This window comes from Hyperoodon ampullatus (assembly GCF_949752795.1).
Source record: "Hyperoodon ampullatus genome assembly, chromosome: 2".
NCBI lineage: Eukaryota > Metazoa > Chordata > Mammalia > Artiodactyla > Ziphiidae > Hyperoodon > Hyperoodon ampullatus.
The window spans coordinates 81222432-81366610 of NC_136915.1; the positions used below are offsets into that span (position 1 = coordinate 81222432).

Genomic DNA, 144179 nt, shown 5'->3' on the forward strand with positions numbered 1-144179 from the left:
GACTTCAACACAGTTTCCAAATACAATGTTCAGCATATTGTTAAACATATAGGCACATAAGAAAACAAGACACCATGAACAAGAAACAGAAAAAGCAACTATCAATAAACTCAGATCCACAATTACTTTAGATTCTGGAATTATCAGAGGCAGAATATAAAAGTAACTATGTAGATGATATTCAAAGCAATAATAGCCAAGTAAGATACTAGAAACAATAAAAAACATATCTGGAAAGAACCAACAGAAATTCTAGATCTGAAAAATATCATAACCAGAATTAAGATCTCAGTGGATGAGATTTAACAGTAACTGAGAAAATTAGTAAACTAGAAGATAGGGCAAAAGAAACTATCTAGAATGTAACACCAAAAGACAAAGATAGAAAATGGAAGAGAAGGTAAAAAACCCAGAGGATGCAGTGAGAAGGATTTAACACACATTAATTGGAGTCCCAAAAGAACCAGGGAGAGAGAAAATGAGGCAGAAAAAATAGTTTACAGACAAGGTCTAGAAAATTTCCAGATGCCCAGCAGAGTTCCCAAACTTGACAATAACAAAAGACATTCCCATCAAGACATTTTATAGCAAAACTTTAGAAAACTAAAGATAAAGACAAATATCTTGAAAGCAGCCAGAAAATATAGGACAGCTTATTTTAAAATGAGCAACAGCTGAACTTGCAAGAATGAGGCAGAAAACACTGGATAAACACTTCAATATGCAGGGGGAAAATAACTGCCAATTTAGATAGAATTCCATACCCGATGAAAATATCCTTCAAGAATTAAGTGAATATAGGCATCTTTGGACAAACAAGAACATTTGAGAAATTCAAAAGGATGTACCTGATTACATTAAGAACTGTTCATCGACAGTCACTATAACCGCCAAGTGGAAAAATAGAGTGCAAAGTAGAAGATATCTATAACACATATAACCTAAGAATTAGAGGAATTCCTAAGTGTCAATAAGAAACAAGACAGATACTCCAATATAAAAAAATGGGCAATTTGTCAAGGCATTTCTCAAAAGAGGAAATCTAAGTGGCCAATAAGCAAACATAAAAAAGGATAATCAATCTGATAGAAATCAGGGGAATGTAAATTAAATTCACAATGAAATATCATTAACACTCACCAAATGGCAAAAATTTAAGTCTGACAACAGTATTAGTGAAGGTAGGAACAAAAACTCTTATGAACTCCATGTGGGAGTACAAATGTGTACAATCATCTTGGAAAACAGTCTGTCCTTGTCTAAGAGGCATATATTCTATGACAAAAAATTCTACTCCTTGGCATGTACCCTAGAGAAACTTGTAGATGTTTAAAAGACAGACAAGAATGTTCATAGCTTCACAGCTCTTAAAAGCCAAAAAACAACCAAATGATGACAACCCAAATGTTTATCAACAATAAACGTGAATAATTAAATGGTGTTACATATAGATATGCAATAATATACAACGGTGAAAATGAATAAACTACAGCTATGGGAAAAATAGAGATGAAATGAAAAGATAACGTTAACCAAAGGGGGCAAGTCACGAAAGAATACTTGTATAATTCCATTTCTGTAAAATACAAAAACTGAACTATATGCATTCCTAGGAAGTCAAACTTAAAAACAGCCAACAAACGATTATTAGAAAAGTCAGAATAATGGTAATGGGAGGGAGAGAATTTCACTGGGGCGGAGAACATGGAGGTTTCTGGGGGTGCTGGCAATGTTCTACATTCTGTTCTTGTAGTAATTACAATATTTCTTTAAATGGTAACATGTTTATGAACTTCACCTCAAAAAATAATCTGGCAAGAAGCAATCTGTGCAGGCTTTAAAAATTTGGGGTATTTATAATATTTAAGAAAATTTGGCCTATTAGACTAACAGTTCAGCTTTCCAAATTCAACTTAAAATGTGTAGTTGAGTAATCAACTTTGACTTGTGATTTTTAAGTAAAAATGTTACTAAGTTATATGAGGCATTGAAATATTCATGAGACTTTAAGGTTCTACACATTTATTAAGAGTTTAATCTATTGTATTTATAAGAGATATTTATATACTTCAGAAGGTCTTAAATCAGGGTACTGAGATTCTCAAAATAGAAACAATATATTGACTTTATAAACGAAGTTTAAATTTTTTTTTGAAGTTTTAAGTTGTAAATGGGACTAAACATTATCAAAAAGCTCCTTACTTAAAGTATTTGCTGAAATGTGCCAAACTCATCAATAGAAAAATAAAATTCCAGAGGCTGACCTTAATAGCTTAAGAAAGAACAAACTCTCTAGGTTTATATCTTTAACAAAACAAATAATCATCTTTTTTACCAATTTGTTCAGAAGAAGCAAAATAATTCACACTATCTCTTCTCCCTACCGTATAAAAACAAAAAACCTGTGCCAGAAGATTTTTGGGAATTTGCCTAGAATTATAATAAAAAATATAAACCATTTGACAGTTGATATGGCAACACGTAATACTTTTAAAGTGGCTATTCTTTACTTTTTGGAGAGGAAGAGGCGTCACGGCCCATTCTGAGTATCTGAGAAGTGCTATGGAACTCACAGAAGAATGCACATTGATATACAAACAAACTTTTGGAATAAATAATAGTCAAAGATCTCTTGAAAGACTACAAAGTATAAAGGCACTTATACTCTCTATTATACCACTGGCGAATTACAAAATCAAAGTTGAAGTTATTTTAGACACATCATCTAGTAAAACATGTTCATATGTATTTTTATTATTTTAAATCAGAAAGTTAATGCCTTTGTGATAAAAAATTCACTTACTTTGTTTTCACTTGTCACTTAAAGATGAAAAAGATACCACTTTTTACCTACTAAACAAGCAAAGTTTTAAAAATACACTGGCAAGGACGAAAGGAATTGTAAGCCATTCTCATAAGCTGCAGGTAGGAGCACAAAGTTATAATGGCCTCCCTGTATAACAATTTGGAAATTCATATATAAAGCCTCAAATGTGTGAGCGATATCCAACTCTTTAATCTACCAATTCTACTACTAGAAATTCATCCTAACAAAATAATTTTGGATGTGTACAATGTACTGCAAGAATGTTCGTCAAAAGCATTCTTTATAATACCAAAATCCTAGAGACAACATAAAATGATCAACAATGGAGGTGTAAATACTATGTGGTACAATGGAACATTATGCAAAAATTTAAAGTATATTTAAGAATAATATGTAGTGGTATGAAAATGCTTGTGGATCTACAGCTAAGAGAATAAAGGGTTAATTTCTACAAAGCATGATCTTGTGTTTTTTTAAAAAGGAAAAGTCTATAAAATAGAAAAACAGGACTAGAATAGAAATACGACAAATTTTTACTGTGGAGGAAGTCCATGTATTTTTTCTTGTCCAAAACGTTAATAACAAGGAAAAACCCTAGTAATTAATTAGATTATATCCCACTCTTTGTTCACCTTGACCTCTGACTTAATGTAAGAATGAGGTATCAATTCTGTAAGTTTTACTTGTTACTGTTGGTTACACCTAAGCAATTAAAAGTATTATTCAATTATTTGTAATCAAAGTAATCAAGAAAAATAAAGGTTGTACCTATGTCTATAATGTAGGCTAAAGAATCGAGAAATTAAAGTTACGAGCTATTGACTAAAGATCAATGACTGAACTTGACTGGCCCTCAGAATAAGAAAACAAGTTCCCATTTTTGCAATAAATTGGATAGCTACCTTCCATACCAGGGGTGAATGCTTAATTATAGTCCATGGTTTGAAATATCATTGATGCTGACTAGTTTTAGTCACATAGAGGCTTTACATCTAGTGTGATATAATAGAAAATAAGTATTTGCTCCTTGTCCCTGGTTCCTGGCATACATCTCCTAAAACGCTTGCAATCTCCACAGTGATGAGAGTGTCTTTCATATGCTAATGACATGACTGGTGGCTGGGGGCCCCCAGATAGCTTCAGAATGGGAGTGGGTCACCAGAAAGACCAAGGCATGATTAGAGGGTTGGAGTTTTTTGTCCCGCTACCCTGCCAAAACCTCCAGGGAAAGGAAAGGAGCTAGAGATTGAGTTAATCACCAATGGCCAATTACTTAATTAATTATGCCTACATAGTGAAACCTCCATAATAACCACCTAAGGGATGGGCTTCTGGGTTGGTGAACACATTAAGGTGCTGGGAGGGTGGCGCACCCAGAGAAAGCATGGAAGCTCCATGCCACCTCCTTCCCAGCATACCTTGCCCTATGCATCTCTTCTATTTCACTGTTCCTGAGTTATGTTCTTTATAATAAACTGTTAAAGTCAAGTATTTTTCTGAGTTTTCTGAGCCGTTCTAGCAAATTATTGAACCTGAAGAGTGGGTTGTGGCAACCTTTGATTTATAGCCAGTTGATCACAAGTATGGGTGACCTGATACTTGTGAGTGGCATCTCAAGTGTGGGCAGTCTTGTGGGACTGAGCCTTTTAACCTATGGAGTCTGACGCTAACTCCAGGTAGTTAATGTCAGAATTGACTTGAACTGTTGGACACCCAACTGGTGTCTGGAGCATCAGAGAACTGGTTGTTGTTGGTGGAAAATGCTCAAGATTGAGTATTCAAAGGTTAGTCTATACAATGCAGCACTTAAATTTCAAATAAACTTGGGAAAATGGGATACTGGGATAAATTATATTATATTCATAACTATATTGAAACAATAAGAGAAACATAACAAGCTGTTAAAAGTAAACGTGTTTCAGAATGAAGGTCATACACAGTCATATATAATGATGCAGATAAACTGTATTCAGTACTCCATCATGACAAATGTATCCAAAATAGGAATTGACAAAAACTACCAGAATGTAATAAAGATCATATACAAAAAGAAAAAAAAAGAAAAAAGTAAATGTGTTTGAGTCATAATACCACAGGTGATTTTCCCCATTTTTTACTTTTTCATTTTCTTAATATTTCTAAAATGAGCATATATTACAATTTCTTAGTGAAGAAAAAAAATCAGAGCTATATTTTGGACCAGTATGTTTTAACTGTATAGTCCCTGAGAGGTTATGTGTATGTCCTTAAAAAAACTCTGTCTAATTAAATTACTACTGAAAAACTATCATTCCCTCTAACCCATAACTAAGCATGTGAAATCTAAAATAGAGATATTAGCTATGCCATGGTTCTAATATATTCTAAAGAAGCATAGTGGAAAATACTACTTTTGAAGAAGTTAACTTTTTTTGTCTTGATGCTATTAAATAAATCAATGCTTTTAACAAGATTTTTTAAAAAAGAAAAAGAAGCTCAAATACAAAAGAGGCTCAAACATCTAGGCAATAATAAAGGAATTATAAAAGAAAATTCAGCAATACTGAATACTGAATTAGTGCATGTTTTAACATGAAACTCTATCATGTAACTTAAGACAATATTTTATAATTTTCTTCCAGTGGAAGCCAAATGAAAATATATCATTAACTTTCTAGTTGTCAAATAAAAGACAAACTTTGCTCCCCAAGAAATTTTTAAAATTTTGTAACCCAAATATCTTTACTATCAAAAATGTTCTTTGTTTAATTTACTTTTCAGGAATCCCTCTAGCTTACTGTTTCCATTCTGAATTATTGTATTTTGATGATTTAGTTCTTTTTATATCCAGAAGGAGAAATATTGTTTTAGAAATAGTTTAACATAAAAAATGTAATCTAGGTTCGCTTATGAAATCTGTGGTCAAACTACCTACTTATATTCCTACATCTTGATAGCTGGCTTAATTAAATCAAAGAACCATAAATACTAGAGTTGAAAAGGGCTCTAGTGATTGCTAGTCTTCCCACCAGGAATCTTTTTTTTCCCTTAATTTCTGAACTCTACTTGCTATGTAGTAGTATGACTTCCAATGAAAAAAATATATTCTATTTAAATATAGAATATACTCATATCAATGAAACTTATTCAGTAAGAGAATACTATTATACACAGACTTGGTATATTTTCAATCAAAAGTTAAGAAATTTGATGTTTTAGTTAGACACCATTATAGAGAAGCAGTTTCTATGAGGCCTTTGGAAAAATGAGAATAACTTACAAGTACTTTTCCCTTATCTAGTAACCCAGGGATCAGGAGACCATTGGTTGGGAATGATCCATTTCGTTCAATTTCCTAATTTTACATATAAAGTATGTGAATAAAGTAACCTGCTAAGTATAAACAACATAAATCAAATGAAACACAACTTCAAGTGGACCATTTCCACCAGTGATAAAAATAAGAAATGTTTCACACTATAGACATTATAATTTTCTTTAAGTCTTTTTTTATTTAGAGATTTTTCTGGTAAGGAGATATACCATAGGAAAGCAATTTCACTGGCAGTGAGGTATGTATATACTCTACCAAAATACTCCTTATTTTAACTGCTCTTAACTTTATTTACATACGAAGAAAAGTATCAATGCATATCCTTGTTTCAACTATAGTATTAGCCATACTACATGAAATAAAATGAAATGGTGCTTGCATACAAAAACTGTTGTTTGTAATGGAATTTAATTTCAGATTAAAAGAATTAATTTGCTTTTGGAAAGAGTTTAAAAGGAGAATCACAATTTATCATGACCAAGACATCTGCACCATATTTTCCATTCCTCACAGCACATTTATTTCAGTAATTCCATTATGTCGTTTCTTAGCATGAGCATAGTGTTACACGATTTTCGTACATATAATCACATCCAAAACAAGTTCTAAAATTTAAATTGTAAACATTCTCATCATATGTAGAAATATTTCAATTGGTGTATTAAGTTTTGCTAACTGATCAAATTTGGAGGAGAATATAAATGAGAAAGCCTATTCTAAACTGTGTAGTGAGCATTGTTTATTAATTACATTTCTACAATGTTAAATAAAGTAAGAGGCAAACCTGTCCTGTAAGCATGTCAAATTTTAGGTAAAACATTAAAAAGAAACAAATCTGTTAACAAAAGGATGTCTTGCAATAAAGAACATTAGATTTTTAAAATCTATTATGATACAAAAATGTAAAGGGTAAATAGCATCTTTGTTGACAAAGTAGGAGGTAGCATGGATGCACCACTTTATTGTCTGAGAAATGCAACTGGAGTAAAGAATATTTCCTTACCATGAATAATTTCCAGGACTATGTACATATTTCTTTTAGAAATACTTGTTTAAACAAATCTCCCTCCACTTTTTAGTATAAAAAAAACCGTTCCATGTGATTTTAAAAAAACACTTACACATCTAGATAGAATAGTACTCTGCCCTATTTGAGTGAACAGTCTCAAACTATGAAGTACATGATATTTAATGCCCTAAGTTGAGTAAATTTAGTTAGCGGTTCCTGGTATTATACAAAACACTAAATATATACAAACAAAATATAATATCTTAATTTTCAATGCAAGTCTTGTGGGGAATAAACAGAACCTTGATTCTGGTAACACTGCAGAAAACATAATTTTCCAATAAGTCTGTATTTAAGTATCCATGTGCAACAGTTTATTAATGACTGCTTACGTGTACTGATCTATCATTGAGTGAACACAGTTAACTGACAAAACGTAGTAAACCTCAGAAACATCTCCCATCCTATACAAAATATAGAGACTACTTACTGTTTGAAGCACTCAATTTGCTCTGATGTCACTGTCATTCACTTTTCCCCATTTGCCTGCTTTAGTATTTATAAACGGATAATTTAATGTGGCTTTAAAAAAAAGACAAAGAATTTCAAATTTACATCCAATTCAAATTTGCTATTTAAAAGGTTTTCTTGTTCTATGAAGCTGCTTCTGCCATTAGTAGAGAAAATGAAGTTTCTGTAATGGAGGCAGGCTTTTTGAGTAGTGACGTGACTTCCACCATGCCAGCTCCAGTCCGTGGAAGATTAGCGTTTACAATGTGTCGTTGTAAGTGCTTAATCCAGTCTTCCTGAACAGACAATGGTCCACGAAAGACTAGGCCACAAAACCTAGAGAAGAAGTTGATAACAGTTCTCTTAACATGACCAATTCCCTTTATGTAAAACCAATTCCCACAAAATCCATAAACACAGGAGCAAACTTTACTCTGTATTGGAGATAGTACTTGACAATAGTTTCTAAACACCTATAAAGTCAAAATGATTTAATACAATATCAAAACTGCCAATTCATAATAACTCCACTAATATTTGTAGAGATGGGAACATTACTATTAGGTTAAAATTAATTAAAAGGTCTTAACATCTACACATCTTAATATATTTAAAACAACTCGTAATTCCAAAATGCACTATTCTTTTCAAAAGACCACTCTCCAATTCAGAATTCCTTAAACTGCATGAAGATGAGTATGGAAGGTGTGAATGAGTTTGTATAGCTACACTTAGAAGTATGAGTGGAGAGAAAATATATTCCCAATAAGCAGGAACTCAAGACAATTTAAAAAATATCAAATTAAACCAAACAAAGCACACAAATAAAACACAACAAAAACAAAAGACACTTTTACAAATCACAGTACCTTAGCTAATGTAAAAACCTTGATTCATTAGTTGTTGAAGTATAGCATATTATGAGCCATATAAGATTTTAAGTCTGTCTCCAAAAGTTCATTTGTAACTTGATTTTTGAGAATGCACCTTCTGCCACAAACTAAAAATCCCGAATAAAATAGCTAATATGTCTCAAAGCAAAATCTGAAGAAACTGCGCAGATTTGGCAATATAGGCATATACCTGCATCGGAGAATGTAAACCTCGTCAGCACCATGAGGTAATGTTAGCATTTTCTTCTTGCTTCCGGATCTTGACCTTGATTTCTTTTGCTTACAATCTAAAGCTAAAAAAGGGAAGAAAAAGACTTAACATTTCTCATATATTCCAAGTATGTATACATACTATACTTCTAGGGAGGTCAGACCATCTAAATCAAGTTAGAAAAAGTCTGTATTCATTTGTATTCCCTAAAGCATGCACTAACTTGCAGCTGGTTCTCTAACAGCAGTAATATTATCAGCATACACTCTTCCTGTACTCCTTTTTCAAATAATGCTTTGCCATATCAAACTAGAACTGAGAAAATGTAACTAAAATAACCTGAAATGACTAAATTGGTCAATTATTACAGCAATGTAATCTTTTCTCTTATGATCATATATATACATTAACATCTGGTTAAATCTTATTTCCAGAAAAACTATAACCTTTTATGTGAGATCATTAAGTTTGCATTTGATTACTTCTCCATTAATCAGATCTCACATGCTTTGAAAACAGTAAAAAGTTCAATGAAAAATCAATTTTATATACCAATTCACTTTGAATTTTATAATAATAAATAGCTCTTAAAATTATACGCTAGCCCTACATCTGGAAGGGCAAACAATGCTCAACTTTCATTTTTAAACTCAATCTGTGTTGCATAGACAAGCACATGTTTTATTTTGCTAGAAAACAAATACAGATCCAGATTACCTCACATAAGTTCATAAATGGACCAGAAGTTAAATGCTATTTGTTACGTTTTTTTCTTTTTATATTTTCTCCTATAGCTATTTTAAAAATGTGATTAAAAAGGGGAAAAAAAGATTTTTATGTTAAAGTGGATCAAAATTCTAGTGCTAACTGTTCTTGAAATTTTTCTGTTACTTTTCCTTCAATCATTTATTACAAAAAAAAATCTAATTTAATAAAGAAAAAAGGTATTTTTTATAGGTAGGAATAGACAGGACATAACATTTTATTCTTTGAATAAAACTACGTCATTCCTTTAGACAAGGGGATGATAGTATTCCAGGGTGCTGCTGGTCAATTAGCAGGAAGAGATGGTAAGAATTTATCTCTAGGGATCCAAGGGGGAGGGAAACAAATGTAACAGAAGAGTTGTCCAAATGGCTTTTCTTCTGTTAACCTGTCACATGAAATCCCCTGGAAAAATTCTAGGTAAGAGAGAATAGGAACTAGCTATTCAATGATTGTGTGAAATGAATTGTTCGAAGTCTGGGCTCCAAAAGAATAGATGCTACTATTATAAAACCAATAAACAGTTTCTTACAGTAGTCAAGTGGCAATGCTAACAGAAATGTCATATAGAAAATTAAAAACCATGAGAAGCCTAAATCTCATTCAAGCCACTGTTTTTCGCTTCCTGTCACCTGCCTCTTTAAAAGTAAAATCTAGGTCTTACAGTCTTTCTCTGTTTATCCTCAGAAGAAGAATCTAATAAGTAAAGAACTATATAGGAAGTCAAGTTAAGTTTTAAAGAATGGCTACTTCAAAGTTAAACAACCAAAATCTGAACAGAAAAATCTTACAAGGTTCTCATTAGTTAGCTCATTCAAGAGTCTGGCACATAGTAGGAACTCAACAAATACTTCTGGAGTGAAAAATAAAGAAAAACCTAGCAATTTAACCTTTGACATTTAAACAGCATATGAACAGAAATCTGTTCTACCCCTATGTAATATACACTATAGTTCCTGTAGAACACTTCTGTATCACTTGTTTAAATGAATATGTTGCTAGCAGTCACACTTAAATTCTTCACTGGCCAGTCTAGCTTCTATGTAGAAACTAGGTTCTTCATAACCGGTAAGAAGAATGAGGTAACACATACTCTGTAGTCAGCACTTTCTTTTTCCTAGTTGCTTTGGTGAGCAATTTGAATTCAGGTGAATTTTAAAGAAATTCATACACTAGAAGTAAAGAGTTTAAGGAACTCAAAGGGCTAAGTGCTACTAGATGGCAGCTACTCTTTCCCTATCTATAAGGTAAACTACACACAATCCCTGTCTCTGTTACGTGGAACAGAGCAAGCATTTGGTATATCATGAGATTACAGATAGAATCTTACTTTGATGAGCTTGCTGGTTGTCAAAATTGCCACACTGTATTCAAATTTCCTTTTAAAATGTAAATAAATTACTGTAGAATACAAATAAAATACATTTTAACAATCCGTTAAATATTTGTTCACAGAATGCTAATGTTAGGTGTGTAAAGCAAATTGAGGGAGAAGGACAGAGGGTGATGGGGAAGTACGCAAAAGAACGTTTTATCAGTTACAAAGCATTTAAGTTACATTTAGATGCTGTGATACTTCAAAAAATGGAACTGGAAATGTTTACTCAGAGGTTATAGAAATGTTTTTGACTTTAATAGAGGGAAAAAAATTTTTTCTGACTTTTGATGCTATATGAACTCTAGAAACTCTGAAGTTTATGGCTGTTTTTATGAATGATCAGAACTAAATTTTAAGTGAGAATACCATAGTTTTTGTAGTAATTAGTATTTGAAGGTATTATGACTTTGGAAAGTAGGACAACTCTGTCAGCATATGATTGAGAATCTCCAGTATCCAGAGTTCCACATAAGTTTAAGGAATCACATGAACTGGGAATCCTTGGAAACTTGTCCATAAAGTTAAGATATTAAAAACCAGGGACCTCTGGTAATTACACATAAGTATCTCCATGTCTTAATATCTCCATCATCACTTTAAAATTTCTCACCCCCTGAAATGTCATTTATTTTAGGAAGTAAAATATGAATACATTTGACAGGAATAATTTTTTCTAATATCAACATCCAACCATCACCCCTACAATACTGCCCAAAATTTTAGAAAAATCGGTATATATATATATAAAAAGAATATTCCAAAATGTTCCACTAAATGAAAAAGATGATGTACAAACATGTCTATTATACAAATGTTCTCATTTAACAGATTTTATTGTCTCTAGAGGGAAAAGCAGTTTTATTCTGGACTGTACCAGGAATTGTTAGAACATTAAAAACAACGTCACTAACACAGTCAGTTTTAGTATAATGAGGCTCATCAATACTTCTGACAAATAGCCTAAGGTTTATTGAAGTTGTTTATATGAATAATCTGTCAAATAGATAACTTTATACAAAGCCTTTCTTTACAATAGAATTTTATTTGCACTTACTTGGTACTGTCAAAAATCAAAACACACACATACCGTTTTTCTGTTCCGAAGTATTTTAAATCTAACATTGTTTCTATACTTGAAATTTACAAAAAATACTAGATTAGTTTTAGAAATTCTTAATTTTCTTTTCCTTGAGTATAAATACTTCTTTAGAAATGAATAAACCCAGTTACTCAAATCTTCCTATTTAGGGTGGCAGGAAATGTTTAAAGAGATCAATTTTAAACAGAAGACTATAAAAAAAAAACCTTTGAAGTGATCTGATTTATAAAAGATCTACATTGCTACTGGCAGCAATATTTTACTTGTAAGAAGAATGAATTGAACTGAGCTATAAGGTCATATAAAAATTTTTTCAGAATACACCGTTCAGTAAAACAGCTGTTTTGATCAAATAGGAATGAGACAGAAATACAGCAGACTTATGAGCCCTCAAAAAGAACATCATACTGCTATGCTACAAAATACAACAACAACAAAACAACAGTGTGCCTAAAGAACTAAACTGGATCAGCAAAAAGCAAATCAATAAATAATACAACAGATACAAATTCAAATCTGTTTTCTGAGACATTAGTTTTATACATAGAAGAAAAGTAATTTACTTTGGGCTCTAACATAAGTCCTTTTGCCACTTCCACCTTTCTGCCCATTATATACAATAACTGCTTCAATGAATTTCATTTTCTTTTTAATTCACTACACAAATGACCTCAAAGAATGGAGATTTATTTCTTAAAAACATCTGAAGCCTCTATGGTAAAGAACTAACATCATAACTAAATTAACATTCACCACCAAAATATTGTTATTTGCAATCACCCTTCCCTGCCCATTTAGTCAAAAGCCCTATTTCATCTGTTTTGTTCCTAACTGGTTGTTGGCATATTTGGACACATAAAGCAGTTTAAGTAGTTTATTGTTATGAAAGCAATGTTCCCCTTCCAATCAGAATTAAACATATAGATACACAATTAGCAACCTCAGAAGCATATTTTCACCATCATTTTCCCCTGATATTTTCACTCTAAAATTGGATTTTTTTTAGTACCCTAAGTTACTTTCATTATTTTTGGAGTTTCCATTCTCAATAACTAAAAACAGTAACTAACCTAGAATCACAGGGCAATTATGGCAAAGTTAATTAGGTATAGCATGATTTAACAATCTACCTGGAAGAGGATGAAGTGAAAAATATTTGAAAAGCAGATTTCCTTTGCTGTAAGTATTAAGTTGATGGCTTAATATTAGTCTAGAGGAGTCAGGTAGCTTGAGTTTGCCCTACAAAGTAGGAGGTTGTATTAAGGGTAGCAACAGCTTTATATGCTTGGTTCAAAGAAAGTTATCTACTTGGGACAAGAAAAAGTACATATCGATACATTCAATGTCTAGAAGCCTCTGCTATTTCAAAGTAGAGGGAATGATTAGTAAAATGATACTTTGAGCATTATCAATGTGAAGGGAAAAGCTAAACATAAATATGAAAGTTTATCACACATTTTTATAAACAGAAATTGGAGGCATACTAGTTTTTTTAGGTTGCAAAAAGCTAAAAACTAACAATCCCCCAGGTACAAGCTGTTTATTGTTCAATTAAGAGTTAACAGGTACCTGTGGTAACAGGTAAGAAAAAAAAAACTTAAAATTTCTCCTTAAGGTAGGTTGGATTTGCATGCTCTTTTACTAAACACAATAGGCATTTAATATCAACCACTTTTCTAAGACAAAGACATATCTAAAATTGGAATAAACATTAAAATACATAATGGCAAATCTGCTCTAAATCACATTTGTTTAGAATCACCTGAATATAAGCACACTCCCTGCCCTCTAAAAGTGTCAGTATTTCCAAATTACCACTTCATATTTATTAGAAGTAACTAAATGATTGTTCCTATTCAAAATTAGTTAAGTAAGGAAATGACCTTACCTAAAAATGTGTTATCTTTAATATAATCATGTTCAACTTAAGTTAGATAGAGTTCATAATAATCATAAGAGTAAATCTAAATATCACAAATCTATAATCCCAATAGATCTGATTTGGCTTTTTATAATTCTGAAGTATTTTTTTACATTCCAGCCAAAATCTGAACTATTAACAAACACGGTGTTGACTAGGTAATTTCTGGTTTAGCTAACTTCCAGCTAAGGCCACAATTAAATATATACTTTAAACATTGGACAGCAAGAATTAACCTTATTCCTCAAACTCCAGACACAACAAAAAAACAGTAAATCCTACTTTTCCACTTCTTACTTAAGTGAGGGACCACCAGTCTCCAGCAAGCCATCCCCTTGCCCTAACCTCCAAAAGAGAAAATCTGTGTATTATTTTATTATTTCCATAAAGTCACTTGAAGTAGATCTGCCTACAGTTTAGGTCTGGCCAGGAACATACTTTTTTATTGTAAAATCTACTAAATTTTAATCCAGATTATAAACAGCATTCAAGAGATTCATGTCAGAACATAAAACATAACAAACACAACACTACAACTAAGGATGTAAAGATATTAGACAAGTTAAAAAAATTCAAACATAAATATCCAGATTAAGTCAATTGTTAAAAAAACAAAACAAAACTTGAAAATTGGTAAGTAACAGAACCAATAGGAACGCAGGGGACTAGTTAAGGCTTTTATGAAAAACAAAATATTGGTCAAAAAAGATTATCAAATAGAATTCCTAAGTTGTATAACCGATGACCAGCAAAAGCAGGCATCATAAAATGTAAATATTTTATGCTACAATAGTACAAAACTCTTAGGCTCCATTCTCCCAAAAACAAACTTACTGACTGAGTAAGTGTGATTGTTTGCTTTGTTAACAGTAGATACCTAGATGATGTTGTGTTGCTAGATAAATGACAGCCAGAGAAGTAATGAAGCCCACCGTTCTCTTACCAAACACCCCGGTAGCAGACTCATTAACTCTACTGGTATAACCATCTTCCCAATAACAAGGTTTAAAACTTTGACCCATCTCCATCTCTTTCCTCTTATTCTTGTTCAGGACTTTGGTTCAGGACTCCTAAAATGACCTCATCTACAATTTCTCCACTTCCCCACTAACTCCTTTAACTTTTATTTAAAAAACAGTTTTAAAAGCTTCACACAAATTCTTAAAAAAAAAAAAAAATCTTTACTGGCTCCTCCCTACAAAATTAATTCCAGCATCATGGGTTAGCATTCTAGCATTCTATGTCCTTTACCTGTCCAACTCTATTCCCTTATCTCCTACTTCCTAGTGTTTTCAATAAACTTTCCACACAGTCCCAAGTTGCTCCTTCCCAGGCATGCTCCTTCCCCACCCCGACCCCCATTTCCATTTCAAGGTCCAAATCAAATTCTACTTCCAAAAACCTTGCTGGGCCCTGGTCTAGCTGAAAATACCTTCCTCTTCATGCGAACTTCCACAGTATTTCATGCACACTTATAATTTGGCACTTAAAATTTGTTTTGTATTAGTTATGCATATACGTGCTTCTATCATATTGTAAGTTCCAAGTTATCTCTGTAATACTTAGCATAATACATAAACCACCAAGAAGCTGAAAAAAATGCTTGTTGAATTAGTGAATGAATCAGCCAATCACTTTTCAGTATTGTGGGCAAATAGCCCAATTTTTGCTGGCATAATACAACAATTAGCATCCGTAAGCGTGACTCTAAATACTCAAATAATTAAATTATATTCAGTCTACTGTTTCGCAAGGCAAAAACAAGAATAACGTTTTAGAAACACTACCATAAAAATGGTTGGGATGAAATCAACTTTGACACTAGTCTTTCATTACCCAGAAAATTTACTCGACTTGAACCATTCACTACCTTGCTAATCCTGAATAAATCACACATTACTGGGCAGATAAATACACACAGATATACACTCTTAATGAAGAATAGTACCACATCAGTAAAAAAAAAAAAAAAAAAAAAAAGAAGAAGAAGAATAGTACCACAGGATAAGTTATAGCCAAGAAACTACAGAAACCCATCTTTCAGTGTTATGAGAAATAGCTTTTTCAAATACAAATCTGAACACGTCATTTCCTTATTTTAAAAAATTCTTCGATGACTTCTTAAATTTTTTAGCAAGCACTCAAAGCATCAACCCCACCTTTCCGGCGTTATCATCTTCCCAAACACCTACAACTGATTCTCCCAACACCTTTTGAACTCCAAATTCCATCCCTTTATCCCACACTATGTTGTTCTCTCTACCTGGAATGTCCTACTTCATCTCTTCTTCTGTTTAAAACTACTCAACCTTCACGTTCAGGGTCTAGCTGAAACCTTACAAAGCTTTCTGCAACAGCACATTTGTCCTTGTCCTAACAGATCACCATCATTAAGTTTACGCAGCTGGAGTGCAGGGTCTTTATAGCCTCAGAGCTAGCACAGTCCTGGTACAACAATAAACAGCTAAAACTTTTGTTGAATGAATGGAAATTTTATTTGACTACTGTTTTTATTTTTCCCTCCCACTTCAAACATTGTAAGAAACATATCAGCATGAGCTATCTTTTCTTCCTTTTTCTTTCTTTTTGAGGCTCTACTTAACAAGGAGACAAAACAGTAAAAAACAGCAGGAAAAAACAAACCCAACTTAATTCCCAGCTCCCCTCGAAAGGAGCTTCTAGAGCACATACAGTCAATATACTATTAATGTGTATAGTATCTTGCATAGTTCTCTAACTTTGATAGTTTTGTATGTATTGCCAATAATGCTTTCCTAAGTTCTTTAATACAGGGTCATATCTCATTATGTATCCCTCATACAGCCTAGTCTGGAGGAATTATCCAGGTATTTGGTTTAATTAGAAGCTGGTTTGCTCCTTTAGAGTTTAATCATAATAAGATCGAAATTTTCTTATACTCTTTCAGGTTGAATGAATCACTATAAAAGGATGTGGTTTCTTGAAGATGCAATATTATAATATTTTAAAAGATACCACAGAAGACACTCATGAAAGGACAAGTATATACCTTGAAAAACTTTTACAATACTATTTTTTTCTTTCCCTCACAGCAGAAAGAATTCCTACAGCACTTTCTACAATAAAAGAATTATTTTTCTAGTGGCTTTTATATACCCACTCAGCACCTGGCACTGTGTTATATGTTCATTAGCACTTGTTGTTGCAGGCCCCTATGGCCAATTATACCATTAAAGCTGAAAACAGGCAAAAGATCCCATTAAGTAACACATAATCTACTATTCTGCTTAAAAGTGGATGGTATGAAAAATAAAACAATGACTTCACTAAAAAAGAATGTAGATATATTGCATTAGTGTTACTGACTGAAAGGATCTAGTATCAATTTCTTTAAGTTATTTTTTTCTCATTGGAAAAGTCATTCTTTAATTATAATGACGAGTCTGTTGTTGTAGAACAGCAACCATCATGCTTTACTTCCAAAATATTATCATGGAAGTATTCTGAAGATAATTAAATGAAGCTCCCCCCACATATTTGCATATGTAAAAATATATTTCCTGCATTAATTTTAAGTAGCTAGAAATTTCCAATTTACTTTAAATACCAAAGGTGAGCAGTTGATTGAAAAATATGATCTATAGTTAAACATTTGAATACAATGAGTAAAGAAAATTCACTTGCTGCCACAGAAGGAGTGTTATGATTTCTAAACTATTACTATTGTTGATTCTAGTCAGTATCAGCTTCTAAAAGAGACACTTAAGGGGAGTGTTTTCAATCTGTGGGCAGTGACTTCTTAGTGGGTAGTAAATCAATTTACTGGGTCATGACCACTATTATTTTTAATGAAAAATAATAAAATAGAAAATATCAGAGTGCATCATACTCAATTCAGGTGAGTGAATGAGTGAACAAGTGAGTGTGTATATGTATGAATGTGAGTTTGTATACAAGTTCAAGATGTAAAATGGAATTCCAGTAAAAACGTTGAATACCACTGTTATCTTTTTTTCTTTTTAGGAGATGACAGATTGCTATGTTACCACAGAAAAGCACTGTGCAAACATGCATTCAACTTACTGATATATTTACTTTCACAGCATTCTCTCTACTTGGACTTCAATTATTTCCCTTTCTTTACCTGTTAAAAATTCACTGTTACTCTGACCGCAAAATATTTTTGTTGTTCCTGATTGCAGATTAAGTCGATAGAATATACTTTGCCTTGAATAATTTTAAATATTTAAAAGTTTTAATAACCAGGGTGACCCTATAATTTATTGTGCAATCCAGGACAATCGTGAGAGTGAAAGAGGCACTATACTCCGTCACTCTATTAATAACTTAGTAAATATATTGTGTTCTTAATACTGCCAGTATGAAAAAGATATCATTTAATTAAAATATTATTAAACACAAAAAAGCCAGCAGTTAAAATAAAAGTCCAAAAGCATTTAATATAAATTGTATGAAATTTCTAATTTTTAATGAAAATTAATAATGTTCTTATTAGACTGTATAAAAAATCAACCAGGAAAAAGAAATCTGTGTGGGCATGTAAAACAATCTGAAGAGAACAAAACCTGAAAAAGAAGTCTTCCAATAGTGCAGTCTATATTAACTGGAATAAATTCTTGAATAAGAAGTATGTCTTGAATTTGCAATGTAGGATATAAAGTAAACCCTTTAGAACTAGTCTCTTTAGATAAAAATCCACTAAAGAAAAAACCTCAGTAAAACAGCTTCATAAATGATTATCCACAACTGAAGGCACATGGAAATTATTAAACAATTCATTTGAACCTGCCCAAAGAATGATAAACTAGGTCAGCGTTGGGCAAAATTTATACCTGTGAAGTTTATTCTTTCTTGACAATTGAACTCTGTTCCAAGTATGGCTACCTCTTCCATGTCTTTAATTCCAAAACTTTCCTACTTTCTTCATTATTTCCTTTTAGTTAAGTTAGGATTTATATCTGTGACCATATAAATTAGTTTGATGTTACACAGTTCTGGCATTTTAAGCATCATCTAATTCTTAAAAAAAAAGAAAGATTTCTTAGGGCTCCAGAATCCCAGTTCTGTGTTCTTTACACTTCATTTTTATTTGGCATCTCCTCTTTCTTAGCTTTCCACCAGAGGAAGGCCCCATGGATGATAAACTTCAAGGGATATGTAACGCCTACATATATAAAACTTTTTATCTGTGGATAAGTGCCTGTTTCTGGGATGGGGCCCATAGTTTTCAAAGTCTCAAAAGGGTCAATAACCCCCCCAAAGATTGAGAACCATCATATTAGAAGTATTTGAGTCATCAGTAAATAAATATTAGAGAAACAGAGGGGCATCCTTTTCCTTCTGTTCAGGCTGGCTGGAATATTTCTCTTTCTCAAAAAGCCACCAGTTCCCAGAGACGAGGCCAGGAGCTGGTGGTTTCTAAGAAGGCTTGGGAGTTTATTCCATCACAGGTAGCCAAGCAGGCCTTTACCATTTCATCTAGGGATATCTAAGCTTTTTCTTCCGAAGTAGGTCACATAATTAACAATTCACATGAATCAAGTCTGCTTGAACTAGGAGCACAAAGGCTTTAGTTCTACTTATTTTCCCTTTATATTGTCTCAGTTTTGTGATATACTTAGATTAAGGTAAGTTTTTAAAAAAATGATTTTGTATTTTAGTCATCAAAACAGCATCTACATATTCTTGAAAACTAATGCCTTTTACTCATATGAATTGATGAATCCCTTATAATAACCCAGTGGAAACCTCCTGGCTAACAGGTTGGGACCATTGTTTTATACCAGTGAAACTGATAGGGAAGAAGAGAATTGGCATCTGGAGTTTATAAATATAATACAAAATTCTACACTTGGAAAACAAAAAACAATAAAGCCGATAAAAACTTCTTACTGCCATGAATAATCAGCAAAAATATCCTTTATGTAGCTCTACATTCTACACTTGGAAAACAAAAAACAATAAAGCCGATAAAAACTTCTTACTGCCATGAATAATCAGCAAAAATATCCTTTATGTAGCTCTACATTCTACACTTGGAAAACAAAAAACAATAAAGCTGATAAGAACTTCTTACTGCCACGAATAATCAGCAAAAATATCCTTTATGTAGCTCTACTGGTCAAGATGATTTTGAAAACAAGGGGAAAAGTTTCAGAATTTCCAAGGGAGCATGTGATTTTTATGTGTCTTAAAAGTGAGTAGGGGCTGTGGAAAAAAGCACCCTAGACTTTCTTCAGCTTTTCATTTCCCTTCTTTTTGCCCTAGGACTGCCTAACACACACTTCATATTTCCTAACACTTCTGATATTTTGGTTAGTATTTAATAACATTTTAAACATAGCCATCTCCTTTTCTGATGCCCATAAAAATGTATCCCCATTCATCTTATATTACTTTTTCCCCAACTAATGAAACTTTTTAGATGATAAAGAGTTCATGAGAATGCACCCCTGTTCAATGGAGGGTCATTATCTGTTAGTTATAAGCAATTAACACTATGTTTTGAAGGATTTTCATATGAGATAAAGGCATTTTTTTTTAATGGACTACAAAATCTGGACTGGAGAGATCTACCTTATTGAGTATTTATGTAGCGTGCCCAAATGGTCAGAATGGAACATTTTCTAAAGCCCTCTGAAATCTAATACAGCCCTAACCATTTCTTGGGTCCCTGCCCTTTCTTTTTTTTTTCTTTCTTTCTTTTTAATTTTTTTTGGCCGTGCCATACAGCTTGCGGGATCTCAGTTCCCCGACCGGGGATTGAACCTGGGCCACAGGAGTGAAAGCCTGGAATCCTAACCACCAGGCCACCAGGGAACTCTCCCTTCCTTGCTCTTTCAAATTAGCCTCTGCACCACAATGATCCTCACCTTGAACCCAACTTCATCTTAGGATTTTCAATTGCTTTCATCCTGTATGTGGTAGGTAATAGTGACTAAAAACAAAGATCTAGGGGTAAGACAGCCCTGATTTGAATTTCAAGTTTGCTACTACTAACTGCATAAGTTTGGACAACTTGCTTAAGTTCTCTAAAGCTCTAGTTTCCTATAAAATGCAAAGAATTGTAGTACTTACAACTGAAATGGTGGTGGTGAAGATTAAGTGTTATGCATGTCAGCTGCATAGCACAGTGCCTGACGCATAGAAGTGTTCAATACAAGTTAGTGGTTATGATAACAATAATGATGATTTCCGGTTTCTACAGTCTCTTATTTTCACTGCCTCCCTGCCTCTAATGTCTGCAATTACCTTCCAAGACTGATGAAGGCAGGAGTAACTGAAATGTCACAGTAGGAGGACTAATCCAGTAAAGTAAAACTCACTCTATTCCCCTCCTTTTAATATAAATGGTCAGCAGTCATCCCTGGTTATTGATATATAAAGTCAAAGGATACAGCAAAGAAGCAGAAGAAAGAAAGACACTAGTGTGAATACAAGTGTTTCTTTGGTGGCAAGAACATATTGGATGTAAGCCATAGGAAGACATGAGGAAGAACAAAAAAGCTGGGTAAACAACAACTAGAAGAAAGCAGAAGGAAGTGATCTAAAAGAGCAAGAGAAATAAAAAGATTGGAAGGAGAATTTTAGGCAAAAGAATTTTATGTAGACCTATTTAGAAAAGAGAGAATATTATAAGATGTGAGACATGGGATTTGCTAAAGCAGGGTAGCTTGAAAGGCTACAAACGAAAAGAGCAAGGCATTTTGTAGGGTTTAAGAAGCAGTATTACATATGAGTAAGCTTATAAAATTTTCACAAGCTAGCAGTATGAAGAGGTATCTGCAAGGTTGGGCTAACCAACCAAAAATAACACAGAAATGTGCATGTTAACATTTATGTGCACAGCTATATTTATTAATCCTAAATATAGTTTAGGGGCATTAAAAGAAAAATCTATTCAGTTGTCAACACGGGCCATTATTAAGGCCTGCCCCTTCAAAAAGTTGATCTATAGACTAATGAAGACTCATTAGTTTGCTTAGTTTTCTAATTTAGTTACATATTTGAAATTTCACTATAATTTCTTTGCCTAACGAAGCATTTCCCTAAGCTAGAACTACAATCTTTTTTACCAAAGAGAGGTGTCTTACTAGAATCTACTAACAAAAATAAATTTAAAAATCAAAAATGGTATAATTTAAAAATCAATAAGAATAATGTAGACTCAAAAGTTCCACACCTCTATTAGGTTACCTTTTTCCTCAAATCAAGCCCTAAGAGCTAAATGAAAAAGAATAACTTGCTTAAAATTATATCCAACAGTTTACAAGTTGCTGAAATTTAACGTTTATTCAGACTCAACTGCTGCTTACAAAAGAAAGCTATAAATATCATCTGAACTAGCACCAGTCTGGTGAGAAAAAAAAGTGTATTGTATCAAACAGACTTGCTGTGTTATCTGTTCAAACATACCTGTACCAGTCAAAAGTCCAGCACTCTTCTTTCGTGCATAAGCGCGTAAGTGGTTGGACAGGCTAACAGCACTTGTAAACGTCGTATTGCAATGCACACATGTTCTAAGCTTCACAGGCATACCTATCATTCAAAAGAAAACTATAATCCAGTTCTCACTTCAAAAAGTGAAATTTTCTTAGGTAAAAGCGTGAAAAAAAGTACCACAATAAAGATGGTTTTAAAAAACGTTCATTGAATTAGCTTAAGATAAGGAGGGGAAATTAAGTCACCTATTATTAGTTTGTAGTTAGTATTTAGAGCCAACCCATGCTCTTTGGAAAGGTAGAAGGAGGAGTGTCTTGAACCCCTGAGCTCCTCTGGATTTAATACCTATTATCACTTTCTTGCAGATTTCTGTGTTACGCAGATCATTTCCTAAACCTAAAATACAATCCTATGATTTGAATAGCACAGTTCTGTTGAGAAGTTTCAAAGTTTACAACATTATCAATAAAAAAAAAATTAAAAAGTCTAGTTGACAAAGTGGTAATTAAAGTGTTTTACCCACAAAACCTTAAAAGGCTCAATACTAAATTAGTAAGCTTTCTGATGAAGGCTGGGAGAAAAGGTGGTAAAACACACCACTGAACAGCTGTTAGACACAACATTTTATTCAGGGCATTTTATGTTCATTACTCTGAATGCACAATCAATAATGAAAGTTAATGATTTGAAGTATTTTGCTAAAATCTTTGTGCTAAATAAAAGATCAACAAGCTAACATCTTAGTCATCACAGTAAACATGCTGAAACAATAAGAAACTCCTAACTTCTCAGACAACCCTCATGCCCCCAACATGTTTCAATTGGTTTCTTCAACATTATTGTGATAGCCACAAATATGTTTTCCCTCTCTGAAGTGTACTATATCTTGGCCAACATAGCTGACACATCTTCCTTACATTTTATCCCTCTGAAAAATGCTGAAAAGTTATCTTTGAAAGACTCTCTTCATACAAAAGAAAGAACCCTATTAACCAGAAGCTCATACAAGATAAATTGTTTTTCAGACCACTTAAAATACAAGGCAGTCTTTCCTCAAATCAACACTGCATTACAAATATTTGGAATATCCCAGTGTCTGCCCAAAGTAAACAAACCAACATTAATTTTATTCATTATTAATCCATTGACCAGTTACTTTTACCTTAGATACATTCAACCCAGTGCTAAAATTATGAGACCATCTAAATTTATCTTCAACATTCTTAACCTCCAAAAGAAACCCATACAGACACAACATTTCTCTAGTCTAAAAGTATACACCAGACTTAGCAATACCAAATAAAGTATGGCAACTTTTTATCTGCCACATCATTTGCCAATACATACAAAATATTCCTTTGAAAAGGAAAAACTATGGGTGCATAACCACTAAGCTAAACCATCTGTTTTGTTCTATTAGAACACTATAGTAAAATCTAAAACCTCAAACAAATGTTTTATACTCACAACAGTCCTCCAAAAGCAAACTATCCCACAGTACAATGACGAATTGAAGAGGGAGAAGTTTCTTTGGGTTAATCACAACACACAACAGACACCAATCCATTCAGTTTAAAGAGTCTGTTTTGTTTTACCCAAGCAGCAGGAAAACCGACAACTAAAATCTTGAAAATAGTATCACTTTGGAGCACTGGCAAAAAAATGACAGCCTTTTTAGTAACACTATGTTTCTAAACAACATCAACCTCCCATCCAAAGAACCATCCCCCGTCCATGACAAATTTTATTTTTACAGATCAGCTTTTTGTTTTTGCTTTTGTTCTCACCTTGCATTGTGACCAAGAGATGAGGCACAGAGAACTCAGCGCCGATGAACATCAACTGATGATTTATATAGAAATAACAGTATAACCAATCCTGCTCTGCAAAAAAGCAGCTTAAATAAAAGGATTCTGAAAAAGTATTTTTGACACATATTCCACTAAGGTAAACATTAACTGTGTTTAAATTATGTAAGATAGTCATAAATGTCCTCTTACCTGAGTGCATAGTGAAGTCCATTTTTTGTGGTTGGTACATCAATGGACTATCTTCATTTAGTGGAAGAACACATTTCTGAACAAATCTCTTTCTTGCAGTTTGATTATGGATCTTTTGAGGAGAAATAGAAGAATTCTTTTCTTCTCCCATCCTTTTATTTTTAAGCAGTTCTATCAGTGTAAGAGACTGATTCTTTTTTCCACTAGGCAGTTCTGGCTTTGTTTCATCATATTCATTTAAGAAACTCAGCCCTTCTTCCTCTGATGCAGACACTGATAAAGCTTCAGTCTTTAGGCCATTACGGTATGCTTCAAGAGGTATAACATTTTGAGATAGAAAGTCATCACTTGATGCAAGTTTTTGAGCTACAAATGGTCTAGGAATAATACGACGACTGTTCAATGCCTTTAAGATTTTTTCATATTTTTCTTCATTTTGCATCATCTCATTCAGAACACAGATTGGAGATTTGTGAGCATCCCACTTGGTCTTCCCAAGTCTTTTCAGGTGGCCTCTAACATGATTTGATAATCCAATTTTAGTATCAAACCAACCACCACAGAGCTGACAAGTGTGTTCAGAAGTGGTTTCAGACTTCTCTATAGCTAAAAAAAAAATTTTTAAGAGTAATATCAGAATTTTTAATAAATTGACCACCTTAAAACAAATTAACTCTGAAATATGAAATTATGTGATTCTAATAAAGGCCAAATCTGAGCAAAACCTTCAAATCCTTTGAATTCGAATATGGACATATTAGCCCAAATTATCTGCATGAAAACTTACCTTTTCTAACTCGCTTAACAGGTGTTCCTGTGCCAGTTCTTTTGAAATGTTGCATTTTGTCACTTGTGGCTATTTGTTCTGGTGATACAACATGACGGGCTTCATAGCTTAATCCTGCTCTGTGAAGATGTCCCCGGACATGATTTGACAACCCAACGCCTGTTTCAAATGTTGCTGGGCAGTAAGGACACGATTTCTTCTCAAGAGACAAATCAGTCCAGTGAAAAACAGAACTATGCTTTGACAATGAAGTTTCTGCATTTTCTAAATGCTGAGGATCATGTATCTCATGCAAAAAGTTATTAGTTCCAGCATCTTCATAATATTCAAAATAAAAGCCATCATTTTGATCATAACTAAGTGTAGCATTTTCTCCAGGCTCTTGACCTTCCACCTTGCTTTTAAATAGAGGGAATAGGTTTACATGTTCTTGATTAATATCATTATAGGTTTCATCTTCTATAGTCTGTGTAGTGTAGTCACCTAGCTCAACATTGTCCCAGGAACTTTCATCTTCTGTTTCATAGCTATCTTTCTTTTCAGCAGAATTAAGTTTTTGCAGAACGACAACGGTCATTTTATGCAAGAAATCTGGATAGCTATCCAAGTCTTCTCCTCCAACAGAACTTTGCTTCTTAGATTCCTTAACTACTCTCTTTACAGCTACACGCCTGTGGTCTCTGAAGCTTTCTGGCCTTTTGGTATCAGAGTTATGAGGGTTTGAAATAAAACTATTGTTGTGAGAATTACTTGATGATGAAAACAGATGTAAAGAATTTAACGAACTAGCTTCCTCTTTTTTGAAATGCAGAGGATATGATTCACCTGATTTTTTGATCATCCTGTAGTTTTCATATTTATGTCTATATAAATAGTTGCTATTTGCCTTGGCATTAGATTTTTCTTTTGCTGCCTGATGAAAATACTTAGGTTTTTGGTCAATGCTGCTTTTAATCATAACAGTCTTGTGAGGAGAATTGTTTTGATTGCACACATTTACACCTGACTGGGCAATGCTTTTCCGAGCTTTTTGTATTCTGTGTGGCCGCTTATGGAATTTTGAAAAATTACTTGATTGTGAGGATGATCCAAATGTTCGCTTTACATCTTGTTTTAAAGCAGAGTTCTTTGGAAATGTTGTTGACTGTTGTTTAGTTAATGGTTTAGGACTATCTGTATCTATAGGTTCTTCGATTATGTCGCTTTTTTTTTTATCAAGTCCAAGAGGACTGCCAAATGAATCAATGCACGATGAATGCAAGTACTCCATGTGTTTTTTTAAAATACTCCTGGCTGAAGTAGTAAAAGGACACATCTTACATATATAGGTAGCTGATTTTTTGGATGATCCTATAACGGGGTCCTTCATGAAAGTCTTTTTTTGCGTTTTTCTCTGGGCTACATCAGAACTGACAATAGGGCATTTTACCACTGCTCCATGGGCAATTCCTCGATGGCATTCCAATTCATTTTCTGTCACTGCCATAAAGTTACACTCTTCACAGCAGTAGTACCTTTTATCTTTTTCATGGGTTTTAGCATGTTGCACAAATGTTTTAGGGCAATTGGTACCAAACACACACTGAGGGCATTGTAATCGTGCACTTCTTCCTTCATCTTGAAGTTCTTTCAATTCACGAATTTCCTCCATCAATTTCTGTCTTCTTTCTTGGTGAATAATCATATGCTTTAGTAGCGAGTTCCTATCTCGAAATGTCCGTCCACATTCTCTACAAGCATATGGCCTTGGGACGTTAAGATGTCGAAAGTGACTATTTCCATCTAAATGATACATCATATGCCTGTGGAGATGCTTTTTCTCCCTAAAATTCACATTGCACTTTGTACAGGGGTAGAATGATGGCTCTTCGGTGCTGAAAGTAGCAGGTGACTCGGAATCACTTTCTTCACATTTCTTTTTTAAGGTATTTGAAAGAAAAGTGCCAGTATGAACAGGTGAACTGTCTTCTCCGCACTTATCTGGGTTATAAATTAGGTGTTGAAAAGTATCCACAGATTCCAAGTCTTCATCGGTTGATTCAGGTTTCACTTTTGATAATGCATATTTCTGTGAGTCTATTGCTTGCAGTTCTTCATTCTGTTCCATAAAGTCTACTTCTAGCATTTTTGATTTATTGGGTACACAGTTAGAATCATTAAAGCAATCCTCAGTATAACGAGTTATCTTGCTTACATCCATTTTTCGCTTTCTCTTTTTTTCTAGACCTACTTTAGAGTGAACTGGAGCTTTATCCACTGTGTCTTCATTCGTCATAAGAAACTGAATGAACTCTTTTTGGGGATCCCAGTTTGTATCATTTTCTGACCTAAATTCATCTGTACCTGAGGAAATTCCTGTTAATGTGCTGACACAATCATCTTTTACCAATAAATCTTCACTATCTTCACCCACCTCTACTTGATTTATTAAAGTGCTATCTGACTTTATATTACTCCCTACTGAATTCTGAATGTCACAACCAATTGAAGCAGAGGTAGGTAGTTTTTTAATGGAATGGGTTGGATTCTTAGCATGTGCTACATCTGATAACAAAAATAAAACTTGGTGTTGACTTGCTTTCTGTGGTGTAGAGAGCTGAAGATCAGCTGCCACCTTCAAAGTTGAACAAGATTCTGTCGTTGGCTGATCCACAGGCTGTCCAGTGGTTAATGAAACACTGCCTTTATTCATATTGGAAGTCTTATTTAAGGAGTGTGAAACTGGTCCATTAACAGCAGCTCCTTTAGGCAAGATAAAGTTTTCACTAGAAACAGTAGGAGCACCAGCATGTATAAATAGAGTAGACTGGCCTCCACTTAAGGCTTTTTCAGATTTGTCCTTTGACAGTTCTTCAGGCAGAGTGAATGTATTGTTTTTCTGAAATGATGTTTGACAATCTTTTGGTTTATGAACTCCACTCTCTTTGTCTGAGATAAAACTGTTGTCATCTAGGAGTTCTTCTTTAGCACCAGTAATATCGGTGTTTATCTTCAAGTCATCCATATTGTTGGCAAGCCCATTTAACACATTTAGTCTAGAAAATGGAAAAAAAAATTTAGATTTGCATGAAAGAAAGAATATTATTAGAACGTATGGAGAGTTAAAAGTACACATTTTTAGTAGCTTAATTCTACTTTTTATACTAAGATCCCAATAATTTTTCAAGGATGAAGAAACACTTTAAAAAATTGAAAGATTTTTAAAAGGTTGCAGCGGTTAATTTTTCCTTTGTGCTAGGCAACAACCCAAAACTGCATATATACAAAATGTAGGGCAAAGTACATAAAAAACACACACAGACACACACAATATAAATGAATATGCTACAGACTGAAAAAAATCTAAAATCTCATATACAGATTACTAATAAGAAAATTATCTCACTTAAGTAGATTTATTAAGGGACATTCTACACTAGAGAATAATGTAAATTGTTAAATATTGCAGAAAAGTAAAAGTTTTGTCACTTAAAAGTCCATTCCCAGAGGAAGGTAACAAAATACCAGTCAGTAGAGAAGCTTACTTGAATGTACAATGTGCTATCAACATCAATGGCTAATGTATGAAACAGCATTTTTTATTTAAAATAAGGCTGCTTTGCTCTCAGTGTTTCACATTCTCCTAAAATTCGACTAATTTAAAAAATGTTTTATTCACTGGGTTTCATTCATTGCTTATATAAAGTATCCTTCATTCTAAATTAGTAAAGTTAAAATTAATGAAGTTCCATGTTTCTTTAAACTTTCATAACCTGGATCCCCAAATTCTAGGCATTCCCTACAGGCAGTTAGCCTATTTATGATCTGACAGTCTACTGCAATAACCTAAATTTTTTTACTCTACTCTGAAACATCATAAATATATGTTAAGTTTTTAGTTTATTTCATATAAAATGTGGACAATATTTTTCTAGGCATTTTTGATAAAATATTTAATCATTATGAGAAGACAGCAGGATATTTTAAAAGGAAAGGAGACTTCTGAAAGTTTGGAAAACATACATACCATGGCTATAATTATTGCCCCTACTATGAAGAGTTTCCTTGTACCCTGTTCTTATTTTACTCTTAGAAATGGCCACATTATACAGGAGTTGCCTATCTTCTTGGAAGAATGTAAGCTCTTTGAGAGCAGGGATAGTGACCTAGTCACCTTCATACCCCTAGAACCTAACAGGATGCTTGGCATAAGTGCTCAGGCAATATTTGTTGAATAAAGGACTAATGTGGTGAATGAATAAAAACACAACTGCAAAATCAAAACAAAAGTTCCTAAAGTATAAGAAGAAAAACAGTTTTCTTCCTATGAAATTCGGATATCTCATTCAAATAATGCAAATTCCATCATGGTTCTGATTTCTTAACTCAGCAGTTTTAGCAACGCCTTCAAAATATCCAGTAATCCTCAAGCGCGATTTAAAGAAGCCGCTATTTGGCAGCCCCATGTATTTAATTATTCGAAGTACTGACATAAAATTCCATATTTCTTTTCCTTTCGTACATAGTATCAAGTACAGTTTATTCATTCTCCAAATGTTTACTGAGCCCTTTCTATGTGCCAGGCATTGCTCTAGTAGCAGGGATTCAGTAGGGAACATGACAGACATAGTTCCTGCTCTCAGATAAAGAATAAGGTCTTCCATTTTTCTTTTACAGTATTTTAAATTTGTATAACAAGTAATATCATTTTAGAACAGCAGGAATTTACAATTGCTATTTAGAAATTAAAACATTTGCAATAAAGTTCATTATTTCTAATATCTTTTATGGTACCAGGTACATACTTTGTAAAACATTAAATCCAGTTAAAGAATAAAAGAATTGCTTCTAATTATTTTCTTCTTATTTCACAACTTAGAGCAGCACTTATAAATATGATCTTATTCTTTCCACAAGACGTGTTCCTTAATACAACAAATATTACAAGTAAATATTATAAATATCCTTCTTTGGCATTATTATTTATACCAACAATTATTTTTCTGCCCGTCATAGGTCTTAGAATTCTGTTTTGAGATTGGCAAATTTCCACAGAAATAAAAATAGACTTCAAATAACATCATATTCAATGATATCACTCCAAAATGGTGCTAATGCAGCACCCAGCAGGAGTCTCTACATCACATACAGGCAAGTTAAAAATGGGCAGCACATAAACATGTGTTAGGAAGGAGTGTGCAAACGTCAATGAAAAGAAAAGCAAACCTTGATGCTATACTATTACCCATTCCTGACATTTCTAATTAAGTTAGGTAGAAAAAGTAAAATGTCCAAATAGGAACAACCTCATAAATCAGAAATGGATGACAGATTTTTTAAAAAAAACTAGCCTGAAAAACATTTACTTTCTTTTCCTACTTATTATATTCGCAGAGGTAGACAAATATATGCTCAATCTGAAAGCCTATATTAGCTTTTCTCAACAGGAAGCAACATTGCTAACGAAGTGGTAAATTCAGTGTTAATGAGTGGCTTCACTGTTACCACCTCAGAGGTAAAACCTTCCATGTTCCATGTTCCACCCATCTGTTCTGGTGTTAGAGGTTCAGAGATGGAACAGACGCTTCCCATTTAAAGCAACTTCGTTGGTACCCCCTGAACAGCAGGGTGACAAACTATGAGAATATCATGTCAGCTTGGAGATTGCATCCTCATTACCAGAATGGCTTTATAAAAGCCTTCCATAAGTTCAAAGTTTGAAGATATCAAAGGGTTTTGCTCAAAAACATAGAAAGAATAACAGATTTTTAAATATACAAAGCACATGTAGTAAAAAGAAAAACAGAAGATCAAATTAAATATTGTGAAAATATAAAATGAGGTCTTTAACAATCAAACTTTTCCTTTACATCTACATAGTGAAATACACCTTACTTGCCTCCAAATTGACTATCTCTGCTCTGAAAAATTTTTATTAGCACATTAATATTAAAAATATACTGTATCAGTTTAAAAATATGCTACAAGAAATTGAATCAGTAAGCTAGTATTTTAGCAACAATAAAAAATTCTCCTGGCTTAATTTTCAGAATATATTTCTATAAATGAAAATGTCCAAGATACATTTTTTCTTAACAGTATTCAAGACCCAGAGCTATTGCATTGAGATACAATATAGAACAATGGATCATCAAAATGTGTTGCACTGACCCAGAATTTTGACATAAAAAATTATTTCCCTACATTCAGTATGTTTATGGAGTATCCAGGCAAGAAAGCATTTGACCTATAAGTTAATTTCACACTGTCTCAAACAGTTTTTTCAACCACCTTTATATAGTTAAATATATATAACAGAGTCATAAATACTAGGTTATGTGAATATAACAAAGGAAGGGGCATATTTGAAGGTAGGCATTATTCATTAAGTTTAAAAAGGAAAAACTAATGAATTAAAATAAACAAATTAATGTTATATTGTTTGGCCTCTCTAAATTTCAATGAAATTGCTGTTATCAATTAGGATCTTTTTATTAAATGTTTAGATACTATCACTGTGTCCTCCTCCATGTAATCATATAACTACAATTTTTCTATTAACTGAATTTTAAAATGTTCTTTAAAAAGTTCACATACTTTATAAAAAGCTGCAAATGGAATTTTAAATCTACATGAAACATATTTCAGGTTCTGGAAAATCATAATGAGTTCTACAGCTATAACTGCCTGTAGTTATATACTGTGAGCATTAAAAAAAAGTACAAAGGTCAGATCTGTCTTCAAGATGACATCATCACTTATATGCCTCAAGCTAGACTTATTGTCTCAGAAATCTCAAACATCAGTATTTTTGCAAACTATCAGCACTTGCTATAACACCCTCACCACACTACATCTTGAGGTTACTACAGAAGAAATGAGGTGATAATTGCATATTAACATAATTATTCTGTAATCCCTGTGAGCAAGCTTCCTAGGTCACTCAGTAATTCAGATTAGATGCAACCTTCCTGTCACCAAATCTATGCTGTCCACTTCCTGTTCATGAATAATTCTTTTCTGATAGAAAATTGGCTTAATTTCATTTTTTATGTACATTATTCATTGTATTTATTGCAAGTAGGTTAATATTTTGTGGGTACTTATTACATAATATCAACCTCTGTCATGTAGTATAATTTCACAAAAAGTATAGTACAATTTGCCCTCACTCTACATTAGTTCATTAATAACTATATTGCATAGCTATAAATAAATTATAATGTTGCCCACTAGCTGAGTTACAGTTAGGATCTGTCAGATTTTCACAAACCCCATGTTCATTTATTTATTTTTTATTTATTTATTTATTTTTTTTATTTTTTTTATTTTTTGCAGTACGCGGGCCTCTCACTGCTGTGGCCTCTCCCGTTGCAGAGCACAGGCTCCGGACGCGCAGGCTCAGCGGCCATGGCTCACGGGCCCAGTCGCTCCGCGGCATGTGGGATCTTCCCGGACCGGGCCACGAGCCCGTGTCCCCTGCATCGGCAGGCGGACTCTCAACCACTGCGCCACCGGGGAAGCCCCCCATGTTCATTTAAATTATCCTTGAAAACACACGACAACTTCAATTAATCATATTTTGAGATTGGTTCAAGAAGAGAAAACCATTCACAACTGTCATTCTAATTGCAAAAAAAAATCTTAATTAACTGAAATATTACATCTAAAATTACTTCAGTATTTAAGCATATATATACTATACACAATGTACAAATATATATACCTGTCTCACCTAGCATACAATGCAAGTGAAGACAGAGTATACCATATATAACGATATTATCCAGGTAGTATCCTAAGCTGTATGTCACACTGACAGGAAACTCTAAAAAAATACTGAACATTCGTAAGGGTACCTAGCATATAACATGAAGAATGAAGAGAAAACCTGGCAAGTTTAATCCAACAATTAGCCAATGCAATTAGCAATCTTCAAATGTTTGAAGGTTTGGCATACAGAAGAAAAAACATATAATCAATATGTTTGAATCATAAAGATGTGGATTTTATCTCAAGATTAAGAAAAACTAGAAACAGGAAACATTCAGCATTTCAATGCGTTGTCTTACACAAGAGTGAACTGAATGGCTCAGCAGGTTGGACTATTTGTCAGAACACTGTAGAAGGAAATACGGCGCTGGAGATTGGATAAGATGATTTCTAAGGTCCTTTCTCATATGTACTATGTATGTTTAATGTTTGGTTATTACACTATTAACATTATTTGAAATAATGAGCTAAAAACAGAAGTTAAATTTATACTATTGAACTTTAAAAATATTCTCTAAATTCAAAATTACCTGAAATAATCCTTTAGTTGTAATATTTGATAAGCTAATTCTTGAACAATGAAATATGGCACTAAATGACTAACACACTGAGGTCATAGAGCTATATGCATCCCGAAAACTCGATGTACAGAGGTTTTTTCTATTGGCAACACCAAAAATAAAAAATAGCAGGAACATAATGCTTTCTTGCCAGCAGCATGTGGCACTGCCATGACAAACTAATGATCTAATTGTACCACCTACCACCAAATTACATTGAACTTGTTGAATAGTTTTGTTCCTGATGCCATGTATTATCCTCATTATTTAATAGAAAGATGTTACAAACAGTAAGGTACTAGCTCATAAATAACGTAATAACTCAAAGCAATTCTTGTTGAAAAATACACTAAATATTACACATAGTTTGACACATCTCAAGAAGCTGCTATACGGCAAACTGAAGCAGGTAATGCAAGGAGGATAAAAGAAGGGGGCCCACAAAGGCATAACTTTAACAACCTGGCAAAATCATATAATAATGAGAAGCAATAGTAGTAGAAAAACAAATGGACATTTATTAATAAAAGGTTAATTTCCTAATGAAGAACTTTGCAATTGGAAGAGGCAAGGTAAAAAACTGCAGCTGCAACCAAAGGAGAGTGCTAAGTCATATTCAGCACGGAATGACTGACTGTTGTGTTGTTTATGCTTTCATATAGTCAGAACAAGGTAAGTGACCATCTCAGTTTTGACAGGGTAAATGACACACATATGCACATAGCTCCAACAAGAACAATTCATGTCTTTAAAAATTAAAATGCGTGATAACTTCCTTCATAGGACTTTCAAAACAATCAAACTTTTGACCACAATTTTATAATTAACATGAGTCAAAAATGTGTCAATTCCATACTACAGAGGTACTGTGTCAACTCTGCCCTCCACCAAAAGAGTATTAAACTGCCATAAATTATTATTTTACTTTGGGTCTTTGTGTTCTTCAGTTTATGATGAGTTTGCTGTTTCTGCTTAATTTTGAGATATTTATTAACCCACCACGTACAGTAAGTGCAAAAGAAGTACAAGTGTTAGAAGTCCTAGGAAGACAAAACGTATAATTATATTAGAAGTGAAAATAGAGATAATAATACCCAAAGTGGTAAGATAAATATTATATATGCATATGGAATGAACTGCTTCAGAGAAGAAATAATTCTTACGGGCAAAGAGAAATTCACCATTAAAACATTACTGTGCTTATACACTTGACAATAATCAGCAAGAAACAAGGAATACGAGAAAGGAAATTTTTGAGTACAGAATCAGTATCAATGTCAGATGTCTTTTTGCCTAGTGGTTATTCAGGGAAGGCTAGGAATTTGTTCAAGAACTCAAAAATTTACAATGTTCTAAGTGCTACTGATGTAACTTCTGCCCCAGACATATGCGATTCCATAGGATCAAGGTCCATTAGAATAAGCACATCAAAGTTAGTGACATGACTGCAAATGCAAACAATTGTGGCTTTGAAAGAATTCTTTACAACAGTTGAAGAGCTAATTTGTGCCTTAATATACAGCCTGGAACATAAGAAATGTTATGCTGGTTTCTTTCTACACTCAAACAATTTTGATAACAAATTCAGAGTTTCACATATTCAACTGTATGTATTTAAAAATAAAAACTTTTGTAGATCTCAATGGTTACGGTAAAATTCTCATTATAAATGTTCCATTAATTCATTTGCCAATCATATATTAATTAATCATATTTAGGAAACACAAAATTGTTATGGTCTAATGGGAAGTAAACAAGAACATTCTCACATCTGGAGAATAAATTATTTCCCTAAATTACAATTTCATTTTATTGAAAGTGGGGTTCAGATCACATACAAAAAATTCTGTAATTAACCTTTCACCTATATTATACATTTAAACTCTATTAAGTAAATTCAAATTTATATATATTTAGATGGGAAAGTGGGACACTTTCATTGAGAACTAGAAAAACCAAAAAACCCAGAAGTTTTATTTTCTATAAAATAATATATTTATTAAACATGAATTCTCTTACTGATATTACCATTTACTCAACTTTTCTTCTTTCCTTTCTCTAAAATCAGCCTACAAAATTCCAATTATCTTCTGAGAAAAATATTCCAAGGTAATCACTACTCTATAATTATCTTCATTTAGGATGGTAAAAAATTCAAATATAAGAAATTTGCTTTCCTTAAAACAAAGTATGCATCTCTCTCATATCACTGTCCCTTAAAAAAAAGAAAGAATTATTTTTGTAAAGGCAAATCACAAACCAGCCACTGCATTTTTTCTGATTTTACATTTGACCTAACAAGTTTTTACTTACTGCATGTTCAATTCTGGAGTTTTAATTATAAAACCAGAAGCATTTATTTATTGTGAATTTAAGTAATTACAAAATTTCACCAAAATGTTACAGAAAACACTATATTATATTTAGAAAATGCAAGTACTTATTGATAATCAAATGTAGAGTTCCCTGGTGGTTTAGTGGTTTGGATTCCGTGCTCTCACTGCCACGGCCTGGGTTCAATCCCTGGTGGGGGAACTGAGATCCTGCAAGCCGCAGAATTTCTTTCAGGTTTACTCATATGGAGAGAGACTGAGGTCATGGTCAAGAGTAGCAATTTTGAACCATGAGAGACAGAATGCTTGGTTTCCATATTACCAAATCCATAAAACCAAAATGTTATCAATAGCACATTACTGTTTTATAAAAGGAGACTGAAGCATATTAACATTGAGATACTTCATGGAAAATTTTAATTATTCATAACGCTAACTATCCAAATGGTATTGTTGGTAGTTTTTTTGTTTTTTAACTGTACTGCTATCTGAGGAAGACTATATAGGACACATAAGTATAAAAAACTGCTATCAATAAAAAGCAATACATTATTTCCCCAGTGAGTTATACGAATTATACAGTCTACAGTTCAGAGGAAGTAGAAGGTCCTATAAAATACCATGGCTAAGAAAAGCCTCACAGAAAAGAGAGGGTTTTAGATAAATTTTATAGTGCAGTGCCAAGACAATCACTCTTTGGAGGCAGACCTACCTGGGTTTGAGAAATAGCTCCACAACGTCTAGCTTATTAGGACAAAGTTACTCCACTTTCCTTCAACTTCAAGTTGCTTCATCAATAAAATAAGAGTGGAACCTTCTTATAGGATTGTAAGGATTAAATAAGACAATGTACATAAAACATGTAGCAAAGGGTCTGTTATTTAGTAATTACTCATTAAGTGTTCACTCCCCATGACCCTTGCCATTAACTTGCTTCATGTACAGAATGATGACACTGAATTTGTGCACTGCTCCTAATGATAATAGAGACACTCCCTTACAAGCAGAAACGCATTCTGGGAGGAGATACCTGAGAACTTACACTACTCCCAGGGTATAATAAACAGGATAAATGAGCAGAAGTTAAAGAGCCATAGGAAGAAGCATATCTTAAGAGTTGCTGGTTCTAGAACAATACCAGTCTTGTGGGGATAAGGCAGGGCTTTACTATTCAATAAGCAATAAAGAGGGGAATTACAGTGCATGACCCAGTGCTCTAAGGAAAAAAAGACGTGAAGTGGCCACTCAGGATTCAAGAGTTTCTAAGAGTTCCTGATCCCTTTCAGAATATCAAGGACATGAATTTATCTTTCTCTCTTGTAAAATGCCAACAAAATGAAAGTAGAAGGACTAGAAGAGAGAGACATATGTAGACAAATAAAACCATAAACTTGAACAGTTATAGACAAGGGCTCTGGAAAGAAAGGAGACCACAATCTCAAATAAAACAAACAAATAAACAAAATAACTAAAAACAGGTTTTATACAAAAGAATAGGAATCAGAATAACATCAGACTTTTCACTGTCAAGACTATTACATCAATGGAGCAATAATTTCAAAGTTTGGAATTAAAATTACTTTGACTATATTGATACAATCCTATTCAAAGACAAATTATACAACATTCAGGTTGAGGGCACACAGTGTGTAAGTTTACCACTTACCTATCATTTCAGAAAAATTTTCTCAGAAGGTTGTGTGTGTGAAGGGATCTAAAATTCACGTGCTAAGTGTATTTCACAACAACAAGGTTATGAATACTTATTAATAGTGATTGAAATATAAATTTAAATGTCTGTTAAAATTAGGTTAACCACTAGAAGAATAAAAAGAGAAAGTAAATATACTTAATATCCTCAGATTCTATAAACTATTGTATTTTAAATAAAGAAGTACAGTAGCAGTAGGCTGACAACTTTGAAATAAAAAACTACTAAAAAAAAAACCCTCAAAAAACAAAAACAACTCTCAACAGGTGAGGTGAAGAACAGAGTGAATAAAGCTGATGAAATGAGGTATTCTTCCAATAGAAAGATTTTTTTACAAGGGAGTAGGAAGAGCATTAAAAAAAAACAACAGAAAAGAGACACAAAGTCTAGACCCCAAAATTATAATGAGTAGAAATTATAGAAGAAACCAGGGGAACAGGGAAGAGGACACAATAGAAAAAAATTTCAGAACTCAAGAAGCACAGAAATCTTCAGAATAATAGCATTCAATGAGTGCTCAGCAGGATGAAGAAAAAGACACGTCACTTGAGAAGTCCTGGGGGAAATTTCAGAACTCTAAGAATAAAAGGAAGAATTCTACTCATTTCCAGAAAAAAACAAAACCAAGACTATCTACAAAGCAACAAGGATACACAATTCATCACCAGTAGTGTCATCAGGCTTTTGAGGGAACATTTTAAAAAATCAAATTTATTGGAAAAAATTACATAAGTAGAACATATTTGTTGCCATCTCCTCTACCTTTCCCACTATATCCCACTTCAATTACCAATGTAATAGTCTGGTGTATCCTACTACTCCTTTTTCTTTTTTTTTTTTTTTTTTTTTTGTGGTACGCGGGCCTCTCACTGTTGTGGCCTCTCCCGTTGCGGAGCACAGGCTCCGGACGCACAGGCCTATCGGCCATGGCTCACGGGCCCAGCCGCTCCGCGGCATGTGGGATCTTCCCGGACCGGGGCACGAACCTGTGTCCCCTGCATCGGCAGGCGGACTCTCAACCACTGCGCCACCAGGGAAGCCCCTCCTTTTTCTTATTCATACAAACATATATACATATGTATTTGTTTTGTGCTTACCTTCACAGAAATGGTATTATATCATACACATGCTACAATAAGTATCCTTGTATAGACAGCCCTAGAGTCATGTTTTTATTTTGATAATGTAGATCCTTTAAAATTGCATGTGAATTTTTTGTTTAATATATATTTTCAAATCATTTCCCCAAATCTCTTATCAATATGCATGTCTACCTCCAATGTATAAGAATGTCTGTTTCCCCATATTCTTACAATTTTTGCCAGTATCATGGTGAAAGATGTGAAAATACTTTTTAACCCAGAATTCTATAACTAGCTAAACTAGCATTCAAGTATAACAACAAAATACAGACATCATTGGACAAACAAGGATTCCAAATGTTTACCACCTACAGATGAGAGAATTACTCAAGGAGATATTCAGGCACAGATAGAAAAGAATACGTGAAGAAGAATCAATATGCATTAGTGAGCAATTAAACTAGTAAAACATGCAACTAAATCTAATAACTGTTGACAGTTGTTCAAAAAGGATTCCTATGAAATGAGAAGCATGTATTCTTTTTTGTTCAGGATAATCATGCTGGATCAGAGTGACTTGTCATACTGACTGGAAGTGGACCATAGATGGACTCCTGGCCTGCACCTGAGTGCCCTCCTAGTTAATAATATGGGAAATAAGATCCCCAAAAGATTTCAACATGGGAGTTTTGACTACTGGAAAATGATCAAAAGAAAATCTTTTAAAAGTGTGTTAAAATGTTAAGGATAACCAACTAAAATAGCAAAATAAGATATATAATTTCAAATCTATAGAATTAAAAAATGGAAAAAAATTGATCCAATATAAAAAGTAACAACAATGGAACAAAGCAAAGAGAAAATAAAAATAAGAAAGTAGAAAAAAGTCCAAACATATCAGTATTCAGAATAAGTTTATTCAGAATAAATGTGAAAAGTTCATATATTAAGAAAAAGGCATTCCTATTTTTTGTTTTGTTTTTAAGTATAGAATTAACATATAGAAACAACATAAGTATTCTATATGTTGTTTATAAAAAGAAAGATAAGGTGATGAAAAGATAAACTAGGCAAATGTTAATGAAAAGAAAATAGATGTCTCTACTACCAGAAAAATCAAATGGAATTTAAGGCAAAAGCACTAGACCTGCTAGAAATGAATATTATATATTAATAAAGTACATGATCCACCAAGAAGATATATTATTCACAAACCCCTATGCACACAACAAAATGCCTACAAAATATATAAATTATAAACTTACAAGTATTAGGAGAAATTGACAAATAGATAGTCACAAAGGGAAGCTTTAAACACTTCTCCCCAAAAGTCAAAAGATCAAGGAAAATATTCTAGTTTTCCTCTTCCAAGATCACCTTTCTCTCACTTTATGAAAGAAAGATTCCCAAACACAAATCTGCAACTTTCTCCATCTCCATCAGTTGTTCAGGCCAATAACCTTGGAGTAATCTTCCTTATTCTCTTTAATTCACACTTCATATCCAAACCATCAGGAAATCCTATTGCCATCATCTTCAAATTACATCCAGAATTCAATTGCCTCTCACTACTGCTACACCCAGGTCCACTATTATCTCTCCCCTGTATTACTTCAAGGGCTTCCTAATCTGGTCTTAGTGCATCTACTCTTGCCCACCCACCATCTATTCTCAACACTGCAACCATTTTAAAACCTAAGACAGATCAAGTTCCTCAAAACCCTTCAATAGCTCCCTGTTTTTCCCTCAAAGAAAAAAACCCAACATCCTTATAATGCCCTGTAAAAGGTGCTATGAAGATCCTTCCCAGTAACTCTTTTTTTCCCCCAGTAACTCTTTGACCTCATTTCTTACTCCTCTCCCCAACTTGCTCACTCAGTTCCAGCCATGCTGGCTTTCTTACTATTCTTTGAACACATTCTCTCCCACATTAAGGCCTTAGCACGACAATTCCACAAGCTGGAATGCTCTATCTCCCAGGTACTCTCATGGCAAACTTCCTCATCTAATTTGCTTTTGTTCAACCATTTTCTTTTGAATAATGCCTACCTGGACCACTCTGGTTAACATTACATACAAAACTCACTCACTTCCCTATTGCTGACATTCTTAAATACACTTACACTAGTTTACCCTTTTTCCTCCTGTAACATTTATCACCTTCTTACATATTACATAATATACTTACTAATTACAGTTATTGTTTGTGCATCATTCCCATAATACTAAGTTTCAAGGGCACAGATCTTTGTCTTGTTAGCTGAATATCTCATGGATCTAGAAGGGTACCACCACCCAGAACCTTGATATTATACATTGCTCTGATGTGTAAAAGCTTCTGGGGAACCAAATAAAAGGTTTGAGAATACCAGATTTTCTTAAGGAGAATGCCATGGCAGCAAAGCAAACGATACAGAAAGGCCACATAGTCTCAATTCACTGAAAAACAACTCAAGGCAAGATTCCAGCGTCTGTCTCTCACTCTACCTTCTTCCTCTCCATACCTACTTTCCCCTCCCTCCCCAATCCCCAATCTTAAGAATAAAAAGTTCAGAAATGTGAAGGTTGTCAACAATGACACGTATGATACGTGAATTGAATTTAAAAAGGGAAGCTGTTCCCTGGTGGAGCAGTGGTTGAGAGTCCGCCTGCCGACGCAGGGGACACGGGTTCGTGCCCCAGTCTGGGAAGATCCCACATGCCGCGGAGCAGCTGGGCCCGTGAGCCATGGCCGCTGAGCCTGCGCGTCCGGAGCCTGTGCTCCGCAACGGGAGAGGCCATAGCAGTGAGAGGCCCGTGTACCGCAAAAAAAAAAAAAAAAAAAAAAAAAGGGAAGCTGTGTTTTTACTGAGAAAGGGTCACTCTGATTTAGCTGTGAAGACTGGCTTTGTTATATATGTTACATGGCAGACATTTTCTGTAAGCTGAATTAATTAAATCTACAGTGCAAAGATTTTGAAGAAATTAGATTTAAAGCATGTATACAATATATAAGCATTGATAAATACTTTCACTTTGTGACAAAAATTACAAATGCAACTTAAAAATGCCACAGTTTGTCAAAATTCTTTTAGAGGACATTTCAAAGAAAAATTTTAAAGACCACTGATCAAATATATAGAGAACTCTACACAACAATAAACAGACATTTTTATTTCAAAACACAGATTTGTAAAACACAGATTTGTAAAATCTGACTATGTATTATAATGACCACAGAGAAATTTCCAACAGAGATGGAAGTCACATAGAGCACATTCTCTGGCCACCATGCAACAAAACTAAAAATTAGATACAACTAAGAGTTAATTAGTGAACTAGAAAAAGGTCAGAATAACGTATCCAGAATGAAGCAATGAGAGACAAAAGGATGGAAAATGAAGACAGGAACCCGAAAAAGGATGCAATGAAAAGATCTAACACACATTTAATGGGAATCCTAGAAATAAAGGAGAGAGAAAATAGGGCAGAAGCAATGCTTGAAGAGATAATGGCTGAGAATCTTCTAAAACTGACAAGAGACATCAAGCTGTGGTTTCTGGAAGCACCAGGAACTCTAAGATACATAAACACAAAGAAAACTACACCTAGATACATCACAGTAAAACTGATGACAATAAAAGACAGAACATCTTAAAAGTAGACATAGAAAAAAAGAATAACTACACAAAGAGACAGTAATTAGAGTGAGAAAGAAAAAAAGCAGCTCCTAATGTCCGAGAACTAATCTGATGCTTTCAGCTAAATCATATTGTTCTGTTGAACATAAAAATATCTCACAGAATATCGACTTCAGACAAGGTAACTTCCCTTGCTAAATGAGTTGATTGCTACCTTCTTTACCAATTATGTTTATCTCAGCTTCAGCCTGCCTTCCCTACAGATGAGATTTATTAAGAGGGCAATCTCAAGATGAATGAAAACAAAACACAACATACCAAAACTCATGGAATGTCCCAAAAGCAGTATTTGGAGGGAAATTTATAGCTGTAAATACCTACACTAAAAGAGAAGAAAGATCTCAAATCTATTACCTAAATTTATACCTTCAGGAACTGGAAAAAGAGCAAACTAAACCCAAGCCAGAAGAAGGAAGAAAATAATAAATATTAGAGCATAGATAAGGAAATATAAAAATAGAATCAAATAAAAAGTTAATTCTTTTAAAAGATCAACAAAATTAACAAAAAAATTTACTAAGAAAAAAAGGAGAGAAGATGCAAATAACTAAAATCAGAAATGAAAATAGGGATATTACTACAGACTTTAGAGAAACTGAAAGGATTGTAACAAAATATTAGAACTGAATACTAACAAATTAAATAATTTAGATGAAATGGACAAATTCCTAGAAACACAAATTACCAAGCCTGACTCAAGAAGAAACAGAACATCTGAACAGATTTATAATTAGGTAATGAGACTGAATCAGTAATCAAAAACCTCCCAAAACCCCAAAAAGGAAAAGCCCAAGACTAAATGCTTTCACTGGTAAATTCTACCATTTAGAGAATTAACATCAATCCTTCACAAGCTTTTCCAAAAACAGAAGAGGGACTACTTCCTAACACATTCTATGAGGCCAGCTTTACCCTAAAACCAAAGCCAGACAAAGATACCAAAAGAAAATGACAGACTGTTATGAAGACATGCAGAAATCCTCAACAAAATGCTACCAAGCTGAATCCAACAGCGCATTAAAAGGATTATAATCATAATTGGGTGGGATTATTCCAGGAAAGCAAAGGTGGTTCAATATAAGAAAAGCAATGTATTATATTAATAGAACAAAGGAATAAAACTACGCAATCATCTTAATAGACGCAGAAAGACCATTTGACAAAATCCAACACTATTTCATGATTAAAAACAGTCAGCAAACTCGAATTAGAAGGGAATTTCTTTAACATGATAGAAGGTACCCATGAAAAACCCACAGCTAACATCATACTCATCAATGGTTAAAGACAAAGTTTTCCTCCCAAGACAAGGCTGCCTGCTTTTACCACTGCTATTCAACATTGTACTGGAAGTCCTAGGCACAGCACTTATGCAAGTAAAACAAGTAAAAGGCATCCAAATTGGAAAGAAGTAAAACTACCTATTTGCAGATGACATGATTCTATACACAGGCACGCCTTGGAGATATCAGGTGTTTGGTTCCAGACCACTGCAATAAAGGGAATACTGCAACAAAGAAAGACAAGACAAATTTTTTGGTTTCTCAGTGAATATAAAAGTTATGATTACACTACACAGTTGACCCTTGAACAACATAGGTTTGAACTGCACAGATCCACTTATAAGCAAATTTTTTTCAATAGTAAATACTACAGTGCTACATAATTTGAGGTGGGTTGAATCCGTGGATCTGGAACCTTGGATACGAAGGGCCAACCATAAGTTATACTTGGATTTTTGACTGTGCAGATGATGGGGACCCCAGTCCCCTGGCTTTTCCAGAGTCAATTACAGTCGATTAAGTGTGCCATGGCACTATGTCTAAAAAAAACAATGCACATACCTTAATTAAAAATACTTTATTGCTAAAAAATGCTAACCATCATCCAAGCCTTCAGCAAGTTGTAATCTTTTTGCTGGTGGAGGGTCTTGCCTCAGTGTTGATGACTGCTGACTCATCAGAGTGATGGTTGCTGAAGATTGGGGTGACTGTGACAATTTCTTAAAATAAGACAACAATGAAGATTGCTGCATCGATTGACTCTTTCTTTCATTAACAATTTCTCTGTAGCATGCAATGCTATTTGATAGTTTGAAATATTCCAAGAATTACCAAAACGTAACAGAGATATCAAGTGAGCAAATGTTGTTGGAAAACTGGTGCCAAGAGACTTGTTCAACACATGGTTGCCACAAACCTTCAATTTGTAAAAAATGGAGTATCTGCAACACAATACAGTGAAGTGCAATAAAACGAGGTATGCCTGTATAGAAAAGCCCACAGATTCCACACAAAAAACTTACTAGAGCTAACATAATAAACAACTTCGGCAAGCTTGCACATATAAGATAAACAAACATAAATCAATCGTGTTTCTCTATGTTAGCAATGAATGATCCAAAAAGGAAATTAAGAAAATTCTATTTACAAAAGCATTCAAAATAAAATACCTAGAAATAAATGCAACCAAGAAGTTGAAAGACTTATACACTGAAAAATTACAAAACACTGCTGAAAGAAATTAAAGAAGGCCTAAATAAATGGAAAGGCATCCCATGTTCATGGATTAAAAAAGAAAATATTGTTAAGATGACAATACTCCCCAAAGTGATCTACAGATTCAATGCAATCCCTCTCAAAATTCTAATGGCCTTTTTAAATAGAAACGGATAAGCTGATCCTAAAATTCATATGGAACTGTAAGGGGCCCTTAAGAGCAAAAACAACAATGAAAAAGAAATAAAGTAGGGGGGCTCATAATAACTTTAAAATTTACTACAAAGCTATAGTAATCAGTGTGGTACTGGAATAAGGGTAGACATATAGACCAATGGAATAGATTTGAGAATCCAGAAATAAGTCCAAACATCTATGGCCAACTGATTTTTAACAAAGGTGCCAAGACCATTCAATGGGGAAAGAACAGTCTTTCAACAAATGGTGCTGGGAAAACTGAACAATCACATGTAAAAGGATGAAGCTGAACCCCTGCCTCATTTTGTCTACGGAAATTAAATCAAAATGGACCAACAATATAAACATAAGAACTAAAACTGCTATTGCTCTTAGAATAAGGCTTAGGGATGGATTTTATGATGTTGGATTTGACAATGAATTCTTAGAATTGACACCAAAAACATGATGAACAAATGAAAAAAAATAGATAATTTGGACTTCACCAAAACTTTTGTGCAAAGGACATTATCAAGATATATTTGGTAAGGGTTTAATATCCAGAATATATAAACAGCTCAACAACAAAAAGAAAAAAAACCCAATTTTTAAAATAGGCAAAGGACTTAAATCGACATTTCTCAAATGAAGATACACAAATGGCTAACAAGCCCATGAAAAGATGTTCACCATCTTGGTCATTAAGAAAACTGAAATGAAAACCACAATAAGGTACCACTTCACACCCATTAGAATAGCTTTAATTAAAAACAACAACAACAACAAAAAACTGGAAAATAACAAGTGTTGATGAGAATGTGGAGAAACAGAGACCCCATACATTGCTGGTGAGAAACTGAAACAATGTACCTGCTGTGGAAAACCATGGGGCGTTCTTAAAAAAGGTAACAAAGAATTACCACGTAACCCAGCTATTCAACTCCTAGATATATATCCAGGAGAAATGAAAACTTACGTACACACAGAAAATTGTACATGAATGTTTACAGCATCATTATTCATAACAGCCAAAAAAAGAAATGAAGTACATGCTACAACTTGGATGAACCTCGAAAATATGCTAAGTGAAAGAAGTCAGACATAAAGAATCATTGTACGATTCCTTTCATTTGAAATAGCAAGAATAGGTAAATCCATGGAGACAGAAAGTAAAGGGTACCAGGTGATAGTGGAAGGGGGGAATTGGAAATGATTACCTAACAGATACAGGGTGTTGAAACACCTTTGAAATGAGAAAGCTGGTGACTGCATAATATTGTGAATATATTAAATACCACTGAATTGTACACTTAATATGATTAACTGCATGTTATGTAAATTTCACCTCAATTAAAAAAAAAAAGATGGCAGTCAAATGTGCCCATGTTCTGACAACATCTAATTTAGAGCAAACTTCTACTTCGTTAGCCCCTCTCTAAAATCACCCAACCAAAGTCCAATCCTATTATAGGTTCTAATACCCTCTTAAAAAGACACCCCAAAATTCACTATACTATGAGGAATCTTTCACTTCAACAAGTAAAAACCATGTTCAACTATAGGTGCTCTTTGCTGGTCTTTTTGGTTGGAAAATGTTGACAAGACTAGCACCTAATTTCTCAACAGAAACAACAGAAGCCAGAACACAAAGGGATAATAGCCTAATTAAAAGAAAATGATGGCCAACCCAGCATTCTAACCAGGAAAAACTGTCATTCAAAAGTGAAGGTGAGGGCTCCCCTGGTGGCGCAGTGGTTGAGAGTCCACCTGCCGATGCAGGGAACACGGGTTCATGCCCCGGTCCGGGGAAGATCCCACATGCTGCGGAGTGGCTAGGCCCATGAGCCATGGCCGCTGAGCCTGCGTGTCCAGAGCCGCCTGTGCTCCGCAACGGGAGAGGCCACAGCAGTGAGAGGCCCGCGTACCGCAAAAAAAAAAAAAAAAAAAAAAAAAAAAAAAGTGAAGGTGAAATACAGAACATGACCAGAAAACAAAAACTGAGAGGAATTTCTCAGCACAAATCTATACCAAAGTATATACTAAAGGGTGTTCTTCAAATAAGGGAAATGATTGAAGGTGGAGAACTCAAGATGCAGGCAGAAATAAAAAGCGCTAAAATTGGTTAACTTGGGTAAACCTAAAATACTGACATAAGACAATGATGATGTCTCATGGCGATTAAAATATATATGGAGGGGCTTCCCTGGTGGCGCAGTGGTTGGGAGTCCGCCTGTCGATGCAGGGGACGCAGGTTCGTGCCCCGGTCCAGGAGGATCCCACATGCTGCGGAGCGGCTGGGCCCGTGAGCCATGGCCGCTGAGCCTGCGCGTCCGGAGCCTGTGCTCCGCAACGGGAGAGGCCACAACAGTGAGAGGCCCGCATAACGCAAAAAAAAAAAAAAATAATAAAAAATAAAAAATATATATATATGGAGCTAGAAACAGGTGAGTATTATAGCAAATAAACTGAGCAAAGGGTGAGGGGGGTGATTAATGGAATTAAAATGTTTTAGGTTCCTCACATTGTCTGGAAAGATATAAGGTAAATTAATTAGACTCTTACTGGTCAAGGATGCATGTTGCAATCTCTAGGGCAACAGCTCCCAAAAGTGTGATCTGTGGACCCCTGGGGGTCCCTGAAACCCTATCAGGGGATTCTCAAAATCACAACAGTTTTCATAATATTACTAATAAGACCTTATTTGCCTTTTTCATTCTCATTCTCTCACGGTGTACAACAGAGTTTTCCAGAGTCTATACGACTTGTGCTATCCCAATGGATTAAAGCAGAGCAGGTATGAGAATCCAGCTGTCTTCCATCAAGCTAGACATAAAAGAGATTTGCAAAAATGTAACACTATTCTTCTCACTAAATTTTGTTTTGGAAAGTATATTTTTCAAAAAATTATACTATTTATGTTAACATTTAATAGGATATTCTTGTTCCCCAAAACAAAATTATTTATGTAAATATTTAATAGGATATTCTTGTTCCCCAAAACCAGATTAAAAAAAAGTTTTTTTTAGAGTTTAAATGGATCTTGAGAACACAGAGTTTGAGACTCAGTGACCTAAATAAATGAAAGGATATGACATTCATGGACTGGAAGATTTAATAATATAAAGATGTCAACTCCTTCTCAATTCAATTTTTGTAAAACTGACAATGTGACAGTAAAAATTTATATGGAACTGCAAAGAGCCAAGAAGAACAAGGTAGGAAAACTTGCCTCATTGAACATGAAGACTTGTTATAATGCCATGTTAATTAAAACAGCATAGTTTTGGTGCAAGGGTAGATAAAGTAGACCAATGGAAAAAAATAGAGCCCAGAAACAGATTCATACATATATGGTCACTTGATTTATGACAAAGTTAATACTGCAGAGCAGCTGGGAAACAATCTTTTCAACAAATGATGTTGCATAAAATGTACATCCATAAAAAAAATAGAAAAGGTGACCTCTATATGTCATATAATATCTAGAGTAAGTTCTAGGTAGAAGGTAAATCTAAATGCATCATAACAATATACAAAGTAATATACAATAATCAATTCTAGGTAGAAAGTAGAAAGCAAAATAATAAAGCCTCTAGGACAGTGTCTCTAAACCTCAGCACTAGTGAAACTCTGGGCTACATTAACTGTTTTGTGCATTGTAGAATACTTAGCATTCTGTGCACTGTAGAATGTCTAGTAGCATCCCTAGCCAACCCACTAGATGCCAGGAGTACTCCATCCACCCAGTTGTGAAAACTAACAATGTCTCTGAACACTGCCAAATGTCCTACCCATGGGGTGGAAGGTGTGGGATGAGGGCAGGGTGAACTGCCTCTAGTTAAGAACCACTAGAGGATAGATAGTAGAAGGTAACATAAGAGAATATCTTCATTCATGTTCTTGGAGCAGAGAAAGACTTCTTAGACAGGACACAAGCAGCATTGACTATAAAGGAAAACAATGATAAATCAGACTACAATAAAATTAAGATCTTCCTTTCATCAAAAGATAACATTAAGAGTGTGAAAATCAAGACAAAATGGACACATTTTTTTAACATAAGTAACTAACAGAAGATTTGTATCTAGCATATATAAAAACTCCTAAAAACAGAAGGAAAAGAACAGAAACTCCAGTAGGAAAAAAAAGGGCTCATCCATAAAATATGTAACTCCTATAAATCAGTAATATAGAAAGCTAAATAGTAATAATAAAAAAGAGGATATCCAAATGGCCAATAAATTCAAGAAAAAGTACACAATTTCATTTGGAATCACGGAAATGTATCCTTCAGAAGGGCTAAAATTAAAGAGGCTATTAATACCAAGTGCTGGTGAGACTACAGAGCAATAGGAATCCTCATATTCTGTTGATGGGATAGGTACAATGACTCTGAAAACAATTCTTGCATTATCTTCTAAATTTGAACATACATACACCAATGACCCAGTTATTCTACTTCTGGTATATATCCCACATAAATGTTGCACATGTACCCCATGAAACATTTACAGGAATGTTCATGACAGCATTACTCAGTCCAAATGTCCAACAGTAAAAAGATAAATGGTGATAAAATAGTACAAGGGAGCTACAGTTATATTGGTAGCTGATAACATACATGAATCTCCCAAACATGACATAGACAAAATACTACTACTATATAATTCTATTTTTATAAAAGTCCAAAAATAGGTTTAAAAAAAAGCTATCATCTTTGAAGCCAGGAAGTCATTACTCCAGGAAATGGGAAAGGGAGAGTGCTTGGGAAAGGAAGCATAGGAGGCTTCTGGTTGCTGGCAGTATTCTATTTCTTGATCTATGGTGGTCATGGAGTGTTTACTTTGTGACGATTCACTCAGCTGTATACTTAGCACAGTTTCCTGTATGTATTACATTTCAATTTTGAAAAAGACATGGGTGGGGAATTCCTGGCGGTCCATTCCCCGGCGGTCCAGTGGTTAGGACCTGGCACTTTCACTGTGGGGGGGCCAGGTTCGATACCTGGTCAGGGAATTAAGCTCTGCAAGCCGTGTGGCGCGGCCCGGAAAGAGGAAAAAAAAAAAAAAAAAAAAGCCATGGGGCATTACCTTTTATATGCTGTATATGCAACCCAGAAAACAAAAATTACACAAATACTTTAGCTATTATGGTATTATATATCAGTTGTTTAGAAGTAAAAATCATGTCTGGGGACATCATAACTTTCCAGATCTTACACTTCAAGATCCTTTGCCGAATTAAAAAAAACAAATAAAATATATTAAAAATGACTGCCTGAGTTTTTAGTATGTTGCAGGAAGACATAATAAAATATACTTTAAATTTGTTTTCCTACATGTGTCATTTATTTTGATCACCTAAAAAAATCTACTATCTTAGTTTTATATAAGACAAAATAAAATACACGTCTTAGAAAATATTAATATTAAAGGAAAGTTGAAGATGTTTGTTTCTAATATTAAAAATATATTTTTCTAAAATTTAGACACACAGAGGTTTAAGGCAGAATATAAATAATGCCTGGACTAAATAAAGGAGGTTTCTATCAAAAATCTGTATGCTTTCCCTCCCCATCAAACTAAGGCTTGGTTTGTTTTATATTCCATATGACATTTTAATAAAATGCAGTTTTACAACACCAATTATTATTTTATTTACAAAATAAGAACCAAACATTTATAATATTAAGTTGCTTAATATCAAATAGATGCCCTCTGAATTTAGTCATTTAAGTGGGATGGCATAGTTAACAGCAGACAATCTGATTCTTTTTTTTTTTTTACATCTTTATTGGAGTATAATTGCTTAACAACGGTGTGTTAGTTTCTGCTTTATAACAAAGTGAATCAGTTATACATATACATATGTTCCCATATCCCCTCCCTCTTGCGTCTCCCACCCACCATCCCTATCCCACCCCTCCAGGCGGTCACAAAACACCGAGCTGATCTCCCTGTGCTATGCGGCTGCTTCCCACTAGCTAATCTGATTCATTTTTAAGCCAAGTAGTGCCACCAAGTGGTAGCAAATTCTTTTTCCAAAATACCATGCAGAAGCAATAGAAAAGGTTATAATGGAATATAATACTGGAATGGAAAAATCAATCTTAATAAAGTAATAAATTAAAGTAAATAAGACTGTGAAATATCTTGGTATAAAAGTTTTAAAACAAAACAAAATAGGTCAATCTTTTAAGAAAAAAGTTTTATGTATTACTGAGATGGTCTTACAGTTTCAAAGTTAAATTTTTCATAGAAAGTAAGTAACTATGAATATAGTTCTTAGACTTTACTTTTTGCTGCTCTTTTAAAAAAATTTTTATTGGAGTATAGTTGATTTACAATGTTGTGTTAGTTTCAGGTGTATGTTGCTTGTTTTTTAATTCCATATTTTCTTAAAAGACTTAAGTTGCTCTAGAATTAATAAAACACATACAGTAAAAGACCCAAAGCTTTCATAACAATCTGCTACCCTTGTTAAGTGTTGGGAGAGAGTGAGGAGAATCGGAATAGAGAAAAAAAGAAACTTTTGCTTTTTAGTTAATACCTGTATTAGTTTGCTAGCAGTCCTGTAACAAAGAACTACAGACTGGGTGACTTAAAGCTAGAACTCCAAAATTAAGGTTTCAGTAGGACTGATCCCTTCTCAGGGTTGCGAGGAAAGGATCTATTTCAGGTCTCTCCTTGGCTCATACGTAGATCATCTTCCTATTTTGTTTCAAACTGTCTTCCCTCTATACCCGTCTCTGTGTCCAAATTTCCCCTTTTTATAAGGACACCAGTCATAACTGGATAAGGATCCACCCTAAGGACCTAATTTTAACTTGATTACCTCTGTAAAAGACCCTATCTCCAAATAAGGTACTACTCTTAGGTATTGGGGATTAAGACTTCAACATGTGAATTTGGGGTTTGTATAGGGGGTAGGAAATTCAAGCAGCAACACTACTCTTCTGTATTTGTGTATTTTTGATAAGACTATATTTTTATTTAAAAAGAAGATAGAAATAGCTCTTAAAAGTTGTTAAATGATAGAATATTTGTGATACTGTGACTTATAATAAGAAATACGTATTTGGTCTTCCCGTTTCTGGCACAGAGTTCCTAAAATCCTTCATTTCCTAAATCAGGAGAGCTATAAAGGTGTCTTTTGTTATGTTAACGAAGACTTCTGGCAAGCACCTAAGAATGGGGACTGGTTGCCAGAGGAGCCAACTGTGTGATTTTGTACTTTCAGCCCAACTCCCCTGACCTCCAGGTAAGGGAGAGGGGCTGAAGGTTGGATCAATCACCAATGGTGAATGATTTAATCAATCATGCCTATGTGATGCAGCCTCCATAAAAACCCAAAAGGATGAGGTACAGAGAGCTTCTGGGTTGGTGAACATATGGAGGTACTGGGAGAGGGGCTTACCTGAAAACGGCATAGAAGCTCTGAGCCCCTTTCCCACATACTTACCCTATGCATCTTTTCCATCTGGCTGTTCCTGAATTATATCCTTTTATAATAAAGTGGTAATCTAGTGAGCAAATGGATTTCCTGAAGGTCTGTGAGCCACTCTAGCAAATTAACTGAACCCAATGAGGGGGTCATGGGAAGCTCTGATTTAGAGCCAGTTGGCCAGAAGAACAGGTAAAAACCTGGACTTGAAACTGGCATCTGAAGTCCAAGGACAGGGTCGTGACAACCTCCTATCTGTAGCCAATTAGTCAGAAGCACAGGTGACAACCTGGGCTTGCAAATGGCATCGGAAGTGTGTGTGTGTGACTGGGCAGAGGGGGAGTGTAGTCTTGTAGGACTAAACCCTTATTGTGGAATCTGATGCTGTCTCTGGGTAGATAGTGTCAGGACTGACTTGAATTGTAGGACACCAACTGGTATCTGGAGAAATGCTTGGTAGTGTGGGGGAACCCCCCTCCCCACTCCACACACTGGAATTAAGTCCAGAACTTTAATAATACTATTTTAATTTCATGAACAATTACCAGCAAAAGAAATGACTAAATTTTAGTATAAAGCTATATATATAAAATATCAAAGTGATAATTGTTATATAGTTCACATCCAAGCCAACTATAATGCACTTAGTCCTAGACCTCATCTCCTGACACTCTCACTCTTCTCACTGTACCTCAGCTACACTGGCCTCCTTGCTCTTCCTTGACCAGGCCCCACATACTCTGTACTTAGTACTCAGTGTTCTCTGCCTGGAATTCTTCCTCCAAATATATGTGATATGTACAGATCAGTTCCTTCAGTGCCAGTTATCTCCTTCTCAGTCCTTCTTAGACCATCCTTAATAACATAGCACTCTCAGTCTCTCTTTATCCCCCCTATCTGGTTTTACTTTTCTTACTAATAGTAAGTACTAATACAGTACTTATTAATACCTGAAAGATGATATAGTTATTTGATTATCTGTTTTCTCTTCCCAGCTACAAAGTAAGCTCTTTGAGGGCAGAGACTTATGTTTTGTTCACTGATACACCCCTGTTACCTAAAACAGTACCTGGAGTGACTACGTTTTTGTGTGTACTATCATAAGCAGAAAGAATTTTACAAAATTAATGCATCTGCGCTTTCTAAATGGATCTATTTGTTCCTTTCTAACCAATTCCTCACATATATCAGCAGAGTGATCTTTTCAAGTTCATTACTCCTCTGTGGAACACAACGTTTTCCTCTGTCTCAAGACAGAGGAAACCCCAAATCTTTTAACATAGCTGAAATGGCTTTGCTGGGCCCTGCCTACCTTTCTAGTCTTGTCACACACTTTCCTCCTAACAGTTCTCAGGGATTCAACTACATTGGCCCTCTCAAATTTCCCAACATATTCCTTCTCATCACAGAGCCTCTGCAGATGGAGTTTCTTTGGTCTGGAATCCTCTGCTCTCCTCTCCCCAGCCCTCTATCACATAAATTCAGTTAACCTTAGCTCATAATCTTCCTTCAGATCAAAGCTTAAACATCCCTTACTCTAGGAAGGTTTCCTCAAACACTCTGTCAAGTTCCTTTATCATATGCTTTTGAAGAACTGTTCCTTTCAGAGCACTAATATCTTTCAAATATTCAATTGATATTATCAGTTTAATGTATCTCTCCCACTGAACTGAAGTTCCAAGAGAACACGCACCATGTCTTTTGTTATATACACTGTGTTTTTAAGCAACTAGAATGTGACTGAATACTAATGAAGAGATACAGATAAAGCAGACGACCTATAAGTGAATAATAAAGCCTGCAATCAGTCAATTTTGGTAATTAAACAAAGCAAACTTTCTTTTTATTAACTTCAAGTGTCTTATCTAGACATACTGCATGTTTCTGGGTAGCCTTTCCCTAGTCATCATTGTGTGCACAAAAGATAAAAGCTTATTTAATATTTATACTAATTTCTATTAGTAATTCTACTATTTCTACTACATATGAATAATATAAATCTCTACAACATTAACTGTTCTATCATTCGCTTTCAGGTGCCTAAACAGTAACTATCTCCAGACTGACTTGTATAAATTTTTCATATAGTACAAACATTTACTGTTTCTTTATGACAATATCATAATGATAATTAAAATGGGTCAAAATGAATTTTTAAAACAAATTTGTATCATAAATGATATAAAACAAGGCTATAACTCTCTCCCAGATTTACGACTTTTGTTCTAAGTACTTTAATATACCTCTCAGATGACACAGATGCATACCTACTTGCCACAGCAAACTGAAAGTTACATATCTGACTTGATGCCTTACACCTTGTTATTACACTCTAAGAGAATGGTTTAAAATGGTTAGAAAAAAACAATTCCAAATAATTTCATTTAACTCTTTAATTCAGTTACATAGGAGAACACTTGAAACTTACTGTTATAGACTGAATTACGTCTCCACCCCACCTCCCCTGCAAATCATATATTGAAGCCTTAAGCCCCAGTACCTCAGAATGTAGTCATATTTTGAAACAAGGCCTTTAAAGAGGTAACTAAGTTAAACAGAGGTAACTAGGGTGGGCCCTAATCCAGTCTGGCTGGTGTCTTTATAAAGAGAGATTAGGACATACAGAGAGACATCAAAAATGCATTGCACACAGAAAAAAAAGGGAACCCTTAAAAAACTGTTTAAGTAACCCATCCTAAGGCAAGAAAAGAGTAACTACAACCAGAAAAAACATCAAAAATTACCTTAAATGTAAATAATCTAAATATATCAGTCAAAAGAAAGAAAATGACAGAGTAGATTCAAAAAACACAACCTTACTATATACAGCTTACAAGAAACTCATTTCAAATTCAGTGACATAAGTAGGCTGAAAATAAAGGAATGGAAAATGATATGCCATGCAAACACTAATATCTGGTAAAACAAACGTCAAAACAAAGAAAATTACTAGTGATCAACAGGGACATTAAATAATGATAAAATGATCAACCCACCAGGAACACAATGATCCTAAATGCGTTATACCGAACAACAGAACCTCAAAATACACTAAACAAAAACTGATAAAGCTAAAAAGAAACAGAATAATCCACAATTGCTGTTGGAGACTTTAACACTCTTCTCTCAGCAACCGATACAACCTCTAAAAAGAAAATCAGCAAGAATATAAAAAAATCTGAAAACAATCAACCAACAGGATCTAACTGAAATACTTAAAACATTCCAACTAGCAACAGAGAAATAGATATTTTATCCAAGTGCCTATGAAACATTTATGAAGATAGACAATACCCTCAGCAATAAAACAAACCTAAACAAATTTAAAAGAATGGTAATCAAACTAGAAACTGGTAATGGAAAAATAAAAGGAAAATCTCTATCAACTGAAAATTAAGCAACATACTTCTAAATAATCCATGGCTCAAAAATTCTCAAAGAAAATTTTAAAAACGAGAACTTAGGGCTTCCCTGGTGGCGCAGTGGTTGAGAGTCCGCCTGCCGATGCAGGGGACATGGGTTCGTGCCCCGGTACGGGAAGATCCCACATACCATGGCGTGGCTGGGCCCGTGAGCCATGGCCACTGAGCCTGCGCATTTGGAGCCTGTGCTCCGCAATGGGAGAGGCCACAAGAGTGAGAGGGCCGCGTACCGCAAAAAACAACAACAACAACAAAAAAACGGGAACTTAATGAAAATGAAAATACAACTTATCAAAATATAAGAGATGCAGCTAAAGCAATGCTGACAGGGAAACTTAAATTTATACCATTAAATGTTACATTTGAAAAGAAAAAAAAGAGCAGAATAAATCCAAAGCAAGCAAAATGAAGGAAATAATAAGTATAACAGCAGAAATAAATGAAATTGAAAACAGAAAAATCACTGAAACAAAAAGCTAGTTATATGAAAAAATCAATAAAATTAATAAATTTCCAGCAAGAATGATAAAGATTAAAAAAATTGTCAATTTAATAATGAAACAGGAGATATCACCATAGACCCTATAAACATTGTAAGGATAATAAGGGCATACTATGAACAACTTACAAACATAACTTTAACAATTTGATTAAATGGCCCAGGGAGAGGAACCAAGATGGTGGGGTAGAAGGAAGTGCTCTCACTCCCTCTTTCAAGAACACCAGAATCACAACTAGCTGCTGGAAAATCATCGACAGGAAGACACTGGAAATCACCAAAAAAGATACCTCACATCCAAAGACAAAGGAGAAGCCACAATGAGACGGTAGGAGGGGCACAATCACAGTAAAATCAAATCCCATAACTGGTGGGTGGGTGACTCACAGACTGGCGAACACTTATACCACAGAAGTCCACCCACTGGAGTGAAGGTTCTGAGCCCCTGGGAGTCCAGCAACGGGAGGAGGAATTCCTAGAGAATCAGACTCTGAAGCCTAGTGGGAACTGATTGCAGGACTTCGACAGGACTGGGGGAAACAGAGACTCCACTCTTGGAGGGCACACACAAAGTACTGTGTGCATCGGGACCCAGGGGAAGGAGCAGTGACCCCGGGGGATACTGAACCAGACCTACCTGCTAGTGTTGGAGGGTCTCCTGCAGAGGCAGGGGGTTGCTCTGTTTCACCGTGGGGACAAGGACACTGGCAGCAGAAGTTCTGGGAAGTACTCCTTGGTGTGAACCCTCCCAGAGTCTGTCATTAGCCCCACCAAACAGCCCAGGTAGGCTCCAGTGTTGGGTTGCCTCACGCCAAACAACAAACAGGGAGGGAACCCAGCCACACCCATCAACAGTCAAGTGGATTAAAGTTTTAACAAGCTCTGCCCACCAGAGCAACAGTCAGCTCTACCCACCACCAGTCCCTCCCATCAAGCCTCTTAGACAGCCTCATCCACCACATGGCAGAGAGCAGAAGCAAGAAGAACTACAATCCTGCAGCCTGTGGAACAAAAACCACATTCACAGAAAGATAGACAAGATGAAAAGGCAGAGGGCTATGTACCAGATGAAGGAACAAGATAAAACCCCAGAAAAACAACTAAATGAAGTGGAGATAGGCAACCTTCCAGAAAAAGAATTCAGAATAATGACAGTGAAGATGATCCAGGACCTCGGAAAAACAATGGAGGCAAAGATGGAGAAGAAGCAAGAAATGTTTAACAAAGACCTAGAAGAATTAAAGAACAAACAAACAGAGATGAACAATAAAATAACTGAAATGAAAACTACACTAGAAGGAATCAATAACGGAATAACTGAGGCAGATGAACAGATAAGTGACCTGGAAGACAGAATGGTGTAATTCACTGCTGTGGAAAAGAACAAAGGAAAAAGAATGAAAAGAAATGAAGACAGCCTAAGAGACCTCTGGGACAACATTAAACACAACAACATTCGCATTATAGGCGTCCCAGAAGGAGAAGAGATCATAGTCGAAAACTTGCCTATCATGGGGAAAGAAAATAGCCACCCAAGTCCAGGAAGCGCAGCGAGTCCCATACAGGATAAACCCAAGGAGAAACATGCCAATACACACAGTAATCAAATTGACAAAAATTAAAGACAAAGAAAAATTATTGAAAGCAGCAAAGGAAAAACGACTAATAACATACAAGGGAACTCCCATAGGTTAACAGCTGATTTCTCAGCAGAAACTCTACAAGCCAGAAGGGAGTGGCATGATATACTTAAAGTGATGAAAGGGAAGAACCTACAACCAAGATTACTCTACCCAGCAAGGATCTCATTCAGATTCGATGGACAAATCGAAAGCTTTACAGAGAAGCAAAGGCTAAGAGAATTCAGCACCACCAAACCAGCTCTACCACAAATGCTAAAGGAACTTCTCTAAGTGGGAAACACGAGAGAAGAAAAGGATCTACAAAAACAAACGCAAAACAATTAAGAAAATGGTCATAGGAACATACATATTGAAAATTACCTTAAATGTGAATGGATTACGTACTCCAACCAAAACACACAGGCTTGCTGAATGGATACAAAAACAAGATCCATATATATGCTGTGTACAAGAGACCCACTTCAGACCTAGGGACACATACAGACTGAAAGTGAGGGGATGGAAAAAGATATTCCATGTAAATGGAAATCAAAAGAAAGCTAGAGTAGCTATATTCATATCAGATAAAATAGACTTTAAAATAAAGAATGTTACAAGAGACAAGGAAGGACACTACATAATGATCAAAGGATCAATCCAAGAAGAAGATATAACAATTATAAATGTATATGCACCCAACATAGGAGCACCTCAATACATAAGGCAACTGCTAAGAGCTATAAAGGAGGAAATCGACAGTAACACAAAAACAGTGGGGGACTTTAATACCTCACTTACACCAATGGACAGATCATCCAAAATGACAATAAATAAGGAAACAGAAGCTTTAAATGACACAAAAGACCAGCTAGATTTAATTGATATTTATAGGACATTCCATCCAAAAACAGCAGATTACACTTAATTCTCAAGTGTGCACGAACATTCTCCAGGACAGATCACACCTGGGATCACAAATCAAGCCTCAGTAAATTTAAGAAAATTGAAATCATATCAAGCATCTTTTCTGACCACAACCCTATGAGAACAGAAATGAATTACAGGGAAAGAAACGTAAAAAACACAAACACATGGAGGCTAAACAATACGTTACTAAATAACCAAGAGATCACTGAAGAAATCAGAGGAAATCAAAAAATACCTAGAGACAAATGACAATGAAAACAAAATGATCCAAAACCTATGGAATGCAGCAAAAGCAGTTCTAAGAGGAAAGTTTATAGCTATACAAGCCTACCTCAAGAAACAAGAAAAATCTCAAGTAAACAATCTAACCCTACACCTAAAGGAACTAGAGAAAGAAGAACAAACAAAACCCAATGCTAGCAGAAGGAAAGAAATCATAAAGATCATTGCAGAAAAAAATGAAAAGAAACAAAGAAAACAATAGCAAACATCAATAAAACTAAAAGCTGGTTCGTTGAGAAGATAAACAAAATTGATAAACCATTAGCCACATGCATCAAGAAAAAGAGGGAGAGGACTCAAATCAATAAAATTAGAAATGAAAAAGGAGAAGTTACAACAGACACCACAGAAATACAAAGCATCCTAAGAGACTACTACAAGCAACTCTATGCCAATAAAATGGACAACCTGGAAGAAATGGACAAATTCTTAGAAAGGTATAACCTTCCAAGACTGAACCAGGAAGAAACAGAAAGTATGAACAGACCAAATCACAAGTAATGAAGTTGAAACTGTGATTTAAAATCTTCCAACAAACAAAAGTCCAGGACCAGATGGCTTCAAAGGTGAATTCTATCAAACATTTAGAGAAGAGGTAACACCCAGCTTTCTGAAACTCTTCCAAAAAACTGCAGAGGAAGGAACACTCCCAAACTCATTCTGTGAGGCCACCATCACCCTGATACCAAAACCAGACAAAGATACTACAAAAAAAGAAATTTACAGAGCAATATCACTGATGAATAGAGATGCAAAAATCCTCAACAAAATACTAGCAAACAGAATCCAACAACACATTAAAAGGATCATACACCATCATCAAGTGGGATTTATCCCAGGTATGCAAGGATTCTTCAACATACGTAAATCAATCAATGTGATACACCATATTAACAAATTGAAGAATAAAAACCACATGAGCATCTCAACAGATGAAGAAAAAGCTTTCAACAAAATTCAACACCCATGTATGATAAAAACTCTCCAGAAAGTGGGCATAGAGGGAACCTAGCTCAACATAATAAAGGCCATATATGACAAACCCACAGCAAACATCATTCTCAATGGTGAAAAACTGAAATCATCTCCTCTAAGATCCGGGATGAGAGAAGGATGTCCACTCTCACCACTATTATTCAACATAGTTTTGGAAGTCCTAGCCACAGCAATCAGAGAAGAAAAAGAAATAAAAGGAATACAAATTGGAAAAGAAGAAGTAAAACTGTCACTGTTTGCAGATAACATGATACTATACATAGAGAATCCTAAAAATGCCACCAGAAAACTACTAGAGCTACTCAATGAATTTGGTAAAGTTGCAGGATACAAAATTAATGCAGAGAAATCTCTTGCACTCCTATAAACTAATGATGAAAAATCTGAAAGAGAAATTATGTAAACACTCCCATTTACCACTGTAACAAAAACAATAAAATACCTACAAATAAACCTACCTAGGGAAACAAAAGACCTGCATGCAGAAAACTATAAGACACTGATAAAAGAAATTAAAGATGATAGCAACAGATGAAGAGATATACCATGTTCTTGGATTGGAAGAATCGATATTGTGAAAATGACTACACTACCCAAAGCAATCTACAGATTCAATGCAAGCCCTTTCAAATTACCAATGGCATTTTTTACGGATCTAGAACAAATCATCTCAAAATCTGTATGGAGACACAAAAGACCCCGAATAGCCCAAGCAGTCTTGAGGGAAAAAAATGGAGCTGGAGGAATCAGACTACCTGACTTCAGACAATACTACAAAGCTATAGTAATTAAGACAATATTGTACTGGCACAAAAACAGAAACATAGATCAATGGAACAAGACAGAAAGCCCAGAGATAAACTCACACACCTCTGGTCAACTAATCTATGACAAAGGAGGCAAAGATATATAATGGAGAAAAGACAGTCTCTTCAATAAGTGGTGCTGGGAAAACAGGACAGCTACATGTAAAAGAATGAAATTAGAACACTCCCTAACACCATACACAAAAAAAACCTCAAAATGAATTTGAGACCTAAATGTAAGACCGGACATTATAAAACTCTTAGAGGAAAACATAGGAAGAACACTCTTTGACATAAATCACAGCAAGATCTTTTTTGATCCACCTCCTAGACTAATGGAAATAAAAACAAAAATAAACAAACAGGACCTAATGAAACTTCAAAGCTTTTGCACAGCAAAGGAAAAAAAGTAAACAAGGCAAAAAGACAACCCTCAGAATGGGAGAAAATATTTGCAAACAAATCAGTGGACAAAGGATTAATCTCCAAAATATATAAACAGCTCCTGCAGCTCAATATTAAAAAAGCAAACAACCCAATCCAAAATGGGCAGAAGACCTAAACAGACATTTCTCCAAAGAAGACATACAGATGGCCAAGAAGCACATGAAAAGCTGCTCAACATCACTAATTTTTAGAGAAATGCAAATAAAAACTACAATGAGGTATCACCTCACACCAGTTAGAATGGGCATCATCAGAAAATCTACAAACAACAAATGCTGGAGAGGGTGTGGAGAAAAGGGAACCCTCTTGCACTGTTGGTGGGAATGTAAATTGATACAGCAACTATGGAGAACAGTATGGAGGTTCCTTAAAAAACTAAAAATATAGTTACCATGTGATCCAGCAATCCCACTACTGGGCATATACCCAGAGAAAACCATAATTCAAAAAGATACATGCACCCCAATGTTCACTGCAGCACTATTTACAATAGCCAGGTCACGGAAGCAACCTAAGTACCCATCGACAGACGAATGGATAAAGAAGTTGTGGTACATATATACAATGGAATATTACTCAGCCATAAAAGGGAACGAAACTGAGTCATTTGTTGAGATGTGGATGGATCTAGAGACTGTCATACAGAGTGAAGTAAGTTAGAAAGAGAAAAACAAATATCGTATATTAACGCATGTATGTGGAACCTAGAAAAATGGTACCGATGAACCAGTTTGCAGGGCAGAAGTTGAGACACCAATGTAGGGAACAAACATATGGACACCAAGGGGGGAAAACCACGGTGGGGTGGGGATGGTGGTGTGCTGAATTGGGTGATTGGGATTGACATGTATACACTGACGTGTATAAAACTGATGACAAATAAGAACCTGCAGTATAAACAAACAAACAAACAAACAAAACAACTAATACTAAACTTTCTTTGGGTTATTTGTATGGAAACATGTTAATATAAATGTTTCAGACATTACATGAAATTTCTAAAAATCTTATATGTTCTGGTATAATGTTATAAGTCATAATTCTAGTTATTACTTTAAAATGTATATCTCAGAAATAACCAAATTTCCTTGTTGATTGCATTATTATGAACTTTCATCAAATTTTTAACCATAGTCATTTTTAAGTCTTTTGTCATTTACAGACAGTTTTGGGTGTACTCTGATGCTTTTGCAAAAATGTTCCTATAAAAGGGTTTCATCCTCAAGGAATTCATGCAAAGGACTCTGACAAGTACAGGTTTCTGATAACTGACTACTATACTGCTGAACTGAATGAATAAGCATTTTCTGAACTCTAATGGAAAACTGATGAATTCATAAAAGTGCTAACAAAAGATCAAGATGAAAAAAAATTAATTACATGGGATTGAGTGAACTGATGAGGATGATTATAATGTTTTTGACTTTCTGTTTGAATAAAGAAAAATCCCACAAGGACTCTGAGGCAAAAAATATACAAATCAATTTTCACTGCAAAGTAAAGGAGCTGTTACAGTGGAGGATTAATGGAATGAATGTCAATATTATGACATAGTATGAGTGTGTTTCGTGTTTGGTAATTGCAATCATTGTTGCTTTTGTTGTGGTCAAAAAAAAAAAAAAGCCCCAATATCTTGAAAAACATAACCAACTACAACTCACTAAATATGAAATTAATTTTTAATACCCCAATCACTCTTAAGGGTATTGAATTTAAATTGTAAAACCCCCCAAAAGAAATCTCTAGGCCAAGATGGTTTCACTGGAGAATTACAAATTGGAAAATTATTTTAAATAACATGAGTATATCAACTGAAAACCCAACACTCATTCATGATAAAAACTTTCAACAAGTGGAATAAAGGGAAACTACTTCAACTTGAAAAAGAGCATCTAAAAACACCTATTGCCAACATTATATTTAATGGTACAAAGACTGAATGCTTTCCTCCTAAAATCTTCTAAAGGCAAGAATGTCCAGCTTCACCACACTAATCCATATATTACTGGAAGTTCTAGCCAGTGCAAAAGGGCAAGAAAAGGAAACAAAAGGCATACACATTGGAAGGAAAAAAATAAAATTGTCCCTATTTGCACATAACACATCAATGCCTACATAAAAAATTCCAAGGAGTCGATGAAAAAACCTGTGGAACTAAGAAGTGAGAACAGTGAGGTCACAGGATACAAGATAAACACACACAACTCAATTGCAGGGTGTCAGTTAAAAGGGCACAGTAAAAGTAATGGCTAATTTTATGTCAACTTGGCTGGGCCATGGTGCCTAGATATGTGGTTAAACCTCATTCATGAAATTTCAGTGAAGGTGTTTATGTATGAAATTAACATTTAAATTGCTATACTCTGAACAGACTGCCCTCCATAATGTGAGTGGGTCTCATCTAATCAGGTGAAGGCCTGGTTAGAATGAAAAACTGAATTCAACAGCATATGGCCTTCAGACTTGAACTCCAACATCTGCTCTTTCCTGAGCCTTCAGCCTGACAGCCTTCGGACTTGAACTGCAGCATTAGCCCTTCTCTGGGTCTCCAGCCTGCCAGCCCACCTTATAGACTTTGGACTTGTCAGCCTCCACATTCACATGAGCTAATTCCTTGAAATAAATATCTTTCCATATATATATATATATACACACAATCTATTAGTTCTGTTTCTCTCGAGAACTCTGTAGAATACAGTAAGAAAATTCAACTCTGATGAATACAGTAAGGAAATTCAAGGGCCTGTCCCTTCAAAGAAAGACCAAGAGTCCAAAAAAAAAAACAAAACAAAACAACAAAACCCCCGAATTGTCAGAAACAGCTTTTACCAAACTCTGGAAAACAGTAAAAGGTTTGAAGCAACAAAGTGAATACTGAATCAAGAAAAAGCAACTTAAAAATTGTAGGAGAGCTTTGTGGCATTTTAACTTAGCCTAGCTCCAACCCCTTGCACAGTACAGCAGAAGTCAAAAAGACATCACTCAGCATTCCTGTTCTGAGGACGTGGTTCCTGAAAGAGCAGAGCAGACCTTGTTCCAAAAGAATGTGTGTGCTTGTTTTAGCCTGTCTGGGGGTTGGATAAAAGACCAAAGAAATGCGTGTCTTTGTTTCATCTAACTCAAATATGTCTCAGAACAGAAAAGCAGCAAAGAAGAGGATATTACAAAGATTGAGAGGAAAAGCTGGGAAGAGGGATATTTCAGTAAAGAAGGGCTGTGAAAAGCTTTTGTATAAAATGGGAAATCCAGAAATCCATGTCAATGCCTAGGGCAGGATACAAGGTCAGAAAAGACCTGAAAAAAAACCCTAAGCTTCCACCTCTAGCTAATCTTTAGGCTCAGTGGGAGCAGGAAATGAAGGCTAATGCAGAGTTGTAAATAACCTGGCTAAGAATTGGAGGAGTGACCGAAAATAAAGTCAATTTGCAATGACTGGAAAAGTTTTATCTTCTTAAATTTTTCTTTATTTTCTTCCGCTTTTTTTTTGGCTCCAGGCATTGTAAGGAAATTTCTGTCAGACCAGTAGGTGACCCCAAACTAAAGGAACAGAGACTTCAGAGACAAAAATACAGTTAAAAATTTTTAAGAAAAATCACTGCAAACCAAATTAAGTAACAACAAGAAACCCTGAGAGGAAGGAACCTGATTTCTACAGCTATCACGTTATAATATTTAAAAGGTCCAGTTTTTAAGGAAAATTACAAGGCATGCAAAGAAACAAGAAGGTATGTCCCATTCATAGGAAAACAATCAATAGCAACTGTCCCTGAAGAACAGACATGGGACTTATTGGACAAAGCCTTTAGATTGACAGTTGTAAATATGCTCCAAAAGATAAAAGAAACCATGGTGAAAGAACTAAAGGAAACCAGGAGAACAGTATCTCAACATAGAGAATATCAATAAAGAGAAATAAATCAAACAAAAATTTATAAAAAGGAACTAAATAGAAATTCTAGGGCTGAACAATAATTAAATTGAAAAATTCACTACTGGGCTTCAAAAGTAGATTTGGGCAAGCAGAAGAAACAATTACGGAATGTGAAAATCAGTCAAATGAAATTATGCAGTCTGAGGAGTAGAAAGAAGAATAAAGAGAAATGAACAGAGGTTAAGAGACCTGTGGACACCACCAAGTTTACCAACACATTTACAATGACAGACAAAGAAGTAGAGGAGTGAAGAGGTAGAAAGAATATTTCAAAAATGAATGGCCATAAACATCCAAAACCTGAAAAGGAATGAATCTAATCAAACAAGGAACACAACCAACTCCAAGCAGGATAAATAGAAAGAGATCCAGACTAAGTCACATTAATATAAAATTGTCAAAATTCAAAGACAAAGAATGAATAATAAAAGCAGCAATGGAGAATCAAGGGATCATAGACAAGAGGTCCTTATTAGATTAAAAGGTACTTTCTCATCAGAAACTATGGAGGCCAGAAAGTACTGACATGATATTTTTAAAGTGCTGAAAGAAAACACCTGTCAACCAAGAATTCTATACCTAGCAAAATTATGCTTCAAAAATGAAAGAGGAATTAAGACAATTCCAGGTAAACAAAAGCTGAGAAACTTCATCATTGGTAGACCTGCCCTATAAGAAATGTTAAAGGGAGTCCTTCAGACTGCAATGAAAGGATACATTATGGCAACTCAAAGTCATAAAAAGAAAGAATAATGAAAGGCAACTCCGCAGGTAAACATAAAAGCCAGTATTAATATATAAAGATGTAACATGGGACAGTAACAAGAGGACCAATGGAACGGAACAGAAACAGAGCTTTTACACTATTGAAACAAAGTTAGTATTAATTCAAACTAGATTATTATAAGTATATGATGTTAATTGTAACTGTCAAGGTAAATACAAGAAAATAACTGAAAAATACACATAAAAGGAAATGAGAAGTCAAAATGATACACAACAAAAAGATAAACACAAAATAAAGCAGTAATGGATAGAACAACCACATAGATTATCAATAAGGAAATAGAGAACAACATTATAGACCAGTAGGTCCTAACAGAAATACACAGAATAATCTACTCAAGAACAACATACATATTCTTCTCAAGTGCACATGGAACATGCTCCAGGATAGACCAAATGTTAGGCTATAAAACAAATCATAACAAATTCAAAAAGATGCAAATGACACAAATACCTTTTCTGATGAAATGGAATCAAACTAGAAATCAACAACACAAAGAAAACTGGAAAATCCACAAATCTGTGGAAATTAAACAACACATTCTTAAGCAGCCAATGAGTCAAGAAAAAAGGAAAAGGGGAAATTAAAAAATACCTTAAGACAAATGGAAGCAGTACTAAAAGGTAAGTATACAGATTTAAGTACTTACATTAAAAAAGAAGATCTTAAATCAAAAACCTAACTTTACACCTCTAGAAATTAGAAAAGAAGAACACTAGCAGAAGAAAATTAATAAACATTAGAGCAAAGATAAGTGAAACAGAGAACAGAAAAACAAGGGGAAAAAAAGGACTGACTTTTTGAAGGGATCAGCAAAATTCACAAGTCCTTAGCTAGATTAACAAAGGAATAAAAGAAGACCCAAATAACTAAATAAGAAATGAAAGGGGACTTAAAATACCACAGAAATAAAGAGGATTATAAGAGAATGCCAGAATCAACTGTACACCAAAAAAACTGGATAACCAAAAAGAGGTGAATTCCTAAAAACAATCAACCTCTCAAAATGGAATCATGAAGCAATAAAAAATTTAAACAGATCCATAACTAGTAAGGAGATTAATGCAGTAATCAAAACCTTCCCAAGATAGAAAAGCCCAGGACAGGATGGCTTCACTGGGAAGTTCTACCAAATGTTTATAGGAGAATTAACACCAATTATCTTGAAACTCTCCCCCAAAATTGAAAAGGAAGCCAGCATTACCCTGATACCTAAGCCAGACAAAGACACAAAAAAACTACAGTTCAATATCCCTGATGAATACTGATGTTAAAATCCTCAACAAAATACTAGCAAACTGACTTCAATAGCATATTAAAAGAATTATTATACAACCAAGTGAGATTTACTCCTGAAACACAAAGATGGTTCAACATGTAAAAATCAATCAATGTAATTGATAAACTAAATTATCAATGTACTATGATGTAATACACTACATTAACAGAATAGACAAAAACATGATCTCGATTGATGCAGAAAAAAACATCAGACAAAACTTGATAACATGTAGAGGGAAACTACCTCAACATAATAAAGTCCATTCCTGAAAAGCATACAGATAATATCATACTAAATGTGAAAGACTGAAAGCTTTTCCTCTAAGATTAGGAACAAGACAAAGCCGTATGCTCTTGCTACTTCTATTCAACATAGTACTGGAAGTCTCAGCAAGAGGTATTAAGCAAGAAGAAGAAATAAAAGACATTCAAATTGGAAAGGAAAACAAAAAATTGTCTCTATTCACAGACAACATGAGCTTATGTAAAAAACCTGAAATATACCACAAAAAAACTTTTAAAACTAATAAGCAAATTCAGCAATGTTATAAGATATAAAATCATCACACAAAAATCAGGTGTGCTTCTATACGCTAACAATGAACAATCTGAAAAAAAAATTAAGAAAACAATCTAATTTATGATAGCATCAAAAAGAGTAAAATACTTAGGAATAAACTTAACCAACGAGATGAAAGACTTGAACAATGAAAACTACAAATACTGCTGAAAGGAATGAAAGAGAACAATAAACTGAAAGATATCCAGTGTTCATGGATTGGGAGACTTATTTAAGATATCCAAACTATCCAAAGCAATCAACAGATTCAATTCGATCACCATCAAATTCCCAGTAGCATTTAATTTTTTGCAGAAGTAGATAAATTCATCCTAAAATTTATACTAAATCTCAAGAGATCCCAAATAGCCAAAGTAATTCTGAAAAAGAAGAACCAAGTTGCAGGTCTCATACTTCCTGATTTCAAAATATATCACAAAGCTGCAGTAAATAAAATATTCTGGTACTGGCATAAAAACAGACAAGTAGACCAAAGGAATAGAAGAGAGAGTCCAGAAATACACCCATATATACGGTCAAATGATCTTCAATAAGGATGCCAAGACCACTCAATGGAGAATGGATAGTATCTTCAACAACTGGTGCTGGGAAAATTGGATAAACACAAACAAAATGATGAAGTTGGACTCATCTCATACCATATATAAAATTAACTCAGAATGGATCAAAGACCTAAATGCAAGACATAAATCTATAAAACTCCTAGAAGAAAACATAGGGGAAAAGCTTCATGATATTGGACTTGGCAATGATTTCTTGGATATGACACCAAAAGCAGAGAAAACAAAAGCAAAAACAGGCAAATGGAAGTACATCAAACTTAAAAACTTCTGTGCATGAAAGGATACAATCAATAGAAAAAAAAAAAGGGCAATCTCCAGAAAGGGAGAAAATACTAGCAAGTTATATATCTGATAAGGAGTTAATATCTAGAATATATAAAGAACTCATATAACTCAATAGCAACAAAAAACAAACAACCCAATTACAAAACTGGACAAAGGACTTGAATAAACATTTCTCCAAACATGATCTACAAATAGCCAACAAACATATGAAGATGCTCAACGTCACTAATTATCAGAGAAATGCAAATCAAAATCATAATGAGGTATCACCTCGTATCTAGTAGGATGGTTCTATCAAAATAACATGTTGATGAAGATGTGGACAAAATGGAAATGGTGTGCACTGTTGGCATTATAAAGTGGTGCAAAAACAGTATGGAGGTTCCTCAAAAACTTAAAAATATAACTATCATACGATCTAGCAATCCCACATCTAGGTATATACCCAGAAGAAATTTTAAAAGTCTTGAAGAGATATTTGTTCATCCATGTTCATAACAGCACTATTCACAATAGCCGAGACATGGAAGCAACCCAAATGTCACTTGACAAATGAATGCATAAAGGAAATGTGGTATGTACACCAAAAGGAATATTATATAGCCTTAAAAAGGAAGAAAATGTTGTCACATGCTACAACATGGATGAACGTTAAGGACATTATGCTAAGTGAAATAAGCTAGTCTGAAAAGACAAATATTGGTGATTCCACTTGTATGAGGTATCTAAAGTAGTCAAATTCATAGAAACAGAAAGAAGTTACCAGGGACTGAAAGGAGGGGAAAAAAAGGGAGTTGTTGTTCAATGGGTATAGAGTTTCAGATTTCCACGATGAAAAAGTTCTGGATTTGTTTCATAACAATGTGAATACACTTAACACTCTTGAACTGTACACTTAAAAATGGTTAAGGGGGGCTTCCCTGGTGGCGCAGTGGTTGAGAGTCTGCCTGCCGATGCAGGGGACACGGGTTTGTGCCCCGATCTGGGAAGATCCCACATGCTGCGGAGCGGCTGGGCCCGTGAGCCATGGCCGCTGAGCCTGCATGTCCAGAGCCTGTGCTCCGCAACGGGAGAGGCCACAACAGTGAGAGGCCCGCGTACCGCAAAAAAAAAAAAAAAAAAAAAAAGGTTAAGATGGTAAATTTTATGTTATATGGTTTTTTTTTAAACTACAATTTTTAAAAGGGCAGTAATAGAGGAAATAAGGAATAAAAGTTATAAGATATGTATACAAAAAACAGCAAAATAGCACAAGTCCTCACTTATCAGTAAGTACTCTAAACAAAACTCACCAATGATAAGGTAGCAACTGGCATGACTTAAAAACATGATCCAGGGCTTCCCTGGTGGCGCAGTGGTTGAGAGTCCGCCTGCCGATGCAGGGGACGTGGGTTCGTGCCCCGGTCTGGGAAGATCCCACATGCCGCGGAGCGGCTGGGCCTGTGAGCCATGGCCGCTAAGCCTGCGCGTCCGGAGTCTGTGCTCCGTAACGGGAGAGGCCACAGCAGTGAGAGACCCGCATACCGCAAAACAAAAAAAAAAAAGAAAAAAAAAAAGAAAAACATGATCCAACTATATCTGTTCACAAGATTCACACTTAATGAAATACACAGGATGGAAAGTAAAAGGATGGAAAAAGATATTCCATGAAAATATCAACCAAACAAGAGCCACAGTTGCAATACAGATATCAGACAAAATAGAATTCAAAACAAAAACTGTTACGAAAAACAAAGAAGGACATTATATATTGATGAAAGGGTTAATTCATTATGAAAATCAACAAGTATAAACATATATGTGCCTAACAATCAAGACCTAAAATATATGAAGAAAAACTGACAGAAATGAAAAAAGACAGTTCTACAATAATAGGTGCTGGATACATCAGTACCCCAGTTTCATAATTATGGATAGAAAAATCCAACAGAGATCAATAAAGAAATAAATGACTTCAACAACAACATAAGTCAGCTAGACCTGACAGATATATACAAAACATTCCACTCAAAAAGAGCAGAATACATATCTTCTCAAGTGTACGTGGAACACTTTCTAAGACAGACCATATGTTAGTCCATAAAATAAGTCTCCATGTATTAAAAAGAGAGAGCTCATACAAAGTATCTTTTTCGACTACATGGAGTAAAACTGGAAATTAGTAATAGAGGGAAACCTAAAAAATTCACAAACATGTGGAAATAAAAAACACCTTCTAAAACAAGCAATGGACCAGAGAAGATCTCATGAGGGAATAAGAAAATACTTTGAGATAAATGAAAATGAAAACACAACGTTTTGAAACTTATGGGATGCAGCAAAAGCAGTATTCAGGGGAAAATTTATAACTATAAAAGCCTACATTAAAAAAGATACATGTCATATCAATAACCTAACTTTACACATCAAAGAACAACAATAACAAAACTAAACTGCAAACTAGCAAAATGATAGAAATAATAATGATTAGAGTGGAAATAAACAAAATAGAGATTTGAAAAATAACAGAATCAGTGAAACCAAAAATTGGTTCTTTGATCAATAAAACTGAAAAAGCTTTAGCTAGACTGACCAAGAAAAAAAAAAGAAAACTCAAGTTACTAAAATTAGAAATGCAAGAGGGACACTACTACCAACCTTATGGAAGTAAGAGGGGTATAAGAGTATACTACAATCAATTGTATACTAACAAGTTAATAACCTAGGTGAGATGGACAAATGCCTAGAAACACATGAACTACCAAAAATAACTCAAGAAGAAATAAAAAATCTGAAAAGACCTATAATAAGTAAAGAGATCGATTCAGTAATCAAAAATCTCCCTAAAAGAAAAAGCCCAAGACCAGATGGTTTCACTAATGAACTCTTCCAATCATTTCAAGTGGAATTAATAATCAATCCTTCTCAAATTCTACCAAAAATAGAAGAGGAAACACTTTCTAACAACTCTATAAGGCCAGCATTAAACTGATTTCAAAGACATCATGAGAAAAGAAAACTAGTGACCAAGATTCCCTATTAATATGGATGCAAAGATCCTAAACAAAATACTAGCAAAATAAATCTATAACCTACTAAAATGATTATGTATCATGAGCACTTGAGATTTATCCCAGAATTCAATGGTAGTTTAATATAAGAAAATCAACCAATGTAACATACCACATTAACAGACTGAAAAACAAAAACCAATAGAGCATCTCAATAAAAGCAGAAAAAGCATCTGACAAAATTATACACCCTTTCATAACAAAAACACTTAATAAAGTATGAAGATAAGGGAAGTTCCTCAACCTGATAAAGACTATCTATGAAAAACCCACAGCCAACATCACACTTTATAGTGAAAGACTGAAAACTTTCCCACTAAGATCAGGAACAAGACAAGGAAGTCTGTTCTTCCCACTTCTATTCAACATTGTATAACAGGCTGTAGTTAGGGCAAACATGAAAGAAAAAGGAATAAAAGGTATCCAGATTGGAAAGAAATAAACTATCTCTACTTGCAGCCTACATGATCTTATATAAAGAAAACCCTAAATAATACACACACACACAAAAAACCTATTAGAGCTAATAAACAAGTTCAGAAAAAATTGCAATATACAACATGAATATAGAAAAATCAGCTGCAATGAAAAATCTGAAAATGAAATTTTTAAATTCCATTTACAATAGCTTCAAAAAGAATAAAATACTTGAGAAAAATTTAAATAAAGAAGCAAATTAATACACAAAAAACTAAACAACACAGTTAAGGGAAATTAAAGAAGACATAAATAGGGGCTTCCCTGGTGGCGCAGTGGTTGAGAGTCTGCCTGCCGATGCAGGGGACACAGGTTCATGCCCCAGTCTGGGAGGATCCCACATGCCGTGGAGCGGCTGGGCCCATGAGCCGTGGCCGCTGAGCCTGCGCGTCCGGAGCCTGTGCTCCGCAACGGGAGAGGCCAAAACAGTGAGAGGCCCGCATTAAAAAAAAAAAAAAAAAAAAAAAGAAGACATAAATAAATGAAAAGACATCCTGTATCCTGTGTTCATGGTCTGGAAGACTTTATATTGTTAAGATGGCAATACTACCACCTAAAAGCCATCTACAGATTCAGTGCAATCCTCATCAATATTCCAACAGTGTTTTTGTCAGAAATAGAAATGCTGATCCTAAAGTTCATATGAATTTGCAAGGGATCCCAAATAGCCAGTACAACAATCTTAAAAAAGAAGAACAAAGAGGACTTGATCTCTGAAATCAAATCTTACTACATAGCTACAATAATAAATATGGTACTGACATAAGGATATACCAATGGAATAGAATTGAAAGTATAGAAATAAACCCATTCATCAATAGCCAACTGATTTTCAATAAGGGCACTAAGACCACCGAATGGGAAAAGTCTTGTCTCTTCAACAAATGATGCTGGGATAACTGGATATCCACATCCAAAGGAATAAAGTTGGACTCCTACCTCACACCATATGCAAAAATTAATTCAAAATAGATCAAAGACCTAAATATAAGGGCTAAAATTATAAAACTCTTAGAAGAAAGCATAGGAATAAGTCTTCGTGACCTTGGATTTCACAATGGATTCCTAGATATGACAAAAGCAACAAAAAACAAAACAATAAATTGGACTTCATCGAAATTGAAAACTTTTGTGCATCAAAGGACATTAAGAAATGAAAAGACACTCTACAGAGTGGGAGAAAATATTTGCAAATTATTTTTCTGATAAGGGTCTAGTCTCCAGAATATAAAAAGAACCCCTACAACTCAACAACAAAAAGATGAACAATCCAATTTTTTAAATGGGCAAAGGACTTAAATAGACATTTCTCCAAAGACAATCTATAAATGGCCAAGAAGCACATGAAAAGATGATCAACCTCATTAGTCATTTAAGAAATGCAAACCAAAACCACCATAAGATACCACTTCATACCCACTAGGATGCCTATAATCCAAAAATTGAAAAATAATAAGTGTTAGCAAGGATACAGAGTAATAGGAATCTTTGTACATTCCTCGTGGGAATATAAAATGGTGCGGTCGCCATGGAAAAGTGTGGCTGTTCCTCAAGAAGTTAAAACACAGAATTATCACATGACCCATTAATTCCACTTCTACGTATACATAGAAAAGAATTAAAAACAGATATTCAAACAAAGGTACACGAATGTGCACAGCAGCACTATATATAATAGCCTAAAAGTGTAAGCAACCCAAACGCCCATCCACAGACCAGACGAATGGATAAAGAAATTAGCATAGTCATACAATAGAATGTTTCTCAGGCATAAACAGGAATAAAGTACTCATCTGCTACAAAGTGGATGAGCCTAAAAAACATTATGTGAAATAAACATGACACAAAAGGTTACATACTGTATAATCTTATTTACATGAAATATATAGAATAGGGAAAATCACAGAGATAGAAAGCAGATTCATGGTTGCCAGGGGCTGGGAGGAGGGAGGAATGAATAGTGACTGCTTAATGGGTACAGGATCTCCTCCTTGGGAGTGTCAAAGTATCTTGGAACTAGTTAGAGGTCATGGTTGCACAATACTGCAAATTCATTAAAAGGTCACTGAATTTTATACTTTAAAATTAATAATTTATTCTAGGAGAATTTTCCCTCAAAGGAAAAAAAGCAATTGCATTTCTATATACTAACAATAAACATACAGAATCTGAAATTAAAATCACAATACCACTAACGATCAATCCAAATAAAATGAAACACTCAGGTACAAACTTAACAAAACATGTAAAATATCTGTATGTTGAAATTACAAATGCTGATGAAAGAAATCAACCTAAATAAATGGAAGATAGATTGAAGACTCAATATAGTAAAGATTTCAATTTCATTCTTCCCAAATCAATCTATAGGTTTAATGCAAATCCTATCAAATCCCAGGAAAGATTGTGGTAGATACATGTAAGCTTATTTTAAACTTTATATGAAAAGATACAGGCCTTAGAATAGCTCAAACAATCTGTAAGAATAAAGTGGGATGAATCATTCTACCCTAAATTAAGGCCTACTATACAGCTACAGTAGTCAAAACAGCATGGTATTGGATAGACATACAGATCAAAGGAACAGAACTGAGAACCCAGAAATAGATCTACACCAATATGCCCAAATGATTTTCGACAAAGATCCAAAAACAGGTCAACAGAGGAAGGGTAGCCTTTTGCAACAAAATGGTGCTAGAGCAATTAGATGCTCATAGGCAAAGAAACAAAAACCTTGAATTAAGTCTTACAACTTGTAAAAAATTAATTCAGAATGGATCACTATGAACTTGGATGTAAAATGCAAGTCTATAAAACTTTTAGAAAACAAAACAAAACAAAAAACATCTTCGGGATCCAGGGTAAAGAGTTCTTGATACCAAACGCACAATTCAAAAAGAAGAAATTGATGGGCCTCTCAAAATTTTAAATTTCTACTCTGCAAAAGACCGTGTTAAGAAGATAACACAAGCTGCAGAACAGGAGAAAGCATTTACAAGCCCCGTATCTGACAAAGGACTAGTGGGTAGAGTATATAAAAGCACACTGAGGGCTTCCCTGGTGGTGCAGTGGTTGAGAGTCCACCTGCCGATGCAGGGGACACAGGTTCATGCCCCGGTCTGAGAAGATCCCACATGCCGCGGAGCGGCTGGACCCGTGAGCCATGGCCGCTGAGCCTGTGCATCCGGAGCCTGTGCTCCACAACGGGAGAGGCCACAACAGTGAGAGGCCCGCGTACCGTAAAAAAAAAAAAAAAAAAAAAGCACACTGAGATATCACTACACACCTTTCAAAATGGCTAAAAAAAGTGACATCTACCACCTAATGTTGGCAAAGATGTGGAGAAACTGGATCATTTATACACTGCTGGAAAACAATTTGGCTATTTCTGATAAAATTAAACATGCAACTAGCATGCAACCCAGCAATTGCACTCTTGGGCATTTATTCTACAGAAATGAAAACTGATGTTTACACACAAACCTATACACAAATGTTCATATTAGTTTTATTCATAATATCCCCAAACTGGAATTGACCCAGACATCCTTCAATAGGTGAATAAACTGTGGTACACTGACACTGTGGAATACTACTCAGAATAAAAAGGAATGAACGAATCAACATACACAGTAGCTTGTATGAATCTTGAGGGAATTGTGCCGATTGAAAAAAGCCAATACCAAAAGATTATATACTGTATGATTCCATTTGTACAACATTCTTGGAATGACAAAATTATAAAAATGGCAAACAGATTACTAGTTGCAAGGGATTAGGGGACCAGGCAAAGGGAAGCAAGTTGGCTATAAAAAGGCATCCCTCCAGGTTCTTGTGAGGGAAGTGTTCCATAACTTGACTATATCAAAGTCAGTATCCTGGGTATGATATTGTATTGTGGTTTTTGCAAGATGTTACCATTAGGTAAAGGGTACAGGGATCTCTGTATTATTTCTTTTAACTGTATGTGAAACTACAATTACATCAAAATTAAACTGCCCTCTTCAAAAATGCCAAGATCATAAAGAGAAATAAAAGATGATATAAAGGACATTACTGAAACAACTGATAAAGTTTTAACATGAGCTATGGATTAGATAGGACAATAATACTGCACCAATGGTACATTTCCTGACAGAGTCCTTATTTTTAAGAAATAGATACTGAAGTATTCACAGATAAATGGACATGATGTCTGCAAATTAGTCTCGAATAGTTCAGGAGAAAAATGACAACAAATAAATATGTGTATAGATACAGATAAGGAAAACATAAATAAAGCAAATGTCGCAAAATGTTAACTGGTAAATCTGGGTATGAGTACAGAGGAGCCCTTTATACTATATAGTAACTTTTCTAAGTGTGAAAGTTTATCAACATTAATTTTTTTTAATTATCAATGAAAAAAATTAAAAAAAAATAAAATTACCAATGAGAGTAGTTGGGCAACAATACCGTATTATTGCTCCAAAATAATACCTTCTCCTGAGGGTGAAGGAGAAATGGGTGAGAGTCTAAATGAGATAAGACTACATATTTGATTATAGCTTTTTATACATGGTTTCTTTTCTTCATAGCAAAATTATTCCACAGCTCTTACGAGAGGCAGTATAAAAAGCCTTTAAGAGCACAAACTCTGAGGCTAGACTACCCGATTCAATTCTCAGCCCTTCCACTGCTAAGTCAATTAAGCTCATTGTATCCCAGTTTCTTTACCTGAAAACTAAGGATTGAGTTGATATTTTATAAAGTACTTATAACAATGCCTGGCATATAGTAAGCACTATATAATGTTAAATAAAAGAAATCTGGGCTTATCATGGTTTTGGTTTTAATCAATCAGATTAAAAAAATCTGCTTGTTTGTCAACTGTGGAGACAGGTAAACACTATATAAACTTTTGTTTATGAAATAAATCTAAGGTTATCATAGTTTAAGTATTAATCAGTCAGTCAAAAAATATAAGAGCCTATCACCTACCAAGGGTACTGTAGGAGATGTTATTATTTAGTATCTTATTTATTATCTTCTCATGCTTTTAAGTCATTGAATCAATAGGTTGTTCAGTTTACAATCATCACAGATACACAGAGAAAGTAACTTCCTAGGGACTATGTCCTCAAGACAGAGCCAAGATTTAAGTTGAACTTTCTTGGATGAGTTAAATTTCAAGGGTACAGATGAACTGAGGATGAGAGTGGTGATATGAGTAACTGTGAAAGTGTCAGGATTTTCCAAGAACAATGCTAATCAATTAGGCTACAGCAAAATGTTTATTTAAGAAAATAGTAGGAGATGAAACATTAAAGTTGACTGGAACATGAATTTGAAAGCTCTTGAATGTAAGATCTAAAAATTTAAATTTATCCTTAAGGAGTTGTTAAATGTTTTTTTTTTTTGAGCAAATAATGTAATTAGGGTAACTTCCTAAAAAACTGAATCAAATGATCTTACAGAAATAAAATGAAGTGAGCAAAGACATATCATTCACAGATGAATACAATAGAGAGGATAAACAAAACAGCAATGGGAATGGAAAGGAAAGATACACATTACACTGACAAGGTAAAGGCAAAAAGACCTAGTAACTGACCAAATCTTTAAGACAGAAAGTAAGCAATGTAAATATTCAGAGGGATTTTGGTCTCAATGACAAGAGAATGGGGCGCTAGCAAGAACAGGTTTTGAGAGTAAAGGTGACTAATTCAGTTTAAATATGGTGATGTTAGAATACACAAATGAAAGTATCCAAACTGATTGTGATTTTAGTAGAAGACATGTTTCAATAATGTCATTAAAAATATTTCTGATTAAGGCTTCCCTGGTGGCGCAGTGGTTAAGAATCCACCTGCCAATGCAAGGGACACGGGTTCGAGCCCTGGTCCAGGAAGATCCCACATGCCGCGGAGCAACTAAAGCCCATGCGCCACAGTTACTGAGCCTGCACTCTAGAACCCGCGAGCCACAACTACTGAGCCTGGGTGCCACAACTACTGAAGCCTGCGGGCCTAGAGCCCGTGCTCCACAACAAGAGAAGCCACCGCAGTGAGAAGTCCACGTACTGCAACGAAGAGTGGCCCCTGCTCACCACAACTAGAGAAAGCCCATGCACGGCAACGAAGACCCAACACAGCCAAAAATAAATAAATAAAATAAATAAATTTATTGAAAAAATATTTCTGATTAGAAAGTGAAATATGTTTGTTGGAATGGAAGGAAGGCAGTATAAATATGAATGGTTACAGGGTAATTTAAGGGGGGAAATATTACTCAAGTAAAAGAATAACCTTTTAAGTTGGAAGAACTAACTTGTCTGCCACGCCTGTCATTTGACTAAAAATAAAATTTGATTAGATATTAAATGTTATATGTAAACATTGACTGATTATTCAGCAAATGTTAATTGAGTTCCTCTGTGCCAAGAACAGCTCTAGATGGTGAGTATACAATGGTGAACGAAGTAGGCGAGGTCCTACTGTCACATGTACCTTTTTTCCTAATGATTTGCTGAATCACAATTAACCTAAAGACTTCATGACCAGGACTTCCCTGGTGGTCCACTGGTAAAGAATCCGCCTACCAATGCAGGGAACACAGGTTTGATCCCTGGTCGGGGAACTAAGATCCCACATGCCGCGGGGCAACTAAGCCCGCACACCACAACTACTGAGCTCGTGTGCCTCAATGAGAGAGCCTGCGTGCCACAAACTACAGAGCCCACGCACTCTGGAGCCCGCACACCACAACTAGAGAGAGAAAACCCACATACCACAACTAGAGAGAAGCCTGCGCACCACAACGAAGAGCCCATGTGCGCTGCAATGACAGATCCCGCATGCCTCAACGAAGCTGCTGCGTGCCACAACTAAGACCAGACGCAGCCAAAAGAAAGAAAGAAAGAAAATGAATAAATATTTAAAAAAAAAAGACTTCATGACCATTTTAACCTAAACTTTGTTACACAGGCAGGAAAATATCTAAATTATCAAATATCAGAGTTCATATTTAGCTAATATGTATTAGACACTATTAATGGAAATCCAAGATTTAACACATTTAATATATCCTTAGCCTATTCAAGTATCTTTGGTAAAACTATTGCCATCAATAGTATGATTAATTGTTCATTCAAAGTATTAAATCTTGTTTAATTAAGAGTAAGCAGAGACTAGAATCTAATAAAAACAGCAGCTCATAAATTTATATGGAGCAACTCATTTTCAACAATCTTTAGGTCAACTGAATAGCTCATATATAAAGATGCTTTGTAATATCTTATAGAGAAATATCAAAACAAAAAATAAATTGGTGAGATATTATGAAGATTTAATGCTGATGACTCTCAGATCTCTTTAAGTTACAGGTCTCTTGCATCTAACTGCCACCTGACATTTCCACTCAGATGTCTTGAGCTACTTCAAGCTCAATATAGCTAAAATTTAGCTCTTGTTCTCTATAATCCTGCTTCTTCTCCACCGTTCCTATCTGTGAATATCGCACTACTGCCAGGCCAGAAACATGGATATCATCCTCAACTCCTTCCTTACTCTCCTACCACCAATTCCTTTACAATTCATCACCAAAGCTGATCTATTTTCTTGTCTAAATCTCTCTCAAATCCAACTACAGCTTTTCCATTACAACCACTCTAAAGTCAGGCCAGCAGCGTCCCCCTACAAACGGGTCATCCTGATTCCAATCTAGCTTCTCCACTAATTTGTTCTCCATTTTAATTCTCCACATTTCTAAAACCCTGATCTGATCACATCACGTCCTCACACTTAAACTCCTTGAATGGCGTCTCATTACTCTGTTAATCCAACTTCCTTAAAGTGACTTGTAAGACCCTCAATAAAATAGCTCAAGCCTTACTCTGTCTTATCTCTTGACACTAGCCACTCCTCTCAGCCTCACTGCATGTAGAACACTACACTCAAGACATACCATATTTCTTTCAGTTCCACCAATCTTCCCTTTCTCTTACCTCTCATCCTTTCCACGTGCCACTTCCTCTACTAACAGCAGTCTTTCCCCAACTTTTTATCTAGACAAATCACCAAAAGTTCCTCCAAGTTTTAGTTTAAGTGTCACTTCTTCTGGGAGGCCTTTCCATATTTCCATTTAGTCATTCAATAAATCTTTATCATTTAATAAACATACTGTCCTAAGTGCTTATATATCAATAAATAAAACAGACATGGTATTTGTAATCCAGGACACAGACTATCACAACATTAATCACATTTGATTGTAATTACATATTTAGTCATGTTTCCTCCTCAGACTAGTGACTAGTATCAAGTATGAGCTACAACCAATTTAACTATAGCAACCAGTTCATAAAACACTGAATGAATCAACAAAACATTAAACAAATATTTACCATCACGTGACAGGCCCACAGTCCTCAGCCTAGCTAGAAGACTCTAAAAGGTTTCAAATGCCTGCTTTAATGGTCATCTCAAAAGAACAGTAGATCAAAGGTCAGAAGACAGGTTCTAATTCCATCTTTGCAGCTATCTACCTGACCTCAAGCCAGTTTTTTTTCTTTTCTTATTATGAACCTCATACCCTTAAATGTAATATTATAATATTTAAATTAATGATCAGTATGGAGCCTTTTACAGTATAATTTATTTCTTGGTGGGTTCAAAATCAGACTTGGTTAAAAAAAAGTTTGAAAAAGCCAAACAAGGAAGTAGTTCAAGCAATGAATTCCTAGGCTGTAGTAAATTTTAAACTTGAGTACACTTAAGAAAATATCAGTAACTCTGACAATATGGACATCCAGTTAAATGAAACCGTTTTACAAAATAATTTCTGGAAACTAAAATAAGAGCTTCAGTTTATACCCCCTCTGTCCATATTTTCCCAAGGTCATCCTACAATCAAAATTCTATTCTTTCCTTCAGGGTACAATTCAAATATCACCTCTTCTATAAAGCCTTTCTCATTATCTTCCTTCAAAATTCCCTCCTTAGTCCCACTATACTCCCCTATACATACCAGTCAGTATTCTGTTCATGACTTATAATTAATTATATAGAACTGAGATTCTAATTACCAATGCATACTTAACATATAGCATAGTGCCTAGGACGTTAGGTTTCAATAAAGGCTTACTGAATGCCTTGTTTTATTCAGCACCTTTATTTACAGTTTAGACCTACTATAGAAGACTAAACTACAGCAATTCCAAAATTGTTTGGTCTGACAGGACAGTTTTATGGTTTACTGTTTACATATTTGAATGATGTTTGCCGCATTTTTTTTTTTTTTTACTGCTGAAGGCAGCAAAAAAATAATGACAAACAAGGAAAGTTTTCAAATGCTTGAGTTCCAACAGACAACAGATTTTGGCAGCATGCTATTAATCTAGACTTAATTTACCTAATACTTAGTAATGGCTTTTATTTTCTTTCTACAGACTATGCTAACATTAGTTTGTAGCAAACTATAAAGAAATTCATCATAAGAAAATATTTATCCTAAATAAATAGCTTTATGAAGGGAACAAAGAAGACAAAGAATCTGGTTATTCAATATTAAGTAACTGAAGGTAGTACATAAAACATGAAGGTATGTTAATTGATGGATTTAACAATAAAAAAAATCTTTTGCAAATTATATGTTCTCAATGGATTAAGCTATGATGATGGTGATACTTCAAGCCTTTGAGAATCTCACAAAGAAATGCACAGTCAAATAAATACCACTTTTCAACGATCAGACTGGCAAAGATTAAAACACTGGTTAATATTTAGCAGGGTCTGGGAAAACAAATATTCTCAAAAACTGCTAACAGAATATTAAGTGGTACAATCTCATTTGCAGTATATATATCAGAAATTAAAGTGTACACATCCATTGACCATTTGTAGTAATCCATTGCTACAAGTTATCCTGTAGACATTCTCACACAATCACAATGATATAGTTAAGAATATTTACTGCAGCACTGCTCTAGCAGCAAAAAAACCCCTGAGATTTACCCAAGTATTTATTAAGAAGGAAACAGTTATATTACATGTAATGCATATATGAAAAGAAATGTCCAAGACATATTGGAAAACAGTGAAAAAAAAAGGCAGAATACATACCAGCCATTTTGGATAACTTATGGGGAGTACAAGGCTGAGCGAGAGAGGAGAGTTTTACTTCTTATTTTAAGTATTTCTGCACTGTCTGCTTATACATATAAGCATATGTGGCTTTTATATAAAAAGATAAAGCTTAGAAAATACTAAATGTTGCTTGGCAATATATTTGGAAAAAGTTGAATGTACATTGTGCAATCTTATCTAGAATTAGAAACAAACTATTTCATTAATTTAAAAGTTTTCTTTTTCACAGTACAACAAAGGGAAGCACATCTACAGTACTACTAAAGAATGGAAGCACGAAAAGGTTAATTTGGAAATTAATGAAATTAAGCTAATATAAGACATTCATAAAGAACTTTAAATCCCTGGATTCAGGGATTCTGCAAAATAAAAAAGCTTAGCAGCATCTGACTGTGTTAAATATTGAAGTACAAAATGAAGAGGAAGTGTCTGAAACCGAGGTATACCTGTCAGCCTCTGAGAAGAAAAACTAATCTAAAATCTCTTAGAGACACATAAGTCAAGCAATCTCAAGGGTAAACTTCTCTCAATAATCAAATTTTATCAACAAGAGAACTAAACACACTTTACATCCAGGATGAGATAAAAGAAATAACCAAGGTTCTACATTTGATAAGAATCCGTGTCTTAAGAAAAATCCTTGCAGGGAGACAGAAGAAACAGCCTGAGACGGGGTCAATGCCCAACTCTGTATTCAAGCTTTATGGTAGAAGCTGCAGAGAGGGAAAGCAACAAATTGATCCCAGTGGGGAAGAACCTCTCCTTGCTTTGGACTTGCTAGAAGGCAATAAAGCTTCAGGCATAAAAACCGCCCAGGTGACTATGATAGCCAACCCAACTAGCCCAATTCCAAACCTCAAAGAAGAAAACTAGCACAAAATGCTTTAAAATTTTTTTAAAGTTTCATTTCTTAAGAAAGCATATTGTTTATATAAATTATAGATCTATAATGATAAAACATAATCTTTAAAAATACTTCTCAGCAAATAGCAAGCTTCCTAAGCTATAGGAATCAAAAATGTTACCATTCCAGACTATGATTCAATTTTTTCCTCCACTCCAACAGTTTTTTACCCCCAGGAAAATGAGGAAAAGTTTTCTTCACTTCTTAAAGATGTGACCAGTCTTCTTAATCTTCTACTTGTATTAGTCTAACACATCTTTTAAAATCTTTAAATGAAAGAAGTAACTAGTAGGAACTCACAAAGAGAATACTTCTAGTAGTAAATACTCCAATTTCCATAGCATGGATTAATGCCTTTATTTGGAAAGAGTAATCAAAATCAACGACACTCAATCTTCCTTAAGGTCTGGACTAAGAATATTATTAGCCATTTTATTCCAACTCGACTGAAAGAAGACTAGGAGGATATTTTATTTCTCTTTCCAAAATGCCTATAATGCTACTTTTGGATTGCCTTCATTGGCTCCTTCCTATAGTCCAACAGCAACTGAAGTGCCAATGCTCTCATCCCATTCCAGCCAGTACTCTGAACCCCTAGTGTTAGAGAGAGAATTTTGTTAGCTGTTCTATGTTTAACAAATCACTAAGTATACACAGTACTCTGGCACTGTGCTGCTAAGATAAATAAGACATGGATGGTATCTACCTTCAAAGAGCTCACAGTCTAGTAAGGAAAACAGACTACTGCAGTATGGCCAGGTCTGGCTCAAAGGACAAGATGATGCTTGACATGGACTATTTCAGGAGATTAGCTGACAACCAGGAGAAAATATATTAGCAGTTGGGGAGGCAAGGGGGTCGGAAAGAGTGACAACATATACACAGAACTAAAACTAACACTATGAACATCATATTTGGTTTATTCAGATAATTCTAGGCATTCTGGAATAGCTGCAGTGAGATCATTATATACCATGTTATGAGTTTACATTTTATTGTGCAGGTGATGGGGGACAATGAAGGAGACAACTAGATGAAGGAAAGCAGTGTAGAAAGTTGGCAAGTGAGGTCAGAGACATGGAGAATACAATAAGCAAAATTATAGAGAAAATACATAAAAATTTTTATTGTGTTCATACAATGGAATATTACTCACCAATAAAAAATAATAAACTATTGGTACTCATAACAACATGGAGGAAACTCAGAAATATTATGTTGAATGAAAAAAGCCAGATACAAAAGAGTACATATTATATAACTCTATGTACATAAAGTTCAAGAACAGGTAAAACTAAGCTATGCTGACAGAATTCAGAAAGATGCTTACCTTGGGGGAAAGGCTATTGGATTGGAAAGGAAAGAGCACGAGGAACTTTCTGGGACAATGACAGTGTTCTACATCTTAAATTACATGGTGGTTATACATTTGAACATATAAATAAAAACTCATTCAGCTCTATACTTTAAATTTTGCACATTTTACCATACATAACTTAATAAAAATGTAAATTATACCTTAACCAAAAAAGAAAAGTGATACATAATTGTGCTGGAATAAAATCAGAATAAGTTAAACCAGTGTCACCCCATGAGCAATATCTAACTTGTAAGAAATCAGAACAAACATTCTAATAGACACCATATTCAATTAGCAAACAAAAATCACTAGAAGACTTTAAGTACAAAAATCTACCTTCTTCTCCCCTTCAGAAAGATATATAGGCAAGTGTTCCTTATAATGCTGTGAAAATAAAGTTTCTAAAGAAAAAGAAATAGCTCACTATTAACCAAAAAATAAAAATTTTCTAGACAGCAGTACCTGCCTTATAGGAGGTACCATAAAGATTAATAAGGCGTGAGAAGCACTTAATACAATAAGTATTCTCCACACTACCACTACTATTATTACTACATAATACCAATAACATGGAAACTTTCCTTCAGATTATGCCTAAACCACTAATTGAGAATACACTATTTAACTGAACATTATTCAACTACAGCACTTCTCATCCTAGGCTTTTTTTTTTTTTTTAACCATTGAGATCAGCAAGTTCTTGACAGCTGAAACATCTAGTTAGATTTAGAAAGACCCAAGTTAACTGCAATGTAATCAAAGTATTCTTTTTTAATCTGGTTATATCCTGAAGCCATGTTCACTTACCAACAGATAGTAAATGCACCTTTTTAACATTTCAAAAACTTATATTATTAAAAAAGCAATCTGTCACATATCAGACCAAAAGTACATGATCACAATTCAATTTTCTGAAGTCAACAGTCTTAAAAAATGAAAATAAATCAGAATGCTAAGTTAGAAAAGTCATTCAGTAGAGATACAAAAAATAGTAAAACAATCATTTATAATTCTGAACATTATATTAACATAAAGAAGTCATAATTTGGCAAATTTAAACAACTGTAGAAGTGCTTTCTTTGTTCATGGAAATAAGAAAGTAAAATTCACAAAAGCAAAGACTACTCAAGTACTATAACCCACTAAGAAGGGAACACTGAAGCAACCTAGCAAATCTCTTACTGAACTGGTTTCCCAGTGGCTAAACCAAACATCAACTTGATTTCTGAACGTGTTTAATAGTCACTGGAAACTGCATACTTTAGTTTCACAATTTGACAGCTATATTTTCACTTCCATCAAATCAACTGGACCAAGAGCATCAAAAAGTTGGTTCTTTGTATTTCAAAATTTAATTTAAAAACTCATTGATTTTGGATTTGGAGGCACGCTTTTTAAACAGAAATTTTTTGTATTATTCCTACTTTGATATGTAATATTTAACAAAGTTGTCTTCTACTTACCTTGATTTTGTCTTATTAACATCTCGTTGCAAGAACAATCTCATTCGAAATTAAATCAAACCTGAAAGAATACATGTAAAGGCAATCATTTAGTTTTTTTCCTTCAGGTATGAATAAATACATCTATGATACACTAATCTTTTTAAATTAAAAACTATAAATTGAATTATTACAGTAACCTTCAGGAAACTATTGCTAAGTACCATTTTTTGAGGAACAATCATCTATTCAAATGAGAAACAAACTTTTTAGTTCTCTTGTTTTCATTAATATTAATAGTATGGCAATAGCATAATTAAAATTATTACTTGTTAATAAAATACACACTTCTATCTATATCAATGTTTATCTAATATTATTACATACATACCAAAAAATACACCAAGAATTGAAGAAAAAAAAACGTGAGATGGCATAAAAGTGTATGTTAATAGCCATAATAATGGCTAACACTGATTACTTACTAAATGCCAGTGAAGATTATTCTAGAGAATAGTGTATATTGATACTCTCCTGCCTCCTCAATTTAGCCTTCAATCTAGTATAAGGTGACCTCCACCCCAACACTCCACTGAAAATTTACTTGTCAAAAATCTACCCACCCCTAATTTTATCACACTTCACAAATGATGAAACTCAATATATCTTACCCTGAACTCTACACATCACCTTTCCCCCATTCCTAAAACCAGCTCGTTACTCTTCTGAATTTTTATTCTCAAAAAATGGCACCACCATATCTACTACTATTCTCACCTAGATTACTGTAACTGTTCTATTTCTAGACTCACTATCCTCTCAAATTCATCCTTCCCAAAACTATGTAAGTAATCATTTTGCAATGGCTACCCTGAAGACATCACATCTATGCCTCAAGGCCTTCAAAAGTACTCATCAATGACCTAAGCCTCATCTATTTATCCCCAATCTTTACTTTCCCCTTCACTGCACGTTTCTACTATACTAAACCCCTTCAACTCCCAGAAGAGCCCATATGCACTCTCAGCTTTCCTGCCTTTTCACATGGTGAACTATACCTACTATCTCTCCTTAACCTTGCTAACACCTTTCTACTAGTTTTTTGATATTTAGCTCAGTCACCCTGGCAGATCCTTCTTTAACTTCTTCAACTATGTAAAGCTGTGTTTCTCAATTGTTATAGCAACTAGTGATAGCTCTATATCAATTCTGTTTACCTGTGTGTTTTCTGAGCTACAATGTGGACACACTGAGGAAAAGAATTCATTTATCTCACTTCAGCACTTTCATTGGATAGCACATAATAAAAGCGTAACAATGTAGGCAGAATGAAAGATTAGAAATTTTGTATTGTATCCCCAAATGTACACAGGGATACAGAAGATAAAGTAAAATTCAGGCTAATGAGTTTATCCACATTTTCAAGGACTAGAGAAAAAATTCATATCACTTCTGGATCCCAGTAACATTACTTTATAAAATGACTACATCTAAGTAAAATACAACTGACAAAAATTAGCCCAGTGCAACCTTTTATTGAGTAAATGAATTAATTTCACTGATTATCACTACTAAGATTTGGTACTAAATGTTTGTATCTCTACAGAAAACAAAGTTTGTGGACAATAAATCCTAATTTAAGTATTAGCATTAAGCAGAAAAACTTTGGAGAGGATAGGGAATATGGTTTTAATACTAATAATGTCAATAATCTAGAAAAGTGGTTCTCAAACTTCAGGGTGCATTGGAATGACCCAGAGGGCTTGTTATGCAGAGATGGCTAGGCCCTACCCTCAGAGTTCCTGATTTGGCAGGTCTAAGACTGCAGCCTGATCATTTGTATTTCTAAGTTCCTAAAGTGATGCTGATGCTGACACTTCTGGGACCACCCACTGAGAACACAGGCCTAGAATTTTTTGCATAATGTCTAGAAGAGATGAGAATATTCTGCCACCCACTGCCACCAGCCTTTACCCACCCAGAACTAGATACTGAGACCTATTACAAAGTATAAATCAAAGTGGGAACATCGGAAGTCTACTATGAGTTGCTCAGTATGATAGGCTAAAAAATGGTCCTACAAAAGATATCCACATCCTACTCCCTCGAACCTGTAAATTTTACTTTATATGGCAAAAGAAAAAAAAGTGTCTTTACAGATGTGATTAAGTGAAAGATTTTGAGATGGAGAGATTATCCTGGATCATTTGGATGGGCCCTAAATACAATCACATGTATCCTTATAAAGAAGGAGACATGCAGACTATACACAGCGAAGGTAAAGACAGAGCAGAAAGAGATTTGAAAACACTGGCCTTGAAGACTGCAGCCAAGGCCAGGAATGCCAGCAGCTACCAGAATTGAGACAAGGCGAGGAACAGATTCTCCTATAGAGTCTGGAGAGAGATCATCACTGCTGACACCTTGATTCCTGCCCAGTGATACTGACTTCAGACTTCTGGCTTCCAGAACTGTGATAGAATTAAGTTTCTATTATTTTAAGCAACCTAGTTTTTGATAATTTGTGAGAGCAGCCTAGGAAACTAATATATTGATGATGATGGCAGGTTCTCTGGGAGATAAATTAGAAGCACTACATAAAAGATGTTATGGACTGAACTATGTCCCCATAAAATTCCAATGTTGAAGCTCTAACTTAGTAGTAGTAGTAGATATCTCCTATTTGGAGATAGGGCCTGTAAGGAGGTAATTAAGGTTAAAGGTTAAATAGGTTAAATTAAATTAAGGTTAAATTAAATTAAGGTTAAATAGGGTCATAAGGGTAGGGCCCTAATCCAATATGACTGGTATCCTTATAAGAAGAGACAGAGACACCAGGGATGCAGGCTCAGAGGAAAGGCCGTGAGAAAACAGCCATCTGCAAGGAGACAGGAATCAGTGGAAACCAAACCTAACTCTCAAATCTTGGACTTCTAGCATCCAGACCTGTGAGACAATAAATTTCTGTTGTTTAAGCCACCTCGTCTGTGGTTTTTTATTATAGCAGCCCTAGCCGACTAATACAAAAGGATATACATGTCTGCACAACAAAGTGAATGTACTTAATGCCGCTGAGCTATATACTTCAAAATGTTTAAAATGTTAAATTTCATTATATGTACATTTATCACAATAAATAAAACAAAGCATACACAAATACTACATACAATAACTAACTTTGACTTTAGCTGTTTAATTTTTTTATCTTGTTCTGCTCACAGTTATATTTCAAAGTCTGGGGGGAAACCCCACTTTTAATTGTATCTGTTCCCCAAAGAGACAAACCAGGCCATTTTAAACACTATATTTTTTTAAAAGGTGGATTTTATAAGGAAGTTGGATAGAAAGTTCCTTTTAAATTCATACCTTAAAAGTATAATATAATTAGGATATTCTTTAGGTGAATACTGGAAGGGGGATACAGAAAAGAGAAAACACTTAAAGTAACTGATATAGCTGGTTTTACCTCAAAAGGTATATTTTAAGAGAAAACTGCAAACTAAAATCTCAAATATATCCTCCCCAAAACCCATAATCCCAGTCTAATCATGAGAAAAACATCAGACAAATTCCAGTAGAGGAAAATCCTACGATATGCCTAACCAATACTCCTCAATCTGTCAAGGTCATCAAAAACAAAGCCTTAAAGAGCCTAAAGAGAAATGACAACTAAATGTAATGCAGTATCCTGGATGGGATCCTGGAAGAGAAAAAGAAGATCAGGTAAAAACTAAGGAAATCTGAATAAACTATGTTCTTTAGTTAATAACAATGTAACAATGTCGGTTTATTAACTGTAACAATTGTACCAGACTAAAGTAAGTTGTTAATAATAGAGAAAACAAAGTGTGCATGGGGGAAGAAGGACAGTGTGAGAAGTCTTTGTACTATTCTTTTCAAATTTCCTATAAATCTAAAATTTCTAAAAAGTAATATTGGGACTTCCCTGGTGGCACAGTGGTTAAGAATCCGCCTGCCAGTGCAGGGGACGCAGGTTCGAGCCCTGGTCTGGGAAGATCCCACATGCTGCAGATTAACTAAGCCCATGTGCCACAACTACTGAAGCCCACACACCTAGAGCCCATGCTCCACAACAAGAGAAGTCACTGCAATGAGAAGTCTGTGCACTGCAATGAAGAGTAGCCCCTGCTCAATGCAACTAGAGAAAGCCCATGCACAGCAACAAAGACCCAACACAGCCAAAAATAAATAAATAAACAAATAAATTTATTTTAAAAAATAAATAAAAAGTAATGTCTTCATTTTTCAAGTATTTTAAGTATATTGAAAAGGCATGAACATATTTTGGAAAATTAAACACTGACAAATTAGAAAAGGCTTCAGAATTAAACCCTGAAGTAAAAATAACCCATCAAAAATATGTATAAGGTAGGCCACAAAACAAGTCTTACCAAATTTAAGACTGAAATCATGCAAACTATCTTCTCTCACCACAATGAAATGAAACTAGAAATCAAAAGCAAAAGGAAAACAGGAAGATCCACAAATACAAGAACTAAACTAACTCTTAAACAACCAATGGGTCAAAGAAGAAATCTCAAGGGCATTTAGACAATATTAGGAGACAAATAAATATGAAAACACAACATACCAAAACTAAGGGGATTCAGTGACAGCAGTACTAAGAGGGAAGTTTATATGCTTACGTTAAAAAAAGAAGATCTTAAATCATCAACTTAACTTTATACTTAAATAAGAACAAGCTAAACCAAAAGTTAGCAAAAGGAAGGAAATAATAAAGAATAAAGCAGAGATAAAATAAAGAACAGAAATAGGGGGGAAAAAATCAACAAAACCAAGAGTTTGTTTTTTAAAAGATCAACAAAATTGACAAATTCTTAGCTAGACTAAGAAAATAAGAGAGAAGATTCAAATAAAATTACAAATGAAAGAGGGGACATTATAACAAATGCCAAAAGGATTATAAAACATTACTATGAACAATTAGCTGCCAACAAATTGGACAACCTAGAGGAAACAGATAAATTCCTAGAAACACATGACAATGATGACTGAATCATGAAGCACTAAAATATCTGATTGGACCTGTAACTAGGTAAGGAGATTGAAGCAGTAATCAAAACCCTCTCAGTGAAAAAAAGAAGAACCAGATGACTCCACTGGATAATTCTACCAAACATTTAAAGAAGAATTCTCCTCAAACTCTTCTAAAGAACTGAAGATAAAAGAACATGCACAAACTCATTCTCATTCAGGGTAATGAGGTCAGCATTACCCTGATACCAAAGCCAAAGACACAACAAGAAAAGAAAACTACAGACAAATATCCCTGATGAATATCAGCAAATATCCTCAACAAAATACCAGCAAACTGAATTCATTAGCACATCAAAAGAATGATACTCACCATGATCAAACTGGATTTATTCCTGGAATGCAAGGATGGTTCAACAAATAAAAATCAATTGATGGAATACATCATATTAACAGAAGGAAGGATAGAAACCACGTGACCACCTCAATTGATGCAGAAAAAGCATTTGACAAAACTCAATACCATTTTATGATAGGAACATGCAATAAACTAGAAATAGAAAGAAACCACTTCAACATAGTAAAAGCCACATGAGAAAAGCCCACAGTTAACATCATACCCTACAGTAAAAGACTGAAAGTTTTCTCTCTAAGAGCAAAAAGAAAGTAAAGATGCCCACAATTGCTACTTCTACTCAACACAATACTGGAAGTACAAACCAGAGCAATTAGACAGGAAGACAAAATAAAAAGCACACAAATTGGAAAAGTAGAAGTAAAATTACCTGTTTGCTGATGACATGCTCTTATACATAGAAAGTCCTAAAGATTCTTTAAAAAATGTTAAAACTTCTTTTAAAAATGTTAAAACTAATAAATGGTTTCAGCAAAACTGCAGGATACAAAACCAATACACAAATATCAGTTGGGCTTCTACATATTAACAATGAACAATATGAAAAACAAAATTATGAAAACAATCCCATTTATAATAGTGCTGGGAAAACTGGATCAAAACATGCAAAAGAATGAAGTTGGATCTTTACCTAATACAACATTAAAAAATTAACTCAAAATAGATCAAAGACATAAACATGAGAGCTAAAACCCTGAAAAAAAGGCAAAAAGCTTCATGAGATTGAGTTTGGGATATGACACCAAAAGCAAAGACAACAAAAGCAAAAATAGACAAAGTGGACTACCACAAACTTAAAAACTCCTCTTCTTCAAAGGAATCAATAGATAGAGTGAACAGGTAATCTACAGAATGGGAGAAAATTTTTACAAATCATATATCTGATAAGGGGTTAAATATCCAAAATATGTAAGTAGCATTTACAACTCAACAACAAAAAAAACCCCAAAACAACCTGATTAAAAAATGGGCAAAAGATCTGAATGGACAAATATCAAAAAAATATACAAATGTTCAAAGAGTATATAAAGAGATGTTCAACACTGCTAATCATAAGAAAAATACAAATCAAAACCACAATGAGATATCGTTTCACATCTCAGTAGAATGGCCACTACTGAAAGAAAAGAAAATAATAAGCTTTGGAAAGGATACAGAGAATTGGAACTCTTGGGCAGTGTAGGTGGGAATGTAAAATGGTGTAACAATTACAGAAAACAGTATGGCAGTTCCTCAAAAAATTTAAAACAGAATTAGCATATGATCCAGTAATCTTAGTTCTGGGTATATATCAAAATAATTCAAAGTAGGATCTCAAAGAGATTATTTACATACCCATATTCCTTGTAGCATTATTCAAGAGGTGGAAACAAACTGAATGTTCAACAACAGATAAATGGATAAAGGAAATTCAGTATATACATACAATGGATTATGTAGTCTTTAAAAACGAAGAAAATCCTGTTACATGCTACATCATGGATGAACTTGAGGACATTATGCTAAGTGAAATAAGCCAATTACAAAATAACAAATATTGTATGATTCCACTTGTATGAATTATCTAACATAGTCAAGATAACAGAAAAAAAGGTAGAAAGGTAGGTGCCAAGGGTTAAGGAGGGGAAAGGGGGGGATAAAATTAGTGTTTAATGGTAGAGTTTCAGTTTCACAAAATAAAAAGTTCTAGAGATCTGGCTGCACAGTACAAATGTTCTTAACACTACTGAACTGTACAATTAAAAATGGTTAAGATTGTAAATTCAATGTTGTGTATTTTATAACTTAAAAAAACAAAGAAATATCAAGAAAAAAATACATACAAGGGCCAAGATGGAATAGCAAGGATTGAGGTTGCCCTCCACCTGTAAAGCCTAAGAAACCAAAAAATATATATGAAATGAAAGTTTTCAGGTATTAGGCAGTCACTGATGGTGAACCCTAAAAGAAGAGAAACAAACGCGGTGAGCCTTCCAACATTCCCAACTTACCACCTGAAGAAAATACAGCCCCCCAGGGAAGAGCTACCCAGGTAGAATATGATGGTCTCCCTGAACTGAGGAGACTCAGCTGGAAGTCCAACAAAGCCATGACAGCTAGAGACTGCAGGGCAGAATACTGGAGAGGACAACTGCATAGAGCTAAAACACCCTTAAGTATTCAGCTGCATAACGATTAGAACAAGCCTATGTGGAAACTACCCAAGGTGAAGGAAAGAGTCACTAAAAAGGATGAGAGGGATTATTGCCCTAGTCTCACACAAAGTCAGAAATGCCTGTTCCCTTTAGAAAGAGTATAAAACCTCTTAAGTCAGGCAGCACTAACTATAGCAACCCTAGATTAAATGCTTTTGACAGACCCAAAAGGGGAATGTAGCTGAAGAGGGAAGAATTACAAAGTGGCAAGAGGAAACTTTTGGGGTGATAAATATATTCATTACCCTGTTTTGTGATGATGACTTCCTGAGTGTATATATATGTATCTCAAAACTTATCATACTGTACACTTTAAATATGTGTATTTCACTGCATGTCAATTATATCCCAATAAATCTTTTTTTAAAACTTCAATTACAATAAAACAAACAACCCAATTATAAAATGGGCAGAAGATTTGAAGCAGCACTTCACCAAAGATACATGAATGACAAGTAAGTACATGAAAACATGCTCAGTATCATCTGTCAATAGGGAAATGCAAATTAAATCCACAACAAGTTATCACTACACAACTACAAGAATGGCTAAAGTTAGTAAGGCTGACCATACCAAGTGTTGGTGAACATGTGAAGGAACTGAAACTCTAACTCACACATACAGGAAGATAAAATGGTACAATCACTTTGTAAAAACAGTTTCAACGTGTCTTTTTTTTGTTTTTAGGGTTTTTTTTTTAAGTCTTTATTGAATTTGTTACAATATTGCTTCTGTTTTATGTTTTGGTTTTTTGGCCACGAGGCATGTGGGATCTTAGCTCCCTGACCAGGGATCGAAACCACACCCCCTGCATTGGAAGGAGAAGTCTTAACCACTGGACCGCCAAGGAAGTCCCAGTTTCACCACTTCTTAAAATGTCAAACATACACCTACTCCTAGGTATTCACCCAAAGAAACGTTCACACAAAGGCTTACATACAAATAATCATCTTCATTTGTAATAGCCAAAGGCTGAGGGAAAAAATGTCCAGCAACACACTAATCCTTAAATTATATCTGTAAAATGGAATAAGTAGAATTTAACTAATGACACATGCAACACAGATGAATCTGAAAATAATCATGCTGAGTGAAAAAAAATGCAGACAAAAAGATTTCACACTGCATAGCTTCATTTACATAAAATTCTAGAAAACTCAAACTACTCCATAAATGACAGAAAGCAGATCAGTCATTGTCTGGGCATTAGGGGAGGAGCAATAAATAGGAAAGGATTACAAAGGGGCACAAGGAAACCTTTGAGGATAAAGGATATGTGATTTATTATATGTCAAAGGTACTTCAATAAATCTATTTAAAATATCACAATATGCAAAGAATAAGCAGGGAAAAAATGAAGTCAAATCTCAGATTAAGAAGGTTAGAATGATAATAATAAACACAAAAAAAACCTGTCATTTATAACTAAAAGAGTAAAGATACAAAGTAATCATCTATTAACACCTACAACTCAGACAACTGGCACTACAGTTACCCTATATTTGGTAACTCAGTACATGAACAATGCTTCCAAAATCTCATCAGACACATCCCATGAAACAAGTAAAACAAGTCATCTGGACTACTGGACAGATCAATGTATTTAATTTACACTTGTCACAACTTCTATACTTAAACTCAATTCCTACTGAAATATAATGGGGCTCGACCTAGAACAAAATAACATCAAAAATTAATTCTACAACATGAGTCAAAAAGTCTGTCTGCAAAAATAACCCCAATTCTGTACCATCCCATTACTCATGCAATTGGCAATAAGGCTTTGCAGTTTCTCCTACCAAGAGGTAGAATCTTTCCCCAGTCCTTTTAATTCTGGGCTTGACCTTATAAGGAAGATCAATAGAATGTAACAAATGTCACAGTTTGCCAGTTCTGAGCTAGACTTCAAGAGACCATGTATGCCTCTGCTCTCTTGGAATCCTGCCACTACCATGAGAACAAGCCCACTCTAATCTGCTGGAGGACAAGAGGACAGCCCAGATGTCCCACCCCAGGCCATCCTAGAGAAGCCAGCCAAGAGCAGCAGAATCACCCTCCTGAGCTGCTTCTGAATGCAGACTTAAACGAGCCCTGCCAAGACTAGAAATACTGCTTGACTCATAGACTTGTTCTAATAATAAATGTTTGTTTTAAACCAAGTTTTAGAGTAATTTATTACACAGCAATAGCTAACTGATATAGCAACTCTATCTTAAAGATACCATATTATTCTTATCCCTAGAAAGAGTTATTTTAGATCAACAATTGATCTAGGTCTCTTAACTTTTGAAGGCAAGGGAAAAGGAGACATAAAAATCTCTTTTGGGCTTCCCTGGTGGCGCAGTGGTTGGCACAGGTTCGTGCCCCGGCCCGGGAAGATCCCACATGCCGCGGAGTGGCTGGGCCCGTGAGTCATGGCCGCTGAGCCTGTGCATCCGGAGCCTGTGCCTCGCCATGGGAAAGGCCACGACAGTGAGAGGCCCGCGTACCACAAAAAAAAAAAAATCTCTTTTATTATTTTACTAACAGTGACTCTAGAAAACATGTCACAGTTTGTCAATCTCAGAGGTATATAAACTGAGCAAAATCATTTTAACAAGTAATGTTATCAGTCAACTACAATCTTTCATGAAATTTTGTTGCTAGATAGTTTTACTGAATTCAAGAATACAATGAAATCTTTCAGGATATGCCATAAATCTATATAAACTGTTGCAGAGCAATCTGCTACCTTGCCTAACATTCTTTTTCCTATTTATGCTAATGGTATTTTCCTTTAAGGAAACACTCTTACTCAACTATTAAAGTTGCACCAATCTTAGGCCCACCCCTGGATCAAGGGATGAACAAGTGATATCCAGGCTGATCAGAGTACCTTGTTCTCCTAGCCATCATAATTTTATTATGGATGGGGATGTAGTCCAGAATGGGAAATCTGGAATCCTTCTCATGATGTTTGCAAGGACTACTGGGAAAGGTGTACTCTTCAGTGGAAATAACAGCTATGACAATGATGTAGATCATAGCAGACAGTGGCCATCTTTGCCACCTCATGGAGATTAACATATTTAGGAATAAAGTCACCACAGAAAAAAATCAAAGCCAAGACAGAGACATTATCCTAATGCTATCATTTGCACTCACTGATTCAAACATGTCAATTCAGGGCTTCCCTGGTGGCGCAGTGGTTGAGAGTCCGCCTGCCGATGCAGGGGACACGGGTTTGTGCCCCGGTCGGGGAGGATCCCACATGCCATGGAGCGGCTGGGCCCGTGAGCCATGGCCGCTGAGCCTGCGCGGCCGGAGCCTGTGCTCCGCAACGGGAGAGGCCACAGCAGTGAGAGGCCCGCATACCGCAAAAAAAAAAAAAAAAAAAAAAAAAAAAAATGTCAATTCAAATAACTGCAATAATAGCAGAAGAGGTAATATTTATCAACCCACCCACTGAGACCTACTAGAAAAACTGAGCAAGATATTAAAAACCATCAATTTGATGGCATCAAAAAGTTAACACAACAGTGAAGAATGACCAGGCCAAGATCCAAGAAAAGATGGAGACCTACAGATAGAAACCCAGCACCTGAGGATGCTTTTACCTTTGGGTTATTTGCCAATCCACCTGATGCAGTTGAGAAACTGATCATTATTTCTGACACTGTTGTAGACCTAGGGGGATCAAATGGAGATTGCAAGGTTCAGAACTGGTGAGTACCATACTAAATGTTACCCAGTATTTGAGTTGAGACCCTAAAGGATTAAACTGTAGTGAACCAGAAGTAAAAAAAAAGTTCTTACATGCACTGCAGCCCCACCTGAACACATCTAGGTGGCCAAATAAAAATCTCAATCCTTAAAATTTAATTAAGGTAAACCCAGAATGCTGGAGACCTCAGGTGTGGCACGAACAAACAAAAATTATCTCTGGAGAAAGACAACATCACCAAAGGGCTCAGGACTGAGGCATGGAAAAGCAGTTGTAAATTTAAATGGAGAAAGCATGGCAGTGAGACAACCAAAAAAGGAATATAACAAAAATTTTCAGGGTAAATTTTGCCCAAATCACTGGATGACTGATAAACTATGTATGCACAGAGGAAAACTAAAGGAGTTGAGGGGGAAAAGCTGACAGAGGCCAGAGAGAAAGCTACACTTGAAAAACAGAGCTTTACTATGAGTTTGATGCTTTTTCATCAGGGTACATTCAACTGTGTACAGTTTAGGCAGCAAGAAGCTGAAGCCCTACAAGGTTGAAGTGTCAGAGGACAGAATCCAAGCCCAGCAGAACAGCTGGGAATTAGTGGAATCTCTAGAAACATGTAAACCACAATCAAGCTTCAAAATCTGACTATAAACTTCACACAAGAATTCTCAGAAGAACATTAAAAGAGTCCAGTCACTAAAATATATTCATAATGTCCAGTTTTCAAGCAAAAACTAAATGATATGCAAAGAAACAGGAAACAGTGATCCATACTCAGGAAAAAAAGGGTGTCAATAGACATAATTCTGAGTACCCTGAATATAGGAGTTAGCATATAAAGAATTCCAAGCAACTATGTTAAAGTATGTTATGAGAATTAAAAGAAAATACATTCAAAGAGTTGACAGAAACTATAAGAAAGAAAAAGCTGATAAATAAAATAAATGATATAAAAATTCACCCAAAGGAGGTGATTAGAGATGGCAGAAGAAAGAACTCATGAGCTTGAAGATAGGGCAATAAAACTGTCCAATCCAAAAAACAGAACGTAAAATGACTGAAGAAAAATTAAGAGTCTCAGAGACCAGTAGGACAGTAACAGGCAGTCCAAAATAGATGACACCCAACTCAACACATACGTACAACAAGATGTAACGGAATGCGAGAAGAGTAAAAAAGGTACAAAATAATTTTTGCTGAAGAAATAATGGGAAAAAAATCTCAAATGTGGTAGAAAACATTAACTTATAGGTACAAAAATCTCAACAAACCCAAGCAGGATAAACACAAAGAACCATTTCTACATATACATCATAGTCAAGCTACTAAAGGCCAACGAGAAAACCTTGAGTGCAGCCAGAGAAAAGTGGCTGGTTATATATGGGAAATGACAATACAAGTAATGGTTGACATATCACCAGACAAAAGTGGATACTGGAACATCTTCTGTATCCAGTGATACTATTCTTCAAAAATGAAAAAGAGATATTTTCAAATAAACAAAAAGATACTTGTGGCTAGCAGACAAAACCAACAGTTAAAAAAATAAGACGGGGGAAGGGGAGAAGTAATAAAAATAGTTAATCCAAAAGACGACAAGAAAAGTGAGAAAAAGAATACAACAGTCCTAATAAATAGAAAGCACGTAATAAGATCATTCAGTTAAGTCCCAATAACCAGTAATATTATGAAATCTAAATAAATTTTATGTTATAAGTAAAAGACTAAGAGTGTTAGATGGGACTGAAAGTAAAACAACAATGATATGGTGTATACATGAAATACTTCTAAAACATAAAGGCACAGAAAAATTTAAAATAAATGGTTGGGGGGAGAAAATGAACCACACAAACACTAACAATAAGAAGACTTGTGTAGCTATGTTATTATCAATAAAGGTAGATTTCAAAGCAAAAAAGCATTACCAAAGATAAAAAGAATCAATAATGATAAACGGTTCAACTCATCAGAAACATGAAACCATTCTAAATTTGTGTGCCCCTAGTAATATGGATTCCAATATGTAAACCAAAAATCAACAGCAACACAAGAAAGACAAATCCATAATAGCAGTAGAAGATTTTAACATACCTCCCTAATTGAACAAGCATGCAGAAGTTAAGCTGGTGAGGATGCAGACGTTTTGAACAACATGATTAACAAAACTGACTTAACACAGCGGTCCTCAACCCTTTTGGCACCAGGGACCAGTTTCGTGGAAGACAATTTTCCACGGACCAGGGGCGGGGGTGGCGGTGGGTGGGGGGAGGAAGGGTTCAGGTGGTAATGTGAGCCATGGGGAGCCGCAGACGAAGCTTCCCTCACTCGCCGGCCACTCACCTCCTGCTGGGCAGCCTGGTTCCTAACAGGTCCGCAGCCTGGGGATTGGGGAACCCTGACTTAACAGACACATGTAAATACTGCACCCAAAAACTGCAGAATACACATTCTTTTTCAAATACACAAAATATTTACAAAACCTGCTCAATAAACATAATAAAAGGTATTCAATCACACTTGCAATCAGGGAAATGGAAAATAAAACCACTATGAGACAGCACTACACACCCTGTAGTATGGCTAAAATTAAAGATTAACAGTATAAAGTGTTGGAGAAGATGAAGTGCAAAAGGAACTCTGTTGATGACTATAAATTGCTACAAACACTTTGGGAAAAAAATGTTGAATATCTTCTGAAATTAAACATAAATACACTCTAAAACCAAGCTATTAAACTCTTAGGTATTTACTAAATATACGCATGTGCATGTGTGTACTAGGAGACACGTACAAGTTAATGCATAGCATTATTTACAGAAGCCTAAAAATGGAAATAACTCAAATTTCCATCAAAAATAGAATGAATAAACCATGGACTATTCACATACTGTACAGCAATGGAAGTGAATGAATTACAGTTATATGCAACAATAGAACTAAAGCTCACAGACAAAGCTGGAAAAGCCAGGACCCATTTACATAATTTCATTAACAGAAAAAATTTCAAAAATGTGTTTTTTAATAGTAAAAAGAAAAAGCAAAAAAGTTAGTACCAGAAAACGTAGGATGGTAATACCCTAACAGAGAAGAGGTTTGGGAAGAAGCAGAGTGGAGGATCTGGCAATGTTTTAATTTTTGACAGGGGGTGACTAAGCAGGTATGTACTTTTGAATACTTAAGTTGGACATTTTTTCCATGCATTATTCTGAGCATTTTTTCCACAGTAAAAAATGTCTCAAAACTAAAAACACAGACATTTAAGGCTTTGAATTTTTCCGTAAATAAGGCACTAGCATTATCCTACAGTATTTTGTTTTTATTTTAATCAAAGCTATACAGATATATATTTTAAAAATCAAATAAAGCATGTTATGAAAAACAGCAGTGAAGTCCCCCCCACCAATTTCTAAACAATACAGTTATATCTTGATTTTTCATTTTGCATCTGATTATTTCCAGTGTAAGAAAATGACTTATCCTCTTATATCCCTCTGTAACCTCCCCAAATTATTCCATAGCCCTACAGGAAGATGGCTAATTGATTTTTTGACAAAAGTGCAAAAGCAATTCAATGGAGAAAAAAAGTATTTTCAACAAACTATGCTAGAGCAACTGGATGTATGTGGAGAGAAAAAACAAAACAAAACACTGACTTAAATCTGACATTCTATACCAATGTTAATTCAAAGTGGATTATAGGTATACATGAAAAATGTAATATTATTAATCTTGTAGAAGATAGAAAAAAATCATCAAGCTCTAAAGACAGAAAAGTGTTCTTAGAAATAACAAATGCATGTTCCTTAGAAGAAAAAATGTGATAAATCAGACTTGATCAAAATGAAAATTTTCTACTCTATGAGAGATCCTGTGAAGAGGATTAAAAAGCAAGGGACAAATTTGGAGAAAATGTGTGCAAACTACATGCCTGACGAAAGACTCATATCTAAAATATGAAAGAACTTTGGGGACTTCCCTGGTGGTCCAGTGGTTAAGAACCCGCCTTTCCAATGAAGGGGACATGGGTTTGACCCGTGGTTGGGGAACTAAGATCCCACATGCCGCAGGGCAACTAAGCCTGCGCGTCGCAACTACTGAGCATGTGGGCCACAACTAGAGAGGCTGCATGACACAACTACTGAGCCTGTGTGCCACAAATGGAGAGAAGCCCGCGCACCGCAACAAGGAGCCCACATGCTGCAGCAGAGGATCCCACATGCTGCAGCAAAGATCCCGCATACCGCAACTAAGACCTGACGCAGCCAAAAATAAATAAATATTTTTTTAAATGACTAGTGTGTTAAAATAAAATTATATATATAAAAGAATTTTGAAAACTCAATGGTAAGACACCAGCAAAAATACCAAAATAAGGAGATTCAAAAATCGTCTCCCTAAAACCAACAAGAACACTGACAAAAACAGAGTCAACGTTTTCAAAAATCTAGAAATTAACCAAAGACTTGCAGCAATCTGGGGAGAGTTTATTCAAGAAAGATGGCTGAATCTTGATGAAACCAGCAAACTTTGTGGCATTTATTTCGCCCTATTCCCATCCTCCCACCCTAGTGCCACAGTAGACTTGAAAGCCAACAGTCCACAGGCCTGGTGAAAACCAGCAGCCTGGCAGTTACCTGAGGGGGGCAGAAGAGGGTGAGAGCTCCTTCACTACTGCATTCTCAGAGGACTGTCATTATTTGACATATCTGGTGGTTTCCTGGAAGACACCACTCCCAAAGCTATCTTAAATTTGACCTAAGAGGGCACTCAGTGCAAAAAAAGCCTTTCCCCAAGGGCATTTGTCAAAAACGACTGGAAAAAATTGTATCATGTTACAGCTGACTGAGGCAGTGGGTAACAGATAAGACCAACAATAGACTAACCAAAAAGCTTAAAAAGAAAAATTGGGGCTTAGAAAAGTTCCAATATATTCCTGAGAATCTAGATGGTCAAATGTGTGCCCAGAGCTGCACACATGCTCTAAGTTGTACATATGCTCAGGAAAGGCCTGAGAAGGCGCTAAGTGCTCACCTCTGGCTAACCTGGAAGTTCTGCACAAACAGGAAACAAAGGGTAAGGCAAAGTTACAGATTTACTGGCTGAGTGCTGAAGGTGTGCCCCAGCACACATACACACACACAGAGCCTCTCAATAAATACTGGGAGACTTACTGGTCCCAGGCGTTTAAGGAAATCACTGTCCAATTATTGGCTGACCACTAAGCTAACTGAGTAGAGAGACTTCAGTGGCCACACATAGCAAAGAATACATATTTTACAGAATTAGTTCTGAAAAATCACTAAACAAACTAACAACAACAAACAGTAACAACAACAAATGCTGGGGAGGGGAGAATATCTAATCATCAGAGCTGCCACACTATTTAAAATGCAGTTTGTTTTCAACAAAAAATGACAAGACAATAAAAAAAAAAGTATGGCTCATATACACATTAAAAGAAAAAAAGGCAGTCAAAAGAAACTGTCTCTGAAGAAACTCAGACATTGGACTTAGTGAACAAAGTTATAAATCAGCTTTAATATGTTCTAAGACCTAAAGGAAATCCATGTCAAAAGAACTAAAGGAAAGTATGGATGTCTCACAAGCAGAAAATATCAACACAAGAAGATTTTTGAGGTGATAGAAAAATTCTGCATCTTTATAGGGATGTAGGATATAAATGTATATACATTTGTTAAAAATATACAGATAGAGTTTGTGCATGTAAATGTGTGTAAATTTAACTTTAAAAAGTCAAATTCAGGTCTGTAGAAAATAAAATGTGTATAGTTCTTGAAATTGGTTAAAAAAAAGAGACAGAAATCATGAAGAAGGACAAAATTGAAATTCTGAAGCTGAAAAGTACAAGAATGAAAATGAAAAATTCACTACAAGGTTTTAGTAGCAGATTTGAGCAGACAGAAGAAAGAATCAGTGAATATGAAGATACACCAATTGAGATTATCCACTCTGAGGAACAGAAAGTAAAGGAAAAAACAAAACAGTGTGCCTAATATTCCTGAAGGACATCATTAAGAACACCAATACAGAATGGGAGTCCCAGAAGAGAGGAGAAAGAGGGGAAGAAGTAATATCTGAATAAATAATAGCTGAAATTACTCCATATTTAATGAAAAACATTAATCTTAATACCCCAAAAGCTCAAGGAATCACAAGTAGGACAAACTCAAAGAGATTCACACCTAGATACTTCATATGATCAATCTCTCAAAAAACAAGGAGAGAATCCTGAACAAGCAACTTGTCATATAGAAATCCTCAATAAAATTAACAGCTAATTTCATGTCAGAGACCATGAAAGCCAGAAGACAATGGGAAGACATATTCAAAGTACTGAAAAAAATAAGACTGTCAACCAATAATTCTGTAACTACTTTCCCAAAATGAAAGAGAAATTAAGACATTCAACAGATAAACAAAAAATGAGACAACTGGCTGCTAGCAGACCTGCTGTACAAGAACTAATAAAGGGTGTCCTTCAGGTTGAAATCAAAGGACAGTAGTCAGTAACTTGAGTATGCCTGAAGAATTAAAGGGCATGTAAAGGTAACCTGATAAGTAAACATAAAAGACACTGTAATTTAAAAATTTGTGACTCTTTTTTTCTCCTATTGGATTTAAAAGACATAGAAAGACAATCTGCATGACAATAATAGCACAAAAGAAGACAATAATAGAGGAATAAAGGAACAACAACAGAAAAAAATCTTAAGACATATAGGAAACAAATAGCAAAAGGGAAGACATAAAATCTACCTTATCAGTAATTACATTAAATGCAAATTAATTGGGCATTCCAGTCAAAAAGCAGAGATTTGGCAGAATGGGTAAAAGAACACAATCCAACTATATGCTGCTTACAAGAGACATACTTCAGATTCAAAGACACTTTAGATTCAAGTAAATTTAAAGTGAAAGGATAGAAAAAGATGTACAATGCAAACAATAACCAAAAGACAGCTAGAGTGGCTATATTCTTATCAGATATAAGACATTAAGAAAAAAATCATTACTAGAAACAAAGAAGGACATTTTATAATAAAAGGGTCAATTCATTAAAAATTATGGATGAACTATAAACATATATATCCCTAACAACAAGACCTCAAAATATATGAAGCAGAAACTTATAGAATTGAAAGGAGAAACAGACAACAGACAAAAACAAAAATAGTTGGAGACTTATATGCCTCACTTTCAATAACGGATAGAACCAGACAGAAGACCAACAAGAAAATAAAAGACTTGAACACTATAAACTAACTAGACCTAACAGATAGCTACAGAATACTCAAGGAGAGCAGAACACACTTTCTTCTCAAGCGCACATGGAACATTCTCCAATATAGACCATACGTTAAGCCATAAAACAAGTCTCAACACATTTAAAAGAAATCAAATCATATGAAGTATGCTCTCCAACCATAATGGAATGAAACTCGACATTCATAACAGAAGAAAATTTGGAAAAGTAACAAATATGTGGAAATTAAGCAACAAACTCCTAAATATTCATTAGATCAAAGAAGAAATCACATGAGAAATTATAAAATATGTTGAGATGAAAACAAAAACACAACACACTAAAACTGGTGGGATGAAGTGGAAGCAGTGTTTAAAGGGAAATTTATAGCTATATATGCCTACTTTAAAAGATATCAGGGCTTCCCTTGTGGCGCAGTGGTTGAGAGTTTGCCTGCCAATGCAGGGGACACGGGTTCGTGCCCCGGTCCAGAAAGATTCCACATGCCGCGGAGCGGCTGGGCCCGTGAGCCATGGCTGCTGAGCCTGCGCGTACAGAGCCTGTGCTCCGCAACGGGAGAGGCCACAACAGTGAGAGGCCTGCGTACCGCAAAAAAAAAGATGTCAAATCAATTACCTAACCATCCAGCCTAAGGAAGCAGAAAAAGAGCAAATTAAACCCAAAGCAGACAGAAGGAAAGAAATAACAAAGATTACAGCAGAAATGAAAAGAAATTTTTTTAAAAATAAAGAAAAATCAATGAAACCAAAAATTGGTTCTTTGAAAATATCAACAAAATTGACAAACCTTCAGCTAGGTACTGACCAAAAAAAAAGACAAATTACAAGCACACCTTGTTTTATTGAGCTTTGCAGTTACTGTGTTTTAACAAACTGAAGGTTTGTGTGACCCTGCATCAAGCAAGTCTATCAGCACCATTTTTTTAATAGTATTTACTCACTTCGTGTCTGTGTGTCACATTTTGGTAATTCTTACAACATTTCAAACTTTTTCATCATTATTACATTTGTTATGGTGATCAGTGATCAGTCATCTTTGATGTTACTACTGTTAACTGTTTGGGGGCACCACAAACCATGCTCACAAAAGATGGTGAACTTAATAAATATTGTGTGTTCTGACAGCTCCACTGACTGATTGTTCTCCCACCTCTCTCCCTCTTCTCAGGTCTCCCTATTCCCTAAGACACAACAATATTGAAATTAGGCCAATTAATAACCCTACAGTGGCCTCTAAGTGTTCAAGTGAGAGGGAGAGTAAATCGATGTGGCAAGCTTCACCGCTGTCTTATTTTAAGAGTTGTCACAGTCACCCCAACCTTCAGCATCCACCACCCTGATCAGTCAGCAGTCATCAACACTGAGGCAAGACCCTCCACCAGCAAAAAGATTACAACTTGATGAAGGCTCAGATGATGGTCAGCATTTTTTAATAATGGAGTTTTTTTTAACTAAAGTATGGACACTGTTTTCAAGACATAATGTTGTTGCACACTTAATGGACTTCAGAATAGTGTAAACATAACTTTTATATGCACTGGGAAAGCAAAAAGTTCATGTGACTCACTTTATTGTGGTGGTCTGGAACCAAACCTAAAATATCTCAAGGTGTATTACAATCATGAATGAAAAAGATTTTAATGCTGGCTTTATAATAGGAAATAAAAAATTATAAGGGAAGCATACAACTGAATGGCAACGAATTAAGAAACCTAAAAGAAATGGACAAACTCCTAGGAAAAAAACCAGACTACCAGAACTGATTCAAGAAGACACAGGAGGGCTTCCCTGGTGGCGCAGTGGTTGAGAGTCCGGCTGCCGATGCAGGGGACACGGGTTCGTGCCCCGGTCCAGGAAGATCCCACATGCCGTGGAGCGGTTGGGCCCGTGAGCCATGGCCGCTGAGCCTGCGCATCTGGAGCCTGTGCTCCGCAACAGGAGAGGCCACGACGGTGAGAGGCCCGCGTACCGCAAAAAAAAAAAAAAAAAAAAAAGACACAGGAAATCTTGAATAGATCGATAACAAGAGATTGAGTAAGTAATGAAAAAACTCCCCACAAGGAAAGCCAGGACCAGATGGCTTCTCTTAAACCAAACGTTTAAAGAATTGACACCAATCCTTCTCAAACACACGAAAATAAAACTACAGATAAATATCCCTTATGAATAAAGTCACAAAAATCCTTTCTATATCTTGTGTGTGTATTTTCAGAAGACATACCATCTAGATCCCTTTGTCCTCCTCAGGAACTGATTATTCTTCAGACGTGCTGCACAGCCACATTCCTTGCATCTCCCTGAACAATCATCATTTTCTCCTGTACTAAATCCTGTTTCCTGGATCCCTCCTTTTTTTTGATTTATCCAATCATTCTGATAGAGCCCATGTACTCTAGTAACTTCCTGAGATACAGTATATTTGAAGTAAATATTCTAACAACCTCATGTTTCATATTTTTAGCCTACTCCCACATTTGACAGCTTGGGAAGGTACAGAATTAGTAGTTTGGAAATAACTTTCCTTCAGGATTCTGAGGCATTATTTCATTACTGATTGAAATAAAATTAATATTATTAATATTAATAATAATCCAATGTTACTGATTCCTAATCTTTTATATGCTCCATAACCAAAAGCTTTTAGGATCTTCCCTTTATTTCTGGTGTCTGTAATTCCATCATGATGTACATTTATACGGTTCTTTTTTTTTTTCCAGTCACCATGCTGTGCATGCTACGAGTCCTTTTCATGTGGAAACTCAAGATTTTTGTTCAATTATTTTAAAATAATTGCTTCCATCCATTTCCTCCCATTCTGTAATTCTGATTTTTCACATGTTGAACTTGCCAAGAGTGATCCTCTAATTTTATCTTCTCCTACTTTACATCTCTTTTGTCTTACTTTGTGGAAGACATTCTCACTTTTATCTTCTAACCTTCAACTAGAAATTTAACATCCTAAATTTCTAACTCTTCTATTAAGTATTCCATATTCTAAATGTCTAAGAAAGAGCTTGTCTTTTTTTTTCTGAGGACTGCTTTTTTATAGCATCCTTTCTTATTTCAAAGATACAATTATCCCTTTACTTGCAAAGATATCAGTAACTTTTTAAAGTTTTCTTTTAAAACTTAAATAGAAAGTTTTAAAACTTAATAGAAAGTTTCTGTTTCCTTCTTCTCTTTCTTATTGTGGTTATCCTAAAATGTTTAATGATCCTTAATCTATATTTTAAAATGAAACACCTAAAAGTTGTCTAGTTGATGAACCTAGAGATTATCATACTAAGTGAAGTAAGTCAGAGAAGGACAAATACCATATGACGTCACTTATATGGGGAGAATCTAAAATATGATACAAATGAACTTATTTACAAAATAGAAACAGTCCCATAAACACAGAAAACAAACTTATGGGTTGCAGCTGGGGGCAGGGGAGGGATAGACTGGGAGTTTGGGATTGGCAGAGGCAGGCTGCTATGTATGGAATGGATAAACAACAGGGTCTTACTGCGTAGCATGGGGAACTATATCCAGTATCTGTGATAAACTATAATGGAAAAGAATCTTTTTTTAAAAAGTTGCCTTGAAGTACTATGTTAATGGGTAGGTGTCAGTGTGAGATGATCAGCCTGATGATTTCCCTAGTGGATCCTTATCTATTATTATCTGTTGGTCTTTTTTCCTGATCATCAGTTTGCTACAGCAGGATGAATCTTCCAATCTCACATCTGGGGGTAGAAGCCTGATACCTAGTATTCTCAGAACTAGGAGGAGAAAAGAGACTGTGGATGATTCCCAGTTCAACATGTAAATTTCTACTCAATTCTCTGTTTTTGAGTATGACAGACACCCTTAACGTGAGCTTGCCTACTGTTCAAGAACAGAGATTTTCCCTTTGAATATCAGAAAAGAAACTTGGATAAAGTTTCTTGGCACCATGAGTGTTGTTAACTTGTTATTAACTCTTAGACAATTCTTTCAAGGTACCTGCAGCCACTAAATTCCTGAAGTACCCCAGGGTTCAACAGCATAATTGTAGACCATTCTAGGCCTTCCCACTGAAAGTAGAAAGTTGAGTTTTCTTAGAGCTACGAAGTTGTTGCTTTCCAGCTTCCAAAGTTTTACTTCTGTGATCAAATTTCCAGTTTTCTTTGTCCTTGACAGCCTATGATTAAAAAAAAAATTACTATAATTCTAGTAGGGGTTTGATATCAAAGTAAATGGTTATTTAATCCACCATGTTTAAAAAGATATTCATCTCATCAGTTTTGATGTGTCATGTCTTCACTGTTGTTCCTTTTTAAATAGTATGAAATTTAGGCCCAAGTTCCAGTAGGATACAGAGTTTTAATCATCCAAGTAGTTACAATCATTTTGGCTTTAATATCTAGCTTTTCTATACTGTAGTCAAAAAATATTGACCTATATAATTTCTCTTATTAAAATTTCAAATTCTCAAGCCCAAGACATTTAAAAAAATTTTTTAATTCACATAAATTGGAAAAAAAGTGTATTTCTTTATTGGGAACAAAGTTTGACATACACCTATTAAATAAAGCATATTGTTATTCAAATCTTTATAGCCTTTTTGTTTACTTGATCTATTAAAATCTGAGAGTTAAAGTCTCCTGAAAAGACTGATGTTACCAATTTCTCTAAAGAAACTCTACTTCATATGTTTCAGTGCTCTGAGTTCATCACACAAAAGCTCAAGCCTAATATTGCTTAGTGGCCCTAATTTTTTATTAATTAAAAAATTCCTTTTTCTCAAAGGTTTTGGCCTAGAAAAGTTTTAGCCTTTGCTTGATATGAATGAAACTTGCAAGTTTTAGTATCATTTTTGCCATTTCTTTATTTCAAACATTTGTTATTTTTACTTAGATAAAACTTTTATAAAACCACATATCAAGAATTTTTAATTCAATTTGTAAAGGGGAGGAGAGTGGGAAAGAAATCAATTCCAATTAATTTAAGAAAAAGCTGTTAGAAGGGTACTGGGTAATCAAATTTGACAGGAAAATTGGTGAATAAGGCTTGGAAAATGAGATAAACCAGGAGACGACTAGGTGAGCAACGTCACACCAAAGGACACCTACTTAGGAAGACACTTGTATCACTGTTAATGGCAATGCCACCATTAAGACATTCAGTTTCATTGCATAAGACTTTTGTTTCCATCACAGCCACTGATGGTTACCTCTATCTCCTCCTTTACTGTATGAGCTGTTTCAGTTGGATCAATATATATGGAATAGTCAATTTGGTTTCCTAGTTTCCAACCCGTTTAAACTGCTGCCTCTCCTTATTCATGCAGTGATTTTTCATGGCTTTTCAGCGTGCAGAGACCCATGGCAGCGAACACAGGCGAGGATAGGTCTATTTCCAGTAAGTTTGCAGCCATAAAAAAGTATAAATAGGGAACTATTTAAAAAAGAGGTTAGGGCAGGGCTTTCAAGCAAGCTTCCTATTCCCAAACCACCAGTTCATCCAATAATCAAGGAACAGTAGATTGTTCTGCTGTCATCTATTCTCACCCACTCTATCTACATAGAAACCCCAAATTTCAGAGAGGTGGATGAAATCTTTTTCCCACCGATGGTAGGGGACAACCTATTCTCTTTTGCTTTAGCTGATTTGCCTCCACAGGTAACTTGGATGGAGTCAAATGTACCTCCCTATTTTACCATGGTGCCAGAAACGGCACTAACTTCTTTACTAACCAAAGTTAAGTCTATACTAACTGTGAGAGTGGTTAAAATATAAACTTGTTATAAGACTAACATACCAAGACTCTATTAACTCCTAAACTCTGTTCTATTTACTAACTCTAAAAAAGGCAGAAAAAAACTTTTAAAATTATATTACTTTTATAATTTTTTCATATTTTCTAATTCCATTTTAAGAATAATGGTATTCATTGTAAGACAACAGTATACATTCAATTTAAGAACTCTTAAAAACTCCAGTAAAGACAAACATATTACATCTTAAATATCCCAGAGGGAACTACATTTTAGGGATCCCCCTCATAAAAGCAGTGTGTTCTCAACTGTCCCCAGTTTTTAAAACAATACCTATTTTTTAAAAATTTAAACACTGGTAGTCCAGGTATTAATTTTTGTTATCTTTTGTTTTCATACCAACTCCCATACCAATTAGAATATCTCTTAAACCATGGCTTAAATGTACTATTATAACTCCAAACACAGCAATACAATTACAAGCTCTTCTTACTATTCATCTCAAATAGTTTTTTGGTTGAAAGTACGAGCAATTCAGAAAATACCACTATAGCATAACTTTCTTGGGTTTTACTTAGTTTTCAAATCAAAGGTTTTTTAAAAAGCTCATTAAGTTTTTTATAGGATAAGGCAAATGTACAATAATACCTCAATTGGTATTAATAACTTACTTGCAAACTGTGTCTCCAAGTAAGTTTATTTTCAATACCAGAGATAATAAAATGGTTCCATTCTTATTTTAATTTTGCACTACAAACTTAGGAGCCACATTTTCCGCCAGTTTTATTTTAAAACTACCCGTTCTTATTCCTAATATACCCTCCCCACCATTCACCAAGATGATAACCTCTAACTGACCTTACTCATTTCAATCACTTCTCTAATCATGTTATATCTGGCTGCTGATCTTTCTCATTTTCCTTCATGTATTTCTGTTCAATGGCCTTTAGTAGAATTACTTATTTCTAATCCAAACTTTTTTAGATTCCTCCAGCTCAGGCCACAACCTTATAAGCTTTATTTTTCATTACATTCATTTAAAATAGATGCTACTTCAAACAAGGAAAATGCTTGTATTCCACAAGATCCATCTCTGTGCTTTTTAACATACCCTCCCCCTAGCTGATACTCCCTACCCTCTCCACTAATCTTTACATCATAACACTTCTTCAAAATCTAGATGAAAAAGTATTTTTCCCAAGAATCTTTTCGTCTTACTGTATACTGTTCGCATGATTTTGTGTCAGTCCAGTAATTCAAATATTTCATTATTAAGCACTCTTTAAGTTGTATCTTAGATAATGACTTCTTTGGAGCAGGAACCACATCATTTGCTCTATGTATCTGCAGTCTTACCCTAGTGTGGTACTAAATGAATTGTGTATAATAATTAACCCAGTTAAAACAAGTGAAGGTTGGGAGAAATACAACCACGGAAACAAGGTTTTTCTGAATACAAAAAAATTAAATCTCCCAAACCCAAATTCAAATATAACATTCATTTTTTCAAAACAACACAAAAACATAGAACATACTCTTAAATATTTTTTTTTCTACACACAGAAGTCAGGTCTTAAAGCTATAATAACATGCTAATTGTTCTGTTTGTAATATTCTAACTCTAGCCCAAAAAAGCTATTATATAAAATCTTAATATTTTATAGATAATAAACAAGCTTTTTCAGTGTCTAATCTAATCAATTTTACTTTGGCCTTCTATACTTCACAAATACAAAACCTACATAATAAAAGTTCACAGATGAGGTTTTATTTCTTCAAGACAACAATTAAAATTTTTGGAGCAAGAGTATATTAAGCAAACTTGGTACAAATTCCAAAAAACAAAATTTCATATAAATACTTTCATTCATAAGCTCAAAAACATTCACAATTCAAACATTAATTAGAAAGTATTTTTATGTCCACTTCTGACAATTTACAAAACATATTCCTCAAAACTTGGCATACTGGAATGTGATGATACATATTTTCATTGTTATGTACTTTTAACAACTTTATTATAAGTGATACATATTTCAGAAAAAAATCTTTCTCCCCAAAGCACCAATTGTTACACTACAATAAGGCTTCCAGTGCTCAATATTTATGAAAAACAATGCTGTAACCATTAATCCCATTTGGAAAAAAATGACTCAAGCACTACAAGAAAAAAATCATGATCAATAATTCCATTGCAGATCCATTTACAAAGCGTCCTTCATGGATTTTAACCATTCAAACTTTTGTGCAACTGTCCTTACGGTAGCATTCTCATTCTTTACACATAAATGGCAAAATCTTTCTGGTTGAGAGTGGATACTTACCTGTAAACAAAAGTGCACCAATTTATTCCTCCCCCTACAATCACAATCAGAAATACTCAAATACCTTATTAAGTAATCTGAAATGCCTGAAAGCTAACTTACATAATGCCTAGAAGCTACTAATAAAGAGCTTCCAAAAAGCAGCTATATAAGGAGGCAATCCAAGATCTCTTCTACCTACTTCTTGGCTATATGCCTAGAGAATACTGTAATGAAAGCAAGCCAGACAACTATGGTATCTACAGAAGCAATTCAAACCCCTGCATTCTAAACAAATTTTCTGGTCATTAAAACTAACCTCTAAAAAGTTACTATTAATGAAAACTAATGTTGGTATATATCACACTGGAAAAAAACAGCAGGGCCACAGTACCAACTACTTATCATCTGATTTACCTCCAAATTCATCCAACAATGCCAATGATAGAAAAGAAAGAGACAGATTCAGGCGTCAACTCTCACTACCCTTGGAAAGGGCAAATATGCCATAAGCAAGTTCAAAAATAAGCCAAACCTATTTAAGATGATGGAGATCAGAATATGCTTACTTCTTTGAGAAAGAATTAATAAGAAGGGGCACAAGGCACCTTTTTCAGTGAAGAAAATGTTACGTATCTTGCTCTGGGTTGAAGTTACCTGGGTATATTTATTTGTGGCATTTTACTGAGTTGTACTCATATAAACGTTGTGCACTTCAATATATGTAAATTATATATAAATAAAACATTTAAAAACAAGTCACCAATAATGGTAAAATCTAAAAGGCTTTTCTCAGTTCTCATCCTTTTTCATCATTCTCCATATTTCTAATCACAGAACACCAATATTCCCTAAACGCAACTCTTTCCCCTTATAAGACCCACAAGGCTTTGTTAATATTCTGCCAGCATTTTTCTTATTCTGCCTCATATTAATTCACTTAAATGTTAATTCAATATTCATCAAGTGCTCATGTGCAAGACATGGATTAGGCACCCTCCAGCATCTATCCAACACACACACACAGACACACACACACACACGTAGAAACCAAATTCCCTAAGCTGGATTCAAGCCACTCTATTATCTGGTTTCTAATAATGTCTCCTATTTTAATTCCCATCACTTCTTTCTGGGAATGTTCTTCCCCAGCATACTCTTTTCTCAACTATCCTTTAAGACTCAGTTCAATTTCTACTTTATCCTTTCTCCATACTTGTATAGAACTTACTGTCTATATCTGCACTGTCCAATCCGTGATTAACGAGCACTTGAAGTCTGGCTAGTCTGAACTGAGATATGCTTTAAGTATGTAACACACACTGGATTTTGAAGACTTGGTGTGAAAAAAATGAATGGCAAGTATCTCAATGTGTACATGTTGAAATGATAATATTTTGGATACACCAGGTTAAATGAAATGAATTTAATATTAATTTTACTTATTTCTTTTTATTGTTTAATGTGGCTATGAAAATATTTAAATCACACTGTGGCTCAACATATTTCTACTCGGCAGTGCTGACCTATATAATCGATTTATAAATGTCCCACAAATTATCTTTTAATATATGGCCTCCACCCAATACGAGTGTAAGAAATTCAATATTAAGCTTTTCTCTTTTTATATATTAAAGATTACATTAAGAATTATTAATAATAACTAGACAGTTGATTTAAGTACCTATTTAATATCAACTTTAAAGATTTTTAACAAGGAAGCTTAAGACATTTCAAAGCGTAAAAATATTTTAAAAGTTGTCTTCATATGGCTATAAACTGAAAATGTCACCTACATTTTACATATATCCATTTTGAGTTAAATGTCTCACCAGAAAGGATAGATAGTAGTATTAAACTCGTAGAATTTCTAATCCCAGAGAGTATTAGTTCTAATTAATACTTTTATTATTAAAATATGAGTATTTTAATACTCTAAAATATTAGAGTATTTTTTCTAATTATTTTCCAACTTAGTCACTGAGTAAAGAAATAAGCAGCTTCTATTTTGACCAATATCACTGTATCAATGTCCAGCAGCCAAGACAAAGAACCTTTATATGGTGGTATGAATAAACAATGTGGGCAATAAGACACCACTTGAAATAAGGGTATGCAGAAAAACACTTCTATAATGTTACGTTTCATAAGGAGGAGACAAAACTTACAACTGTATAAGGTAAAAATGTAGATACACAGAATGAAAGGCTAGGAAGGCAGAACAGAAAGGTCTCATCTGTAGAATCAAGATATGCCTAGGTTGAAACTTGGCTGCTCTACTATTTACTATCTACGTGACCCAAGTCTGAGTCTGTTTTCCTGCATATGAAATGGGAATATATATATATATATATCACAGCATAATTATAAGGAATACATAGTAGATGCTTAATTAATGTCAGTCTCATCTCCCTTTCCTTTAATACTTATATAATGGTGACAAGATTATCAGTGACTTCCCCCCACTTCCTTTTCCAAACCACTGAAAATATTTTTTCAACAAATATTAAACTTCTAATATTTCATACTCACACCCCCTCCTATGTGAACTTAAAAGTACTTTTACTAACTGCCTTTTACAGTTTCTTTTAAAGTTTAAAATTTGTGTTTGTGGTGGAGAAGGTAGGTGGTACAAGAAAAACTTAAAGTGGGAAATAACTTTAAGACTATACCAGCACAGATATATACAAAACAAATAGAGGTGTAGAGAGGAAAACAGCAAAAGGAAATGCTGTTTGAGGAAATTCCCCTGACTCACACTAAGTAATGAAAAGATAACATTCTTCTCCTCAATCTAGCTTCTGCTGAAGCCACTCCTCACTCTCACCTGGGGTTTCTGTGTACTTTATATACAAATACACATAGCCACTCACCCGCTTCTCTCTACTAATGGTCACCACCATCCTCATGGTCAAAAATTTAAAGGGGAGTGAAGAAATTGAGGATGTTGTAACAAAGCAAACCAACCCACTGGTTGGGAAAGCCCTTCACTCAAATGCACTCACTCCCAAATGCATTATTATCATCATCATCATTAGCTGACAGCCATAAAAGAGAATGTGTTCCCGAAATATTGACCCTGGTTATAGCTTTAGCTGCTAGGACTGGAGATGCCACACTTTGATGACTGTCTCTTACTTCCTTTGTAGATATGGGCCTCAAAATGGAACATTAGAATAAGTATACAACTTCAGATCACTCACAGGTGAAAATTTCACGTTACTGTAGGAAACACAATTAAACAATGATGATAATAATAATAACTATTATTCTAACAGCTAACATTTACTCAGCATTCATTACATATCAGAAAGCTAAGGACTTTACTACATGAATTATGTAATATAAACCTAAACCTCTATGAAGATTTCTTATTGTTAAATCTACTTGCCTAGTGCTCACACAGCTAGATCTTAACCCCACCAGTTTTACTTCAAGGCTTACACTTTTTAAACCTTATCCTCCCATCCTGCACAAACTATTCAACAATAATTAGGAACCATCCCCCTCCCCAGTAATTGGTGTTTTGAAAATACTAGTTATGTTTGACATCTTCCTCAAGAAACTGATGAAAAGATATTATGCTTTCAAGTAAAAGGATAAATACTCTGGAAGAAAGGATAAAAATGTTCATCTTTCATAAACATTAGATAAATAACTGATATAATACAGGTAAATATGGTTTGTAAACTGTACTTTAACCCCAACACTTTATTAGGTGCTTTTTAATTTGGAATTATCCTTTTGACTCACAACATATTTCGTTTCCTGACTTTGTACAAAGTCTTTTAAAAGCTGTATTTCCCCACAGATACAGAGAACAAACGGGGTGGTTGCCAGAATGGGGAGCGGCATGGGCAAAATAGGTGAAGGGAATTAAGAGGTACAGACTTCCAATTTTAAAATAAGTAAGTCATGGGGAGGTAATATAATATACAGCATAAGAAATATGGTCAATAATATTATAATAACTTTATATGGGGTCTGATGGTTACTAGACTTATCCTGGTGATCATTCCATTTGTATTTAAATGTTGATCACTAAGTTGTACACCTGAAACTAAAATAATATTGTACATCAACTATATTTCAATTAAACAAAATAAAGCTGTATTTTCAATTTCAATGAATGATATACATACTAAAAAGCTTAATACCTAAAACACTGTGTTTATCACTCTAACCAACTTCACTTCTATCACAGTTTAGACTAACAGAATCATATTTCAAGGAAAAAATCACTCATCCATACTTTAAACAAAGCTACCTACAAAATCACAGTTCCAAGAGTCCCAAATGAAATGGGAAGGCTACAGCTTACAGACAGAAGAGTTAGGGCAAACGTTAGTAGAGGGAGAGTACAAGGGAAATCTCTTAGAAATGCTAATCTTAATACAGTCTCGCTTTCCCTCATCCAAGAGAAGTATGCACTGCTGTTGCTGCTACCCTAGCATTTTTCTCCTCTTTCTCCTCTTGAAATCCTCGACTTTTCTCCTCCTGGAAAGTTTATCTCACAGGACTGCTAACATCTCTCAGTAGTCAAAGGATCTTTTATCTTGAATTTAAAGGAACAAAAATATACTAACTCCTCCTAATCACATAAGAGTTCCCAGTAAATTCAGAGAGGATAGTAACTTCACAGTTCAGCTTCAGCAGATCTAAGAAAAAATTAAACAGTACAGCAACTGAGGCCCTAGAGAGAAGAATACACCTTTTTCATGGAGACTCCAGCTATCTGAAGAAAGACCACGAATTGAACTTGGTGTTCTACTTTCTAGGTCTCAAGTGATCTTTATGTTTGGTGTTTTATTTTGTTTTGTTTTGTTTTGTTTTAAGAGGGGAAAGAAGAGAAATACTTTAGCCAACCAGCAGGGTGAGCTAGTGCTAGAATCAGTTTGATTATTCTGTTTTCTCAAAATTCAATGATATAAATGGGTTGCACTATTAAAAGCAGCTATTCCCTCCTAATAAACCTGAATTAAAAGACACAACTTCTAAAACTGCTTCAGTCAGTGCTACACAATTCTGTTCAATATTTACAGATTCTCCATCTACAAAGCAGACATTCTCTATACCAGATGGATTAATAACAGATAAATGTAAAAAAATTAGAGCTTATTTGAATATCTATCCAAAATATTATAGTATCCATCCTTTATTCTCATGTTTTATTTTACAGACTATCAATTTAAAATTTTTTTAAACATTAAAAAGGAACTGCTAAAACTAGTGTTCTTTAAAAATTAGGGCTGGATAATTCAACATTCCAATTTCTGCATTCGTTGCAAGCTATAGTTGCCTTAATATATGCCAGAAAAAGCAGTCATGAGAAAAGCATTCCCACAGGAGTAAGATCCCCTGCTTTCCCTTAGAATCACATTCTGAGAAGAGTCTAAATAAGTAACCCTAAACACTAGTAATATATTTGGGGTGAGAGAAAGATGAACCTGATCTTTTCTAACAATCAATTTCTTTAAATTTTTTAAATTGCAGGTAACCCCACCACTTCAAGTAACTGTCCTTGAGTTTTTCTTCTCTCCTCCTGTTACCCAATACAGTCTCAATTCAACTACAACAAACTTCTCCCTCTTTTATAACTTGAATGACAAATTAAACCTGCAAAAAGTTTAAGGTCTGCAGGTGACAGACTCACTTCATAATTATTGATACAGAGAATCCGGGAGTAATCTTAATTATCCCAAAACCAAAGTATAATTAAATCCACTCACATAGTGTTGAAAATTAAGAAATATATCAACTTTCCTAGAAAAATCAGTAATTTAAGTGCACCTTAAAAGACCCATAAAAACTTTAAAACCTAAAGACAATTTACCTGTTTTTTTTTTTAAACGTGATATCTAAAGAAGTTAAAGATAACTGTGGGATCCCATCCTAAATGATTTTACTACTTGTTGAATTTCCTAACAGATGTTACAGATTTACTACTCAGCAGTAGTACTAGTTAGTCTTAACAAGTTGTTTTTAACAGGAGGCAAAGTGGTATGTCCATTTTTCCAACTAAAACACTATTAAAAAATGAAATGCACTAGCATCACTGTTTCAAGCCTCTATCTCATTTCTTATCTAATAACTAGTAGAAATGGCAATTACTTCAAACTTTCCAAGAAGTTTATCAAGCTACCTGTTTTGTTTTTCAAATCTCTGAGTCGATTGTTTTGGAAGCCTCAGAATTCAAAAGCAACCTTGCTTTGAAATTATCTGAAATGTCTGTACTTTGTAACTGATTTTATTTCACTTTGGAAGTCACTTTAAAAACTAAGTTACCATATCAAGTTAAATAAAAGTTTTATTGTCACATAATTTCTCATTAATATAATAGTATCTGAATAACAAGTACTCTCAAGCATACTACCTTGTTTTGTTTTATAACCATTATTAGTTGCATATAGTCACCTCCTTATCCCACCAATGTGACCAATGAAAAGACCAATGGGGTATAAGTTGAGAGACAATTTTCCATCACGCCATTAATTTAATCATCTCTGGCCCTCAATATATTGAAAAAGAGAGAGTAATACTAGTTGTTCTCTAAGATTCCTTCTACACTAAAACTATATGATTCAATAATAATTTTGCTGATATTAATATATCTCCTATTCGTTAATACAAGAGTGTTCTCTATTAGAAGGAGAAAACCTAAAAGGGGGGAAACATAAATCTGGGAAGAAACAAGGAAAATCAAAGTTTTAAGTAATGCTGAAAAGTTCGAATTCGATTTGAACAGAGATCTAAAGCTAGTTATATAAATGTGCTTAAACATCCCTTCAATCAAGTAATTTAATTTGTTAATGTGACCTAGCCAAAACATTAGTTGTTTCCAAATTTCGTACTTCAAATATTACAAATATACCAAGTATGATGTAGATTAAGTGCAGTATAAGTTTAAATTGTTAGAAATTCTAAAACTTACACCACCATGATTTTAACAGCAATATACCTATCACTGCATTAATACTAGTCAAGCCTTCGTGTTTCACCTATTAAAATGTCTAAACTAAACTGTAACTTCTTTATAATTTTTTTTTACAAAAACCTATCGATGTAATATTGCTGCCATCTAGTTCCCTGGATACTTACACATATGACTGAAGGCAAACAGCAGGTTTCCTTTCTTTGAGCAATTTGAGTTGTCTATTTTTTGAAATGTTCTTTTTCTTGTGGGACCAAAACTATGTAACTAAACTACTGCAGAGAGGCAATATATTATTAAGGCAAATCTAATCTATCATCCAGATGCAACAAGCCTGGCATTAGTTAGGACTGGCCAGAATAGATGATGGTGTTTTGGTTATTTCTGTTGAAGTTATTAACTTGTATACAAAACAGGACCATCATTCAGGCTCTCAACTGTGTTTCTCTCCTCGTTGAGTACTTCTTAATGACCACACAAAATATGAAGTCTAAACATAAAAGTTTTATAACAACTAAATTTATGTCAATATTACTTAAAACAGTTCAAGAAAAGTTTTCCACTAATGTTGCTAAACCATGGATGGATCCCAACACGAGAGTCGTCTGTGGAAGTCTCGTAACAAGAAACCGTTAGTTCCACCACCTAAGTTTCCAATCACTGAGAAGGGTCTGGGACAACTCATCTTCAGGTTCACGGGAGGAGTGGAGCACACCTGCTTTCCTCTGGCAGAGATTAAGCTCCCAGGGACACAAAGGCCAGGGAATCAGACCTGGAGAAGCAAAAAGCTTTAGCTGGACACCCACCAAGCCCCTGGCAACCCAAACACTTTGAGCGATTTACCTCTTGCTGTTACTTCCCAGGCACCTATCGGCATAAGATCTTGCAAAACAGGGGGAGGGGAGGGCTCTGCGGTCCTGGTCCCACGTTAGGGGAGGGGTGTGTACAGTTAACGCCAGAGCCTACGCTTCTGGCCGAGGCAGAGCAGCCCCAAAGAGAGGGGTTGGTGGCTGCTCTCGGACCGCCCCGTTACTCAGTGCATTGCAATGGCGACCGCAAGGCTCCCCAAGCCGCCTGATCTCGGCCCCTTCCCCCTACTGCTCACTGGCTGCTCAGCTTCATGTGACTAAACAAAACCCCCAAGTCTAGTGCCCAGCTCAGCCCCTTTGTGTCCGCTACCGGATCCTCCGACGCCGCCGTGGAAAAGTCCCCCCCTCCCCACCTCCGCCGAGTCCCGCCCCGCGGCGGCGGCCGCCGCTCACCTCAGGCACCGCCGCCCCCCGCGGCCGCCGCGGCCGCCGCCTCCCCGAACCCGGGTCCCGGGCTCCTTGTGTAGCACCAACTCCGCCTCCTCGGCCGCCGCCGCCATCTTAGCCTGTGCGGCAAAATGCGTCCTTTTGGATGGTTGGGACCCAGCCTAGGGCGTAGCTCCCCGGGCCCAAGCGCCGAAGGCCGGGTCCCCCAAGTTTCTCCGCCACCCTCAGTCCCGCCGCCGCCACAACCCAGAGGCCCGAAACCCACACGGGTCCCGGCGAATCCGACCAAATAACCCCTGAAACTCACAGTTTGGTGCCGTGTGCGTCAAACCGGGGCGACGTTGGGAGCGCGCGGCGTCCCCGCGTCACACGCCGCTCTGTACGCTACTCGGCTCCAACGGCCCCCCTCCGCTCCCCGCTTTTCGCCTTCGGCCCCGGTTCCCACGGCGCAGGCGCGCTGCTTTCCCGCCTCTTACCGAGCTGCGGGCCGCGGGGGCGGCCAGCGAGGAGCTCTCAGGCGGCTTCGCGCTGGTGGAGCGTCTGGGCCAATTACACCAACGGGTGCAGCAGAAACAGTGCACCACTGTTCTCGGGTGCCAGAAACCCAACAAGGTCACCTCCCCCAGCGCTGACCTAATCACTCTCAAGGAGGTTCCCGCCCCAAAGTAGGCACGCTCCAAATATGGTGGTGCCCAAACTCTGCAAGACCCACTTAGGCAAGCCTAGGCCCTTTAAGGTGGAACAGACCCATATTTGATTTCCACAATCACGAGAGGGCCACAGTCCCTTTTCTTCCTACTGTTGAGGAAAACAGCTAAAGGACTCGAGATTGCTGGTCACAACTGTAGAGTAATGGCAGAAGAAGGTTTCTGGATCTTAAGGGGACCAATTGTTGGGAGATGCTTGATGGACAAGCAGAGCATCAAGTGTAGCATCTCAGTTAACGGAAAAGCCTACCCTAAAAGGTGCCCTGGGTTTGGTCCAATTTGATTCTGTGAACATACTTTCTCCCTGCATTACTGAATGTGTTGTGGGTCTCCGAATTAAAGTTATATAAGAAGCACCCCGTATGCTGGTTACCCTTCAAAGAATTAGTAGGTCCCGAGAGAGTTCTAGAAAACTTTTTAAACAAGTATCCACCTCAGAGTCTGAGGACAGTTTCACAGACCACACTTTGAGAAACATTGATTAGGAGCTATTCTCGTTGCTTTTGAACTGAGCAAACATAAAAGTTGCTAACATGTCTGACATGAATCAGAATTTCCTGAGGAATCTACTAGTCCTGCCTTAATAAGTTCTTTGGCTGTTCTGAATCTCTGGGTTCTCAAAAAAAAAAAAAGTTTGCATTAGTTAGTTTAGCAGCTATCGTAAAACTCTGCTTTTCCAAACCCTCAAGATGACTTTGGCATTCAGAGGAATACACTGTAATTGCACGTATTTGACAAGAATGAGAAACATTCCCTTTACTATAGGATGGTGACTTCATCATCATTATCAGCAAACATAGATTCCAAACGACAGGTATTTATACTTGCTGAATTAGTTAATAATAATAGCTAACACTTTTGAGTGCTTACTATTTACCAAGCATTGTTCTAACTCATTCAATTTCATTAAAACCTAAAACCTAATGAGGCAAAGAGAGGTTTGGTAATCTTCTCAACGTCACACAGCTCTTTGGACTCTTTCAAAATACAAAATTTGCTTCTTCATTTACACAAATGGGTAAACAATCAAATGTATATAAATTTTCAGCCAATTTTGGGGGGTTGTCTTTTGGGTTATTTCATCTGTAGAATCCATTAAAATTGGACATTCTCAGTTTGCTATTGGACTTACAATAAATAAAATTATAATGTACTATGTAAATTCTTATAACGTATCACTACAAAAGCAGTTACCAACAAAAACAAAAACTCTGTTGTGAGTGTACACCACTGACTGACTGATGTGCATCAGATCGCACCACCAGCAAATAGAACTCAACCATGATCAGGAACTTGTCTCACTAATGAAATTGTTTGTTTATACAAGAATTAAGCAACTAAACTGTAATACTATAGAAATAGTAGTATAAGTAATGGTAATAATTGTAATAGTAAAAGTATTAATGGTTGATGAAATTCTTTATAAACAAAATAGATGTCAAAAAACCTTCTATGAGTGGGCAGAAAAGGGCAGAAATCTTGAATAAGGTAATGCAAAAAAAAAAAAAAAATGCAGGCAACTAGAAAAATCCAAAGACACATTATGTGGCTCAAAGCCAAAATATTTAAAGACATTAAAAGGAAAATGTAGTTGAGAATGAAAATCAAGATGTGGAAAACAGTTTGACCCCTGGAGAAAATTCACAAAGCACATCTACTCACTGTAATAAAAGAATGCTCTGGCCTGGGGAAGAATCTTTGAAAACAAAAAGGAAAGAAAGGAAAAGCCAGACTGGCTATTGTTAAAGTGTTAAAACTTGACATTATTAGCACAGTATATGAATCTATTAGTTTTTCCAGTGAATGGGATTACCCAATAAAAGATACAAAGTAAGCTGTGGTCTCAAATGACCTAATCAAAAAGAAAATGCAATTTCATGTTGGATAAAAATGGTTAATTCTCCACATTCCAATACTTCTGAATTGCAGGCAAAAAGAAGAAAAAGAAACATTGATTAATCTACTATCCTAGTTACAGCAGAAATTAACACAACATTGTAAATCAACTATACTTCAATTAAAATAAAAATATACTATCCTAGTAATAAAGTCAAGTCCAAGTTTGGATTTATCTTAGGGCCTCACCCGAAGAGGACCCACCTCTGAGTACCAAAATTGTTAAGACAGTCTATTTGTGGAATTTCAAATATTATGACGTGTGTTAATTAGGGTGGAGGTCAGAGGATGTTTGGCATAGAGAGAGGTGAAGAGAGTAAACAGAGATCAAGCCTTATATTTATTTTTGTCTCACAGTAACCCCAGCACAGAGACTTTTACATGTAAAGTATGCAGTAAATAATTTTGTTCAATTCAACCAACATTCACCAATTGCCTATACCATGCAAGGCACTGTACTAGGCACTGTCAGCGAATAAAAAAGGAATAAGACAGTTCCTTGCACATATTCAATAAATATTAGTTGAGTAGATTAGGAGCTTTTATAGTCCAATAAAAGAACTAGACAAAAGGATATAATCAACTCTCAATTTACCAGGGAATGGGGGAGATGAGGAAATAGATAATTACGATTTCAAAATCATTGAAACAAAATTTCATAAAACATGATACAAAATAAGTTTCGTATACACATATTTAGTAAAAATTATATCCAATATTTAGGAACACATTTACTACTCTAACTCTTCAGCATATCAGAAGTAGACCATGAGTGTGGACTTGTTCACAGAACATATGTAAAGAAAGAAAATGGTGGGCTAGGGAAACAGATAAAAAAAAAAAATATTTAAGGAATGAGTAGAGCAGGCCAAGAAAATAAAAAAATGGAGGGACAGAGGGATATGAGGAGATTTAGGCAAGAGTGCAGCCTCACAGAAGCCAAGGAAGTATTGGTAACAGCTTAACTACTATGACAAATAACTTCAAATATCAATGGATTAACACAGTAAAATTTCACTTCTTATTCACATCACACTCCACTGAAGTTAGTGGGAAGGGGGGGGAAGCCTCAAAGCAGTTACTCAAGTACCTAGGGTCCTTCTGTCATCTGGCTTTGCCATCCCCTAAGGTCTTAGTCTACTGGATCCCCTGGAAAGAGAGACAACACACATGGAGAATCGTGAGTGCAGTAAACTGAAGTGGACAAGCCCAGAAGTGGCACACATCACTTCTCACTTTCTATTAGTCAGCATCTAGTCACGTGGCTCCACTTAACTGCAGGCAAAGGCTGGGAAATGTAGTTGGGCTGTAGGCCCTGGAGGAAAAGGAAATGGGACTGGTGAGCACAAAGCAGGGTCTCTGCACATCCTGAGTAAATGCAGAAGAGAGGTTATATAAGTAAGCGGAGTGCACTGGGTGTGCAAGATCATTGGTGACCTTGGTATGAGCAAGGTCAGAGGAGTGGCTCAGCCCACTGCAGTGAGTTCAGGAAAAAATGAAAAGAAGGGGAAATAGCAACAGTCTGAGCAACCGTGGAAACCTGACAAGATCAACTGACTAGACTTACAAGGCTGAGAGAATAATCTCACACTATAGGTAGGTGCCACTGCTTAAGGATTCTTGGCAACTAACTAGCCAGCCTTCTCCTGGTTAGAAGAAAGCCCTCTCTAGGCCTTCATCAAACTTTCACCCACATTAAACTTGAGAAATGTCTTTATTGTTTATTTTTTCTAGAGTGAAAGATTCCAGATGTTCCAGAATATTTGCTTGAGATCCATCCAAGGAAAAAAGGCATCTGTAATTTCAGCCATCCCATGTGTTTTACTAAAGAAAATGAACATAAAATAGTAAGCCAAAGTATTGCATTATATGTATTGATTTCCTTTGTAATCAATAACTGGGAGATATAAGAGATATAATTGTACAAATGTGTTCCTTTAGCCACATGGCAATAATTAGAAATTGAACTTTGATATTTCTAGTTTAATTGTAAATGAAATTAAATGTCTTCAAAATGAACATTAAAATCTCTATCATGTATCATTTACTTAAATTTTCTAAATATGTTGTAAGAAGGGAAAGAATGGTGGTTGCAAGTTGTAAAAAATAGATTTAGGAAACATTTAGTTCAAAGTAGAAATACAGGTCTAAAAATATAACACGATAGTATCGTTATTTTTCTTATCCATTTCTCTTTTTATTGCAAGGCATTAAAATCTCTCTTACAAATTCTCATTCAGATTCGTTCCTGAGTGCCATACTTCACCCTCAACATAGAATGGCTGTGGTCTCCAGGCATACCTGAAAGATGCCCTGAGATGTAGAGCCATCCTCTCTTCTAATATTCATGTGGTACCTACAATATTCCAAGCACTATACTGGGCCCTGTGGAAGATGTGAATATAAATAGAACACAGTCAGCTCTCAAATATTTTATGGTCGAATAGATCAAAAGTCATATGCTCAAAGTGCTATTTGTATTTTAAAGTTGACAAAGAAAGAGGTCAGTTTATTGTTCAACTAGTGCCTCACGTGGTGATAATGCTGTGGAGTCATTTCCTCTAGAGTTTAGCTCTTAGCTTTGCAGGTTGAGAATCAGACTAGAATTGATCAAGCTCGGATGCATGAAACGTATAAAAGACTAATGTATAAATCACATGGTGATATATTAATTTACAGTAAAAGTTGTGACTGCCAAGCATAATGGAATACTCAGGCAGATTGGTCAACATATTCTTTCCCCTGTAGAGAAGGGTTCCAGGAACACCAATTACTTCTTCAATGAGCATGGAATTATATGAAAATGATCTTAACAGATGGTGTTATGAAACTTTGATAGCAAACTGTACTCTGCCATGAAGATGTACCTGTCAAGGGAACTTGAACCATTAGTTTGCTCTCACAGGGAAATAACTGGTATTTTCCTTAAAGATATATAGCAATATATTAGAAGCACAAAAATATGAAGCATTTTATCATCTATATTTCATCAATTCTGTAACACTTTTTAAAAAATTATTGTAACATCTCTGAAATTGAGGTGTGTTTTAAAAATTATAGTTTGTAACTGGCATTTTTTTCTTGCTGAGGGGTACATGTAATAATGGCACACGTTTCAGTGAGTGCTATCTTAGAATAACTGCCTGACACTTTTAGAAATTCCCCTAACTCTGTTTTGGTAAATCGACTTTCACAAACTTAGTTGTTGCCCCAGTATATCATAGCTCACAGTCTAAGTTCAAAAACTATGTCAAAGTTCAATCTCCTCAGTTCATACGCTGATCAGGCTGAAGTTCCCAAGGGATACAGAACATTGGAGGATAGTTCATACACAAGTGCATTCTTTCCTCCTAAAGTAACCTGGAAGTAACCTTCACTGGGCTTGTCACCACTTTTTACTGCAGGACCCTTAAAACCCCTGCAAAATTCCTTGAAAGAGTCTCATGTATACTCAGAAACAGGTCCTACCAGCTACCTCATTACTCCTCTGATATGACAAAGTATCTTCAGCAGCTACTGGTGAGCCTTCTGCTGGAAATGACTGCCTTCCACATGGCACCACCATTTTTTGCCAGGCACCTCCATAGTCATAGCTGATAATGTGCATCTGGAATACACATTGGTTGGTACTAAGGCAGTACTGAGGGCCCTAGTCTAAGCTTTTATTTTTATGGACTACTTTTTAAATATTTACCTGTTGTATGTCAGGCCCTTTACTAGTCACTGCAGAGACTGTAGTGAAAAATCCATGGTCACTATGTACAGTTGTGGAGTTTGTGCTCTGCACAAAGACTCTCAGCCAAGTAGGTATGCAGAGGCTAAAATCCAGACTGTTCTCTACTCACCAAATCATGCCCCTTAGTGCAGGGCTAAATTTTTCTTTAGGAAAGGACGCCATTTTCTTCCCACAAAGTGCCTTTTCTTGTGAAGCAGTTCTTGTATTTGTGGGCCTGCATCAGCCTATGTCTAATTCTTCTGCACAGAGTATCACCTTTTTCAATCTCTCTGCCCAGAGAGGGTCTTTCTGCAATTCCTCCTTCCTACCTCACACAAAGGGCATTTATAGGCTACTGGGTCCTAAATATTAAGTCCCTGCCCTCAAGGAGCTTACAGTCTAATGGAGGGAGATAAAGAAAGAAAAAGACCATTGTTATATGTGTGATAAGTGTTAGATAGGAGTAAGTATGAGGAGGGCCTTGGAAACACAGAGGAGGAGGACCTAAGTTAGTCTGGGGGACCCAGGAAGGCTTCCTGGAGAAGGCTTTCTCTGCCTAGGTCTGTCTTCCTACTCCATCTGGGCTACATTCTTCAAGTTTCAGTTAAATATCCCTCAGAGAGGTTTTCCCCCGCCCCCTTACCTCACACCCACATCTAGTACACGTGTTTTCCCTTTGTTATACTGGTCTTATGTGTGTAGTAAAACCCACTACAAATGAACAAATTGGGCCCAAAAATTCAGTTTCATAAATTACAAGGTCATATTAGGAGGTTTAAGAAATGACTGGAGTAAGCCTACATAGTTTGCTTGCTAGAGTTCCAGGGGTCTGACTGTGTAATCAGAACCTATCCTGGTCTCCTGGTTAGAGTTTGGAGCAATCTGCTGGTACTTGACTGTTCCAGCTTAAACGTGCTGGGAATGATTCTAGGTCCTATGACTAGCTGGGAATTCCAGGATCATACCACAAATTCCAGTTACTTGGTATCCATTTCATCTGCCTTTTTTTTTTAATTTTATTTTTTTATTGGAGTATAATTGCTTTACAATGGTGTGTTAGTTTCTGCTTTATAACAAAGTGAATCAGTTATACATATACATATGTCCCCATATCTCTTCCCTCTTGCGTCTCCCTCCCTCCCACCCTCCCTATCCCACCCCTCCAGGCGGTCTGCCTAATCCAAGAAGATTGGGTTGGGAGAATAATGCAGAATTATTCTGGGAATGCAGAATCCCACTTCTTCCATTTCACCTTGCCTCTCTCCATCCCAAGTCAAGAACTGTAGCCCACTGCATTGGAAAATGGGAACCAGGCAGAGGACAAGATTAATGGCTGGAATCATTATAGTTGGTTTAGCATTATCAGGAATACGATTTTCCTATATGTTGTTTTCTACATCATTATAGATTTGGATTTAACTATAATTACTTGCTTAATGTCCACCTCCTCCCCTAGACTATATAGAACATGAGGGTGTATTAGATGTTCATATTATATTCCTTACTCATAATACAGTTCTTAAGTCATATTAGTTGCTTAATAAATATTTATTGAACTGAATTGATGTTATATCTAAACTGGGATCTAAAAACTTATAAAAGCTAGCTGGGGGGAAGGAATTGAGGGAAAGTATCCTATGCAGAGGGAGCAACATGAAAAAAGCCTAAGAAGGGCAAGAATGTGTGGCATGTTTGGAGAATTGTAAGTAATTCATATGGCAAGCATATAGCACACGAGTGGAGAGTGGGGAGTAAGTATTGAAAATGGAAGGGGAAGCACTAGTTGGATCTCAAAGGACAAGAACTTGGACTTTATCCTAAAGACAATGGGAAATCATTGATGGATTTTTTCAAAAGAAATTATGTTATCAGATTTGCATTTTAGAAAGATCTACAGTGTGAGATATTTACTGAAGGGAGTAAAACTGGATGCAGAGAGAGACTGGAATGTTTTGAGGATAGACCCTGATGCCTGCATAAGCACAACATATGTTAAAGAAAACTGCCCTGCTCTCAGCCCACATGAAGAAGTGGTCCTTAGCAGCCCTGCTTTGTACTTTGCAAGCCTCCTCCCACTAACACTCAGCTGCAGCTGACTGGATCATGGATGGGAACCTGATCCAAAGAAAACCAATTTGTAGGCTGGCAAGTGGTCTATGACATAAGTGTCATGGAAAATAGTACTCAAGACACTGTGGCATTATAATAGACAAATAGATCAATGGAAGAGAATAGAGGGTCCAAGATATAGACCCACAAATGCAAGGTCAATTAATTTTTGGCCAAGCTGAAAAGGTAATTCAGTGGAGAAAGTGTAGTCTTTTCAACAAATGATACTGGAAAAATTGATTATCCATATGGAAAAAATCAAACTTTGATCCATATATAAAAATTAACTCAAGATGAATCATAGAAATAATATAAAATATAATCTGAAAACCTTTTAGGAGAAGAACTTTGTGAGCTAGTATTGGGCAAAGTTTTCTGGAATATGACACCAAAATCATGATTCATGAAAGAAAAAGTTGATAAAATGGACTTCATCAAAGTTAAAAATGTTTTCACTCTTCAAAAGACTCTGTTAAGAGAATGAAAAGACAATCCACAGACGGGAGAAATTACCTGAAAATCATGTAATTGATAAAGAACTTAAATCCATATAAAGAATTCTCAAAACTCAATAATTAAACAAATAACCTGGTGAAAACTGGGCAAAATAATTAACAAGTACTTCACCAAAGATATACTGATGTCAAATAAGCACAGAAAAATGCTCATTAACCATCAGGGAAATGCAAATTAAAACCACAGTAAGCTATCACTACACACCTGTGAGAATGGCTAAAATTAGCAAGACTGACCATGCCAAGCATTCAGCAGGTTGTATAGAAACTGGAACTCAATTACACTGTTTGTGGAAATGTAAAATGGTACAACAACCTTGGAAAAAAACTTGGCGATTTCTTTAAAATGTAAAAAAATATGATTTATCCCTTTTGCTTCTGGGTATTTACCCAAGATAAAAGAAATATACATCCACACAAAGACTTGTACAAGAACGTTCATAGCAGCTTTATTTATAACAGCCTAAAACTGGAAACACTCCAAATGCCCATCAGTAGATGAATATATAAGGCCAGTCCCCAAAAGGAATACTTGCTGTATGATTCTCTTTATATGAAACTCTAGAAAATGCAAATTAACCTACAGTGCCCCCCCAAAAAAAACAGATCATTGGTTGCCTATTGTGGAGTAGGAAGAAGAGACAGGAGTGGGGGTAAGGGATTACAGAGGGGCACAAAGATATGTTTGGGGGTGAAGGTATGTTCATTATCTTGATTGTAATGGTATCATCTGAGGTATAGCTATATGTAAAAATTCATCAAACTGTACACTTTAAATATACACAGTTTGTTTCAATGAAAGACTTTCAATAAAGAGCTTCAATAAAACTCTTTAAAAAATTTTTAAGAGTGATAATGGAAAGAGTGAGCTCCTTGAAGGGGTAGAATAGTAGGGTACTAAGATTAGACTTGGACAAGGACAGGTAACACTTCTATTTGACATGTTTCTACACGGGGTGTCAGGCAGATGAGATTATTTCTTTTGCGTAGGTGTTGTCCGTTTTCTCCATAAAATTGGCAGCAGTCTTTCTTTCTGCACAAAGTGATCTGAAGGAGGTAGGCAGAAGGCTGGTGGGTAGTGGAGCAACTTTGAAACAGTTGCTGCAGAGAGTGGGTCAGCCCCAACCCTTTGCATTTGGGCAGCATTGGGGTTTCTCTTGATATTGGAAACCAAGAATCCATAGTGACACCACTTCCGTATCATTATGTAATTTTCTCTAACACAAGTCAGCAGTACAAATCAGTCCTCTCACTTCTTTGAACACGTCTTATCTTCGAGAAGCTTCTTTAATCTTTTGAGCACTCAGATTTCTATGGCATCTGCTTCACCATTTTGCCAGACATGTCGAGACTTTTTTTCATTTATTCATTCATCCATCCAATAAATATCTATTGAGCCCCTTTGACTCAGGTGTCAGGTGCTAACGGCACTGAATACACAGTAGTCTAAATATATATGGTCCCTGCTTTCAGACTTCCATGCCTAAATAATCAACTTGCTCTTCCAGGCTCCACCCTGATCCATTGCAGACATCAGGGCACCAGACACTTCCCAAGTATAGGTTACCCCTGGGACTCATACAGATCACTTGGCCTCCCATCATCAAGGTGGCTCCATTGCATGTTCTATTTTCATACTGGACCCTTGTCATATTCCTCCTTTCGAGTGTGTATTGTGAGCTGGGAAAAGTATGTGGCCAACATTGAATTCCTAAGATCTATAACTAGGGACCCAAGGGCAAAAGGAAATGAGCACAGCCGTCTAGTACACTGTCAGTGAGAACTTAGGTAATTTTTTCCCTTAAAATTCAATAAACCTTCACAATGACCTTCCATAAAAGATGAAGGCTAAACTGCCTGTCTCACTCAGTTTGGATAACAGATTATTAAGAAATCTTTACATATTAAATAATGTGGCACTACTACATCAAATGGAAGTAACATTATTTCTTTATCCTTTTAAAGAGAACTACCAGATGAAAAAAGTTAAATACACACAAGTGTGTATTTATATATATGGAATGTTGAGTTTGAAATCACATTATTTTTGCTTTAAGAGAAGATAGAAAAGTACGAGTTTTTTTTCTACCTTTCTAAGTCTGTTTTGAATAATGTAAGAAATTCCATATGAGATTACAATTTTGGGCCAGAAGCCAGCGTACAGTGTCATGTAGCTGACTGTCAATATTCAGTCTGTGAGGACACCACCAGAAGAGACAGCTAAACAGTAATAAAGGGGGGAAATGGGGTATAAAAAAGATATATGCATGTTCTTTCCTCTACTGTGGTTGTGATCCAAAAATTTAAAATAAAAAATATGCACAAATGCATAAGGGATGTTTCTTTTAGTGAAAAGGGGAAAAACAGATCCCTGAGGGTTGGGAATAGAAATTGATGAGTTTGGCAGTGGGCTTTGGAAAAGAGCAGTGATAGCCAACCTGACTAATAAGAAAAAAATGTTGCAAAGAAGCACTAGTACCAAAAAAGCAACAATTTTTGAATTGTGCAGAAAAACAAAATGGTCTTGTAATAGCCCCCGAGGGAAGCTTTCTGTGACAAAGAAATTTTCCTAAGTAACAAAATGGAAAAAGGGGACTCTGCCTGCAAGTTCCCTTAAGAGATAAAGTATTAATCTCTCTATCTTTATGGGTAAGAATGGATTTTTTTATAGGAAAAGTGATCATGTGCAAGATATTTTCCTAAATCACAGGTCAATGCATTTTATTTTCCATGTAGCCATCCATGGTAAGAAATCTGGCTGGAGATTCCAGGATGATCACTATTCATAATCAAGTATAAAGGTTACATCTAGCCAACTATTAATATTTTGCCTGTAAGCTTGTTGCCAGAAGAAATTGCTGAAATGAGCACCAAAGATAAGAGAAGATCCATGAATTTATTGTAATTTGATCAAGCCCCCTCCCCCCAATGAAAAAGATTTGTTTTGGAATTCATAATTTCCCCCAGCTTTTTGGAGCCTTAACTGTTGAGATAGGAAATTCTTAGATTGTGTGTATTTTTATTTAGATAAATAATCAGAGAATACTTATATAAATAACTTTAAGTCATTCTTAAGACAGATTACTTTTGTGAATTATCTATAGTGACTTGTGAAGAATTTCCCCTCCTCCCAAAGACAACTTACTCTTCTCACCTCATTCATTCCTTTTGTGTCTAGAAGGATTGACCAACAGAGCATTCACGCAAACCTTCATAAAAACGGTTTTTCTCAGTTGAGCTTTTGATAGGTACTTGGCATCCATGAGTTTATGATTTTACTCTCTGTAAAGTGCCTGAGCATAGCATGTCTATCTTGCTGTGATAGTCAGCCAGTTTTGGGGCTGCACCACCATCAGACTGATTCAATCAACTTTTATCTATCATGTTCCTACTGGATGCTGGGAATCACACTTCTTCATGACACTGGGCGTGATTCTATGAACAAGATTAACAAGGTCCCTGTCCTCATAAACCTCACATACCAGAATGTTGACTACAGTCCAAAACTAGGAAACCACTCTGGGTACTTCAAGCCAAGGATTCTTAGGTATTCCCATGAATCAGTGGGATAAGAACTGTAAGGAAGGGAAAAACAGAATTAGGGTATTGATCCCAAGAGAGACCTCCTGCTTAGGAAGCCAGAGTTTAATCAAGCAGGCAGCCTTAGGTGAGGGAATGAAGGAAAAACTTATTGTTTTGAAGGTAGGGAGGGCAACTCAGTGGGGACTCAGAGTAAAGCATTCTTGGAGCAAGAGCAGGCTATTGCTTATGTGCTATGATTTGAGATAAATTGGGAAAACTGCCAGTTCAAAAATGTCTCTTCCACAGATGTCTGTAAAATGTGAATGTTTACTTCTCTTGGGAGAGATGGCAGTTAAAAGAATGGACTTTGGAATCAGGCAGACTTGTTTGTGAATTGCAGCTCTGCAACTTAATAACTATGTGACTTTGGAGAAGTTACTTTTCTCTCTTAGCCTCAGTTTCCTCATCTACGAAATGGGGATAATTCTGCACCCTCACAAGGTTTTTATAAGGCTTAAAAGAGTTATTATAAATCAAGCACTAGCACAGGTGCCCAGAAATAGTAAATATTCAATAAGTGATAGATATTCTTAATATTATTTATACCTATTGATTCACTCATTCATTCATTCAACTAACATTCATTGAACTCCCACCGTGTGTCAGATATTGTGCTGGTCATGATGAAACAGGGAAGATAATCATGGAAGCAACTGACTAGTAAATTGTGAAAGGTGCCCTAAGAGACAGTAATAGAAAAAAAAAGTAAAAGAAAAAACTCCATTTTTTTTTTTTCTTTTTCCAAAAGCAGAAAAAGGAAGGAGAACATTCCTGGAAGATAGAACAAAAAAGGCTCAGTGGGCTTCCCTGGTGGTGCAGTGGTTGAGAGTCCACCTGCCGATGCAGGGGACACGGGTTCGTGCCCCGGTCCAGGAAGATCCCACATGCCGCGAAGTGGCTAGGCTCGTGAGCCATGGCCGCTGAGTCTGCGCGTCCGGAGCCTGTGCTCTGCAACGGGAGAGGCCACAACAGTGAGAGGCCTGCATACCACCAAAAAAAAAAAAAAAAAGACTCAGTGTGTGAAAATGTTTTAGATCCATTTCTTCCTAGAAACTGAGATGTAGATGGTAGAAATTGGACCATTGATATAAGAGGTTACTTTATCCTAAAAACACTGTGTTCCTTTGACTTCTGTGACGCTGCACTCTCCTGGTTTTTCCGCATTGTCTCTGTTAGGTCCATCTCAGTCTCCTTTGTGGGGTCTTTCTCCTTTACCATTGTATGTTGGAGTTACTCAAGATTGTCTGAGATGCTTTTCTTACTCCATATGCTCTCCTTAAGCATCTCATTCATTATCAATAATTTTAGGGGAGTTTAAGTTACTATCTAAATGATAACTCCCAAATCCATCAGATCTCTCTTACAAACTCCTCCTATTTCCAGCTGACTCATACTTACAGTTATTTAATGAATGTCTTCACTCAGTTGTCTTAAGAACACCTCAAAATTAGAATGTCCCGAACTAGCTTGACTCCTTTCCAAAGCCCCTTCCAGTGCATCCTCTCAAGTGCCGTCCAAGTTAAAAACCTGGCAGTCATTCCTGACTCCACCTCCATCATCACGTCATCAAATCTCTTCCTTCTACCTCTTAGTTGTGAATGTCTCACATCTGTTTGTTTCACGGTGTTCATTGCCACCACCATAGTCCACCTTGACTTTCATATTGTCTCCTCACATTTAGTCTACTGCTTTCCCACCTAATCCAGTGTCCACACAGCAGCCAGAAAATGCAAATCCATCCAGGTCACTACCTTATTTAAAACCCTTCAAAGCCTTCCCACTGCCCTTAGGAAAAATTCCAAACTCTTTACCAAGCTGTCTGCTTATCACTCTCCTATTTCCAGTCATTCTAAAACTTTCTTTTCCCAGGACAACTCTATCCAGGCTATTGCTTACCTCATATGTTTTCCCACTTGTTCCCTGTGCCTGGAATGCTTTGCTCTCCTTCTTTTCACCTAACTATACTTAGCCATTCTTAAGGTCTCACTTAGAAGTCACTTCCTCATTGAAACCTTCACAACCCCTCACTCTGGGCCCAAAAGCCATGGATAAGGGGGAAAGAAGAAGGGATGGGAAGAAAAATATATGACCAAATTTGCATTGTGAAAATCACTGTGGATGATGTGTGGAGAACAGACAGGAAATAGAAGAGAATGGTTGTTTCCAGTAGGTGAAATGGTAAGAAGGCTATTGCAGAGGTCTTGTTGAGAGATGATGTTAGCTTGGATCAGGGAGGTGGTAATAGAAATGGAGAGAAGGTAATGTTGTCAGAGATATTTTGGACATGAAATCAATAGGCTTTGATATTACATCGTATTAGGAGAGTGATGCCTCCCTACTCCTCTGGTTTTCATGAAGAGGCATTTTCCTTCCTGGCTTTTTGCCTCATCTCATACTCTTTTCACATAATGGATGAGTTTGGGAGAGTAACTGGGCTTGCAAGATTCAGCCCTTCCTCTCTTCTCTTTAAGACTGGCCCGCCTACAGGGAACATGTGCTCTGGGGTCTGCAGAGGGGTCAAGTTTTTTGATAAAGAGCCTGTCCTTGTAAGTAGAGGGCTCTGATGGTCTGGTGCTGTCAGGGACAGCATAGGTAAATCCTTCTAAAGCTGGGGTTCGGAGTTATGAAACTCATTTTTGCCACACACCTGCATCACATTATTCAACTTGGCCTTCATCAGTAGGAAAGCTGACACATTGATCTGTATTTTCCTCACTCTTAATTTACTTGCTAATTTATTCAGAGCTCAGATGGGGGTTGGAGGAGGGAGGAGACAATGAACAGTGATCACTTCTAGATTTCCAGCTTATACAACTGCATGGATTATGGTGTCATTCTCTTGCCTCCTTCCTTTTTCTTTTTTTCAAATGGAGCAGTCAGAACTCACAAATTCAGAATTTGGGACATGTTGAGTTTGAGATAACTTTAAGATGTGCTGTGGCAATGTCAAGTTGGCAATTGTATATACAGATCTGGGGCTCAAGGATGAAGCCTGGGCTGGAGATAGAAATTTGGGAGCTATCAGCAAGTAGATCACCATCATGGGTTAGGATGAACTCAACTGGGGCGGTATTATAGAGAAGGGAAGGAGGTTAGACCTGAGCTTCAATGAACTACAATGTTAAATAGCCAGTTTGAGGAGGATGCGTCTGAGAATGTAGGTCAGTTTGCTGATACTAGAACAGATCCAGAGGTCAGAGAGGAAGGGTTTAGAAGATGAGCAATGAGGGAGGGGCTGAATGAGGGGCAAGAAAATACATAACATTATGAGGAAAATGGTACATAAAAGATACAAGGCCAAGGGTGGGCTTATACTTTGGGCATTGACAAATGAACACAGGATTCTGATTTAATCTCACATCTTGTAATAATTTAATTATTTATAATTATTTGTATAATGCTGGTTTTGCCTCCAGATAGTGACCTTATTTTTTTTAATTGAAGTATATTTGATGTGCAATATTATATAAGTTACAGGTGTAAAATATAGTGATTCATAATTTTTCAAGGTTATATTCCACTTAGGTTATTATAAAATATTGGTTATATTTCCTATGTTGTACAATATATCCTTATAGCTTATCTTATACATGATAGTTTGTACCTCTTAATCCCCTACCCCTATATTGCCCCTCCCCCCTTCTTTCTCTAGTAACCACTAGTTTGTTCTCCATGTCTATGAATCTGTTTCTTTTCTGTTATATGCACTTGTTTGTTGTATTTTTTAGATTCCACATGTAAGTGCAGTGTCATACAGTGTTTGTCTTTTCTCTGTCTGACTTATTTCACTTAGCTTAATACCCTGCAAGTCCTTCCATGTTATTGCAAATGGCAAAATTTCATTTTTTTAATGGCTGAGTAGTATTCCATTATATATATAAAATGCATCATCTTTATCCATTCATCTTTTGATGGACACATAGGTTGCTTCCATCCAGATACAGAGACTTTGAAAGGCTGTCACTTCTTGGTCACTGCTGAATCCTCAGCCGTATCCATCAACACAATTCCTGAAACAAAATATGGACTCAAGATCCTTTGACTTCCTACTTCTATATTAATGGTTAAATGGACCAGAGAAAGAGAAGCCTAATAGCATTTCTTAGGTTAAGCTCTAACTACTGTCACAAAGAGAGAGGAGTGGTAGTGAGAAGAAATATATATTTGTTACTCACTTCATTCCATACTAACAAAATGTGTTTTCTTACCCATTATTATTAGCCAGAGCTCCTCTCTTTTAGTGTTATAATTTGTTGATTGCATGGAACTCCTCATCAAATAATTTTTAAAAATGTTCAGACTTCCCAAAATACATCTGGCTTACAAAATTATAATTTCGACTATGTTAAAATTTGCATTTAAAAAGTCTGGAAGGAAATGTGATAATATGGTCATAGAAGTATGAGAGTGATTTTTACCCTTTAGATCTAATTTCTAAATAGTGTAGATATTTTATTTGTTAGTATTTTAAAGAAGTTTTTATGTTTTGTGGATATTAATCTTCTGTTGATTGTATATTGTAAATATTTTCTCACAATTTGTTACTTCTTTTAACTGTTGGTGCTTTTTTTTTTTTTTTTTTCGCGGTACGCGGGCCTCTCACTGTTGTGGCCTCTCCCGTTGCGGAGCACAGGCTCCGGATGCGCAGGCTCAGCAGCCATGGCTCACGAGCCCAGCCGCTCTGCGGCATGGGGGATCCTCCCGGACAGGGGCACACACCCATGTCCCCTGCATTGGCAGGCGGACTCTCAACCACTGCGCCACCAGGGAAGCCCTGTGCTTTATTTTTAACCGCTTTGTGGAGGTACAATTTGCATACCACAACATTTACCTATGCTAAATATACAATTGAATGGGTTTTAAAATTTTTATATAGTTTCACAAACATCAGTACAACCAAGTTTTAGAACACTTTTCTCACTAGAAAAAGTTCCATTGTGCCCATTTGTATCAACTTCCTCTCCCACTCTCAGCCCCAGAAAATTGCAAATCTACTTTCTACAGTTTTGCCCTCTCTAAATTTTCATATAAATGGCATCTTACAATAAATAATCTTTTGTCTATGGCTTATTTCAATTAGTACGATATTTGTGATATTCATCTATGTTGTTAAATATATAGTTTGTTCCTTTTTATTGCTGAGTTTTTTAATTTATCTATTGTATGGATATACCATAGTTTGTTTATATATTACATTTGATGTTGTAATATATATATTACATTACAAGTTGATGGACAGTTGGGTTATTCTCAGTTTTGGGCTATTATAAAAAGAATTTTGTGTGGGCATATATATTCATTTATTTGGGGTAGATACATAGGAGTGGATTTTCTGGTTTATATGGTAACTTTATATACACTGCTAAATTGTTCCAAAGTGGCTGTAACAATGTGTGAGGGTTCCAGTTTTTTCAAATTCAATACAACACTTTGTATCTTCAGTCTTCTATTTCAGTCATTCTAATGAGTGTGTAGCAGTACATCATTGTGATATTAATTTGCACTTATCTAATGACTAATGGTGCTGGGAATCTTTTCATGTGCTTATTTAATCTGTACATCTTCTTGAGTGAAGTGACTATTCAAATCTTTTGCCAATGTATTGTGTTGAGTTGTCTTAGTTGTTGAGTTGTTAGAATTCTTTATGTATTCTGGATACAACTCCTATATGAAATATATGCCTTGAAATAATTTCTCTCAGTCTACGGCTTGTCTTTTTATTTTTTAAATGGTGTCCTGAGAAGAGCAAAATTTTAAAATTTTGATAAAGTGAAATTTATCAATTTAAAAATTTTATTATTTGTGCTTTTTGTGTCACACCTAGGAAATTATCGCTTACCCAAGGTTACAAACTTTTTTCCCATGTTTTGTTCTAAAAGTTCCATAGCTTTAGGTCTATTATATATTATAGACTGATATATTTTGAGCTAATTTTTTGTGTATGAGTGAGGTAAAGACCAAGTTTTTTTTGTTTGCATAAAGATGTCCAATTATACTAGTACCATTATTTGAAAAAAAAAATTATTTCTGGCTGATTTAGGTCAGCACTTTTGTAAAAAAATCAGTTAATCTTAGGTCTAATTCTGGACTTTCTATTTTGTTTCATTGATCTGTATGTCTATCCTTCTGCCAAAACCTGATTGTTTTGATTACTATAGCTTTATAGTATCACCTGAAATAAGGTGTGAAAGTCCTCCAGCATGTTTTTTCTTTTTCAAAATTGTTTTGGCTATTCTAGTTTCTTTGCAATTTCACATAAATTTTAGGATCAGCTTCAATTTCTACTAAAAAAAAGAGCCTCCTGAGATTTTGTTAAGTATTGCATGGAATCTATAGATCAGTTTGGAAAGAATTGCCATCTCAACAATATTTACTCTTCCAAATCTTGAACATCGTATAGCTCTCCATCTGTTTAGGTATCTGTGGGCATTATTTTTATTATCAGGAAAAAATCAACAACACTTTTGAAAATAGTTTATTTTTTATCAGTACCATATAATCTTAAAGGAGAATGGATTTCTCCTATAGCTACTAGTTATAGGTAAATGTGTAATAGGCATGTCAGGAGCTGCTCTCAAAGAAGTGCTCTGAGCTCTTCAGAATATTGCTGACACTGGTAGTTTATCATGGAAGAAAGAGATGCAGTGAGAGTGTGGTGTGTGGGCTGCAGAGGTCAATGGGTCAAAATCATTCTCAACTGTTCTTTTCCACTTGTTTAAGATACTTATAAGAGGGCTTCCCTGGTGGCGCAGTGGTTGAGGGTCCGCCTGCCGATGCAGGGGACACGGGTTCGTGCCCCGGTCTGGGAAGATCCCACATGCTACGGAGCGGCTGGGCCCGTGAGCCATGGCCGCTGAGCCTGCGCATCCGGAGCCTGCGCTCCGCAACGGGAGAGGCCACAACGGTGAGAGGCCTGCGTACCGCAAAAAAAAAAAAAAAAAAAAAAAAAAAAAAAAAAAAAAAAGATACTTATAAGAAAGGGTCATTTAATTTGTCCTTCATCATCAATACTAAATATATAATCTTATAGAAAATAAGCGCTCAAGTACTGAATAGTTTTCAGTTATTGAAAGATCATTAGAAAATTCTGGAAAAATTGTTTATTACAGCATTTTTAATACATGAAGAATAACAGGTGAAAATATTGCTGTTTTTTTATAGATCATTATTTATTTTAAGACTTTTCTTGCTGAATTTTATTGATAAAGTAAATTCTCTTGAAATGAATGTACTTATCCAAACCAGATAGTTTACTTAAATTTAAAAATGTCACTCAAATATCAATTCCAAAATAAGTAAATAATAAATACCGTAAACCTACTGGAAGACTTTAAGAAATACTGTTGTCTGTTAATATTGAAAATTGAAAAATACTGGATGAATAAAGTAGCTTTAATAAATGAAACAGCAACAACAGCAAACCTTCCTTATATGGAGTGAAAAACATTTTTTCTTTAAAATTTTTCTATTTGAGGAAGCAAAATACATTTGCACTAAGGTATAGTAAACTGAAGAAAAAGAGCAAGCAGTAGCCTGCAGAAGCTAAAATGTAACACTCTGTAGCTCCAATTACAGAACTGCAGAATGAAAAATAAATAAATGAGACACAACAAATATAAACCTTTTATATCTCTTATATTCATGTTATCTGCTTCATTTACAAAGAAAACATGAGAAGAGTTTGCAGTAAAAAAAGAAAAAGATATAAAACTAACCCAACTACGTTCATAAATCAATAAAACTTCCTCAAATATAAATGGACACACTTCAAAAAAAATCAACAATTATAATACTACTCATAGTAGAACTTAGTAAGATTAAAATATTTCTGCATATTTAATAATTTATTCAACATTATAGGAGATTTACTAATAGCCCAATTGTAACTAACGTTTATAGGAAAAAAGAAATTTTATACATAGAAAGGAGAGAGATAAATGGATAGATAGATAGATATAAACAAATACATCACTTGTACTAGGCATTTTTTTCCCACTGTATTTTGTCTCTCTGAAGGGAACTACAGATCATTTAGTGGGCGCATAAAAAGTTTTTGAATGGATGAATGAATTAATCTGCCCTGATTTCTTCATTTTATAGATGACAGATTGGTGGCCCAAAGAAGTTAAATGACATTCACACTTTCATTAATGTATGCATGCATACATTTCCCAAACAAATCATTTTTGAGCACCTACTATGTGCTGAGCCCTGAGCTAAGAACTGGGAATTCAAGGATAAACCAAAATCCAAGAGGTACCTAGTCTGGAACTTATTGTTTAGTGGGAGGAGATGGACATTAATTACACAAATAATTAACAACTGCAAATAAGTGCCCAAAAGATGTACATGTGGAACTATGCAGAGGTAGAAGAAAAGGGGATGTAACTTACCCCAGGTTCATAGATGTAACTATCAGAGACAGAATAACCCAGATCCATTATTTTTCCAAAATATCTTTAGTTAAATGGTTGAAAGTACTTAGTGTTCACAGTAGAGGACATCTCTGAAAAAAAAATCAGAAGCTGCTAGTATATCATCCCATTATATGAATAAATTAGGCATATATATACAAACCTTTAAAAAGCATTTAATTCTTAAAAATCAAATAAATGAACTGTTTGGTAAATGGTGTTAGGTAAATTGATCATTCATTTGGTAAAGTAGATTTTCCACTTACATATCATACAAATATCAATTCCTTTTGACTTAAGGATCTAAATACACTTTTAACAAAACTAAGAAGTATTATAAGAAAATATAATTTAAAAAAAGTATGGGGCCAGTATGAAATTCTTAAAGAAGAAACAAAATTCAGAAGCTATAAAGGAAAAGACTGACAAGAGTAACTAAATAAAAGTTAAATTGCTAAGCATGGGAGAAAATATTCTCTCTCTCTCTGTCCACACACATACACACACACACCACTATCACTACCACCACCACCACACAATTATATCTATAGTATATAAAGAGCTCTGGCAAATCAATAAATAAAAGACAAATAGTCCTACTGAAAGATGGGCAAAAGATATGTAGTGGGAAGACTCTAAAATGGTCTCCAGTGATCCCTGTCTCCTGATTTTCACTCTTCTTATGTAATCTCTTACATGTAGTCAGGATCCAGTAAATTCAACAATGACAATAGGAGGTCACTTCTGTGATTAGGTTACATAAGATTGTGACCTCTGTCTTACTAGCTGTCTATTGCCTCTCAACTTGCACACTTTGATGAATTGAGCTGCCATGTTGGAGAGGCCCACATGGTAAGGAACTGAGAGTGGCTCCTGGCCAACTGTAGGCAAGGAACTGAGACCCTCAGTCCAACAGCCCCTGAGGAACTGAATTCTGCCAACAACCACAGGAGCTTGGAAGTGGATCCTTCCTTAGTTAAACTTTCAAATGAAACCATAGTCTTGTGAGAAACCTAAAGCAAAGGACTCAGTTAAGCTGTGCCAGACCCTGGCCCACAGAAACTGTGAGATGATAAATGTGTGTTGTTTAAGCCATTAAATTTGTGGTAATTTGTTATGCAGCAATAGATAACTAATACAGGTTATGAACAGGCAATTTATCGAGGAAAAAATACAAATGATCAACAAATATACTGTCAAAATGCTTAATCTCACTAGTGATTAGGAAAATAATATAGAAAAATTACTGTGAGGTATAAATTTGTACCTATCAGACTAGTAAAAATGTTGAAGATTGATAATTTCCAATAAAAGCAACAGTAGAAGGAAAAGAGTACTTTCATACAGTATTGAGAGCAGTTTAAACTGGTACAATTTCCTCCTTAGAGAGCAATTTGGGAGCACCTTTGAAAAGTTTAAGTATATAGACTGTTAACTCAGTTAAATCCATCTCTTGGAATCTATGCTACAGAAAGAAAAGAGATGTATCTCAATGTTCATTGCAGCATTTGCTGTTGTAGCAAAATATTGGAAATTATCTAAATATCCATCAGTGGGGAGTGGTTGAATAAATTATGCCACATTCATACAATCGTAGTCAATAAATGTAGATCTGTGTGTATTAACCTGGAAGTGTTCTCACTACTTATTAATGGGTTAAAAACAGGTTGATAATGATCTTTTTAGTTTGATCTCATTTCTAATGATACAGATATACACATACATACTTTCATATGTGCACACGTATGTATATGCATAGGAAAAAGTTTGGAAGAATTCACACCAACTATTACCAGTGGTTACCCCTTAGGGAGTAGAAACAAAGCAGATGGAAGAGGGGCTTTCACTTTGTGCTTCCTATTGTTTGAATATTTTCAGGGAGCAGTTCATCCTTTTTGTACAATATTTGTAATTCTTAAACCAATGAAAATAAATAAAAGGAAATAAAAAACAAAACAAAAGCATTCTTTCCTTGTTGAAGGAGGAGAGCTTTGATATTCCACTTCATCTTGTAACAAAAGAACACTGAAAACAGAAACAGATGTCCCTCATTCAAGCATAGAGAAGGAAGCAAAAATAGGAGGACTGTTTAAGAAGAAAAGGTTTTAAAACAAAAGTAATCTCTTAGAATTTAATCTACACAAGCACATATGGTCTACATTTAAAAAAATTATTTTATAATATAAAAGAGAAAAAGAAATAACTTGTTCATTTTGTCGCTAAA

The 144179-nt window shown here is 35.3% G+C and overlaps 1 protein-coding gene across 2 annotated transcripts; it reads right to left on the bottom strand.

The window, feature by feature from the left end:
* Positions 1 to 7802: 7802 nt before the first annotated feature.
* On the bottom strand, positions 7803 to 86241 carry ZNF644 (zinc finger protein 644; the record flags this gene model as incomplete). 2 transcript variants are annotated; one of them, XM_079728459.1, is made up of 6 exons in its annotated part: positions 7803 to 7995; positions 8743 to 8845; positions 22342 to 22464; positions 24369 to 24974; positions 25156 to 28190; positions 86198 to 86241. In XM_079728459.1, 6 exons carry the CDS (start codon positions 86239 to 86241, stop codon positions 7803 to 7805), a joined length of 4104 nt encoding a protein of 1367 aa, XP_079584585.1. The 2 variants fall into 2 exon arrangements, with proteins under 2 accessions (XP_079584585.1, XP_079584586.1); XM_079728460.1 differs by lacking the exon at positions 22342 to 22464.
* Between the last annotated feature and the right edge of the window lie 57938 nt (positions 86242 to 144179).